Below are 144179 nucleotides of genomic sequence, written 5' to 3' on the forward strand. Positions count from 1 at the left end.
TATTAAATGCCACACAATCTAATTGATTTATATGCAAGTCGTATGAAAAAGGTCAACGAGCTATTATCCCATCAGGTCGTCGGTTTGAAACTTTTAAACCCCATCGCACTTTCAAGAAATTAATAGATGTATTGACTTTTCATTTCCGTATGCTTGTATGATTTAGTTCTTGTTAGGTAGACGAAACATTTCATCAGTTTCAATCTCGATACAATTCCGTATTTACTTACGATGAACAAGGTAATCGAGCTTTTGTTAAGTTCATAGTCAACTGCGGTTGTCACTTATTCATTGTTCCGTTACGATATGAGCTTGTTCCTCAACACATCATGCTTGTATGATTTAGTTCTTGTTAGGTAGGCGAAACAGCTTATCAGTTTCAATCTTGTTACGTACATAGTTTATATAAAAGGGATAAGAAGTAGACAAAAAGCAAAGCAACGGTTGTAAATATCATACGATATCGTGGAACCATTATTGGTGAACAAGGTAACTGAGCTTTTGATAAGTATATTGTAAACTGCGGTTGTCATTTATTTATTGATCCTCAACACATCATGGCTTTAATCTGTTATTTATAAAAACACACATTTATTCATATCATCTTTATTTGATTAATACATATTTATATTACCTAGACGAAGATGAATTAGAAGAATACGAGGACATGAGCGTGACCGATGACAGAGGCTTTTCAGCTGATGCTCTTGAAAGACTACCGATTAAACATGCCAGGTCCTCACTTGACAAGTGCATTGTCTGCTTTGAGAAATTCGCAGTAGGAGATCTGCAAAAAGTCTTGTCATGTAGTCACTCATTCCACTCAAGCTGCATTGACCAATGGCTTAAGGTAATAGTCAACACAGCTGTTTTAAAATTCTTGGGATGTATGCAAAAACTATCTTTAGTCATTTTCTTAACTTAAGTGAGTTATCATTAGTTTTCATAGTCAAATAAAAACAAAAGTATAAGTGTTTTAATTTATAAGTATTTATATTCAAGACCTGCAATTCGAATAAAGTGTTCTTAGGGTATTAGGCCATATGACAAGTGAGATTCATGGTTTGTCGTTTTGTTCGTGTTTTTGCTAGTAACAGTGATATAAAATAGTTGCATATTCACGTAATTATTATATTAAGATATTCTTCAGATAAATTAGAAAATTAAAAAAGAAGAAAAAAATCATTTTAAATACACGTTTCAGTGTCTTACCATGCAGCAATAATACGCACTAAAGAATTTCGCCGTCCATATATTGATTAAATGATTTTGTATTTGCAGGAAAATGCCACTTGTCCAGTATGCCGAACGCATGTTAATGTTTAAGACGACTACTCGGACTAGAATTCCTGTTATTAATAGTGTACCACTGTGTACTTACAATGGAAAAATAGACTTCATTCGGCCCAGAGCTCAAAACTTCGTTAAATGTAACATCGTCGAGTCACTTGTGTATTTTTAACTAAATCTGAGACTAATATTCCAGCTGTACTTCTCGTTTAAAAGTTAACGACAATGTATTTAACAAAGTTGTTGACTTAAATTTCTGATCTGTCGGCCCAATGCCTGCGTTTTGTTGTCAACACTACTAGGATACTTCGTTTAAACATATGTTATATCATGAACAGATTCAAAACAGCAACAATGTATTCCTCCCAAATAAGTAATACTTTGATAGGAAGCGAAACGCTTATAAAGCGTATATATTTTGTTTTACTTATCGCTTTCGAAATATGTGTGTGCTCAATATTACTTGGCATTCGGACAGCAGTTTTAAGCAGTCGAGCCATCCGATTTGAGCGAATTAGGGCCTATTGTGATGTCTTGGTCTGCGAATTATAAACAAATGTGTTCTTGTACTTAATGATACATATTATTAACAAATACTATTGGTCGTATACATTTTTTATGTTTCATACAGTCTTTAAGATTCACAAGTTATAAAGATTAGCAGATTTCAGATTGAGACAAACGTACTGAAACGGGTTCAGATCTAGAAGATTTTTTCAATAAAGTAACTGTATACCTCGCATGAATGTCCATTTATTTCCAAGATGCAATAACGTGCACTTACGAATAATATTTGGTATTTGTAATATCTTATAATAGAATAAAATAGAAGTTTTAACAGATCTTTAAAATACAAATATGAAATAAATTTATAAATGCTTTCATCAGACTTATTAAGTTTTTAAAGACCTCCCCCGATTAAATGTGTGTACAAATGGTACATATTAAGTACAAAGTGTCAACAAGAATACTACAAATACTCTACGATGACTTCTACAAACACATAATGCTAATAAATAAGTGACATTAAAGTGAAAATTGGGAGATTATGTTCGATTTGCATTTGTTCAGCCATTTCAACAAGTGTCATGATAGTTCATACTGCATTGGCATGTTCAGATGTTTATGTCTCGTAATGCCAGTCTCTCTATAAGTCCATCCGTTTATATCGTGTCGCAACTGTAACGTACGCAATTCAGTTTCACATTATTTCAGATCACAACAATGAAATTGTAACAGAGTTAAGTCTCAATTAAGACAGTTATTTGAGTTGGTTGAGTCAAGTTTCTATCCGTATTTCAGATTCATAATAAATCGTTGATGTTTAGTCGAACTTCCATCCGGTAATATGGCGGTTTGGTCAGACTTCTATCAAATTTACATTGATGAGGTTTAGTTAAGCTCCTATCACGAATTGTTGATAATTAGTCAATTATTTATCTGCCATTGTGGTGTTTCATCAAGATTTTAACCTCACATTGAGGAAGTTTAATCAAATATATATTTTTCATCGTGGCGATCTGGTTATACTTTATTCAAACAGTTAATTGGTTGAGTCCGGCATTTATCGAACATAAAAAAGGTTTTGTCAATCTTTCCAATAACATTGAGGAGGTTTTAAGTCAAGCTTCTATCTGATATAGTTTGAGGATGTATAGTAAAACTTCCGTCTTGAGTTATAGGGATGTATTCAGTCATATATCTAAGGTGAAGTCAGACGTCTATCTGATACTTAAGAGGACGACTCAGCCTTCTAACTGACATGATGAATAATTAGTCAAACGTCTATTCAGAATTAAGTAGGTTTATTCAATCAAATATCTGAAAATGACGAAATTGGGTCAATGCACTCTCTGACATTGGCGATGTTAAGTCAATAACCACTCAGCATTGAAGAGGTTAAATCAAGCATATTCTAGTGGTTGACATTGTGAAAATTCAGTCAATTATCTATCAGACATTGAGAAGGTTCAGTCAATCATCTGTCTGACATCGAGAAGGTTAAGTCGATTATCAATCTGACAATGAGTATGTTTAGTTTATCATCAAGCTGACATCGGGAAGGTTTAGGTAATCATAAATCTGACATTGAGGAGGTTGAGTAAATCAACAATATGGCATTGAGGACGTTTAGCCCATTATCTATCTGACATTAGCGATGTTGAGTCAATAACCTCTCGGCTTTGACGAGGTTAAATAAATCATATTCTATTGGTTGACATTGTTGATGTTGAGTCAATTATCTATCTGTCATTGAGGAGGTGTAGTCAATCATCTGTCTGACATAGAGAAGGTTAAGGTAATCATAAATCTGATATTGAAGAGGTTGAGTAAATCATATATCTGACATTGAGGGGTATAAGTCAATCAACAATCTGGCATTGAGGACGTTAAGCGAATTATCTTTCTGATATTAGCGATGTTGAGTCAATAACCTCTCGGCTTTGACGAGGTTAAATAAATCATATTCTATTGGTTGACATTGTTGATGTTGAGTCAATTATCAATCTGCCATTGAGGAGGTGTAGTCAATCATCTGTCTGACATAGAGAAGGTTAAGTCAATCATCTATCTGACATGGAGAAGGTTTAGTCAATCATCTATCTGACATTGAGAAGGTTTAGTCAATCGTCTGTCTGACATTGAGAAGGTTTAGTCAATATATATCTGACATTGAAAAGGTTTAGTCAATCCTCTATCTGACATTAAGAAGGTTTAGTCAAACATTTATCTGACATTAAGACTGTTTAGACAATCATCTATCTGATACTGTGGATGTTTAGTCAATCATCTATCTGACATTGAGACCGTTTAGTCAATCATCTATCTGACATGCAGTGAACAGGTTCAATCAATTTATCGTACATTGAGAAGGTTAAGTCAATCATCTGTCTGACATTGGCGATGTTGAGTCATTAACCACTCAGCATTGATAATGTTAAATCAATCAATATTTTAGTGGTTGACTTTGTGGATGTTTAGTCAATTATCCATCTGACATTGAGGAGGTTAAGTCAAGCATCCATATCTGACATTTAGGAAGTGTTGTAATCATCGTTTGTACTTTGAAGAGGTTTAGTCAATCATCTATCTGATATTGAGGAAGTTTAGTCAATCATCTTTCTGACATAGAGGATGTGTAGTCATCAATAATCTGACATTGAGAATGTTTAGTCAATCATTTATCTAAAATCGAGAAGGTTTAGTCAATCATCTAACTGACATTGAGAAGGTTTAGTTAATCATCTATCTGACATTGAGGAGATTTAGTCAATCATCTATCTGACATTGAGGAGGTTAAGTCAATCATCTAACTGACATTGATGAGGTTTATTTGATCATATATCTGACATTGAGACGGTTAAGTCAATCATACACTTGACTTTGAGAATGTTTAGTTAATCCCCTATCTGACATTGAGAAGGTTTAGTCAACTATCAACGGACATTGAGAAGGTTTAGTCAATCATCTATCTGACATTGAGGAGGTTAAGTCAATCATCTATCTGAAATCTAGAATGTTTAGTCAATCATCCAACTGACATCGAGGGGATTAGTCAATTATCTCACTGACATTGAGGAGGTAAAGTCAATCCTTTATCTGTCCTTGAGGAGGTTAAGTCAACCATCTATCTGACATTGAGAAGGTTCAGTCAATCATCTAACTGACATTGAGGAGGTTTAGTTGATCATATATCTGAAATTGAGACGGTTAAGTCAATCATCTACTTGACTTTGAGAATGTTTAGTTAATCCTCTATCTGACATTGAGAAGGTTTAGTCAACTATCATCGGATATTGAGAAGGTTGATTCAATCATATATATTTCATTGAGAAAGTTTAGTCAATCATCAATCTGACATTGTTGAGGCGTAGTTAATCACCAACTAACAATCAGGAAATTTATTAAATCACCTTTCTAAGATCGTTGAACCAGGCGACCCATTCAAACGACGATCCGTTGCTAACCAGGCAATTACTCGAAGCCATGACCACTTCGATATCAAGACGACCCATCAAATGAATACCTTGACCAATCGCTTTCAAGAAGACCCCTCGGGTACACAGCCTCTTGCTCTCCCAAAGACTTATTGAATGCATGGCCCCTCGCTCTCCAGGTGGACTCGTTAATAAAAGGTTTTATGTTTCGTTATAAATGACGGCACATCAAACGGTAACGGAAATCTTGTATATTTGTTAAAGAATTGTTACAGATAATTAGTTTTTCGAAACGGTAGCATAACATGAAAGTCAATGGTAGGACACTAGATGAGACATCTATTGCATGCCTAACAGAAATTATTCAAACGCTTTGTAACCTGATATATATATTGAACATACACGGAAGTTGAAGAAAACGATGCATATAATTTATAAAACTGCAGTCAGTCGTTCTCTTATTCAAGTGGCACTCGTATTTAAAATCAATGCATACACTTGTTAAACAAACATAAACTCTGAGTGGTACATCCTCAACTTCTTACTAACTAATGCATTTATGGAAACTGTTAATTACTTTTAACAATATTATAACCGTGTATTTATTAACTGAAACACACAAATATTAAATGATTGGTGAATGCTAAAAGATTTACTATAGTCTCATAAGGTAGCAATACCGTATTTTCTGCAAATTTCTTTTAGATTTGGTCATCCTTTTAGGTATATTAAAACAATTGTATTCAACATGTTAAATCTTATTTGGGAGTAATAGTGCATCTTTAAGAGCGAGTAAGTAAGTTTATAGTTTTTAAGATGTCGCCTGTGTATCTTTAAGATTGCTAGTATACCGTCGAAATATAATTTAAATCTGTTTGAAAGGGTTGCATTCAATGTGCCAAACATAACATGTTGATACTATCAGAGTTTATTAAAATGACTGCAAGAGTATGAATTTCAGTTGAATGGAGGCTGTTCAACACTTGTATAACCAAGAGAACCGAGGAGCGAGCTTAAACGCTCGTCCGATTGTGTTTTTAACTTTTATATAGCTTTTTGGCCAGAGTTCTGTTTTTTGCTTTATATGTGAGTACTGTCTAAGACAACATGAGTACCGAGTTTCATTTGGATGGTCAACTATATATCTGAAATTGAGAAGGTTGAGTCAAGTTTCTATCATGGAGTTCGTTTTAAACAGCTAGACAATATAGCCTTAACGATTTCATATTGCATAATGTCGCGCGTTCGAAGTCGAGCTGGAAAAGCTCTATTCATAAAACCGTGAAACAGACAGAACTTACTTTATGGCGCGAAAGACTTATTAGCGACAGGGATTTTTTACTATTCAAAAATCTCCATAAACAAATTGAGCCATGTGTTGTGTGGCAGTCCGCAAATAATCGCTCGGACTTAAAACTTGCGCATGTTATTGCTAACTTGTGGCTAAACAAGCCCTCTTACTGCACTCCGTCTGCTTAATTTGCAAACGCGTGTTCTTTAACAAAACCGAGCATATCGTGTTTGCTTGTCCGTGTACAGCAGCTGTACGCGAGAGTTTTTATTGTGATATAAACATGGTATTTGGTCAACATGTCGGATCCGACTTAGCTAAAAAAGATTCGACAATTTTCAGAGATTTTGTTTTAGGGAGCAAGTACATACAAAATGAAGACTATAATCAATTGCTGTTATGCAAGCTTAGTTTCCGTTATGTACAAGATGCGTTCAATGTATACAATACTTTCAATAGTGTTTAAATAATACTGAAACAGTGGCATTTGTGCATATATTGCGTAATATGATTATGTCTATATTGTATGATCATACAATTGCTGTTAGTTTGTCATAAATAATGTGTTTGACTTGAACCCATTGTATACATGTATGTATTACTCTCATGCTACTTCTTGCATGAATTAACTTTTTCTACTGACATATTTAAACATGCTTATATATATTACATTGTGTTCTAATCTCCCACGCGGAGGATATATTGAAATAAATGAATGAATGAATGAAATGAATGAGTCAAGTTTCAATATAGCACAAGAAAAAAGTTGATGCATAGCATCAAGTCGGCGCAATGAAATTAGAAGAAAAACGTGCATGCAGATAGCCAAAAATGGTTATTATTTCAATTACAATATTTTGTTTTATGTTGGGTGTACATTTGCTCGAAGGAAATTATGGTTAATAATATTGTTACAATAGTTTAAGCCCGGAATTAAAGATATTCTGTTTTTTCCCCAAGCTAATCCTCCGGTTAAAACTAAATTATAACAAAAATATTAGGGATGCAAACGAATATTCGAATATTCGATCGAACGTTTGGTATTCGAATGTCAAAATCAGTATTCGAATATTCGATTTTTAAATAAATAAAAAATAAACCTTTTTGCTACCACTGTCCTATGTTGTGTATAATTTTCGTTTCTCTTGTTTTCAACGAATGTTCCGTAGTGTCGGAGGCGTATTTTTAAGATATACATACGCTTCTTCGGATGAAATAGAGTTATTGTCTAATACATAGATTTCAATAGCATGAAATTCACCTTTTATTTGAACCGGCATGTTATGTTAATTCCTTGCTTTATATTTTGAAAAAGTTTTTGTAACACATTTCACTCATTATGAGTGTATAGAACGGGGATAAAAACACTATACATCAAAGGGGAATTATCTGGAGTTTATTCCTTCGAATTACATTTTCAAAACAAACAATTAAGCTCAAGATTAATTTTTCAAAACTCGGCATTTTTGCTGTCACCAAGGGAGATTACTGCGTAGGAGGTTTACAAACATAAAGGATATTTAAATAGTACCGTGTAACCTTCATCTATTTGATATCAATCGGAACACCCCGGCCTGTATCTTTCTCGGAGATTGCCAAGTTGTTATGATTGAGTTGGTATTTAAAATCAAAATTTTCAAAATGATAAGCGAGGCTGTTATAATTTAAGGTTTCATTATCAATTTAAGTGTTAAGTTTTATAAAACAAACTACACTTCATATTTTATCATGCAACGTGGAAACTATAGAAAGCATTGTTCTGCAATTTATGAACTAGTCCCTAAGTTGGAATATTTCTAAAGTAATATCAAATATAGTCGGCGCCCTTCTGGGCGCCGACTAATCAATTGTGGAAATGTGCTTAAACTTCTAGCTGGCGTTGTAAATATTAACTCATTCATGTATCTGTCATTGTGAAGGTTATGTCAAGACTTCTACCTGATATTGTGGAGGTTGAGTCAAGACTGCTACCTGATATTGTGGAGGTCAATTCAAGAAATCTACCTGATATTGTTGAGATTGAGTAAAGACTTCTACCTGATATTGTGGAGGTTGAGTCAAGACTTCTACCTGATATTGTGGAGGTTGAGTCGGGCTAATATCCAAAATGAGCAGAATATGAGGATGTTTAACTAATCAAATAACTGAAGAGGTTTTCGTCAATACTCTTTCTGCCATTGCGGAAGTTTAATAAACCATATTTCTGTCATTGCGGAAGTTAAGTCAACCAGCTCGCCTATTTCGTTTCTCGTTCTCATGCTTGCGTTGATCTCCGTACTTCGCATTGTCCAAGGTCTGAACTTTTATAATCATTCATTTATATTGTTAATCACAATAAGCATAAAAAATGCTTGGCGATTTGTTACAAATATACCCTTAATTATACTGTAAAAATAACAAGCTGTTCTCTATTTTATAATAAATGAAGCAAAGAACGTTTCATATTTCTTAATTTTATACTTAAAGAGTCAATGGCACAATCATAGTTGTATCTTTCATTAAAACAGGAGCTGGCACAGGCACTGTCATTTAACCCAAATAAGACATTGTCAGAGTGTTAACCATTTGTTTATAATGGCAATATGGCATGTGTAAATGCTTTTTTAGATATTAGCATCTATTCGTTTTCTATGTTTAAGTTTATATTAAATGACCATTAATTTATTTTTGCCTAAATAACATTTTGTGAATTACACCATAATGGCAATATTTAGTGCTTTTAAGATATTAACATCAAGATGTTTTTCATGTTTAATTTATATTGATTATCCATTTTTGAATAACACCATTATGACGCTTATACTATTATATGATATATTAAGGTGGTAATATGACACCACTATACCGTGTGTTTTTTTGCAGTTTGTATTGATTTGCTCTTAAAAGGGACTGTACTCCGAACTTGTTCTCGATATGTACAATGCATTGGAACTTACTAACTGAAGTACCACATAGTTTACAATTAATTCATTTAGTCAATGTTATCACGTGATATGACGATGTTGGGTTTATAGCTTAAAAATTCCAACTGTTTAGTGTAAGCCATAGTCGTAGCACAGTGGAAACAACACTGGAATGCAATTTTAGCGACACCGGTTCTTACATTTTGGTATGATTTTTTACAATTATGACATCAAAAGTAAAACATTTTATTGAAAAATTGTCCTGAGATTCGTTACAGAAATTGTGCCAATCTGGTGTATAGATCCTTTAAATATCCTAATGCCTATATAAAAAAGATCTAGGTGAAAACTTCAAGAACTTCAGCTTACCATTCATGTAAGTTTAAAATGAACCTGGAATGATTGCACACATTGAAATCATTTTCATGGTGTAAAACTATATGAATGCTACATTCCAAATATGTTAAATTTTTATTTTCTGTTTACTTCTTTACATGACTGCTCTTTCCAACAAGGATGTTCAGTTTATATTGCTGTATGTTAAAACATAATTTTACTTTGGTGTCATATTACTTTACATGATGCAATAATGACGATTTAAGTTAACCTAATTCTCGTACACTTGTTACATAGGTGATAAAAACTGAATAAATACAGAGTGTATTTCCTTTTAAAAATGGGTAAATGTTATTCAACACATGAACGGAAACAGCAACAATCAACTACAACAACCGATGAAGTAGTGAGTATTATTTAACGTACATTATGTTTATAATCTATAAATACTAATCAGTTTTTTAGTTTACTTAATACTCGTACATTTTTACATAACTAATAAATAATAATCATTATAGGTACCTAAATTAATGAATACTGTTGTTTTTTTCCTTTTATAAACGGGTACAAGTAGTTCAAAACATTAACGGAAACAAACACAATAAACTAGATCAACCGATAAAGTAGTGTGTATTGTTTAACGTGGATCGTGGTGTTTACTGAACGATTATGCAAAATATAGCACTCTCGTTTTAATGCCATACGTATAGTTTATTTGAATTTATGTATCTATACGTTATATATAAAACAACTCATTTATGTTTTTTTTACAGTTTATATATAACCCCTCTCGTCCTGAACCAATACGGGAACCGCCTATTGGACGTGTCAGTTCTGAGACAAACAGGTTGGAATTCAACAGTCAAGACACTGATTTATTACAGACATTAGTACCTAGTAATAATTCACGGCTAAATAAACGATATTTAATTGAGAATGTACCACTTGAATGGAAAAATGGAGATCGTGTAATGTTCAAGATGAACACATTGGAACACAACAGTCAACGTGCCATTTCCGAGATAAACACATTGAAATACAACCGTAAACGTACCATTTCCGAGAAAAACACATTGAAATACAAAGGTCAACGTGCCAGTTCCAAGATGAACACATTGAAATACAAACGTAAACGTACCATTCACGAAATGATCACATTGGAACACATAGGTCAACGTGACATTTCCAAGATGAACACATTGGAACACAAAGGTCAACGTGTTATTTCCGAGATGAACACATTGAAATACAAAGGTCAACGTGCCATTTCTGAGATGAACACATTGACATACAAAGGTCAACGTACCATTACCGAGAAAAACACATTGAAATACAAAGGTCAACGTACCATTACCGAGAAAAACACATTGAAATACAAAAGTCAATTTGCCAGTTCCGAGATGAACACATTGGAAAACAAAAGTCAACATGCGTTTTCCGAGATGATTACTTTGGAATACAAAAGTCAATTTGCTTGTTCCGAGATGATAACCTCGGAACACAAAAGTCAACTTGATTTTTCCGAGTTGAACGCATTAGAATACAACAGTCAAGACACTGACAGATTACAAGGATTAGTACTTAGTACAAATTCCAGGCTTAACCAACGGTACTTTATGGTGAATGTACCACTTGCATCGGGAAAAGGAGATAGTAAAAGGAATTTTCCTAACGACAACAACTATACACCAGAAGGGGGAGTATCAACTGATTCTTTTCCTTTACGCTACCACCGATGACTATTCCTAGAGATGATCCGTTGTATTTCCACCTCAGATGTATTGCCCCAGGTGATTCAAATGCATAAGACGAAATTGTTCATGATGAAACCGATGTCGTTCAGGATCACGGTCATTAATTTAATGTTCCTTACAATTTTCAATAATACACTGGAACGCATTATTTATTGTTGTAACAGACGTTTCTTTTGAGAATCTTTTATTTCTGGGATTGGTGCCACTGTTTCTGACTCAAGCCTGCATTTTGTCGGTTGTATCTAGGTTGAGTTTTCACCAAATGTTATAAAATGAAATTGGATGTTTTAGAGTATGGCGTTGTATTGTATGTAACCTTTCCACTTATTATATTGAAATATTCTTCAGATAAATACTTCAAAAACAAAAACAAATTCCATTTTAAATACACGTTCAATGTCTAAACATGCAGGTTAACTACGAACAAAAGCATTTTCCATCTATATTGACTACATGGTTTGGTTTAGCAGAGAAGTAACGCTTGTCCCGTATACCGAACACATGTTAGGGTTGAATACGACACAAAATGTCCACAATTTACCACTAGTTTACAACAAAGGAAGACTTGACTTTATGTTCTGTGTTTAGATCGACTATTAAACTAGGATACTTCGTTTTAACATATGTCATTTTGTCAGTACAAACAACAATGTCAAAAAGGTATTCTTCACAAACAAAGGTCAGGGGCCGTATTTGTAAAACATCTTAAGTCGCTTCCTATCTTAAGTCATTCTCCGAAGTTAAGTATCTATCTGATCATAAAATATAATATCAAAATAATATCTCATAAAATTCTTTATTTTCATTGATTTTATTTAACATTCATACTTTTTTTTAAAAAAACCTCCTATACGTTTGTATTAATTTTGACTATGACAATTTTAAGAAATCGACTTAACATAAGAAATTACTTAAATGTTTTATGTACCGTCCTAAAAGCTTAAAATTTATAAAGCAATAAACAGTTATGTAATTCACGATCAGTTTAGTTTAGTGCACTTTTATGCACGTATATCCAAATGCCCCTACGTTACTATCGTGTAGCAGCTGTAACGTATTTAATTAAGTTTGAATTTTCACTAAATGAACAACACCAAATGAAGGAATGTTGCGCACGATATTCGTCCTCTCTCTTCGAATGACAATATCACAATGTGACGCCACTTGGCTGCCTCTTTTGACAAGGCTAAATCGTTGTTTTCGCTCGTTGTTAGGATTCTGTTTAGTTAATGTGTTAATATTAGATATTAGTGGCTACAAAACTGCCTTAGCCATCCTCGTTATTTTACGGCATAGAATGATTTCTTTTAAATTTTCTATATGTTTCGTACTTATGTCTATGCATGACCCTCGAACCCTAGACACTAACTCTCCAGTGGACACTCGAATCAACGTCCACTTGCCGTGCAGGAGACCTCTGGAACCCAAGATCCCTCGCGCTCCAGGCAACGCCCCACACCAACGACCCCACGCTCTCCTCACCCTCTGAACCTATGGCCCCTCACTCTCCAAGCTGACATGAACCAACTACGCCTTGATCTCCAGGCGACCCCTCGAACCCACGACGTCTCGCTCTCCAGGCACAACCATTCGAACACTCCACCCCTAGCTCTCCAAACGACCCCTCGAACCCATGACCACTCCTTACCGAGGCTACCCTTCGAACACAAGACCACTAGCTCTCTAGCGATCATTGAATCCATGGATCCTGGTTTTCTAGAAACGACCCTTCGAATAAACAACACCTTACCTTCCAGACGATCCCTTTATCATAAGACTCTCGCTATCCAGGCTGACACTCGAACCATCTACCCCTCGATATCAATGCTACTTCTAGAACCCACGACCGCTAGCTCTCCAGACAATCCCTCTTACCCATGAATCTTGTTCTGAAGGCAAGCCCACGACTCATCCACTCCTAGGCGACTCCTCGAACCAACGTTCTTTGCATTTCAGGTGACATTTTGAACCCCAAAACCCTTGCTCTTCAGGCGCATTCTTGATCCCAAGACCCCTCGCTCACAAGCAACCCTCCAAACCCACGATCCTTCGCTCATCATGCGATACATTGAAGCCAGACGACCCAACGTACTCACAACCTTTCACTCCCTAGAAGACCCCTCGAATCCACAACCCTTCGCTCTCCCGGCGGATTCTTTAAGACGCTATATGTTGCGTTATCAATAACGTCAAAACTGTCTAACTCAACCATAATACAATGTGTATGAACCCTTGTGTAGGTGTTTTAGAATTCTTACAGAAGCTTAGTTTTTCGAAACGAAGTTTAAAGTATAAGATGTAGGTAAATGGTAAAACATCGGCAATAGCTGAAACTTATATCGAAATTATTCAACTGCTGTGTAACCTGATATTTTTTGAATATATAAAGACGTTAAAAAGAATTTATGAGGAAAACGATACCTAAAACCGCAGTCAGTTTTTCTGCTTTAAATGTAAAGCGAATACATGTATTTAAGTTTATACTTCTTAACCTGTCTTCTGTGTATCCATCAGATTGCTAGTACACAATTGATCCCTTGTCATCTAATTCAGACCTTATAGAAAGAGCCGCTACCAAACATAACCTACTGACACCTTATCAGATTGTTAAAGAAATGGTTGCATATGTTTTGGTTTAATTAATAATGTTCAACACGAATGTTAACAAGAGAATTGCGGAATGAACTCAAACGCGCGTCCGTTCGTGTTTTTTTTTCTGTCGAACAAGAGATACAACTTAATATTTTTAAGCCAGACTTGTGTGGTAATGCCATAGATGTGAGTATTGTTCAAGACAACATGAATACAAAGTTTTTTGTTTAGTCAACCACTTATCTGAAAGTGAGGCGGTTGAGTCAAGCGACTATCTTATATTGAGGAGTGTATTTTAAACATCAAGAACATTGATTCAAACATCTGACATTATAGAGATTAAGACAAATCTATCTGACATTTAGGAAGTTAAGTTAATACTCTATCTGACGTTGTAAAGGTTTAGTATATCATATATTTGACTTTTTGGAGGTTTGGTCGAAGAGTTTAAGTCAGGCTTCTTTATAAAAAATGATGATGTTAAGTCGAGCTTCTTTACGATTTTTAGGAGGTTTGGTCAAGTTTCTCTCTGGCATTGAGGGTTGATTCAGGTTTCAATCCGACCATGAGGAGTACAAGTCAAACTTCTTTCTGACTTTTTTTCAGTGTTTACCTTTATTATCCCCGTACATACGGTATGCGTGGTTCGGGGCACACCACAGGAACATACCTTACAAACAGTTTTATATGATATTATCTATTACTTCTATCTGACTTTAATGAGGCTGAGTGAATCATATATCTCACATTTATGTAGTTGAGACAAACTCTTATCTAACATAAAGAAGGCTCATCAAGCTTATAACTGTATACTATGATGAGGTTTGGGGATCAGATCAGGATTTTCTCCGACATTGAATATTATATCTGGACATTATTATGGTTAAGCTTTCATATGAATTAGGAGGTCCAGTCAACTATGTATCTTACACTGAATCGAGCTTTAATTGGACACTGAGGAGGTTTAGTCAAGCTTCAATCTGATATAAATAATGGAGGTATAGTCAAACTGCTAACTGACGTAATGGGATCTAATTTTTCAGTCAAATATATATATTACATTGTGGAGGTTAAGTCAATTTTTTATCTGACATTGAAGATGATGAATCAGGCTTCTATCAGAAATTAAGGAGAATAAGTCAAACTCTTATCTGGCATTGATGTTGTTTAGTCAATCAAATATCTTACATTGACGCGGTTGGGTGAATCACCTGTTTGAAGTTGACGAGGTTTAGTCAATCACCTACTAGTGTATGATATTGTGGAGGTTTATTCTATCACCTACAAATGTATGATATTGTGGATGTTTATTCCATCACCTACTAGTGTATGATATTGTGGAAGTTGGGTCAATGACCAAGAAGTGTATGATATTGTGGATGTTTAGTCAATCATCTACTAGTGTATGATATTGTGGAGGTCTAGTCAACCACCTACTGGTGTATGGTATTGTGGAGGTTGAGTCAATCATCTACTAGTGTATGCTATTGTGGAGGTTTAGTCAACCACCTACTAGTGTATGGTATTGTTGAGGTTGGGTCAATCACCTACTAGTGTATGATATTGTGGAGGTTTGGTCAATCGCCTACTAGTGTATTACATTTTGGAGGTTTAGTCAATCACCTACTAGTGTATTACATTTTGGAGGTTTAGTCAATCACCTACTAGTGTATAACATTGTGGAGGTTTAGTCGATCACCTACTAGTGTATGATATTGTGGAAATTAGGTCAATCACCTACTAGTGTATGATATTGTGGAGGTTTAGTCAATCATCTACTAGTGTATGATATTGTGGAGGTTTAGTCGATCACCTACTAGTGTATGATATTGTGGAGGTTTAATCAATCATCTACTAGTGTATGATATTGTGGAGGTTTAGTCAATCACCTACTAGTGTATGATATTGTGGAGGTTTAGTCGATCACCTACTAGTGTATGATATTGTGGAAGTAAGGTCAATCACCTACTAGTGTATGATATTGTGGAGGTTTAGTCAATCATCTACTAGTGTATGCTATTTTGGAGGTCTAGTCAACCACCTACTGGTGTATGGTATTGTGGAGGTTGGGCCAATCATTTACTAGTGTATGATATTGTGGAGGTTTAGTCAACCACCTACTGGTGTATGGTATTGTTGAGGTTTAGTCAATCACCTACAAATGTATGATATTGTGGAGGTTTAGTCAATCACCTACTAGTGTATGATATTGTGGAGGTATAGTCGATCACCTACTAGTGTATTACATTTTGGAGGTTTAGTTAATCACCTACTAGTGTATGACGTTGTGGAGGTTTAGTCAATCACCTCCATGTGTATGGTATTGTTGAGGATAAGTCAATCACCTACTTGTGTATGATATTGTTGAGGTATAGTCAATCACCTACTAGTGTATGATATTGTTGAGGTTGGGTCAATCACCTACTAGTGTATGATATTGTTGAGGTTGGGTCAATCACCTACTAGTGCATTACATTTTGGAGGTTTAGTCAATCACCTTCTAATGTATGATATTGTGAATGTTTAGCCAATCACCTACTAGTGTATTACATTTTGGAGGTTGGGTCAATCACCTACTAGTGCATTACATTTTGGAGGTTTAGTCAATCACCTTCTAATGTATGATATTGTTGAGGTTTAGCCAATCACCTCCATGTGTATGGTATTGTTGAGGTTGGGTCAATCACCTACTAGTGTATGATATTGTGGAGGTTTAGTCAATCACCTACTAGTTTATTACATTTTGGAGGTTTGGTCAATCACCTACTAGTGTATGATATAAAGGTGGTTTAGTCAATCACCTACTAGTGTATTACATTTTTCAGGTTTATTCAATCACCTACTAGTGTATGATATTGTAGAGGTATAGTCAATCACCTACTAGTTTATGATATTGTTGAGGTTGGGTCAATCACCTACTAGTGTATTACATTTTTGAGATTTAGTCAATCACCTTCTAATGTAAGATATTGTGGAGGTTGGGTCAATCACCTACTAGTGTATGATATTGTGGAGGTATAGTCAATCACTTACTAGTGTATTACATTTTGGAGGTATAGTCAATCACCTACTTGTGTATGACATTGTGGACATTGTCAATTGTAACCCCGCCATCCCCGCCCAAGGTCCGGGAGTATACCGTGGAAAGCCAGGGAAGGGTTTTTTTTCTTCCAGGTGACCCCGCAGTGCCGGGTGAATGTGGTGGGTTTGTCTTTGGGCCGAAAATAGCGGGGAATGTGCTTTACCTAGGGTTCTTTGGGTGCGAGGGGATTTTACCAGCAGTTCGATTTTACCCGGGCTTGACTACCTCCGGGTAGGCGTATCTTTATTGCAAAAAAGTGATATTATCTTACTAACCAGGTCAAAGCATACTCCGAAAACACAAACATACTTTAACAGACCGCCATTTTGTTCCGCATCTAACATTTTTCTCACTTAAGATTCCGCAAAAATAGATTACGTTTGACCAACTGATATCGTGCATTCGGTTTTTACATTGCTTGTTTATTGTCTATAAAATGTTGAGCTTTGCTTTACCAGTGTGTGAATACCACGTGCAAATTACGTCATAAATGCTACGTTGGACGGCACCATTTTGCTTCGAATTTACAAAGATATTTAAACATAGATAACATTTATTCACCATAACTAGACTTTGATTGGTTGATAAGTTTCATCAAACCCTTCGACAAACCTGTTTCAAAAATAATGTTTTGACAGTGCTCCGTCTGATGGTCGCAATACTCGCAACAAAAATCTAGAAAATGACCGAATTGTGAAGAAATAGTGAAGTTATCTTTGTATGAAGTCCTCATTTGAAGGGAAATGTAATCTACCGATGTAGCATTTATGACGTAATTTATCACGTCGTATACACAAACCGTATGTACGCTCGCAAGCATTTTTTAAAGACAGCGGTTACTCATGATCGCTCATGATAAAACATATATCTAACAACACAGCAGAATAAACATTAATAATTAAGAATTAAATGGCTGTTTTTAATTCATATTAATTAGCAGCAGTGAATGTAATGTATTTACAATTTTATCAACAACGGGATTTCAACACATGTACATGTTAGTGAATTGTCTGGCATAAAACTACAGGTCATTGTTATTACGTAATCATATCGGGTTAAAATAATATTGCACTTTTCCCTGGCCTATTTCTCCATGTCATTTATGTTTATTATATATACCTCATTTGCCATATATTATGGTATGAGAGAATAAACGTTGTTTGACTTGACTCGACTTGACTCCAACAAACAATCATAATTTGGTTTTGAATTGGTATGAGAATCAATAATTTAAAACAATTTCAAATCAACGCAAAATTGTAAATCTGTTCACAGGTGTAAACCAATCGCTCATGTTTTTTTAGAAATACATCTCGTCGCCTTCTCGACTTTTCAGTCAGACTAAAACGTGGCCTGGTCGTTCCATTTTAGATCATGACGTCACTGGAAGAAATGACATCACTGGGAGTTTACTGCTTTGTCACATTTCTAACATGCATTGACAGTTCAAGAAGCTTTCAGAAACTCAAATGGTGACCTAGACGACTTCGGTGTCGTCTACTTGTCGTCTGATTGCCGTTCTCCCCCGTCCAGGATTAAGACTTCACCTGGAAGCGACGTAGATCGACCGAGTGGTTCTCATGCAACATGGGTTTCTAGCTGATTGGATAACACAGATCATGAAATGATGGAAATAAAATGTATATACATTTAAAGTATGAGAGGCTTTGTGGAACTATATGTATATACACATCGAATTTAAACAAAAACGTCAGTGCCTCATACTCCAAAACAAAACAAAACTAATGCATACCAAGTTTATTTATGACTGTTGATTTTATAAAGAAATAAAATAGTATACTTATTGGCATATATACCTATTGTTCTACTTTTAATATATCCGTTTGCACCATGATGCTTTGTCTAAATAATATGAAAAGGCACTGCCTTAGACGGGCTTTATCAACTATAGAAACTGCTATTGCAGTACATTTTTTCTTAGGTAAACAAGTGTAAAAGGCAAAATTGTTTTTATATGCCATACTATGACTATGACTACGACCAATTAGATCATTTAGGTGCATCAAAAGTAAGGTTAAGACAATGCAAAGCAAATCTATTATTTTAATGTTTGAGAAAACTCATAATTTCAAACACAATAAATATTCTAATTTACCTAATACTGAATATCATACAAGCAGTTACAGTACAAAATTATGATTCCTGCTTTAAAGATAACAGGTAAACAAAACAGATTGAGTTAACTTAAAATTAATGATCACAGTTATCTGACAATCAACCTGCACTGAACTATTTTAATATGTAAAACAGCATTGTGTATATTTCAATTTTTAAAGGTTCTGCAAATAACCCAGCAAAAATGGTTTGACCCCCTTAGAAGTTTGAAATGAATATGAATTCCCTGTAGTTTACATTGTAAGCACTATTTCATCATTGAATATAACAATGTATGCAGAAAGTATGAACATATTTAATTATTTAAAGTACTTTAAACTGAATTATAAACATTCAACAACAATACATCTATTACATTGAAAACAACAACAAGCACAATGTGCACAATCTATTATAGATTATTCAATAAAACATTACTTATTGATATATATATATATATATATATATATATATATATATATATATATATATATATATATATATATATATATATATATATATATATATATATATATATATATAGTTTTAACAGATGAACGTATTGTCCGTGTTGAATAAAGCTTCCCTTTTAAACAACCCTTTTACTAAGTTCATACTGTCTCCTGAAGTTGTTTTGTTCTTCTATTTGCTTTGTCTGTATAACTGTACACAGCTTGGTTATTTTCTCATCCAGGAAAAACATTTGTTACATACCCAGACCAAAAAAACTATCTTTTTAAAGTTTTTATCAAACGAACTTTTCACAAAACTTTGGTGCCAAGCATTTGAAGAAAGGATTTCAGGAGTGTCGTTGAATTTATTTGGTGTCCAGTGTATTACATCGTTGTAAAACAACCTGAAATTCAATGAGCTTTGATGATTCATGTTCAAGAACTTAGGTTCGTGAGCTTTTTTTGATAGACTGCGTAAGACATTACTTAATGTGATTTGGTTCATGGATGTGTTTAACTATCAAGACATTACTTAATGACATTTGGTTCATTAAATAGTTTTAATGAATTGTTGATGGACATTTCATAATTCAAAGCACAAGTTAATACTCATAAACTTTTGATAAACTACTTTCTGAACATGTTTATGAACAGTGAATGACAGTTCAGAAACTATTCGTTAGCTCATAGACCGAATCTCGACAGATCGAGCATGCAGTTTAGGATTTACACTGGTAGCACATGTTATAAAAATATATATCTTTATAGTGAAAGGCTCTGTAATATGATTAAATTAATCTAAACATTATCGAAAATGCTGTTGCTTAATCGTTTTTAATTTAGTTGAACAAGTATTTATTTTAAATAATATTAAACATGAACATTGCATCAGATACATCACGAAACATTCTATAATTCAAATATGATAAACACTACTTTATAATAGTAATGAACATTCCACAAATTAATTGAAAATTGATCAAGAATTCTATTCTTAACAGTGAACTTTTTCTTTAATTTTCATATAAATAGATTGTTATTTCATTTACATAATCAATACTACGTGTCTGTCAAATACTTTAATATGATCACGAATCTCAACTCTTGAGGCCTGAGCATTCAAATTAAAGACCTGTACAAAATAATTAAATCTAAATTCTTGAACTTAAAATATTCAATTTACATAAGTGAAGACCATTTAGACAATTTCAATAATAAATTTAGTTTGTCTTTTCTTGAACATAGGTCGAGGATAACTCAACAACGTAGGTTCAGAAAAGTTAGATAGGTTTGCCAGTGGCCAATGAAATGACAAGTTTATTTGTACACATGGCACCTTTATGTAGGCCAATGACAACCGAAGATCTTTTTCATTTTTTCTGTTCAATGATTTAAGTTGATCGATTCTTACGAATGCACCAACATATAGTTCTATAGAATGCATTTCAGTCATTTTAGTTTCTACTAAGGCTTACTCGGACTCTATAACCATTTTCCAGTCCAAATGCGTTCATACCCAGATAAAGACATCAATAACGCAAGTCATTCCTTAAATAGGATAATATACTGCTGTATATCATATATTAACCAAACGGAATGAACAAATATTTCACTTTCAGGCGTTTTTTTCAGAACTAATTTATTGCTGAAAGGAACACATTTTGAGTACCCTTAACCAAATAAACTTAACAAGAGCTATCACTTTGGAGTATTATTAGGGTGTTATTCACATGTTTGGTTTTCACTGTGTCAAGGTCATTGATTGTTTACTGAAGTTTACAAGGACATACATGAAATATCTCAATGACAGATGAAAACCATTTTAAGAAAAATGATTCTTTTTAACTTTTGAATAACAAATGTATTGATTTGATTTTTGTTGACATTGAAGTTTTCAAAGACTCATTTGAAAAATGGCCATCAAAACACCGACCTCGTTCAACAATATCATAACTTTATATATAGAGTTCCTTCAAGAGATCACAATGTCTAAGTAAGGAAGATATAAAGACACATGATACCACTTAAATGGCCTTTTTGTAATACGCTAAACACTTTAAAAAGAACATTAAATTTTAATATTGTTTGATTAATGTCCCTTTAAGATAAGACCATCAGGAAGTGAAGTTGAAGACTACAATAAAAACCACATGTACAAGCCAAATAGGAAAAAAACATATAACTTATAATACGATATAAATCACAAGCCAGGGACATGACAAATAATACAACCATAGCTAATACTACAATATGAGCCACAAGCCAGGGACAAGACACATACTAAAGCCAAAGCTTTTATTTCAATATAAACCGCATGGGCAAGTGAAATAGTAAAAATACATTGCTAATAATACAATATAAACCACAAGCAAAATAGTAAAAAATAAAATACGTCCCAGTTTTGAGGACAATCTTTTGGCCTTACAACCAACACTGACTGACCACTCATGCATCAACACATATTTACAAACCAATTTTTGGTTATCGCAGAGACAAGCCAAATAGTAAAAACATGTCCCTTTTTAGAGGGCAAATCTAAGGCCTAACAACCCTGATCATCAAAACATATGTACTAACAAATGTTTGGGTAACGCAGTGACAGGCCAAATAGACAAATTTGTCCCTTTTCAGAAGACAATACTAAGGCCTAACATCCCTGACAATCAAAACATATGCATTAACAAATGTTTGGGAAACGCATTGGAACCGTCAGCAAGACAATCCAAATACTAAAAACATGTCCCTTTTTAGAGGGCGATACTAAGGCCTAACATCCCTGACAATCAACACATATGTATTAACGAATGTTTGGGTAACGCTTTGGAACCGTCAGCGAAATAGGAGTTAACTTGGGTGTATAACTATCACCAAATACTAGAAACATTCCTTTCGAATGTGCAACACTCGTTAAGCCCCTTCCATCAGCTTTTAAAATTGTAATTTAATTTAAAAAAATACGTAATACTTAATTATCCTAATTGAGCAGACGACAAATAGCCACACCATGGACGAAGTGTATAGAAACCATTAAATAATCAGATACCGGTTACATTCTGAGAAGATTTCGATACTGAATGCCATTTTCTTAATTGTTACATTGAGTTAGTGTACATTAAAGATTAAGAACATTTGGCTTTCAAGGTGACGGAACGAAAGGTCGACAGACAGACAGGGTGATTACTTCAGCACAACCGCAATCTTTGTGAGGATCAATTAAGTATCTACAGTTACCAATCTGCTCTCTCATGTTTTGTTTATAATGTTATTATTAACAGGAAGAAAAAACAAAACAAGTTCATTTCGTTAAACAAGAGCAATTAACCGAAATAGCCTTGCCTTAACCAATAAATAATGTGCTATAGCAGTTTTAAACACGTAGTACTTTATATCAAGATAAACAAGGAAGACATGTGTATTAACATAGCTTGTTTTACGACAGCTAAATGACCGTAAGCAGGAATATTAAGTACAAGCACCAACGTTATAAAGGTTATATCTGAACGGCTTTGATTAAATTAAAATGTTTTCTTTATAAAAAGTTACATACAGTAAAGAATTGATTATAACCTATGTTTATTGAAGGAAATATTTCGGAAATAAAACGTGCGATAATGAACTATTTTCAAGTCAATTTGATCAACTTTAGATAAACATGCATCCTGATCGTGATATATTGCAATTAAACGATTGCGATACTTAAGAATGTATTTAAGTGTTTATGTGTTGCTTTTGTAATTATCCACGTACTGATCCTGGAAATTCAGAACAATCCGGGTCATGCAAGATTCTTATGAATATTGTATTTATATCTTATTTAAAAAAGGATATTTCATAATTCGTTATCAAAGCAAAGACGTTGGCCTTAAGCTAAAGTCGGGCAAAAAAGTTTAATACAATAATAGTTCAGAAACGAGATATATAACATTCTTGCAACATTTAAGATAATTTTATGATCATGATACTTTCGCTTATCTATTCGAATGTTTTATCGTCGTAGATGATTATATTGTTTTATATTATATTTCTTTTTTAGATTTACATCGTGACCACAAACTCCATCGAGAGGGATAATAGATAAATGGATATTGACGAGAACAGTTTGTGTGTTAGAAACATATAAAAACATAAACTAAGGTTGATACTTCATTGCAGCCCGGATAGTACCCTTTTTCACGTTAAACGAATATCCTTTTCCTGTCAAAATGGATGGAATAGACAGCATCGCTTCAAACAACATCAGTAAACAAATCAAAGGTGGTGATGACGATTATTTTGGACGCCATGGGTTTATCACGACACAGCCTGCAGTGGCAATTCCGTGTATAATCATTATTTCTGTTGCTTCATTGCTCGGGACGTTTGGCAATCTGCTCATCCTCTACGTCATAGCAACAAAATCGAGTTTGCGTAACAAAATGGAGTCAACGTTCATTGTCAATTTGGCCATATCCGACCTGTACGTCACTCTGATCGCCGATCCAATGAGTATTATTGGTAAGGCTTTATACATGTTTATATTGGTAATATACTTGATAAGTTTTATTGTAAATGGTTGAGAACGAATAATACTGTGACGATTTTTTCGTTAATGTGCGTATCAAATATGTGATATCACCGTGTGGAAGCGCTTCACAAAAGACATGTGGTGTATACATGTTGAGCATTTTGTATTGCTCTTTCGCGTAGAAATAACATCAGTTTAAGTTATACATTCGTAAAATATAAAGACTAACCAGCCCCCGGTGATAACTACGATAACACAGACTTGATCCACTATGTAATGAATACAATAAGATAACAATCATCATCAGATGGCGCATACAATCATATAGCTATGATAATCCATGCTCGATACGGATGTGTATGGAAACCAGTTCAGCTTACGGGAATTTGCGTGATTGAGATATTAGCCTAAGCGGCAGATACGATTATTAATGAAATAAGTTTTGATCTTGGTAGTAGAGCAAATCATTGAAAGACATGAGAGTGTTTCCCAGCTCCCCTTGCATATAAAATGTTCCTGTAAAAGCCCATTTCGGAAATGGTCGGTAATTTTCAGAAGGAAAGTCACATGACGAGTAATCATGTAATTAAGCTAGCTTATGAAATTCTGGAGTATAACTTTGCAATGCCACGAGGAAGGAAGAAGTTATTAAAAAAGGTTATTCACGCAAATTCACGTGTAGTCTTTTAAACACCATTGACTTTAATTAACTTCTTTTAGCAAACATTTCTGAAACCTTTTTTTTACTTTAGAAAGCGCCTATTGTATACATAACATCAGCAACAATTCAATTAACGGCGTCATTATTAATATTTTCTTTAAAAATGACATAAGATGCTGCCAAAAAGCGTGTGTAACATTATTGAAAATTGAATGGATTCAGGCTAGGACTTACAAGTTTGTTCAAATGAGTATCAGTCAGTTGTTTATTTTTCCATGAAGAAAGTAGACCAACTGCAGTTGCGTATTGTGTAACAAAATTGTTGCTTGAAATATGTGAGTTAGCCCTTTTTGAACGCTTTGAATATCTTTTTACTTGCATTTAGCGAAGTTTGCAACATTTCACCGCCTGTTTTGTTCTTGCATATCCAATCCTACCCTCTTTTGAGACCCATACTAAAAAAAACCTTGAAAACCGAGTACTTCAAAGGGGGATTTCACCTAGTACCATCTTTAAACAAAATAAAGACGCAGAGAAATGAGACACAGTCGTAATCGATAATTCATGGGATGGAAACACTTAAAGTCAACTTCTTATCTGACATGTTAAATTTGCACTGGAAAATGAAACATACTTTAAAGTTCAAATCATTGTATACTATATATATATATAACAGTCTTATCTTATAATAAGCAAAAACAAAAGTAGTTATGTAATTTTGAGCGTGAATGTCTTCATGAAGCCCATACTTATTTGACTTATACGTATTTAGAACATTCTTTTAGCCGGACAATAGAGATTTGCTCTCATTTCTAAAGATGGTGAAGGATGACTGCGTGTATATTAGATGCACATCCTTACTTAACCATATATGCTATTCAAAGCGTGAAATTGTTACAAATAAGTTACTTATTTTGCTGGCTCCGCTTATTCGCTTGAGCTACCGAATAGTTCTTAATTATCTTTTGCGTATGCATACCTTATACTAATTCGGTCATTATGGGTTTGGTTTTGTAACACAGTTTTGGAAATAATGGTTAGTGAAAAGCTCTCATGTCCAGCTGAACAATGCTCGAAACATCCATTGTACATGTACCGAAATATCCATCAACATTCTCTTCAAATGTGCCGTAGTATCCATCAACATCCTGTTTACATATGCCGTAATATCACGTGTTATGAACACCGTGTTTTTAAAGTGTTGTGCGTAGTGTGTTCCCGTTTAAACAAATTTCAAACAATAATTTTAACATCACAAAAAATAAACTAGATATTATAAAGTATGGGGTTAGTAGGCGATCTGATATGGGATATACGTGGCAACGGAAACCGTAATGGATGAGAGCGAAGCTTATACCCGAATATGGTTCCCTCTTCCCTGAATATCTCATATCGGGTCACCTACTTGCCTCAGAACGTATTTATCACGTCGACAACCTGCTTACATTGATCCAGAAGCCAACACTGTATGAGACATGTTTCATTCATTAGTCGGAAAATAGACGCCATTTGGATATATGTACATGTATTAAAACTTGTGACCCGGTATAGCAAAATATGGGGTATTCCTGCATACATGGATCTCTTGCGTTGCGTTATTCATGTTGAAGGCGTGATATATGGTTATATGTTTTGATGTAGCTATCACGTTACACATACAGTTTACATATCATTTCCTTTTCCTGCAATTTCATAACTTTCATTTGTTGCTCAAAAAGTTCTTGTTCATGGCGTCTTTTCATTTTTAACGAGTCCATTTCATAAGCATGCTTTTCAAGTAGGAGTTTAACTTTGACATCATGTTCATGCTTCTCCAGGATACCTATTTCGGCACTTGGGTTGAATACATGGAAGGGTGTTTCTATAACCTTGGCAGGTTGAGATTTTACATGTAAATCACTGACAAAAGAATGGCCGGAAGAAGCAGAAGTTTGGCTCAAAAACTCAGATGGATGGTTAATGATTCCCAAGTTGCTTGAACCGATTGACGTTCCGACATGTCCGTTATCGCTGAATTCCTCATGTTTTGCTTCAGGAACTACCTAAAATAATATTGATAGCTTTACTTTGATAAACTCTTTCCAAAGTGTTATCTAATAAATTTGAATGACTTCGTTTCCTGCATGCCTTAAAACATTGTTATTTGCAAAGTAGACATGGCTTCATTTTCTGAAGAAACTGATATTTCAACTTGATGCTTAACTGATTTAAGAGTATGCGCCCTCTGTTGCATGTATTCAACACATATTTCAAATATACTCATAAATAAATTCGCATTTGACTTTAACGTATTGCTGTGCAATAACGCTAGAAAATGGTTTTCTGAACTAAAATCAGTTATCTGGGTCTAAAAACTGTTTTTCTTTGAGAAATGTGTTGTTTATCTTCTCCCTACCGTACCTAACTATTAAAACTTCTATTACTAATATTTACAGTACATGATTCTATTTTTCTAAAACAACGATCTTTTATTTCCGTCATCTTGCAGTTTTTTTTTTATAACAATTATCGTGCATTTTTAGTTTAAGAATATGAATTAAAAAAATGGTTGATAAAGGATGATATTAACATGTAATAGTCTATTTCATAGCTCACTTATTCGTGTAAGTACGTCTTAATTTGGACCTGTATGTGAAAATAATAAGTATAATACGTACTGTGTTATCCTGGTGAACATTGGTATCGTCGTTGTAGTCGTTTGAAAAGCTGCATGGCTCAGTCTTAACAATCGAACATACTTGTTCAGAGTAATATCCGATTTGGTTGACGTTATTTGCGTGCCTATCCGTCTCCGAGTGCTTTCCACGAATCGCCGCGACGTCGCTTTTTGCTCGCGTCTTTAAATTCTTCCAAAGTACTTTCAACTGTTGAGTGCTCCTTGGGTGGACTTCTTTCCTTAAAATCAGAAAAAAAACAAGTGTATAAATTCCGATTTTCTTTATTAAGCTGTATGTGTGGACTTCATTGAAATGAAATTTCACAAATAACTACTAATAATTTACATGTATTACAAACAATAAATTAATGAATTATAAAAATACATAGCACTCGTTAAACAATGATGAAAATACAGTACCTGCAATTGTACTCCGTCGTTAAATTTGTCCACACCTTTTCTTTTTCAAGTATTTCATTCGTGCTATTAGCCTTTCTGAATATAACCTTCTCATTCTTTTTAATTAATGCTAGGAAGAATTCTTTTTCAAACGCCGAGAACACAACTGTTCCTTTCAGACGTGGCATTGTGAGTAAACTATGTAGATATATATCACTCCAACTGAACCAACGACTATTGATTGAACGTTGAATGATGTATGCGAATATAATCCTAGCGAAAGGCTGGGAGATCCTTTTAAATCCGATCTCCAATAAACTGCTTATACGATAAGGCTCAACTCAACTCAAATATAATCGGCTTACTCACTGGCTGGCGTGATAGTTATTTGACCTCGCTTCGAGTGAATGGCCGTTTAATCGATAACAAGAGAAATAATAATTGTATTTCAAACGCTGGTAAATTGAAAGAGAACTCGATTTATGAATACTTCAATCATTTCAATCTTAATCCTGCATAACATTTAGCTTTGAACGAATTTGAGAGTCTACGAGATGCATGCAGTTTACTTCTAGGTTTCGCGTAACGCGTTCCACTGTCTTGCTTACCTAATACCAAATTTACTTAAAACCAAATTAAATATTGCATATCAAAAAGAAAGGTTTCGGCACAATTTTCTACACATGAGAACATCTTTAAAGATAGTTTATTTACCAACATACTTCGTAGTTGATATGGTTAACTTCGAATGCCATTGGTAAATGACCGCACACTTATTATTTTAGATATCAATACTGGTGTTATTAATGACGTCGTAGCACCTTGCGGTTCATGCAATATCGACGATAAGTTTACCCGATACAACATACTAGGAAATGTCATTTTTAGGCTTATGTCGCTTTTATAAAATTCATACGATTACGTTTGCCTATATCCGACCTCAATTGGCATATTGATTTTATATTTCAGCAAAAATTGAAGGAGAAGATTTCTTCAAAACGGTACCGGGACTATGTGAGACCGTTGCGAGCCTTTGCACGATATCATGCGTGGCATCGCTAATGACGATTGCTATGATGAGTATGAACAGGTATTTCTTCATCTGCGCAAACGACATATACAGGAAAATATTTACTAGGAAACGCTGTGTCGCCATATGCGTCTCCGTGTACTTTGTTGGTACTACTTTAGTCATTTTAAATACAGCAGGCGTCGGCGACCATGGCTTCGATAAAAAAAGTCTAGAGTGCATCTGGGACCGAATGGCAACGTACCCATTTACAGTCGTGTTTTCGATCGTTCTGGTATGGATTCCTTCGGTTATCATTGGAGCCTTTTACTTAAAAATATATCTGTTCGTGAGGACACATAGACTTAGGATAAAAGAGAATAGAAAACATTTTGGTGGAAATCAAACGCCGTTGAAAAGTTATCACCTTGCGAAGACATTGTTTGTCATCTACATTGTTTTTATCACATGTTGGGCGCCATATGCGCTGCTTATGGTGGCGGACTCCAAAGACACCTTTGCATACGAAGTGCATGTGTACATCACAATGTTTGCGCATCTGCATCCTTCTCTCAACTGGATGATTTACTACCTTACGAACAAACATTTTGCGAATGCATACAAAGAAGTATTTGCAAGTTGCTGTTTGAGTGAACGTCGCGCCTTGCCGGTGAGTGTCACTTCTGACGACTCAAATAAAACTGGAACAATGACGCTGTCAACTTTGAAAGCTACGAAAACAAAGCTGGAACATAGTCAGACATTCTCGAGTTCTTGTGATGAAGTAGAGATGACTTTGAGATAGGAATGGTATCAAGATGGATTTGAACTTAACAATTGATGAAAAAACAGTGTAGTTATTGTTTGAGTTGGGAAGTTTTGTCATAATAACACTTATTCAATTAGTTGTATGCCTTTTCCCTATTATCAGTTGTTTTTTATAATATCAAGAAGCAATGCTTTTCATTTCTTTTAATATAGTATGTTATATTTACTGCACCCCCTACACGATTTATTTAAATTATAGACCAGCACAAAGCGCGTATGGGTAAAGTCACTGTATCCTACAATGTTGTCAAGAAGTGTGTAAAATAACTAGCGTGCGTAAAAATCAACGACATTATAACCTATTTGTACCTTATAGATTACACGGTTAAGCTCTGTTCCGATACAGACTATTTCATGTACAAATAAAAGAAAGAGAGCACGTTTAAACGTAGTTTAATGTTTACTTAACTGTTTTGTATGATTATGCCAATCATAATTCAAATTATTGTGTTCGGAATAGTGTGATTCAAAGAAATGTCAGGTTAAGGTTGTGAAAATAATTATGCAATCAGCTTTTTCATGTTCCTGCTAACTGTCTGCTTTCAACCAGCACTGTGCTTTCAGGATGCTTGTCCATTTATAGTGTCGTTGAATTAAATGCTAAGTGTCCACTTTGCAATACCTTTAGCATACAAGATATGGACCAATATAGAAACTGTATAGATTAGCACTAGTGGATCCAGGGTGGAGGGTGCACACCTGGCTCACCCAACCCCTAAATTCATCAAGTTTACTTTTCAATATATGAGAAAAAAGTATTAAAATACACCACCATCGAACCATTTCCGACTAGCAATTGTAAAAATGTTCCTGGTGATTACCCCCACCCTCTCCAACACTTTAAACCAAATAGATTTCGGTTCTGAGGGAAGGGTGTAAGTCAAAAGCTAACGCTCCTTAGTTACGACCCCATAAACGGTATAACCTTGATTCGCCCCTGATTACAGTCAGGATTTGTTTTCTTTTGAGTATCCCTTCATATAAGTTGATTCATTGAAATCAAGGACGTTCAGTCTTCACAGTTTTTGTTTTTGTTACTTATCATTTTTCCTTATATTCAGGTTTGTAAATTCCCAACTCGTTATTAAAATCGAACAACATGTGGCGTTATCCTTCCAACTTTGATTACAGGAACATAAAACTGAACTAAAGTTGACAAGCTAGCGTTCAATAAGTAGCGTGCGAATGAATCACAGCAATATGGAAGATAAATGGGGTATCAATGTAATATAGTTATATATTGCATCGAGTCAGAAACCAACGGCTATATTTTTCCCTGGTGGGGGCACTTAAAGAAGACATAAACAATGCCTTTAAACGTCATTGTTAGCTTAATTAAGATCCGTATGAAAGAACAGAGATCAGTGGATTGCGATTTCAGTATCAGTAATAATAAAATAATCTTTAAGATAAGAACGTTAAGTAATTAAGGAAGTTGTTCAACACAATAAATAAGTCTCTTCAGAAAAAGCCCCGTACACACCTACCTTAAAATTGCAGTGAAACAATATATCATGAACATTATTATCATGATTCTGTCTTTGGGTTGTTGCTTCACTCATGGATATAACTAGCAGATGGAAATACTATAACTCTCTCGAAAGCGACATAAACTTGAAGAAAATAATGATTGACGAAAACAAACTTTTATACTTTAATAAACACAACGATTTTACCAACCAAACAGCAGACCAATATTTTAAATGCGTTTTAGACAAAGCTCATAAAAGGTTTGATTTAAACAAACATTACCCAACTATTCATGATACAAACATCTTTAAAGAGAATAAAAATGTGTAATAAAGAGTCACTTGTCGAGTGTTTTATTGATTAGCTCTTGAGTGAAACTAACCATTTTGTTGATTTCCCAAACTTGGTTCAACTCGCATAATCATTAACCAAAATTAATCGAAAGTATGGCACAAAGATCATTTCAATTATCAACGTATTTTCGTTAGTTGCTGCATATTTGCGTGAGTTACCATGACATTGGTGCTTAGTAAATATTGAATGATACATCCGAAACGTTTTAAATGTTTATCTCTGTTTCGGGCTACCTAGCGTTTAATGAAACCAAAACCATGTCTGTCAATCATTAAGATATCTCCTCAAGGCTCATGGATGGACGCTTTCTTTATTTATGCGTCTATAATTTTAGTTACCCATCAATATAGAACGCAAGAAATACTTAAGTTTGGCAGGGAAATTCGGCTTGGGTCTAAAAAAGCTATCATGGCCTGGGAAGGCTTCTCAAAAATCGATTATGAATAAGTCATCAGCAGATTTAGCGAGAACCATACCCTAGAAATGCAATAATTTTAATTTCAGACAGTGCACTTGATATCATTGCAACCACTTGCATAAGTGCTCTACTTATAACTCAGTTTAGCAGCTAGTGTCGAGTGACTCTTGTGCCGAGTGACTCTTGTGTAGACACACAAATGCTTGTGTAATATTAGTCAAGTATTAACACTCGTTAACACAAGAATTAAATATGAAATTAGATGATACGACGAAACCATATTACCATGCATAGTTATCTGCGTATTAAAGCATATAGTGTTAACTTGATGATAGTTTACTCGTATTTTACAAAAAAATAATAATGAAAAGTTACCTTATGATATATAGTCCAGTTTGTTATATACATCCATCATTTAGTGTTATCCAAGAAAGAGCTTATTCGCAATTAAGCACAAAACATTAAACTCTTCTTTGGTTAAGTAATAACATACCACACTGTAAATGATATTGTATATCTCGTATCATTCTCGTTGTAAATTATTATGTAATCAACCCCACACTGTATCACTATCAACTTACAATAGTTGATAATGATACAGTGTGGGGTTATATATATATACATTACAAATATAATGAGAAAATGTATCGGATGTAAAGCTTGACTAAATCGGAATGTGGATATCAATTCTAACTCCAGTTTAATACAGACATATATATATATATACTACAGATATTAAGGTGACCATATATATATTAATCTAGGCATTATGGGGACCGTTGGATTAAGGCGACAAAAATTGGTCTCCTTAATATTTTCAGTCCAGATTTGATGTATCGAATGTCAATAAAAATGTCCATTGACAGTAAGTTGATAAGCTTGAATGTTAATTTACGAGATCATTTCATTGTTTTAAATATTATTCTCTTTTAATATTAAAAAAATATTCTTAAACTTTTGTGTTAGTATATTTGTGTATCCATAAAAATAGCTATTAAGGCGACCAGGGAAAAAATCATAATTTTGGTCAAAAATAGCTATATACTAAGCGTTTTTTATTTGTTTTACTTTATTTAAAGCTTATTGTATATTATCCCGAAGTTTCATTCCATAAAAAACAGAAATGAGGAAATTCGATATTTCGTGTACCATCAGCATCCAAATTTTCAAGTATACAGAAATTTAACTTTCCGGAATATAACGGAAATTTTCGGGTATCTCCGTGGTACCATCTCCGTGCAATTATTCAGTATGGCGTTCATCTCTTACAGAAAGAGAATGGTAACTTGGTAAGTGTTTAAAATACATATTCAACGTTTTTTCGTTTATTTTTATGACTTTTGTACAGTTGTATAAATCGTCCACCCTTTGGATGAAAAGCAAATGATTTATCCGGATTTTGTTCATCCGAAACTAAATCACTAGTATCAACATCCGGTGTAATTTTTGCTTGTATTTTGGAGAAACTCGATTGATTTCTAGCAAACTTGGTTTACCACTACTGTACATCGTCGCTTATTATTATTTGGTATGTTCCAATCTAAAAAATGAATTGCTCCCATAACATCTCAGATTTTAATAAATAAGAGACGAAAGGATACAAATGCCTTACATTTTGTTTGTCAATGTCATGTCATTAGTCAGTCTCATCACCTTTGAATAGCAGAACAGAACGAACACTATCACCAATTCGTATTGTGGCTTTTTGCATGTGTCTTAAATTCTCATATTTGATAATAAATGCAACAATAAAATATTTCCCTTATTCTGCCACAGTTATGCACCAGTCAATTGTAACAATGGCGCCCAGGTCTTGTTTATACCGGGGATAGCAGGGGAAATGGGCCATGTTTTTACCTTCCAGGTGGACCGGCAGTGCTGAGTGAATGCGGTGTTATTGTTTTTGCGCTGATAACAGGGAATGGGCCTAACCTAGGATGTCCCCAGGGGCATTTGACGGGGATCTGGTCATTTCGTAACCTTACCATTTCGTAACTGCTGATCTTGGTTATTTCGTAACCATTCTGTTAGTCAATTCGTAACCGTCAAGTAATCAATTGACCTTTCGACAGCGGCTTCTAAGCCACGCCCCCTGATATCAAGGGAGCGAACTCTGTCTATGTCCGTCAAACAAACGAGGAAGTAATGGCGTCTCGCGTCGTTTCGCTTTCCGATATTCCTGACAAATTATCATAAATGTGACATTACAATGCGAAAAAAATAGAAGTCAAAGGAATTTGTAACTGGCTGCTACATCGGAAGGCTCGATATATCTTTAGAAAATGACGATATCTAACATTTACGGGGTGAAATCTATCCAAGTCAGAGGAAATCGGATAGCCGCCATGTTGTCAACATTGACATCGATACAAAGGAAAAGCGTGTGTGTGACGCATACTGTAAATGCAAACAAGGGTAAGTTTAACTTTTAATAACACCGGTCCTTCTTACAATACAGTATTGTTGAAACAAAGATTAAATCATCGCACAATATGAGTAAATCATAAATGGCCTGAATGGGGAACCCGGAAGTGACATTAAATAACAGTTACTTGCCAGCTATACAGTATAACCTTGTATTCTATAGTATGAGCAGAAATGGTTTATTGGGGTTATGCATAAAAAGTTTCAGTTCTAAGCGATTGAACACTCCCCCTTATGAATAATAATGTAATAGTTGACAATCGTGGGTGATACCAATCTGTAACTTTTGCATTGCTCAAACATTCACATGCTTTGATTTTTGTTCTTACAGAAATTGTGGAACATGTTCACACACTCTGGCTGTAAAAGTAGACCTGGGAGGAAAAGTGCCCCCGGTGTGGGGCTCGAACTCACAACCACCAGAACACTAGCCTGGCGCTCTAACCAACTAAGCTGACTGGGCAGCTGGTTCTAACCCACACACACTACCCTCCCCCCATTTACCGGTTAAGGCTGGTGGAGGGTCTCCTGCTATTTACCGTTGACACCATTAAAGTATTCTGATTGATGGAGATAAGGAAGTCCACTTATTATTGTCTTCAACAAGCCTACCGCCACAGGGGACCTAGCATAAGACCGGAAACCGCCCCCCCCCCCACCCACCCACCCACACACACACACACATGATATTTGCCAGTCCAGGCAATGTCAACCGCAAGAGAAAACCAGTGATGACAAGTTTTACAAATAAACGGTAGGACCTATTTTAAAGCTTTTTATAACATTTAGTTTTTACTTTGCTGTACAAAAGTAATGGACTATTTGTCCAGAGAAAAACAACAACCACAAAACATTAGCTAGTATCTTGTCAATATTTCATTATGATATACATGTAGAAAGCAAACATCAAAGGCAGTAGCATTTACAGCTAGTATTAAAATATTTAACAATACATGTAACTGATTTATTTTAATATTGGCATCTTTTATTTATTTCAGGAAAGTGTGGTCTTTTGAAGAGAGTTCTTGAAGTTGTTCAGCATGTTGTTTTGATGGATTCTTGGAAGGATGTACCTCTATGATGTTAGCTTCAGTTCTGGAGTATAACACCAGTTGTTGCATATTTAATATCAGATTTATTAAATACATTGTTGTTTTGCAAACATTACTTAAACTTTGATATTTCTTTGATGTTTTTGTATGATATTGTAGGTGAATATCTCTTTATTGCAATTCGCCTTATTCCAGAAGTCCATAATGCTTTGCGACAAAGGTGACTTCCGGTTTATTTCCGCATTCAATTTCCTAATTATCGATACGAGTGAAAGGAAGAGCATAATTGGCAAACTAGATCGATAGGTGAGTGAAACATGTTAGGAACATCAGGTTATACATTCTTCTATAAATATCTACCGTTTTTTGTAAATGTCAATGAAGTTTTCGACGTTTATACCCAACTTCAGTACACATTTAAGTGGGTGGGGTAAAATAACAAATATAATGGTAAAGACTTTCATAGTAGTTCTCAAAGACTTCAAATACATATTGGTTGTTATAAAGTATGCATTCAATTGTGGTTGGTTGAGTTGTTATTAAATTAAATGAATGATATGTTGCAATTAGTGTGAAATTGTTAAAATCTCCAACTTCAAAACAGTCGAGTAAATGAAGCTTAAATGTGATTAAGAAGGGCATTTAAATACTGACTGCTGTGCTGTATGTAAACAAATATGCAGGTCTTAAAATAACAGTTTATTAATATTGTACTAGTAAATTGTAACTATTTAAATATCTGACTGATATTAAAAGCTGCACTCTCACAGATTAAACATTTTGACAACTGTTGTTTTTTTTTGTCTTCGACTGCCAATTTATGCAAACGTGCAAGAAAACCAGTGATATAAGACTGCTGAAAAAACATTGGATCGCAGATTTTCATTTTTAAGTAAATAAAATAATTTTTAATGCATTTTTCTTAAACCGTTAGTAACGCTTTTAAAATTAGCCATAAAATAATAATTTTTAAATGGAGATATGAAAATCGGTGATCTGATTTTTTTTGTCAGCAGGCTTATATCACTGGTTTGCAGATATTTACGCAGAAATTGCCTCTTTCCAAGACAACAAATAAAAAAAGTTGTCAAAACGGTATATCTGTGAGAGTGCAGCTTTAACAGTTAAGAGTCTTTTATATTTTTATTTTTTCTGGCTAAGTTGGATGATGATAAAACTATTTATTTTATTTCAGAGATGTCCATTCTGGATGTTTGATTCCGCCAAGTTGATGCTCAACAGGAGTAGGCAGTTGATACCATTGATCTGATAGCACCTGCTATATCAGTGGTTTTACAAGATATTTTTGTGCAAAACACAAGAGACGGAATTGGTTCAAGAACAGAGATAAAATAAATGAAGTGTGTCAATATGAATGAAAACTTTCCTTGACTGCAAGGACTAAAGAAAATGCACACAAGTGACATCAATTTAAATGTTTGGTACAAAAAGTAGACATTTAGAACTTAAAATTATGACACAGGATGTGAAACAACACTTTATAGCTGATAACAGTCGAACAAGAGATTTTTCAAAAAGAAGCAAGATGTGTTTTTTTAACCCTTGGCAAATGAACCTTTAAAGGGATTATTGCATACCAAGGACAATTTATTGTTATTGAATTATATCATGTTTAATGTTATTATTAAATTGTAAAAAATACCGTTGTTATTAATATGATTGTCTATGATCTTTTTATTCCAATGACTGTGTAAACTCCCATGGTTAATATTAAAAAGACATAAAATCGAGTTAACGTTTGTGGGCAATAACTAGCCAGCCGGTTAACTTAATTTGTAGGAGCACCGTGCTTTTTCCGGCAGCCCTTGGTTCAAGCTTTTTCCTATCATGTTACTTTAGTATTGTTATAGTCAATAAGCCTAGGTGTCGTTAGCGCAATACTGTAGGCCGAATATTTTCTTGGCCCAAATTCAAACAGCCTTGAGATTTAAATGAAACTTGGTACATATGCAAATTTCCAGAAACAATAGGCTCATGTCCAGCAAGATCATACATAATATTTCAAGACTTGAATGATTCAATACATCTGCTCCTATGTATTTTAATTTTTATAACTAAAATTGTTCATCATTGTAAATACAGTGCTCAAGTTTAAAGCTGCATTCTCAGACTGACCATTTTGACAAAAAATGTCTGAAAACCAGTGATATAAGATTGCTGATGGAAGATCAGAAAACATTTTTACAGAATTATTTTGACCGTTTTGACAAAAAAATGTCGGAAAACCAGTGATAAAAGATTGCTGATAGAAGATCAGATAACATTTGTACGTATCTTTGTTTGAAAATGGATATATTTATGGTTAGAAAGCGTTTCTAACGCTTTAAGAAAATGGAGTCTTTTGACAGTGTTTCAAACAACTGAGATCTGTTATTTTGTGAATCATCTTATATGACTGACTGAATTGAAGGCAACGATATCAAAATCAGTTAATCTGTAAGATTGCAGTTTTAAAGGTGCATGTCCCTAAAGGTCAATTGGCAGGAGATCTCATCAAATTTAATGAAGAATCATACATTCAATGATGCAATTCAACTTATTCATTTTGATGAGAATCACCATTTAAAGAAGTTACCATGAGCTCTGATTTTTTGCTGTGCTTTTTTTATGACAAATTTATCATTTCTGTAAAAAATGTCTGACACTATCATACAAATTGTAGCAAAAGAAACAAAAATGGTTGTACAGAATTAATGTTTATTTAAATATCTATAAAAAGAGTTGTTCATATAATAAAACATTATGATGCACATTGTTAATGTAAAACATAACTAAAGTACAAGAACATAAAAAAATATTTAATTTTATATATTTATATGATTTTTGAATAATAATATTTCTTATGATAACAATAATAATAATAAGTGTTGAATACTAAGCACTTAACATATTATACATGTATGAATATCAATAATAACAGTCAAAAAACAACAGTTCAACCAACAAAAGAGATCCAACAAGTACTAGCAATGGGAATCAAACCAATATGACCCAACAGTGATTCAAATAACACTAGTTGTCTATCACACATTCTGTCCAACAAGCAGTCCAAACAACACTGGTTGTCCAACCAACACTTCCAGTCCAACCATTTATAATTGTTCAACCAACACGTATGGTCCATCCAATATAGCGGCCCAGTAAGCAATAAATGCCAAACCAACAATAGCATGTCAGGTACTAGCTGTCCATCACGTTGCTACCAATCTAGCAGCCCAACCAATTGTAGTGATGTTCTTCATTGAAAGTAATGATCTCAGAAGGTAACATCAGCATATTTGAATCATATCTGTAAAGAAAGGAATGGAACATAAAAAGCATATTTTTATAAAAAAAAGTAAGTTACTCTCAGACTTATTTATGAATGGGTTTTAAGACAATCTGGAACCCGATTTAATTCCAGGCCTGGGGGTATGCGACTAGTCCGATGGCCATCATAATATTTGAAAATCAACAAATCATTCAGAAGACTACACAGGTGACAGCATGACATAATTACTCTAAGTAAAATGTTTATTACATAGTAATAAAATACACACAGCAGTATAAATATCATAATTTTTATTGATGATGATTTATTTATGTTCATTCATAAGACTATTAGTTATACCTGGTAATGTACATACAGATTCCTCATTAGATTATGACTGTCAGATAGTAAAACAGACTAATGTATTATTTGTGTTAATTTTCAAAACAAATGTTTTAGAATAGATGAGAATTTGTTGTTTACAATACTCCAATAAGAATAGTAACTGCAGTCTTTTCTGAACCATCTACCCCACCCACCAGAACTAACTGTCAAAGTAAACAGTCAAGCGATTTATAGCTCATGACATTCAAATAATATCACAATAATGTAATATAAACTCATTAAAATGACAAATCTAATAAAAATAAATAAATTATAACAAACCTGGAATGATAATTTGTCCGTATTTATCGCTGTTATTGTACTTCGTCATAACCCGGAAATAAACCGGAAGTCACCATGCCGCAAAGGATTATGGTCTATTGGAAAGTCGAGAATGGCAAATATATTTTAAAATATATAGCATTAGCAGAAGTTATTTTTCACTGTTAAAGCTGCACTTTCACAGATTGATCACTTTGACAACTTACACAGGATTCGATTGCATTTATCATGTTTTGGCTCGGAGAAGTTTGCTTTGTGATTTATATATTAGGTCTTAATTTAAAGAATGCCAAAATAAGCCGATTCTGAGACAAAAAGTGTCAAACTAGAATTCTGTGAGAGTGCAACTTTAAGAATACTGTTAATCGAGTGTGCATGTGATCCGGACTCTGAACATTGGATGAACTATCATTAAATATTGTAGATTTACGTAAATGGCCCAAAATATAAGAATAACAATGAAAATACATGCATGTTTGACTTGTTCTTTATTCATAATAAGTCTAAGTCTTTACAGCACATGTTTGGCAGAATCAAGTTCTAATGAACATAATAATTGATTTAAATGTACAGTGAAATAAATTGTTTTATACAGAAAATAAAACCTTAACGATTCAGACCGATCTGTTCTCGTTTTGTTTTGGTGGCTCAAATATTTATCTGAGTTTTGGAGGAGGCCTAGCTGGTGTGAGCTGGTCAAATACAGTAGCTGCTTGAGGGTCAGTGTTTTCTTGATTGGATTTCCCGTCGACAAAGTGCTGATATGAAAATAAGAAATCTATGAAATGTGTCGGAATGACAGCTACAAAAGCCATTGTTTACATAGGAACCATAAGAGTATATGAGATTCGGAAGCATGCGATGGTTCGGACAAAAATCTAGTTGTACGATATTTCCTGATTTACTTTGAAAGCAAAGCAGTTTATAAAAACTACATAACGGTATCAACAAAAATACCTCTATCTTGAATGAAATCAATCGTGTCCATGTTGAACCTGATATTAAATGGCCATTAATGCCGATTTGACAACACAAGCCAAAGCATAAATGTACGATGTTTATAGTTTAAAAATAGTAACACTTATTTAGGTCATGCACGGACAATTTCAGTATTAAATAAATTTTGAGCGGATTGAAATAAGTAGTTTTGTTCAAAAAAATACTTTTGTACAGACGTATAGATGTTTCGCCTTTGAACGATCTTTCAAAATTTCCAAGTTCAGCTGTTGATGAGGTCTTCCACAGTCTGATACAGCACTTGCATTTTTCTAAATAACTCACTGGTTTCGAATACAGAACGAATTGTAAGCCATCTTTAGTCGGCCTGGCTACCTTGTATCCGAATTACAAGTGCCATGACAACACCTTTTTACCATAATACTTAAAAAGGCGAGGAATTGCCAGCGCATGTATATGACGGACTCTGGTCAGTTTGACGGACAAAATGGCGGATAGCAACACGGCTTATCAGCCCTACATTCTGATTGGCTGATAGGACCTGTCAATCAAATCCTGTTGTAAGGTCAATTGCTCATATAATAACCACCATTTAACAAGGTGATAAATAGTACACTTAGCACCTCGTTAAGTGTATTGTTCGAACCTGGATGTATATTGCACAGCAACCAAGACACCAATTGGGAGACATTACTCGAATTCTCACTAGTAACAAGCCAATAATTTATGTTACTCAATAGTTATTAGATATATATATATCATGCTAAAGTAGAAATGATTTGTTATACTACCAAAATATGTTAATTATTTTCTTACATTTTGCTTACTTATAAACAATAATTAAAGACTGATCGCGATGTATATTTGAGTAAAATTACGTTTACATAAATGATCATTCTTGACCTATTTCATTGACTATATTTGTTTGAATTGTTTAAAACGAACAAAATTTTGTTCTGTTTTTTTCTCACTTGATTCATATTCTGCATACTTTATATCCGAAACCGACAAAAAACAACCTTAAATTATTTGTTAGGCCAAATAAAAAATAGGTCTGTTTCAGGTTACCCGACCGACCCTATTTTTCCCGCCGACCCTAACCTATTTTTCCCTGAAAAAATGTGATTTGGGTACGAACAGCATTTGTTACGAAATGTATGTACGTAAAGTTGACAATATTAGAGTTGGATTTTTTTAATGTATTTACTGTACTTCACCTTAGAGTTCGGACACCTTAAAATAATTAATTTTTCGCTCTACGAATTCATAGAAAATAACCATTTTTACATTTTATTTACATGTATGGTAAACCTGCCTTTTTTCTTCATGTCTGCATTTTACCACTTATTAATTTATCCGTAGTTATCAATGGTTATTACGCCTATAAGTCACTGTAGCTCCTTCATCAAGATGGTTAAAATCCCATTCAACACCATTTTATACATGCATTGAAATGAATAAACACCTTTTATCGGCTTCAGATCAAACAGTCCCATTGTGTGACGTCACATAACTCAGTTATACCCACGAGGATCTCATGGAGAGCATGGATATTGTTATGCAGGATTAATGTGTCTGGTGTTTTTTTATTGTAACTTGAGTATTGCATTTATAACTTTAATTCATCACATTTAATAGTTACCTGTATCATTGAATGTGTTGACTTTATTGTTTTCATGCCAAGAAATCCTATCCAATTTTCAATTAAGAAGGAAACCCCTGTATGCCAGCATATACCTGGATTTTAGCAGCATATGCATTATGTTCCATTCAGTGGTTTTGTGCTAAGGGTTAAAGGACTGACTTGGTTCTCCATGAAATTTTTATCAGTTATCTGCTGTTACAGCTAATTCATTTCATTTAATGGCCATTACGACCAGCATGAAATTCAGGGGAGCAATAATTTTGGTCATTTTTCGGAAAAATCTTTCTATAGTGCATGGTTCTTAGATTTAACGCTTCATCTCATTTTGTTGATTACGACACTTGTCAAAAATAAAAATAAAAATTCAATAATAGTTTATTATTAAGTATTGGCATGATTTTCTTAACTATAAAAAGTATAATTATTAATTAACTAAGCTAAGCATTACATCTTTGATATTGTTTATGAACAATCTCCTTGATAACAATATTTAACTATCTAAACCACACTCTTGTTATTATGTTTAATTATGTTTAAAGATTGAAAACATCAAGTACAAATGTACTAACTATATTTCTTAGTTCCCGACAGCTAAATATTTTCCTCACGCCGGCCAAATCCTAATAGCCTCTTATAGAACAATACCGTAATCAAGTCGTTTAATTTAACAACTTGAGTACGGTTTTGTTCTATAAGAGGCTCTTAGGATTTGGCCGGCGTGAGGAAGTTTTTTGAAACAAATAGAATCACAAACCCCAGTCAAACTTATCAACTTCCGGCTCAAAATGTTATGACTCATGTATATTTAATAAAATGATACCGGGGAGTTGTTTATCTGTGGATGTCGAAAATCTGCTTAAAGGGGCTATACTCCGATGATAAAATAGCGGAAAAAAAGAGAAAATTTTCGAAAACTGACATAAACTTGGCATCGATGTGTACACTGCATTGAAACTTACTAACTGAAGAACCCGGTCTCCGACACAGTTTTTTTTTACATTTTGGTACTTTTTTTTTTACAATTATGATAAAGCGTAACACAGTCAATTAGATAATTGTCCTGAGATTCGTTACAGAAGAAAACTTTTTTGGTGCGAATCTGGTGTACAGTCCCTTTAAGGGTTCATTGTACTTTGCGCTCATTATAAATAGATAAATGAAGGGTCTTCGCATTGATACAAAAAGCTTAGTTCCTTCATTCACAGCAACATATAATTGATTAACGCAAGATTAGCAGCATCAGTAGAAGTTATATGATAGTTAGTAGAAGGAATAGTAGTAGCTGTTGTTGTAGAAGTGGCAACAACAACAACAACAATTCAGCAGGAGCGGCAGTAGTTTAGGGGTATCATCATCATCATTATCATCATCATTATCATCATCATCATCATCGGTGGTGGTGGTGGTGGTGGTGGTGGTGGTTGTGGTGGTGCTGACGGTGGTGTTGACATTGGCAATAGCAGAAGCAGTAGTGGCAGTATCAACAACAATAGCTGCAGCATTACCACCTGTATTACTAAGACTTAAGAGCACACATATTAAATGACCAACATAGTCGGTTCTGTTCGTTGGGGTTAAATACCTATTTACAGTAACGTTCTGAGTCATGTTATTATTTGGGGTTGTGGTGGGTCAATATTTTACAGAAAAGGAGTCACTCAAGGACAGCGATCATTGTTGTGAGTTTATGTCGGTCAAAACATGTTCTTTCACAGGTCACGGTATGAGGACAATGCCAGATGAACACAAAACTAAGCAATTTTTTAGATTGAAACATTGCAAAAACAAATCCCAATCAGTTATACGAAAATGCATTTTAACCGCCTCATGTATTCATGATAATATGAACAAAATTGAAGTAAATTTAACATTCCGAGATTCAGTTTTGCCAATGTGATATATTTTTTCAAGTTTCGTTTGTATTTCCCATTTTCCATGGTGTATACGTATACTTACGAACTCAATATTTTTTACAGTGAAATAAAAACAACAAAGCTTTAAAAATGAACAATAAGAGTGTGTGTTTTTGTTAAAAAATGTGAACCCAATAAATCTGACATTTTAAAATCAATATCCATACGCTTAGTAAAGCATACCCTTAAATATAATTCGACCTACGAGACGGCCAGATTCATATATAATGTAATATAGGTTACATTTTCATTCCAAATAAAACGGTTGGTTAAGCATACCATTTTCATTAACATCTGTCATACACATGTATGTCTAAAACGATAATGTTACTCATTAAAAACATCGTATTTTTGTTTAAGAATAAGTAAATAATAAGTTTTACTAAATTAAGTACTCTGTAATTTTAATTAATTGTAGTTAACACTTGATACTTCTTCACGTCTTTCTGGGCAAAATTAAATAGATTCTTCCAAATCTTGACCCAAACTACAGCAACTCCCTAGATATGAAAACATGATTAAACACATGGTCAGATTCTCGGTCAATTAGGGGTTAATGTGTAGCTGAAATTGGCTCTTGTGTAGAAATGAAAAGTGGAAAAATTGGCTGGTATTTCTTGGCATGATTGATGTTTCAATGAGTATTACTGTACGATTATTGCTTCATAAAGTCTATATTAAAAGTGTGATACAAGTTTCAAAGTTAATTGGCGGATCGTTTTACAAACATGTCATGTCTGTGTTTTAATCTCTGCATTGCCCTTGTTGTTTCTTTAATCCTCCATTGAATATATCACACATCCTTTTCACCAGGCAATAAATCGTTTAGGATGGGTAGTAACCAACTAACTTATCACAGTGATATATACGGTTAGGTAATCTAGCCAGGCATTGTAACGATAAAGATCAATAATTTTTGTCTGTGAGACTTAGTAACTGTAAAAGTTCAGTCGATGTCCTTTGGGTGTCCGAAAATTAGGTACCTAAAATAAATTATTTTTGAAAATAATAATGGATGTCGGAATTTATAGAATGTCCGAACTCTTAAGGTGAATTACGTTTGTGCTTGTGTGGCAGGTATGTTTCAATTCTTGAACTATATTTTCTTGTCAGATACAAATGTGTCAGATGCTGACTTTCGGATTGATATGTCAGACTTAAGTGTACAATTTTGGCAATAAAACCTGCATGTTACTTGTTCTTCAAACCTGAACCCCCAGGTCCTCTTGACAGCATTGAGGTTTCCTTGGCTAATGGCTTATATGGTAAATTTGCTGTCCCACTCTTCATGTAATTATGTTTCAGGGAGGTTAGTATTCTACAGAGGGTGATTGAAAGCAAACGGGTGCATAAAGAAAAGTAAAACCGTTCCTGGAAAGTCTCAAATAATAGCAGAGTGGTGTACCATAACTTAGTTGAAATCCAACCACCATTGTCAAAAGTATTTAACCAGACAAATAAAGAATGTTTCCTTTGAAGCATGTAACATGTTTAAAAACTACTGATAAACCTGAAAATTGATGACTTTTATTTTTGTTACTTTCTGAGTCAACAGTTACTGAAATCAATATATCAAAAAAAAAATAAAAAAATATTCCGACCTACCTACCCTATTTTTTTAGCAGTGTTACCTGAAACACACCTATTTTTTATTTGGCCTTATGGTATTAATTTCCAATAACAAGATACAAAATTAAACATATCGGCACATTTTTAATACAATAAGCATATAAAAAGCGCATAATCTCATTCGGCAAACTCACTACATTTTACAATACTTCTATGCAATTTAATAAAAAAGAAATTCTAAAGTAATATGGTCTATATATTTAAAAAATATTGGCTTAAGGTCACAATTCCTCTCAATGGTAGAACATCTATGAATTAAAAAAATATTACATTTAATATTCAGCCTGCTTATAATATTTCCTTCGCAACATAAAAAAATAGCTAGTGTGAATGTTTCTATTTGTCATAGTTTCAGAGTTTATTGGCAAATCGCACTACACTATTAGGAATAAAGAAGGAATACAACTACTAGATTTAACTTTGTTTATGTTGTTATTTTTATGTTTTATACTTACAGTAAACTTATTTTGTAAATTCAAATGGTATTAAATAACAATGAGCGGTTACGAAATGATCATAATTCATTTGACAGGGCTTTTACCAGCTGTTTGTCTGTGCAGAGCGGGAATTTTACCTGGGATTGGCTGGACCGAAAGTCAAAGTCCCCGCTATTAGCAGGACCTTGGGGGCCCATGCTGCAATTGACTGTTGCATTATTTGGATTTTTTCTTAACTTTACGACACGCCCCCCTACAGTATTTTATAGTCAAGTTTAGTAATATTTTTTTACAGAAATTGGATAACTTAACAAGTAAAGTAAACTGTACTGAGCTTTTAAACAAACCTACATACTTATAAATCAAAATTGATATTTTAGGGTCTACACTGAATAAACCCAAAATGTTAGTTTTGATTTGCTAAATTCGAACAGTATTTAGTCAATCAACACAAAATTTACAGGATCATCAGATAACAAATTTTCTAAAAATTCTCTGTTTGCCAAATAGGGAAGACAGGTTTAAGTGGGATTAAAAGGTTGCTATCTGTGACCAAAAAAAATACTGTTCAAAATTGTGAGTATTCATTTATCTTTTGTTCAGTAAAGAGCATGCAATGGCATAGTGGTTGGATTAGATAATCTGACAGCGGTGCTGGACGTCAGGAGTTCAAATATTGTTGTGAGTTCAATGTACCAAAAGAATACCTTTGGAATACACTACCGGGTATTATCTATAAAAATGGCAGAGCAAATTGCCCATATTGTAGTAATGTCTTAGATCCAGCTTGGATAACTTGGACACAGTAAGCGGTTCACACCCAGGGAAATTCTCAGATAAAACAGCGCCTATAAACTTGAACATTACATTTTTCATTGAGACAATTAAAGAAAAAACATTATTGCTGATCTTCTGAAAACAAATCCTCTAACATTCAAATATTTAATTTGTTGGATGAACTAAGGTTTATATTGATAAGAGATTGCTTCAGTTGGATTTAAACTAATCACCAACAAAAATATATGCATTTAAATCACACAATGTAAACAACTGCGCCACATATCTTATCTGTATGTTTTGGGTTTTTAAAATTTAGCAGTTAAATATAGATTAGCATACTGGTAGGTCTGGTTGGTCTGTTGCTTTAGTTGCTAAGTAAACATAATGTCAGTGATTTCATCACTATTTCTATTAAAATATCAGTTTTCTTCTTCAGGGCTTCTCACATTTGCACCATTTTTTTACCATTTGAATCATAAAAAGATAACTAACACAAGAACTTAACACTTTGTGAATATTTAAGGAATGTAAGGGGTCAGGTTTCAGATTGCTCATTATTGCTGGAACACTAAATACTTTATTTGATTGTGTACACTGCACTTTCTTGTTAAGCATTCATCCAAATCATTTGGGTAAATTTTGGCAGAAAAACTGCTTTTGGATTTATACTGGTCATCAAAACCGGCACTGACAAAACATAAGACGTGTTTAATTAATGTGCGGGAAAGAGGTTTAAAGGTGTCGACCCACAACGAAAGGCTTGCGGGTTGCAGTACCCCTTTAAGTAGTTCTTGAAAAAAATGATTCTCTGAGGTAGCATTTGATTATGTGTACATTGTATTCTTGTATGTATTTTCAAGTTAACACATGATTTATATAAGGTTTGTATAATTTTAGTTTTATTTAAGTTTTAAAATTTTGATTTTTTTTTAAGATTTGCCTGCCCCTGTCTGAACACTTAAATTCTTGGTCTTTGGACTATTGTCTGCAACTTCAAAACACACTTTTTGGAACAGGACACATTTTCCTGATATTTTATCCAGTTTGACTGCAATATAAGTTGTATTTATCAATAATTTAAGTTAAAAATGACATTTATATTTCCATAATTACCTGGTAGTTATTTGTTAATTTGTATTAATTCATGGATAGGTTTATTGCGAGTGTCATGGAAAGCTGGAACTTTTCAGTACACAACATGCAAACTGAGAATGAACTGTGTGTGCCGGCTTTGTGAACAAAAACGCACGGCGGCTACTGAATTTATTGTGTTAAATCTGACTTGGGAGTAAGAGTGCATCTTTAACAATTAAAGAAATGTTGTAAAGAAATATTCCGTTTATGATTATGTCATCACATATTGAATATAAATGAATTTGCATTAGCATCAAATACTACAACTACAAACTTTTAGAGAAAATGTCATTTTTGTACTATGACCTTTAAATGTCATTGACTTGACCTTGAGGTATAGGAATGCGACATATTCAGAAACATTAAAACACATGAGCAATTTACATTGCGGCCATTTCCAATAATTTTTAGCATTATGACCCGACTATATATGATATACTTAGATTAATATGAATTCATTGTACAACGATTGTGAAGAAATTAATTTACATTATTATGCCTGTTACTTTCGAATTCGTCTAGATATTTTCAACAATATATAATGTTATTCATGCAAGAACTAGTTGAACAAGATATTATTTAGATTTTAAGGTCAAATGGTTATATTTGCCAGAAAAAGTCGGGCAACCTACATGATAACAAAACATTATTTACATTTGTAAAGGTTTCGTACCATTTTATTCGACAAAAGAGTTCAATAGCATGCCCTTACTTTTAAAATGTTGATGTAGCGGTACTGTGACGGTGTTCGAAAAATAAACCCACCGTACTCGTGCTAGGGAGAAGGGATTTTTTTCAATGGACTACACGTTAAATTATTTGGCCAGTAATATCATTCAGTTCGACAAAGAATAATAATGAATATTGGATTGAAAATGGTCCAATGTTGAAAACACTTGTGTTGTACAAGTGTATTGTTTCTTGAAATTAATTATACGACTTTAGCTAGAACATTGAGGAACACTACACAATTTCCGATATTCGTGAAAAAACACTACAAGTGCGAAGTGGTCGCATGTGTTGTGAAGTACTAATCTAAAGTGTTCTAATTCATACATGATAGAAACATATTCACATCTCATATTTTATAAATATACTATCTAATCAATCATAAAACAATATTCAAGATATCCTTGGGACCCCCCCCCCCCCCCCTGAACACGCAATACAATTCGTGTTTCGCTGATCTGTTGGCTGGGATCAGATCATCCATTTAGAGATTTAGATATGTTACCCCAGCCACCAGGCTGAATGTTTAACCGTCACCAGACACTCTGCCATGAATGTGAGAGAGTTTAAAGCTATTTGTTATTTTCCTGTGTAACTATATTGATGTTTGATTAAATTTACGCCGTCGTGTTACTGAGTAACAATTTGAAATTGGGCCAAAATCATCAAGCTAGAGCTTTGCATAATCTTTTTCAAACTTCTGGGAGATTTCTGCCCTTGAAAGTATTTGCTCGCAGCCCGCCTCAAAGTTACACTTCGTTCAGTATTTAAAGCTTTCGGATACACTTTTTTGTTAATTTGAGATCTTAATGACGCTACATTGTACTTCTAAGTAAATAGATGCTCAAAGTAACTAGATGCTCTGGGTGTTCACTGGGTGACAAAGGCTACCCAGTATTGGTTGTTTCTTTTTTCTGAAAAGATGTTTCTAGTGAATTGCCAAGTTGCAGTGGTTTTGACGCCACAGAACCAGCACAGCTCCATGACAGATATATATGTTTTCGTCATTGATGTCAGTACTGCTGTATTGGTGGCCTCACAATTTCTGTGTGGAAATGTCATCTGATACACTCATAACGGCGTATTTCTAGCATAGCTTTCATAAGTGCATGGCCATTCTCTGTCATTTTCAGATACACTGTGTTGTGTGTGGATAAGAAATGCAGAGTGGTACCACCAATCACCTAAGCCACCATTCCCCTAACAGACAAAAGGCTCATGGGGACAGTTCCTGCAAATTGTAGCCCTACAAACTTCAGGTAAGTGATAAATCTGGGCTTCAAGATATCTCTGTACTCACTTTAAGTTTATACTTCATTTGAACAAAACTTACAATTTCAGCATCAAAATCCAGGTTTAGATCCCAGACCGAACCTTGTCTCCTTTATTAAACTTCATTTCAGATAATCTATAAGCCACATACATGTTCACTACTTATGGCGGATAAGAACTTTCGCAAATTGATTATAAATGCGTTTTCCCAGATATACACCCTCCTCTTGCAGATACTGCCAAGCTTGGGTGCACTGGGCCGGTTATCCAGCCGTGTGGAATCAACATCTCCAGCTGAACTTGGGCCGGGAATTATATAAGAATCCTTAGCAGCATGGTGAGCTTTTGTGTATTTATTTCCAGGCTCGTATACCCGTCCAGACTTCTGCGTTTAAGCTTTCCTTTCGTCATTTTTTGAAATAAGGTATCTCAAGTCTTTCAATGAAATCACAACTTTGGAGGCTAGATTTAAATTAAGGAACCATTATGTGTAGAAAGCCTTTTGGGTGATTTAAAATCAAATTAGTAAACAGGATTCTCATGGTTCATGGTTTATAATTGGCCTTGTGGACCTTTCATTCTTTACTTTGGTAAGAGCCGCTTAGGTATGTAAGAAGGGGGGAGGGGGGGGGGGGTACAGATGTGATAGTAAACAGTGTTTAATAAGGTATATTTGTTTTTATTAGCTCCACTGGCCGAAGGCCATGGAGCTTATGTCGTCACAGATTGTCCGTCGTGAGTGCGTGCGTGCGTGCGTAAACTTTTACTTTAAACGACATCTCCTCTGAAACTGATAAGCGGATTTTGACAGAACTTCACAGGAATGTTCCTTTGGTGGTCCTTTACCAAAATTGCTCAAATGGTTCCGGTCCATTGCACAATATGGCCGCCAGAGCTAAAAATAGCAAAATCTTTAAACGACATCTCCTCTGAAACGGTTCGGCAGATTTTGATGAAACTTGACAGTAATGTTCCTTGGGTGGTCCTTTATTAAAATTGCTCAAATGGTTCTGGTCCATTGCACAATATGGCCGCCACAGCTAAAAATAGCAAAATCTTTAAACGACATCTCCTCTGAAACGGATAGGCAGATTTTGATGAAACTTAACAGAAATGTTCCTTGGATGGTCCTTTATCAAATTTGCTTCAATGGTTTCGGTCCACTGCACAAGATGGCCCCCAGAGGTAAAAATAGAAAAACCTTTAAACGACTTCTCCTCAGAAACCGATGATCATATTGCAATGAAACTTGACAGAAATGGTACTTGGGTAGTCCTTAACCAAAATAGCCCAAACAGTTCTGGTCTGCTGCACAACATGGGCACCAGAGCTAAGAATAGAAAAAAACGTTAAACTACATCTTCTCAGAAACCGATTATCAGATTTTGATGAAACTTTACATAAATGTTCATCGGGATGCCCTTTAACCAAAATTGCCCAAATGGTCCCGGTCCGCTGCACAACATGGCTGCGAGAGTTAAAAATAGAAAAAACCTTTAGGGACTTCTCGTCCGCAGTCTTCACGAAAAACATTTTAACCTACTAGCCAGTTGGACTAGCATAATGGCATATTTTACTAGTCCGAATGACAATCTAGTAGTCCGACTATTTTGCCACATTAAAAAACTGTATGCTTGAGGTAAATACCTATTTCAATTGAACAGCTTGCAGTTTGAGTAAACATTTCTTTATTATGATGCTCATGCAGTGATAGGGAGTGACATCCTTCTGTTGGGAATAGTGCTCCTTGTTTTTCAGAACCTATGGGTACTATGTAAAAACAAAAGGCATCTTGCTTGAATAGACTGTAATAATATCAACATGGTTAGAAAAGAAATGCCATGCTTTAATAGCTTTGATTACATTTTACTACTGAATTACCTCCCTTTAATAGAAAAAAAATGATGATCAGATTTTGATGAAACTTGACAGAAATGTTCCTTGGGTGGTCATTAACCAAAATTTGTTAAATGGTTCCAGTCCACTGCACACCATGGCTGCCAGAGCTAAAAAATAAAAAAAACTTTATACGACTTGTCGTCGAAACCGATGACCTTTTTTCGATAAAACTTGACAGAAATGTTTGTTTGGTGCTCCTTTACTCAAATTGCCCAAATCATTTCGGTCCACTGCACAACATGGCAGCCAGAGCTATTAAAGTAAAAAAAAAATTAAATAACTTCTCCTCAAAAATTGATGATTGTATTTCTATGAAACTTGACGAAAATGTTCGTTAGGTGGTCTTTGCTTGAACCTTTTGGCCAGTGGAGCACAGGCACTGATGTGCCTCTTGTTTTATCACCATTTTGAAGGTAATGATTGTGTTATCAGGGATAAGTAACAAGTTTAACATAAACACTGTAACATGTTCTTTATTTCAAATAAAGCTATAAATGATCTCTGGAGAATTTAGTCTGATCTCCATTGCTCAGAAAATGTAGCTGTCTAAGTGCCTATTCCATCAATGAGTATCACTGTCTTTAAATTGCTGTTGTGGTACAGTTTAAATGGCAAAAGTTTTATGGCCCTGCTTGTTTGCAACTCCTCATTCATTTTTGTACAGCGAGAAAAGTAAGGGAATTCTAGAGATTTACTAGAATTATGGATTGGTTTTACTAGAATTATGAATTGTTTTTCTTGAGTTACACAGTACATAAGGAGGAATTAGTGTGTACACAACTCCTCATTTTATTCCTGTTTATTATTTATATATGTAACATAGATGTGTACAAGACCTACGGTACTGTAGAAACATGACATAAAAGAGCTCACTTTGATTAATTTCCTCAAAAAAAGATATCTTTACTGTTAAAGTAAGAACTTTTACTGCATAGTAAGTAATGTCTTCTGCTCATCTTTATGACATTACATGGAATGATGTCAACTTCCCAAGACACATTTCCACATGGCGCAGCTCATTTATATATATTGCTGATGGATTGTTTAGAATGGGACAGTTTTAATTGGACATAATGTTTTAATCGCCATTTTACAGAGTGCCAGCCAGTCATTGCTGTTCTTTGCATTGCTGAGGAGGACAGTCCTGCCAACATAATAGTTTGTTCAATAACAGGTAAAAAACTGGTCTCACTTTACATTTTCAACCACTGTTCGATCGTAACAATTATCAAAGAACCGGCTAGTCTCAATCATGAAGCCGCTCTAATTAGAGTCAATGAACGATATAGATCTGGATACAAGCGTCTAGATGATCGAGACTAAATTGGCAACATGAGAACATTTATTTCCTTTCCTGATTCTTGAAAATTACATGAACAAATGACAATTCTACTACCATTTAAAGCTTGATTAATTTTCGGACAAATGTGTTTGTTTTAATTTGCCTTCCGCTTAAAGTGAACGTATATATACTGGGCAAGAAGTGCTGAATTTCATCGTGAATCACAGTGATTATCCAAAGTTTGAATTTGGTTCGGACATGTTTGACGGGAATTCAAAGACATTTTTTGTCAGCCGTCTTATATCACAGGTTTCCATGCATTTTGCATACATTGGTTCATTCCAAGATAAAAATTATAACCTTTTTCAAAACGTTCAATCTGTGAGAGTGCAGCTTTAATAGACCTGTAAAGACTTGTCGATGTGAAACTTAACTCTCAATCAAACTATGGTAAAAGATCAAATGCGGGGCTCCGTGTGCGGCATAGACTGCTAATTTTTATTTAATATGATGAAGAGCTAGTTAAGTTATCTTTTTTAAAAGTCTTCATTTGAAGAAAAAAAATGTTTCAATACCCTGTATGAATTTTCTTCACCGGATATTGATTCATAAAAATCATTGCTCCAGGGTGCGGAGCTACTTTTTGTTATATGTCTATATGGAAAAATCTTCTCCTCAGAAGTCAACTTTGTTCCCCAATGTGCAAGGCACAATCGGTGAAAATAATTTCAGTAAAAGTCACTGATTATTATTATTGTGATTATTATTAATAAACTTTTACTATTTCAGGAGACAAACAGAAACACAGAGGTGCTATACATTCCGATGGAAAATACAACAAAAGAAGAATTTTAAGAAAGGTAATAACTGAGCAACTAAGAACATGCATGTTGCACTGGTCAGAGTGTAAGACCCATCTCGCTTCATAAGAATTGATAATCATCAATGTATTAAATCAAGAAATTGAAACGTAAGTGTCTTGTCTTTTGCAGTGTTTTTGAAATAGAATATAATTTTAAAAAAAAACTAAATTATTTTTTAATATGATTGTGAATGTGTGATGTTTTCTTCCGATCATTCTCTCTCAAAAACCAGATACAAAAAACATATTTGTAGATTTTTATACGCCCGAAGGGTCGTATTATGTTATGGCCTCCATCGTCTGTCCGTCTGTCTGTCTGTCCGTCCGTCTGTCCGTCCGTTAGCAATTCCGTGTCCGGGCCATAACTTGGTAACTAATAAAGCAATTTTCAAATAACTTTATACAAATCATCACTACATTAAAAGGGTGTGTCGCTCGCAATTTCCAGGTCCATACCTCAAAGACTAGAATCACCATGGGGGGGCGTTAGCAATTATGTGTCCGGGCCACATCTTTGTTACTCGTCCGTTAGCAATTCCGTGTCCGGGCCATAACTTGGTAACTAATAAAGCGATTTTCAAATAACTTTATACAAAACATCACTACATTAAAAGGACCTCGAGCCGAATCTTCTTCGGGCGTATAATGCTCCGTTTCGCGGTGCTCTTGTTTTGTTTTACTTGTAAATATAGTTTTAAGTTTGTATTTTAGGCAAAGCCTTTTATTCTGCTCAATACAAACTTAAATATTGTAAGAGTTATGGCCCTTTGTAATTTTTAAACAAATACATTTTATTTCATGTTTTTGTAAGCCCATTATTTAGGGACTTTTAATATTTTCACCAGCAGCATTATAAAGTCAGACCAAAAGTGTCCAGTTAGTGTCCAAACAATAACTAAGTTAGAATCCTTTCTCAAATCAGGTGAGCGATATAGGGCCATCTCTGTGTTTGTCTGACAAAAAAACAATAATCAATCTTTGAGTTAAATTGACAAAATATTGATGTAGAATGTTTTGTGAAGACATACTATTGGATTACTTTTGTGTCAATAGGATTAAGGTTTCTGCACATAAAAATTATTTAGAATAGCATTTGGGTCAGTCGGTTCACGTTCAATATTACTGATAGTATAAGTGGAAGCAGTGACTTAAAATTAATTACCAAACAGTTTCTGCTCAATTGCTTTGAGTTAACATACGAGTTATGAAACTTGGAATACTAGTTCTTGGTGGCATAAATGAAAGACCTTGTTTTGTCACATTGACTTGTAATCAAGCACTAACTTCCTCTAAAAAAAATTCAGGTGATGGTTGGGCACACACAAGAAGACATAGATCACATGTGTCCAGGCATATGAGTAGACAGGAGTTTCACACTCTGCCAAACTTACTTCATCAGAGGAGCAGAAAGCTTCTCAAGATCCCGCACTGCACACTTAGATATAGTCTTTGACTACAACAAGGGGATGAAAGTACAGAGAGGTCCAATTGAAATCAATTCTGTGCTGCGTCATTTCTTCATTCTGGAAGTCGATGGACATGATTTATCATGGCATCAGGTGTGCAGTTTGTCGACTATCAGCAGTCTTGTTCACCAGTTGTGCAACTTGAGCTGGTAGCTTTATTGCTTGAAGCCACAGCATAAGAGGGGGAAGGTGCAGGCTCATCAAAAAGTCTCAAAAGTTGAAACTAGGAAAAGAAGTTTGTCAAGAGTGTGAATATTTGCTTTGAAAACCATCGTTACGATGATTTGGTTTCCTTTGAAACTTGATACATACTATGTGTATGTTGAATGAATTGAGATGCTTAAATAAAGAATCGCTATTCAAATATCAGGAAACTGCATTTTTCATACTAAAGGGTAAATGATGTCGCCATTTCCTGTATGTATTTAAATGAGATATGTTTCCACAATTAATATTTTTAGGGAATTTTTCTCATCCTAATGAATGAGATTAAATTGTACAGCGTTATATGAGCTTAATATGTGTTTTCTGTTTCTTTAAAATTGGTGAAAAATTGTCAGAAGATAATTAGACCAGTATCCATTACTACAATCAAATATACAGGGACAAACCCACTGGGCATATAATATAATTAAACCCTGTTTAGGGGCACGAGGCAAACAGAGTTACTTTCAAACGTTAAAGCTGCACTCTCACATTTTGGACGTTTTGACAACTTTTCTCATTTTATGTCTTGGATTGGAACCATCCAATTTTTGCGAAAAATTAAATGGCAGATTTTTCTATTTAAGTTAAAACATTGATGTTTTATGCACTTTTCTTAAACCGTTAGTAACATTAATTTTTGAACGGAAATATGAAATCTGTGATCTGATCTTTTGTCAGCAATCTTTTATCATTGGTTTGCAGATAATTACGCAAAAAATTGCTCATTCAAAAACAAAAATAGTTGTGAAAACGGTATATCTGTGGGAGTGCAGCTCTAAATGTTGAATTTCTTGATTTTACTACTGTATTAGAAATTACAGGGGTTGGGGCATTTTTTTAGTGTTTTTATTGCTTTTTATTTTCATACAGTCATACTTTATTCCTCAGGGCATAACTTACAAATAGACAAAACTGGAAAATGGTCGTTTCAAAAGGCCAAAGATAATGCAAGTTGAACAATCATATTGTTCATGGCTTGTATTTTTGGTGTATTTTGTTGCATATGCTATAGAAAAGTTGAAAGTTAAAAATAAATTCATAGTTGAAATGATGGCTTTGAATGGTATTGTCAGATGAGAAACGGCACTTTTAAGAAATAGGTATAATGGTACTTTATTTATTTTGATCAATTTTAGATATTGTATGAAAACCTACGGTACTGTAGAAACATGACATAAAAGAGCTCACTTTGATTAATTTCCTCAAAAAAAGATATCTTTACTGTTAAAGTAAGAACTTTTACTGCATAGTAAGTAATGTCTTCTGCTCATCTTTATGACATTACATGGAATGATGTCAACTTCCCAAGACACATTTCCACATGGCGCAGCTCATTTATATATATTGCTGATGGATTGTTTAGAATGGGACAGTTTTAATTGGACATAATGTTTTAATCGCCATTTTACAGAGTGCCAGCCAGTCATTGCTGTTCTTTGCATTGCTGAGGAGGACAGTCCTGCCAACATAATAGTTTGTTCAATAACAGGTAAAAAACTGGTCTCACTTTACATTTTCAACCACTGTTCGATCGTAACAATTATCAAAGAACCGGCTAGTCTCAATCATGAAGCCGCTCTAATTAGAGTCAATGAACGATATAGATCTGGATACAAGCGTCTAGATGATCGAGACTAAATTGGCAACATGAGAACATTTATTTCCTTTCCTGATTCTTGAAAATTACATGAACAAATGACAATTCTACTACCATTTAAAACTTGATTAATTTTCGGACAAATGTGTTTGTTTTAATTTGCCTTCCGCTTAAAGTGAACGTATATATACTGGGCAAGAAGTGCTGAATTTCATCGTGAATCACAGTGATTATCCAAAGTTTGAATTTGGTTCGGACATGTTTGACGGGAATTCAAAGACATTTTTTGTCAGCCGTCTTATATCACAGGTTTCCATGCATTTTGCATACATTGGTTCATTCCAAGATAAAAATTATAACCTTTTTCAAAACGTTCAATCTGTGAGAGTGCAGCTTTAATAGACCTGTAAAGACTTGTCGATGTGAAACTTAACTCTCAATCAAACTATGGTAAAAGATCAAATGCGGGGCTCCGTGTGCGGCATAGACTGCTAATTTTTATTTAATATGATGAAGAGCTAGTTAAGTTATCTTTTTTAAAAGTCTTCATTTGAAGAAAAAAAATGTTTCAATACCCTGTATGAATTTTCTTCACCGGATATTGATTCATAAAAATCATTGCTCCAGGGTGCGGAGCTACTTTTTGTTATATTTCTATATGGAAAAATCTTCTCCTCAGAAGTCAACTTTGTTCCCCAATGTGCAAGGCACAATCGGTGAAAATAATTTCAGTAAAAGTCACTGATTATTATTATTGTGATTATTATTAATAAACTTTTACTATTTCAGGAGACAAACAGAAACACAGAGGTGCTATACATTCCGATGGAAAATACAACAAAAGAAGAATTTTAAGAAAGGTAATAACTGAGCAACTAAGAACATGCATGTTGCACTGGTCAGAGTGTAAGACCCATCTCGCTTCATAAGAATTGATAATCATCAATGTATTAAATCAAGAAATTGAAACGTAAGTGTCTTGTCTTTTGCAGTGTTTTTGAAATAGAATATAATTTAAAAAAAAAACTAAATTATTTTTTAATATGATTGTGAATGTGTGATGTTTTCTTCCGATCATTCTCTCTCAAAAACCAGATACAAAAAACATATTTGTAGATTTTTATACGCCCGAAGGGTCGTATTATGTTATGGCCTCCATCGTCTGTCCGTCTGTCTGTCTGTCCGTCCGTCTGTCCGTCCGTTAGCAATTCCGTGTCCGGGCCATAACTTGGTAACTAATAAAGCAATTTTCAAATAACTTTATACAAATCATCACTACATTAAAAGGGTGTGTCGCTCGCAATTTCCAGGTCCATACCTCAAAGACTAGAATCACCATGGGGGGGCGTTAGCAATTATGTGTCCGGGCCACATCTTTGTTACTCGTCCGTTAGCAATTCCGTGTCCGGGCCATAACTTGGTAACTAATAAAGCGATTTTCAAATAACTTTATACAAAACATCACTACATTAAAAGGACCTCGAGCCGAATCTTCTTCGGGCGTATAATGCTCCGTTTCGCGGTGCTCTTGTTTTGTTTTACTTGTAAATATAGTTTTAAGTTTGTATTTTAGGCAAAGCCTTTTATTCTGCTCAATACAAACTTAAATATTGTAAGAGTTATGGCCCTTTGTAATTTTTAAACACATACATTTTATTTCATGTTTTTGTAAGCCCATTATTTAGGGACTTTTAATATTTTCACCAGCAGCATTATAAAGTCAGACCAAAAGTGTCCAGTTAGTGTCCAAACAATAACTAAGTTAGAATCCTTTCTCAAATCAGGAGAGCGATATAGGGCCATCTCTGTGTTTGTCTGACAAAAAAACAATAATCAATCTTTGAGTTAAATTGACAAAATATTGATGTAGAATGTTTTGTGAAGACATACTATTGGATTACTTTTGTGTCAATAGGATTAAGGTTTCTGCACATAAAAATTATTTAGAATAGCATTTGGGTCAGTCGGTTCACGTTCAATATTACTGATAGTATAAGTGGAAGCAGTGACTTAAAATTAATTACCAAACAGTTTCTGCTCAATTGCTTTGAGTTAACATACGAGTTATGAAACTTGGAATACTAGTTCTTGGTGGCATAAATGAAAGACCTTGTTTTGTCACATTGACTTGTAATCAAGCACTAACTTCCTCTAAAAAAAAATCAGGTGATGGTTGGGCACACACAAGAAGACATAGATCACATGTGTCCAGGCATATGAGTAGACAGGAGTTTCATACTCTGCCAAACTTACTTCATCAGAGGAGCAGAAAGCTTCTCAAGATCCCGCACTGCACACTTAGATATAGTCTTTGACTACAACAAGGGGATGAAAGTACAGAGAGGTCCAATTGAAATCAATTCTGTGCTGCGTCATTTCTTCATTCTGGAAGTCGATGGACATGATTTATCATGGCATCAGGTGTGCAGTTTGTCGACTATCAGCAGTCTTGTTCACCAGTTGTGCAACTTGAGCTGGTAGCTTTATTGCTTGAAGCCACAGCATAAGAGGGGGAAGGTGCAGGCTCATCAAAAAGTCTCAAAAGTTGAAACTAGGAAAAGAAGTTTGTCAAGAGTGTGAATATTTGCTTTGAAAACCATCGTTACGATGATTTGGTTTCCTTTGAAACTTGATACATACTATGTGTATGTTGAATGAATTGAGATGCTTAAATAAAGAATCGCTATTCAAATATCAGGAAACTGCATTTTTCATACTAAAGGGTAAATGATGTCGCCATTTCCTGTATGTATTTAAATGAGATATGTTTCCACAATTAATATTTTTAGGGAATTTTTCTCATCCTAATGAATGAGATTAAATTGTACAGCGTTATATGAGCTTAATATGTGTTTTCTGTTTCTTTAAAATTGGTGAAAAATTGTCAGAAGATAATTAGACCAGTATCCATTACTACAATCAAATATACAGGGACAAACCCACTGGGCATATAATATAATTAAACCCTGTTTAGGGGCACGAGGCAAACAGAGTTACTTTCAAACGTTAAAGCTGCACTCTCACATTTTGGACGTTTTGACAACTTTTCTCATTTTATGTCTTGGATTGGAACCATCCAATTTTTGCGAAAAATTAAATGGCAGATTTTTCTATTTAAGTTAAAACATTGATGTTTTATGCACTTTTCTTAAACCGTTAGTAACATTAATTTTTGAACGGAAATATGAAATCTGTGATCTGATCTTTTGTCAGCAATCTTTTATCATTGGTTTGCAGATAATTACGCAAAAAATTGCTCATTCAAAAACAAAAATAGTTGTGAAAACGGTATATCTGTGGGAGTGCAGCTCTAAATGTTGAATTTCTTGATTTTACTACTGTATTAGAAATTACAGGGGTTGGGGCATTTTTTTAGTGTTTTTATTGCTTTTTATTTTCATACAGTCATACTTTATTCCTCAGGGCATAACTTACAAATAGACAAAACTGGAAAATGGTCGTTTCAAAAGGCCAAAGATAATGCAAGTTGAACAATCATATTGTTCATGGCTTGTATTTTTGGTGTATTTTGTTGCATATGCTATAGAAAAGTTGAAAGTTAAAAATAAATTCATAGTTGAAATGATGGCTTTGAATGGTATTGTCAGATGAGAAACGGCACTTTTAAGAAATAGGTATAATGGTACTTTATTTATTTTGATCAATTTTAGATATTGTATGAAAATTATTATCTTATTTAGTACATGAGACCTTTTAAACAGTTATTGACAATATAACAATGTGTATATGAAGCTTTAGATCAACACTTCAAGCTGCACTCTTACAGATTGTCAGTAAAGACACAAAATTGTCTCAAAATCTGCTGATTTGGTTATCATTCCTTTAATTCAGTCATATTAGATAATTCACAATAGAACCCATCAGAAATGTAAAAGTGCTGAAAATTTCATTTACATTAAATTGTTCGTAATGCTTTTAGCCATAAAACATCATTTTTTTAACATAAATATGATAAACTGCTATCTGATCTTTTTTCAGCAGTCTTATATCACTTAAAATTGGGTCTAGACATTTATGCAAAAAAATTGTCCATTTATAGACAAACAATAAAAGAGTACCGGTAGTCAAAACGATCAATCGGTGAGATTGCAGCTTTAAATACACCTTTTAAGACCGCTGTAAAATTCCAATGGTTTGCCTAAATCTTTAAAGCTTGCATACTGTTTAATTAACAACCATACTTATTGTTTAAAAGTGTCATGATATCTTTGTACAATGTTTTTATATAATTCATTAAAGAAGTCAAAACAAATTTGTTTATCTTGTAAATTGTTTTCTATTATTTAAATGACCCAGACAAACATGGGAACGTCAGTGCTAGTTCTTTTACTATTAACATCTCATGAAGTTTCTATTGGTGTAGCAGCAAGGAGGTGTTATATTAAGGATGCATCATTTACACCAAATTATACATTTGGCACCGTGCACCCCAGTTAAGTCGTGCAGCGTCGGGAACGGGCCAGTATATACACTCCGGTATAGTAGGGGTGGTCACCGAGCCCGAGCCACACTGTCTAAGGGGCACGTGCAATTGGCCATTAATTTGGGGAATTAGCTGGCACAACTGCGAGTTACCGTTTAAGTTCAGATCACGTTTAATGGTTCACTTTGATTAACAACTCAAGTCCAATTAAGATGTTTAAAAGTTGGTTCTTTATTAATTCCACATTTGAGTTGAATAGTTAACAAAGATAAATCCAAAGACTTATTTAACAAGAAACATTCAATAGTCCATGTGATATATTAAGTTATGAAAGTAAGTGAATTAATTATATAGTCACAAAAAAAAGTAGTTCAAAGATATTTCCTTAGTAAAAGAAGAAGTACAAAGTTCCTAGTCTATATGTATATCTATAATAATAATAATAATAATAATAATAATAATAATAATAATAATAATAATAATAATAATAATAACTTTATTTAAAGAAGGTAACACATTAAGACATAGGCATCATATTATAAACAAACATAACACACGACTTATTTACAATGTGGCCTTCTGAAAGAACATACACACGCACACACACATAAATGCTTAGAATGAAAACGTAAGCATAAATTTATGTTATTTCAAAAGGGTACGTATTAAAATGTTATACGAAAACATAAAGAAACATGAATATAATACATTAATTATAAGATCAATGCCGAACAATACATCAATTTGTACCTAAAGGTTAACAAATCGTATCATTAAAATTTATTAACTGAGTAAGTAGGACAGTCACACATGTATTTAACACCTTAATCGAGATATATATAATGTAAAAAACAATAGTCATGGAATTATGAGTACAATTCTTACAACGGTTTTTGCAATTGATGATGTAAAAAGAACTTCTTGCAGCAGGCTTTAAATGTATTTTCCGTGTTCGATTTACGTATTCGTTCTGGTAAAGAGTTCCAAACTGTCCCGCTGTAGCATGCAAACGAGTGTTTCTTGTATTGAGTTTTATGTCGAATGTGGGCAATGTCTTGTCGCGTAGAAGATCGTAATCCATATCTTGTATTGTTTGATAACTTTATAATGTCTCTTATATAACTCGGTGTAAGATTGTTAATAGATTTATATACCATAACAGCCGTTTGATATTTGCAACGGTATTCAAATTGAAGCCATTCTAATTGTTTAAATAATTCATGCGATGGCGTTCTAATAGGCTTAAAGAGAATAATTTTAGCAGCTCTTTTTTGAAGCATGGTTATTCGTTTCGTATGCGTTTGCTTGCTTTTCCCCCAAACACTACAACAATAGTCAAACATAGGAAGTATATACGATTTATAAAACAAATGTCTCATTTGATCCGTTAAAAAGTATATAATATCTAATATCTAAATATAATATCAATAATAATATAAATATCTAATGTATATATTTCTCCTTCTCCTTAAATGAAAAATGTACATACTTATATACTAACTTAAAGAGTAGAAGTTACCAATCAGAATTAAGTGATAAAAAGATAATGATCGAAGATTTTAGAAAGTGTCACTCAAAAATAATTATTGTCAAAAATAAAATTTACAATTATATTAAGTCTGAGCTAATTGAGAAGTGTCAAAGTCTCAAAGAGTAAAGTTTGTGATTATGATCTGAGATAATTAACTGATAATAATTAAGAAGAGGAAGCAGGAAAATCTTATCAGAAATGTCAAAACACTCAATTGCAATTAGAATGACTGACAAAAGTCTCTTTAGGAAATTATGAAAGTAAATATCATAGAAAAATAATATGTAACCAAAAAAAAGAACAATAATTTTTTTAACAGAATTTGAAAGAGAAAGTCACATGGTGACACATTCATATGCACAACATACAGGCGTGTAGCCGCCTATACGTGAATACGCGGCTGAATCCACATGATTCTGACAAAAAAATCAACCAAAGTTGCAGTATGCGAACTTGACTACATGAATCTAAAACTGGTTATTTTCCAGTACTAAATAATGCATATCGGAACGCCCAGAATGCACTAGATTGCACCATGGTTTTCAAAATTTTCAAGTTTGCCCCGAACCCCCAGCACATTTATGAATCCTCATGAATAGAGGGGTAGCTACGCCCCTGACATAATTGAAACCACAGTGTGGCTAAACAACACTTGTATGTTTATCCTACGCAGTGATCTCCCATGGAAATGCAATCGTCAAAGAATCTGAAGGGGATGTTTATACGGACTACATTTGAAATGCACCAAGTGTTTAAAAAAGTTGATTTCAGTCACGAAGAGAATCAACCATACCACACACTTGTTGGAGTAAGATGAAATGTCCACTTTCCGCGAGAAAGAAAGTACATTGAAAATGTTCATTTGATTCAAGTGACTATTTTTTATAAATATGTTACAATACATAAAATACGTTATTTTTTTATAATTGTTTACCCATGTTGAATTTTATTTGGCAAATTTATAAGAGATTTATATACAAGGGCATAGCCAGAAGTTCGTGGAAAAGCTTGATAAAATGAAAACAATATGCAGCATATCTTTTAAACTTTCATACAATAATAATCAGGTAATTTGAAATTAAGAATGCGAGATTCATCGTAAAGCATGTTATAACGACAACGTAGTGATCACTATGGAAACAGGTGGTCGCGCATCCCTCCGCAGTTGCTAAAATAACCCATGACAATATCTTGTTTTGTTGACCACTCACATTGAAACCAATAAAACGGCGCGAAGGTTTGCACATTTGACGTGACGTGAAAAACATCGTTGACGCTGATCGTCGAGTCACTCTTTATGAAATATGCAAGATGTTGGACATGAGTTATGGGTCGGTACGGAGGATAATGAAAGACAGTTTGAAAATGAGTCGAGTGAGTGCGCGTTGGGTTCCACGGCTGCTGACAGAAGATGAGATGAGCAAAAGAGTACGGGAATCACGCCGATCCTTAGCTCGGTACTAAAAGGAAGGAAACCGTTTTCTTGAGAAAATAGTCACTTGCGATGAAACCTGACTGTTTTATTTCGACCCTGAGACAAAACAGCAAAGCAGTCAATGGAAGACTACCAGTTCCCCGCCTCCGAAGAAGGCACGACCATCCTGCTCGATAGGAAAGTATATGTTCATTTTCTTCTTTGATGTGCACGGTGTTATCCTACTCCGTGCAGTTCCGCAGAGCCAATCTGTGACGGGTGCTTCCTACTAAAAGGTAAAGTGATATATAACAAAATTCATTTTTATCAATATTTAGGACTTGATAAAATCTGCATAAAACAATGTTTTAAAAAGTTTATGATTAAAAATATGGGATTGAATAAGTGTTAGTTTTAATTATATTTGATGAAGTACGCAAAACGCGACAAATGTTATAAGCCTCAGTTATGTTCTCCATTTAAGGTTTTGAGGCGTGACTTGTAGAGGGCGATGGCATTTAAGAGACCACTGGCGTTGCATGATGGGTGGATTCTTCACCAGGAAAATGCATCAGCGCATAGATCGGAGGAGGCACCGACTACCGCGACAATCCAGCTTGAAGCGGAGATCCTTCCCCACCCCCCCACCCCCCCCCCCCCCCCACCCCCTTTTTTGCCAGACCTACCACCATGCGATTTTGCCCTATTTCCGAAACTTAAATGTGAACTAAAGGTAAACGCTTCAATGACTTTCAGGCACTACAGAGTGAAGCTCAGACACGCCTGTATTTTTACAAGTCAGAGTGGTTCAGTGACATTTAGCGGCAGTGGGTAGAGAGACTTCGACGTTGTATTGCGGCGAACGGCTCTTACTTTGATAAGTTATGACGTTGACGTCAGATTCTGACGTTCGAACTGCGCGGGCTATACTGATCTCATGTTAATGAAAAAGCTGTAGTTTCCTTTATATTTTATGTATCAGTTTGAAGTTTTCTATGTCATTTACAGCTGAAATAGATTTTATAGCGAACTGATGTTCGTTGAAAAATATTAAAATGTGTTGATTGTATTAAGGAATTCCACGAACTTCTGGCTATACCCTCGTATTAAGAAACTCGGAAAGTATGTGAATGGTTTGGACCGGCTTCCTCAGCCGCTAAAGAGGATATGATTATGACATACTTTTTTTAATCTTTCGAACATGAGTTTTTGAGTGAATATAAGCGAAGCGTTAAGGGTTTTAAAAATGCATCTTTTACTTGGATTTTATAGATTGTTATTACGAAATAAAGTATGGCGTATCAAACGAAGTGTTAAAGCTAAGCTATTGATGGCTGAAACCCTTCAATAAATGTTGATATGTGCTAACATATAGTCTTTGAAGTCCAATATTTGGAAATGCGTTACTAACCCGATTCAACAAAAGGCTGTTGCACAATCAGTTGATTGACATAATCACGTGATAAACCAATAACTTCCATTAAGGTTAAAATATTCAACACCTTAGTATGAGTCCCTGTGGGCGAGTGGATAAGAGATCCGTTTTTTATTCTATGTGTTATCTGCACCCCTATGTGCTTGCTCCCAACTTGAACAAGATTAATTTTTAATACTTCAATCGTTTTTTAAAAATGCAATTGAAGTAAGAAAATCAACCTGGTTACTATTATTTCTGCAATTTCAGTACCAAGGAGTAAAATAAATATACATGTAAGTGTTTTCAGATGCATTACGAGAAAAAATATGTTTGGTGCCAAAACATGAGAGAGTCTCTTTAACGGAAAAGTTTTGGCAGTTACTCAGTCAGTCAGATGGTGATAAATATAATGCATAGCATCATCGCTCTGGAGTACGAGAACGTTGTATACAGAGCATTTTTTACTGAACATGCGTCTGTTTATGTTGATGACATAAAAGGTTTAAACTGTTTAAAGGAACAATAACATTATGAAACAACAAATCTGATTACAGATATCAGTGGCAGATCCTGGAATTGACTTAAGAAGGGGTACGTGAAACTCATGGGCTTAATCTTTCCACATCCGTCCCTCCCTCAGAACAGAAATTGAATGGCTTAAAATGTTGGACCGGGGTGGGGGTTAGACTCCCCCAATTTATAGTCCGAAATAGTGCATTTTTATCTTAATATTGTATTTTTCCCGATATTGACTGAGAACATATTATAAACGGACGATTCAAAGGGGTGGGGGACGGCGCGCGCGCTGGGACCGATTCCCCCCACCCCAACCCGCCCCCTGAATCTGCAATTGAGTACATGCATTAAAACCGTCTCCGTAGCCTATTGGTTAAGGCGTTCTATACCCTTCATTAAATTGACTTAATACTTCACACAATTGTTCAGGACCATAAGCCAATGAGGTTACATAACTCCATATCCTTAATACAAGTTATGGCCCCTGATTGACTTAGGTTAAACTTTTAGGCAAGTAAAATTTAAGGGGAAGTTGGAATTTAATAAAAAAAACTTCCATGGGTCACAATGAACCCAATGAACAATGTTCTTTAATCATGAGCTATATAACTGTTCAAGCGTTAACAGACACATTCGTGTGCAGACGAAACTTTTATTGTTTTTATAAGCACAGAACTTGTATTTAGCATTTACAGTTTCTATATAATTCAACTGAAAGTTCTATTTAACCATAATATATCAAATATTAAGTCACCATTCACTAGCGGATTGAAAAGGGGTGCAGTTGGCGTGCGCTCCCTCTAAAATCGTCCAAGTTTACTTTTTGTGTCAATATATGAGAAGAAAATAATAAAATATACACATATAAATACATCATTTCCGACTACAAATTGTTAAAAATTACTTGACTGAGTAACCCTCAATCCTCCTGCAAACGCCCCTAAGTAACGCCCCCTTCTAACGAGAATTCCTGGATCCGCCCCTGGTCATTATATATTTTGTTTATCAAACGGTACAGAGACCAAGTGACTGAATCTGACTTCCATTTAATGAATGAGATGGTCTGTAAAAGATTTCCGATGAATATCCTATGAAATTTGCAGTCCTCCCGTTTCGACTGGTCATTGTTTGTGGATTTATTATAGTACACAATTATAAAAAATACTATTACCAAGTTGTCTCTTAAGGTTACGGGAGCCTATACTGTCAAAAGTTAAATATATATAATTTGTCCCCCTAATGCCATAAAATATGGATGGTCCCCTTAATGCCTCAAAAATAGTATTATATATACACTGGTCTCCATAAACCCTTCTACATATATACCTGTCCCCTTAAAACCTGCAACATACTTACAAATTATTAAGGAGACCCCAAATTACGTATATTTTTTGTTAATTAATTTAAGAAGCCTGAATTTTGTACTCATAATAAATGATCATTTCAATACTAAATTATCAACAAAAAAGCAAAATAAAGTATAAAACAAAAAATATACAAATTGTCTCCTTAATGCCGTAAAAAATATACGGTCACCTTAATGCCCTAAGTAGATATATATATATATATATATATTATATTTGTTTAAACACAAACTACCTAACAAAACTTGTAAAAAGCGATTTGCCAATAATGGTTCTTCAATTTAAAAATCAGACCAGTTGGGGTTAATCGAGAATGTAAACCGATGATTTGTTTAATATATAAATATGGAATTTTTCAAACGTCTAGACAAACCCACACATGCCAATGCTCTTAGAACATTTAAAGTTGGCATTGACATGATTTGTCTTTGTCTAGAAAATAGCATTTGCTATATTATTCATATTGATCACATATGAAAGCTATTTGGAAATTGTCATTATGCTAAATGTTCTGTTCCAAAATTACTTTTCATGGTATTCTAAATCATTATTTAGATGAACCAATTATGTTTTCATCAAATTACCGGTGTTTTAAATCATTATTCATCTATGATAATGCAACACTACGTCTCTTATATTCAGTATATTTATGACAATGACTAGTCTTCTACCTATTCATTCCTTTATTGATTTATCTTAACTTTTTCTTACACATCTAATTATTCTAAATAATACCATGTAAAACATGTATATTGAACAAGACCAATGGCGAGCATCCATTGGATTATACTACGCTAAAATAAATGGGTTAACAAGGCAATGACGTACATTTAGTCACCAATTACTATTTTCTAAGAATTTATCCTCAATTTAAGCGGAAAATTGTGCGTATTGTTGACCAACTTGTCTTGTTTCAACAGCTTTTTCTAAACATTTGTTTTATACAAATGTCAGGTGACTTCAAAGAAACAAATTTTAGTATGATATCTTATTGGGTAGACAGTACTTTGTCAATATTAGGTATACATAAGTATATGTACATTACTATATTATTAATCGTTCTAACGAGTTGTACAGGATCCTGGGCCGATTACTAAAGTAGGGAGTGATTCCAAATATTCGCAGTATAAGAAATAAATTATAACTACATAAATGAACAAATACCAGATTGATATACATGTATTATGTTTTACTGAAACATACCTTTCAAATGAAGTTTCAGACTCAAAAGTAAAACTTGATAACTTCAACACTGTCGAAAATATGCAATAATTTCTCCTGTGTGATTAAATTTCGGGACAGATTTGAAACTAGCCTAGAAAGAGCCTTTGAAATTTCCTCACGATCAGTAATAGTCGGTACTTTGAATGAAAAATTATAGAAATAATAAACTCACTCTGACAATTATGACAATATATCTCAAACAAATTATTTAGTGATAAAGATAAACCCTTAATGAATATTTGGCATATATTTTCACAATAGACAATATTAATTCAATGGAGTTACCTCTGTTCTAATCATGGTCTGCCGAAACTGTTAGCAAGTTTAAAATAACAGACCCAGATATTACTGATATACTCAGTAATTTGGATGTAAAAAAGCCACTGAACTAGATTGAAATAAGCCACTTCCTACTAAGAAATACTCCGAATTCAATTTGCGAGCCATTATGTCAACTTTTTAATAAATCACTGTCAAAAAGTCAGTTCCCAAACAATTGGAAACTAGCAAATATTCTCCCACTGTATAAAAAGGAGACAAATCAACGGCATCTAACTACAGACTGTGACGCCAGCTTCATATATTTAAACTATAACCATGATTGAACTATTTTACTTTAAAGTGCCTTGTATTGAAACACTTTTGCGCAAGAAACAAACACCATAACAAGTATGAAAAAAAAACAGATTGGATAATCCCTAAAATACTAGTTATCTTAACTACATATATACAGTGATGATCTTACACAACTGTTACCATATACATGGCATTCGTAATTATTAAGGTCAAAATGCTTCAAGACTTTGTATTGTCATTATAAACGCTATGGTATGTTTGTTGAGCTATGCTATGCACAACAACCAATGTACGCTATATTTGTATATGTAATCATATTGCTGCAAATCTATCGCGTCGCCATGAAAACGCCAACCAAATTATTGGCCCGGCCTTAGCTCTTTGCGATGTATGATGAAGATGGGTATAAAACATAAATGCAAAATTCAGTACGCTATGCTATGTTTGCGATGCCAGAACGCTTCAAGACTGTTTTGTCATCATATACGATATGCAAGGTTTGTCATGCTATGCTATGCAACAACAACCCGTGTACGCTATATTTGTATATGTTATAAATCATATTGCTGCAAATCTATCGCGCCGCCAAGAAAACGCCAACCAAATTATTGGCAGGTGACACATTTTGTAAAACTTCTCTTAGGCTACTTTGGCCCGGCCTTAGCTCTTTGCAATATATGATGAAGATGGGTATAAAACAGAGATGAGAAATCCAGTACGCTATACTATGTTTGTCATGCTATGTTTGCCATGCTATGTTATGCAACAACACCCATTGTACGCTAAATTTGTATATGTAGTAAATCATATTTCTGCGTATATATCGCTTCGCCATGAAAACGCCAACCGAATTATTGGCAGGTGACCCATTTAGTAAACCTTTCCTGAGGCTTTGCTCACGAGTTGCAATATATGACAAAGGATGGTACAAAACAGAAATGCGAAATTCAGTTTTTAAATCTTGCCAAATGCTTCAATACTCTGCTCTTTATAACGCAATTTAGTTATACATACATATGTGCAATGTTTGCTACGCTCGCTATGCTATGTCTTGTTAAAACCGTTATTAAGTCGTTTTTCTAACACATTGATTTGTGCATTCGAGAACTGCACGTTCTCTTTTTTTTTTTTTGGGGGGGGGGGGGGTATATTTCGTGTTGCCAAGCCAAAAAACTGGTTTAATATTTGGTGCTTGTTTTTTGGACGGATCGGCTTCCACTACCTCAGCCTCTCATTGGCGATTGGCAACTCTCAAATATCAGTTTATGGACAATTTGTGGTATTTAAATAGATTGGTCGAATCAGATCATAGATATACCGTGACAGAACCGTTGATATTTTACCGACATTTCGTCCGAGCCTTGCCCATTGTTTTCCAAACATAAGATAAAGACAATGAAAATGAAATAAATATTGAAAAGGCTTTGTGTTTCTTGAATGTTATGATGGGTGATAGAATATCAACTTCGGGCTTGCCCTTGATGCTGCTCTGCTTCTGATCTTAAGTATACCAATAATGCAAAACACTTTCTTCAAAGATGAAATTGTATTGTTGTTTTATCGACTATGAGAAGGGTTTTGATAAAATTACATGATCTCATTTAATTTATAGAATTCCAGTTCAAGATTGATGACTTTATTCTTGGTTGACGATATATTGTCAAATAATAATATAGAAGGATTTACTCCATAAACGATGTAAAGTCATATCTGATTTTCTTTGCAAGTGACGCTGATATTTTGCTCATACTCATTAGGCCTTTCAATGCTCGATGATTTACAAGTCCTCTGTGTGTTATGGGATCTCAAAGTTAATACATCAAAAACTAAAATAATGATATACGAAAGAGGCAGAAAATCTAACTTTACATTTAACATGAATAATACAGATATAGAAATACTTTAATCATTAATTTTTTTTGGTATAACCTTGTTCAAGAATGGAAACTAGAAATAAAACCCATTGCACAACTTCCCCTTTATGCCTTACACAATTTGTTTATCTTTAGTTATAATCAACTTAAGCTTAATATCAAGGAAAAATCTTTTTGACAGTCTCATTGGATCAATTCTTAATAATGGTTTAGAAATCATTGGATACCATCCAGCAAAAGACATTGTACTAATTCATAGTAACTTTATTTTAACTTAAATTAAGAGTGCTTAAGTATTGGATAAGATTATCAAAATCCTATCATCATACTTAATCAAAAATACATATGAAATGTCAAAAAGTGACGTTGACAACAATAATGCATACAATGACATGAATTGGGCATATCAAACAAAAGAAATATTAGATGAAAGTGGAATGTTTCTGTTATGTCAAAAATATTATAATTTACGAAAACAATTCTTTAAATCATATTATTGCCATTGACCAATACAACAAAATAGAATAACCCTTTGTCCTCAGACAGCGGAAAAACTATGCACAATGCTAGTGAACATTTAAAGCATGCATCTTTGCTACGATTGAGAACATTATTATGTTAAAAATTTAATAATATGATATATAGCATACTTCTTTATTGACAGAACAGAACAGAACATAACAGAAAATTTATTTTTGACTTAAGCATTAACTGCTCATCGTCACATTATAAAAATATAAAACAGAAATATAAAATACACAAAGATAAACAATTAAAATATATATATAGTTTCATGTATAACACGTTTCAATGATTTTTGTATCATTGACATTGAGAAATTACTCAAAATGGAAAGAATAAAAGAATAAAAGGAAATCATCAACCAAGTTACACACAATTCAGCGTGCATGATGATTGATATGAAATTGACTGTGTCGTTGCTCTTCACGATGATTTGTTTCATATGTTTTGCATTTTGTCTTTGAATATTATATCATTTAATGCTGAATTAATTTATGTTAAAATAAGAAACACAAGACATTTAAAATAAAGATCAATACAGTAAAAAAATACAAAATTGTTTAGAAATATGCAATAAACGGTTTGCATATTATTCATTGTTTAATTATCTGGATCATTCATACAAAGGACAAGAAATACTTATGATGATGATAATGAAATACTTATGTATATTAAGTCTTCCGTTCGCCATTTTACTCTGTCTCAGGTGTATAAAGGTTGTAAATGTGAGAGGGGAGATAACATTTTCTTTTCGTTATCAATATGATAAGGTCTAGTCTTCTATATTCCTCATTGTGATTTATGGGTAAAATTATTAACCTTTAAAATAAGTCCCAATTCTTGTCTTATTTATTCCAATCCTAAACGTGTTTCGTTTAAAATGGTGAAGAAATAGTGAAGTCATCTTTGTTTAAAGTCCTTATTTGAAGGAAAATGTTACCTTCCAACGTAGCATTTATGACGTAATTTATCACGTGGTATTAACACACTGTATACGCTCGCAAGCAATTTGTAAAGACAACGGCTACTTATGATCGCTCATGATACAGCATACATCCTATAACACAGCAGAATATTAGAATGTTCATTAATGACGTGTTTAAAATCATGAATAAATGAAAAAATAAATGGTAGTTTCATGATTCATATTAATTTGAAACATTTACTATTACTACTACTACTACTACTACTACTACTACTACTCATCTTTATTTCCACCATTAGCGGTGATATTCATGTTATGTACAAATAGTTACTATGAAGGCATGATATCTATATACATGATATATGTACATACACAATAATTAGCATATTATATCAACATGCATATTGAGATTGTGTTTGTATCCTTTGCATCAAACTTTAAGGTATAAGTCTTGTATCGAACACAATTATGCACTATTCACGAGACGAATACAAACGATCGTCTCAAGAATTGATTTCGCACTGCTTGGTAATTCTGTACAATTAGTTCTGCCCCAAGAAGTGCTAAGAAAAACATATCGCTATCCATTGACAACAGTTCTTGCGCAAGGCCCATGTCCATTTCCATGACGTCAGTGATTAGACGCCACCTTTCACGCTCATGTTTGGTACACCCGTGAATGATGTGTATATCCAAATTGTCTGACATCCATGACATCGTTGTGGCAATTGTGGTGGCCTTTTGCACCACAGTTTTGCAATAAACATTCGAATATGTTTATAACAGTTTAAGTCAAATATATCATACACTGTTGCTCTACTTACACGCGGTTGCAAAATTCTAAAAAGACTAAAATCCTCGTCTGACAAAGTTCGTGCTGACCATAATGAGGTATCTTTCAATGAAACAATAGTTTTAACTGTATGTTTCCATTGACGTCTAGAGGGAATTCGTTCTGGATTAACTAAAGCATTGTTGATAAAGCTTTGAAGTCCATATGTACATAGGATTTTACATATATCAGGAATAAAACCAAAAGAAACATTTCTATCTGTTACAAACTGAAAGTATCGTCGTAGAAAAATATTCTTAGTGGTGCATTTAGAGTCTAGACAAAGTATCAAATGTAAGAATAGCAATTTCTTAATGATCACCGATGAATACAATTTATGAAGCCCAAGCATTGATTCACACATATCAGATCTCGTGCGAAATTGAAATCCCTGAATTTTCTTAACCATAAAATGCTGTTTTATCGCTTTGTGTAATATTATTCCATAATTCACTACAAAAGAGAACAATTGGAATTATGATTTTAACATAGAGATTTACCGAAACTAATGGATTAAGACCATGTGGATGTACACCTTGAGCAGTCATTGCAAAAAAATGCATTTTTAGCTTTTTGGCATCTCTCTTCAATTTGTGCTTTGCACTTCATGGTAGAAACTTGTTTCACACCCAGGTGGTTTGCACTATTAATTTGAGGGAGTATCTGGTCACCATACATTATTGCAACTTCGGGTGGATCACGTTTTCTTGTAAATACGATTATTTCTGACTTGTTTACATTCATGTCTATTCGCCATGACTTACAGTAGCGATATACAATGTCCATCAATTTCTGAAGATTCAAGGGAGATGTAGATAAAACGCCTCCTTGGCGAACTGATTTTTGTATGTTGATGCTATCTGATGTATCGCCATTAAGCTTAACAACGCATTTAAGATTGCTATAAGATGATTTAAGTGTACGGAGGGCTTTTCCGACAATTCCAAACTGGCCAAGCTTTAAGAATAGTCCATCATACCACACAGTATCAAACGCAGCCTTCTGATCAAGCATGCCTACGTACACGTTCCTGTTTCGTTCTATTTGTTGATAAATAGTCTCTTGTAGATTAAACTCGGTGATAACACAGCTGAGGCCTTTACGGAAACCTTGTTCTTGTTCATTGGGAAAGTTTATGTGCTGCGATTTTATAACGTCTGGCATAAAACTAAAGGTCATTGTAATTACGTTATATTCTCAAATTATAATAATATTGCATTTTCCCCTGGCCTATTTCTCCAACAAACGATCACAACTTCGTTTTGAATTGTTATAAGAATCCACCATTTAAAACAATTTTAAAGGAACACAAAATTGAAAATATGTTCACAGGTGTAAAACAATCGCTCATGTATTTCTAGAAATACATCTCGTCGCCTTTTTTACTTTTCTCCGCAGTCAGTCTAAAACGTGCTCCGATCGTTCCATTTTAGATCATGACGTCACTGGGAGAAATGACATCACTTGGAGTTGACCGCTTTGTCACATTTCTAAAATGCCTTGACTTAAGGTTCAAGAAGCGTTCAGAAACTAAGATGGCGACCTTGACGACTGCGGTGTCGTCTGCTTGTCGTCTGATTGCAGTCCTCCCCCGTCCAGGATTTAGACTTCACCCGGAAGTGACAAAGGTCGGCCGAGTGGTTCTTATGCAACATGGGTTTGTAGCTGATTGGATCACACAAGTCCTGGAATTGATGGAAATAAAATTTATATACAATTTATGTATGAGTGACTTTGTGGAACTATATGTATATACACGACAAATTTAAACAAAAAAAATGAGTGTCACATACTTAAAATCATCAGAACCGGGCTTATATATGACTGTTGATTTAAGTATGGAGAACTAACATATTATACACATTGGCATATATATCTTTTGATTTTATTTTTATATATCCGTAGTCACCATGAGATTTTGTCTAAATATAGATAGAGACATAGTCATATTCTTTATAAAAATATCAACGCTAACAGCCCAATGTTCCCAAGAAGTATTATAAACGTTGTTGTTGTTTTTTAAACATACTTGATACTTGTTGAAGAATGCTTTGTATCCGCCATGGAGTAGGTACACTTCCGGAAAGTTCAGGCGCGGGTACCTCTCACTGTTCAACATTCGGTCTTGCGCGCGCAGGAACCGGAACCTGTCGAAGTACAAATAATTATACAAAATCCATAACGAATTTATTTATAGATTAATCGTCAAAATAACATTTATTTATCATAAATATTGGGACGTTTTCAATTTATAAATTGAATTGTTTACAACCAGCAATATTGGGCGTAAATCGAACAGTATTTACAGTGAAGATTACCCTACATAGAGATCATATCTTATCAAAATATACAATGCCCTTCAACGATATCCCATATATGTGGTGAGTGCATTTTCGCTGTATAAATTTAGCTTGCGCGACGTCTAGAGCGACAACTTACATTTTAGGCCCTCTTTCTGATGAGAATTCACAGTGGAATATCAGCACGTGACGCTTGTCGTTAGATAGCGGTGTCTGAAGCAAGCTGTTGACCTCATCTTTCGTGTACAAGTTTACAGCCCCTCTGATGTGCCCACCCTCGAACTCGTACGGATACCGGCAATCGACAATGGTGACGTCACCTATAATGTCATTGAAGCATCCACGAATGACGTCAGCCATCACTTCCGGGGAGATGGCCGTCAGGTCGTGGTGCTTTCCGGGAATGGTCGGAAGAGAGTATTTACTTGATCCGTCAGCGATCATGTCATTTCCGGTTTCAAGCGTTTCGACCGCGCTGATGATCCCGTTTGTTAAACGTTCGATGGATTTTGAAGTTATGGACGAAACGTCTTTGGCCTTTTTGACTGCCTGTATTGTTGATACTGTAAGATCTACATCAGCAAGGCGCTTTCCGAAGAAGAGACCGCGTCTGACGTCAAAGGCAGTACGATGTCGCATCATCGGTTTTGCAGGAATTTCAATCTGAAAATAAAAATTGGCGTCTGTTTCGTGAAAATGACTTAAATAGCATGTTATGCATGTATTTTAAGAATAATTTATTTTGAAAATGCGGTTGCCTTGTTTGTTTGACACCAAGAGCAATATAAATATACTAATTCGTGATATTCGTTTAGACACACCTGCGTCTCTCGACAAACTAAATTTCACAAAAAGAAAAAGGAGAATCTGCCGGTTTTAAATGGTAAAGTTGCGTGTTCATGTACCGTAAATGGCGAGTCTTGTCCATGGCCGTCTTCTCTGCAAAACTGGTTCCCTTCTCCTTTAGGCTTCAAAACAGCGTCGAGTTTAACAAGTGAACCATCGAAGTTGTCACCGAATCTGCAAATGACGTCATTGAACAAGCGCATTCAGAAATAATAGAACATTGAAAATTGATTATGGGAACATTGTTATAAACATAACTGACTGAATCGATTTTTAAAGATTTACTCTTACTCCTAAATAAGATTTACCACTATAAATACAAATGTTTAAATATACCAAAAAGGATTAATAAATATAAAAAAACAATTGTTCTTATGAAGGATTCCGAGTTCAATTTGAAAAAAGAGGTGCAGAAAACACGGTATTTCTACCTTACGAGACGATAGTAGATCACAGAAAATCTAATTGCACTCACCAATCATTTAATATTTTTGCGTTTTCAGCAAATAAATACACGGTTATTATCTTGTTATCAGTTATTACTGATTTCCATAAATGCATTATTTCGTAAAGGTTAATCACTCAAAATTTATGGGTTTTTTTATACATGTGTGTGAAATGATTATGAATATGGTGTTACTTTAAATAAAATTTTGCTGATGTATTTTGATCATTTTAAATTTGAGAAAAAGAAATTCAATGCCTCACAGGTTTAATTGTCTATGCTTCTTAATATTTTGATTTGATTTTTATATGTTTCATTAGACACCCTTATATTTCTAATAGTGTTCATATATCTTAACACCTTTACTATTATATAATACTGTCTTCAATTAATAACAACAATAACAACATCATCAACAACAAAGAATCAAATCTAAATCAAAACTTGAAACATTGCGACTATCACTATCCAGTATTCTTTTTTTACCCTTTTCCTGGTTATGGGTTTAGACGATTCACGATGTATTAGTCTTAAAGATACACTCTTACTCCCAAATAAGATTAACCACAATTAATTCTTTTGTTTAATATTCCAAAAAAAGATGAAAAATGTCGAAAACAATAGTTCTTATGAAGGATACCGAGTTGAATTTTGATAGAAATACGCATAAAATACTGTATTTCTTTTCTTATAAGACTATAATAGACCAGAGTAAATATTTTAGCATTCACCAATCATTTAATATTTTTGCGCTTTCTGCTTTTAAATATACACCGTTACAATATTGTTATCAGTAATTAACATTTTCCATATAGTGCATTATTAAGTAAATTATTAAAGGTTTATCAGCCAAAACTGATGTTATTGATTTTGATTAAGAGTGTCACTTTAATAAAATGTCTGTCAGTCTTTTTTTTCTATCTGTAAAAGAACAACACCGAACGTTAAGTCAGTTTTATAAACATTACTAATAAAAAATATCTAAACTATTTGATAAAATCCTACCTGAGTGGCATATTGATACGTGATATTCTGTACAGAAGTTGCAGTAGGAAACGTTTGATGGTGAAGATTTCACAAAATATGATTTTCAATATTTCAGAAAACAATTTATATACCATATACACCCTGAAGAATAATTGTAACTAATTTCGCGTTTCTTAATTATCGAGTAGAAAATTATCCCTCTATTGTAATTATTTTCTCACGGAACTTACTGCTTAAGAAAGGAGCAATCAACAGTCAACGTTTGGTGTGCTCAATATGTTTTATAGTCATGGTGATAATGATATTCGAATATCGGAAGTGTTTGAGTCGTTTAATTGGCCAATCGTCTCTCAAAGTACAGTCCTTGTCCCGTCTCTAATAAATTTTAGGCTTTGTAATCATGACGGTAAAGTTGGAAGGTAGTTGGTAGTTGGTAGTTGGGGATTCAAATAATCAACTACTTCACTAATTTTCCCATATGTGATCTTTAAAAGCATACATATAGACATCATCTGAATCCCCAACTACTGACTGGTTTGCAGTTGAACATTCGCGAATAATGGACTGGAAATGGTCGAATATCCGACTGGCGAATATACGAATAAAAGTGAATAAAACAGTGTTTGTCGAATCCCCAACTGGCAACTAGCAGGTAGTTGAATATTCGAATCCCCAACTGGCAACTGGTAAGTAGTTGAATATTCGAATCCCCAACTACCAACTGCCAACTATCTTCCAACTTTACCGTCATTTTGTAATCATCATTTACCAATTGAAAAAGGAAGAGGCTCGGTATAGACAGAAACGATAGAAAATGTCAATTATGTACTCTAAATGAAATTGGTGATGAATTCCACTATCTTACTGTGCTAATATTTTACTAATGATAGGAAAAGATACCTACCTTATGTAAACACGAATAATACTAATATATTTACTTTCAAAACTGTTATGTGTGAAAATGATCCTTTGAAGCTGAATAGCCGGAACAAATTTGTCACAATAATATGTCAAGCTTTAAAAAACCCATCTGGCAACCCTTAACTATAATTACTTTATTTTCACTAATTATACCATCCACTGTCCTTATAAATAGTTTTATCTGTTTACTAATTATACCATCCACTGTCCTTATAAATAGTTCTATCTGTTTACTAATTATACCATCCACTGTCCTTATAAATAATTCTATCTGTTTACTAATTATACCATCCACTGTCCTTATAAATAGTTCTATCTGTTTACTAATTATACCATCCACTGTCCTTATAAATAGTTCTATCTGTTTACTAATTATACCATCCACTGTCCTTATAAATAGTTCTATCTGTTTACTAATTATACCATCAACTGTCCTTATAAATAGTTCTATCTGTTTACTAATTATACCATCCACTGTCCTTCTAAATAATTATATCTGTTTACTAATTATACCATCCACTGTCCTTATAAATAATTCTATCTGTTTACTAATTATACCATCCACTGTCCTTATAAATAGTTCGATCTGTTTACTAATTATACCATCCACTGTCCTTCTAAATAGTTCTATCTGTTTACTAATTATACCATCCACTGTCCTTCTAAATAGTTCTATCTGTTTACTTATTATACCATCCACTGTCCTTATAAATAGTTCTATCTGTTTACTAATTATACCATCAACTGTCCTTATAAATAGTTCTATCTGTTTACTAATTATACCATCAACTGTCCTTATAAATAGTTCTATCTGTTTACTAATTATACCATCAACTGTCCTTATAAATAGTTCTATCTGTTTACTAATTATACCATCAACTGTCCTTATAAATAGTTCTATCTGTTTACTAATTATACCATCAACTGTCCTTATAAATAGTTCTATCTGTTTACTAATTATACCATCAACTGTCCTTATAAATAGTTCTATCTGTTTACTAATTATACCATCCACTGTCCTTATAAATAGTTCTATCTGTTTACTAATTATACCATCAACTGTCCTTATAAATAGTTCTATCTGTTTACTAATTATACCATCCACTGTCCTTATAAATAGTTCTATCTGTTTACTAATTATACCATCCACTGTCCTTCTAAATAGTTCTATCTGTTTACTAATTATACCATCCACTGTCCTTCTAAATAGTTCTATCTGTTTACTAATTATACCATCAACTGTCCTTCTAAATAGTTCTATCTGTTTACTAATTATACCATCCACTGTCCTTCTAAATAGTTCTATCTGTTTACTAATTATACCATCCACTGTCCTTATAAATAGTTCTATCTGTTTACTTATTATACCATCCACTGTCCTTATAAATAGTTCTATCTGTTTACTAATTATACCATCCACTGTCCTTATAAATAGTTCTATCTGTTTACTAATTATACCATCCACTGTCCTTATAAATAGTTCTATCTGTTTACTAATTATACCATCCACTGTCCTTATAAATAGTTCTATCTGTTTACTAATTATACCATCCACTGTCCTTATAAATAGTTCTATCTGTTTACTAATTATACCATCCACTGTCCTTATAAATAGTTCTATCTGTTTACTAATTATACCATCCACTGTCCTTATAAATAGTTCTATCTGTTTACTAATTATACCATCCACTGTCCTTATAAATAGTTCTATCTGTTTACTAATTATACCATCCACTGTCCTTATAAATAGTTCTATCTGTTTACTAATTATACCATCCACTGTCCTTATAAATAGTTCTATCTGTTTACTAATTATACCATCCACTGTCCTTATAAATAGTTCTATCTGTTTACTAATTATACCATCAACCGTCCTTATAAATAGTTCTATCTGTTTACTAATTATACCATCAACCGTCCTTATAAATAGTTCTATCTGTTTACTAATTATACCATCAACTGTCCTTATAAATGATTCTATCTGTTTACTAATTATACCATCAACTGTCCTTCTAAATAGTTCTATCTGTTTACTAATTATACCATCCACTGTCCTTATAAATAGTTCTATCTGTTTATGTACTCAAACTAATTATATATTTTTACCTACTTAGTACTACATTACTAACCCATACAGCCTGGTTAATATATATATATATTAACTTGTAATATATATACAAGTATATATATATATATATATATACAAGTATATATACAATATACAATACAATATATATATATATATATATATATATATATATATATATATATATATATATATATATATATATATATATATATATATATATATATATATATATATATATATATATATATATATAGTATATATACAAGTATATATATATATATATTACAAGTTAATATACAACATTCTGTATTATGCATGTTGATGACGTCAAAACACGTCTTTGTATTATGTGTTGAAGGTAAAATAAAACTGTGAAACTGTACATGTCGTAGTTCATGTAAGCTTTTGTTGTAGTTCATCCGAGCGGGCTACTTTTTGAATAGATTTCATCTGTTCGTAATTGAATTTTATCAGAAATTATTCCGACAAAACTAACCAAGTTTGATTACAATCTGACAAAGTTATAAAATTTGCATTTTCTTTTATATGATCTTATCTTGTAGCTTTTGAGATGTAAAGAACTTATCGATTTTTAACGAACAATATTGACACTTGTAGATATTTAAGATGTCACGTTACATTGAATACTTTGTAACAAACACTCGTATTGTCTTGCTATAATTCTGAAATGATGCACGCAAACAAAACCCGACTTTTATTACTAAGAATATCTATATGTAAAAATACAGAAACAAGCTCAGTAGCCAAAACTTTAAACATAAACGTCAAATATACGCGTATTAGTAAAAAACGGTCATGCCTTTGTGATTTTATAGTTTGTTCACTTGCTGTCGTTGCCAGTGACTTGATTATTGTGACTGCTGCTGTTGGCGAGGATTTATGTTGACATTATTACGATTAAAAATTCAGATCAAATACCGTATAAGAACTCATACCATGCATTATACATGGCAAATGAGGATAAATAAACAATACATATATTACATGGCTCTGAAATAATAAAATGTTTTCAATTTTACAAAGTGATTCGCAGTTGAGAACAGTAGGGGGGAGGGGGCGTCCAAATTATTATTAAATAAATTTATACTACTAAAAATTAACAATTTTTCTTTGTTTGTAATACAAAAAAAATCGTAATCGTATCCACGCACGCCCGCCCGTACCCACCAACCTACACATACACACAAACTCACACGCACGTATGCATACACGCACGCCGGCACGCAATCATCCACACATACACCAACACGCACGCATGAACAAACACACATACACACGCCCAAGCGCGCACGCACACACACACATACGTAATCACGCATACAAGCACAATCTCACACACAGTTATAAATAATCATATTTTTCAAGATGATGAATCCATTCATTTGCCTCATTAGATTGATTGTGTTTAGGTCATTATACTTCAATCTCATTTTTCATAAATAATTTATATCATTTCATCTTGAGTGATGAATCTATAATGGCTTTTCAATAAGATGAAAATACGAAATTATGAATAGCATTAACAATGGATCGCATAATATCAAATATAAAGTGTTTTCACTTCAGGCTAAAAAAAATGAATACAAAAGATTGGCAAAACCGATAAGTTAGTTCTAATCAATCATCAGATAATTTCAATAAGGATTAAAATGTTTTAATAACTGTTTTATCGGTTCCACAGAAATCAATTTAAAAGTGTTTGGAGAGATAAAACAATATAATAAAAGGATTTAAAGTACTTTCATAAAAGAGTAACGATCTAAGTGTAAAGTAGATGTAAGGCATAAAAAAGTTAAACCATTATCATTTATTGTTATGGTCTGCTGGTCCCTCTACAGACGCAGTATCCACTGCTATGTATTTGGTCTAGCACGTAAACTAGACAGCAATCCATTGCACTGAGATCAGAGGCAGCCCTTCATTCCTCATCGACGGGAGAGGAAAAGAAAGTAACCTTAATAGAGCTACGATGGTCTATTAACGTCGGTCAGTGTAAAGCATATCACACGGAATCCTTGTTTAAAGTCCCTCCGTAAAGACGATTCGTACTTTATTGATGAGGCGAATGACTGAACCTCCGATGCCTGGGTTGACTACCCAGTGTATTGCCAATAATGCAGGCGCGTAGCTGCCTTTACGCGAGTTCGCGGCTTAATCCACATAATTCTGACACAAAAATATCAGCCAATGTTGCAGTATGCTTACTTGAGTACATTATCCTAAAACTGTCCATTTTCCAGTAATAAATTAAGCACCTCAGAACGCCCAGAATGCACCAGATTGCACCATGGTTTTCAACAAATTTCGAAGTATCATGCCCCCGGACCCCTAGCACAATTACGAAACAACATGCAAAGAGGGCTAGCTACGCCCCTGACTAGGCACTAGATTCGGCACAACTTTTAAAATTTGAACGAATATGAAAAACTTTACCTTTCATCGGAGGCCGTTAAGCCACACCTTCTATGTAAAATCAAAACATAGCCATTGGATGATCTTTTTATGGATGTGTTATTGACAAACGAAAGTCAGACCGCATCTGATGCTACTTACGTCATGGATTTATAATTGGTTATCTGCAGTGCTTTATAAACTGGATGTTCTATAACAACGCCGCAGTAACGGAAAAGACAAGAATAATAAAGGACGGATATATATATAACGAAATAGTACAGGTATTGTTAAAACTATTGCAATTTTAGTTCATCTTTTATTACTACCTCACATTTTTTTGTTATCATCATCATTATGTTCATCATGATAAGCATTAGATAGCATGTAATTGTTAATATTAGCACAGTTATTAACATTTCTCATATTTTTAGTTTATTGCCAAGTAAAAGATGTAAAACCATTACTTACATAAATAGCCATTTGTTTTCCGTTTTAGGGAGAAAAAAATGATTGACTCCCACAAGGAGATGTTGAATGCATACAATCAGAGGAAATTGGAAGAATTAATTCCAGAAGTCATATTTATTGCCGCTGTCTGTTTTCTGGGCATTGTTGGAAATTTTCTAGTTCTAACATTTTATTTGAAACAAGGAAAACAATCTGTTTCGAATATCTGCTTGATTGCCCTTCTTTTTAATGACCTACTGGCTTCAACCTTCCTTGCAACGGGAACAATTTACGATGTGGCAAATACCTATACATACCATAACAATATTCTGTGCAAATTCCAGCTATTGTTCACCCATGTGTTTCCTTCAAACTCTCTGTTTTTGTTGATACCAATTGCTATTGATAGATTCTTTTGCATTGTAATGGCACTGTCCTCGAAACGATTTTCTATGAAAGCAGCGAAAATGGCAATCATAGGAACAGTTATCTTTTCGTTTGTCTTGGCTATTCGAGAATTTGCCATCGGCGGAGCAGTCCCGATTCCAATATCAATGCCAAACAATGTCACTATAACAGGTTATAGTTGTTTCTACTTTGAAGAAGAAGTGATGCAACTTATTCAAATAGTTTTCATTTCGTTCAGTTTTTTTCTAGTTATTTTGACTATTATTATATTGGGCGTTTTATACGGTGCCATTGCCTATAAGCTGATCATGAAGAGAAAACCTGACCAGACGAAACAAATTGAAAGATACAAAATAGAAAAAGAAAACCGAAATGGCGGGATACCCCTTTCAGCTCCTCTCCGTCATCATACAGATATAAAAAGCAACGAACCTACCAACTTACAGGACCGCAAGACTTCAGAAACGATTTCAGATGGGAAAATGAACATACAAGACCATGCCCAACCATCCACTTTATCGTCAGACAAGATCAAAGCAAGAAGAGCAATTCAAAGGAAAATCACGCTGATGATTTTCGTTATAACTGCGGCTTCTGTGATCAGCTTGGTGCCTGTGTTGACCATACGATTACTCACAGAAGAAAGTGAGTCCGAGATGCCGTTATGGATGCGAATGATTATAAGGACGTACATGCTCAACAGCACTATTAATCCTTACATTATTGGCTTATTCAACTCGGAATTTAGACGATTTCTCAAAGAAAAACTATTTTGTCGTTGGAAAATGTAATATTGCACTGACATTACACCCTTGTAAACATTAAAACATATCAATGTAGCTTTTGAGGGAGGGGCACATGTCATAATGCGCCCTAAAGTTACGCCCCCTCTAACGTCAATACCTTGAACCGCCCCTGGAAATGACAATATGTTAAACATTTAGGTCTTATATCCTTCGCTGGAAATCAGAACCGCGACAAGCAAGCTGTAATAGGTACATGTGACACAAGAGGGTAATATGGCGTTATCAGTTTCTGTGACCGAATCTAAACGCGGGCGAGCATGGTTAGACATTTTCTGAAGACCATGGATACTTAGTATAAAATTATCATTTCTTTGTATGAAATCACATTGCCTATGGTGCAAACAGTGAACTTTGTAACATGTTTAACTATAAAACCTTGTTCTGCTTGTTGACTGGTTCAATATGGCTGGGTTTTATTGTTGTGTATTTTTATTGTTTCTTGGAAAAATGTACATAACTGTTACATTGACATGTATTGAACAAAATAAAACTGGTATTTAGCAATGACTAGGACAAGAACAAATAAAACGCGTGATACATGTAGTGTTGGAATCGGGATAATATGTTGCGTTTTTAATTATCGTGTTATGATATAGAATATTGTGCCGATTGTTCAGAACTTTGTTAAAGTTAACAACGTGATTAACGACATCGTTGTTAACATTTAGACGTGAAATATTTGATGATGTGCTCAGATAATTTAATTTAAACAAAAACAGCTGAAATAGTTGCCTCAATTCGTTTAATAAATGGTAAATTACCAGTGTATCCAAGAGCAGTAATGGTTTGAAATATAACAAAGACTACGTTAACAATGTTGTTAACTTTAACAAAGTATTTGATGAATAACATTCTTGAAAATGCATGTAGATTTTTATGATTATTTCATTCATTTCCTTTCAACATGTGTTGTATCGTTTTGTGATAAAGCGTGTTTTGATGCAAAAATACTGTCTCTTGCTTGTGAACTTGCGATTATGAGATATATATGGTAATCTGTTCCTCAACATTGATGTTGCAGATTATGTCGAAAACTATATTTTCCTCTGGTATTTGTTACGTTGTCATGAGCTTTTTGTTCATTTTTGTTTTTAAATTTGCCACACATTTATTTTTGTTATTCTTCAGTCAGGCAGTTGCTATAGACTTTTAAAGGGACTGTACACCAGATTGGCACAATAAAAAGTTTTTTTTCTTTCACGAATCTCAGGACAATTATTTAATAAAATGTTTTACTCTTTGATAACATAATTGTAAAAAAATACCAAAATGTAAAAACAAAGATCGAGTCGGAGGCCAGGTTCGAACCGGTGTCGCCTAAATTGCAGTTAAGTGCAGTATCCACTGTACTACGAATGCTTACTATATGGATGGAATATTTAAGCTATATACCTAACTTTGGTAATATCACGTGATAACATCGACTAGCCAATCACGCATAAGGAATGAATTCTACTAGGTAGACATACCTAGTAATCTTTTTAATGAAAAAAATACGAAAAACCTGCGAAAAATAAATTAATTGTCAACTATGTGGTACTTCAGTCAATGCATTGTACACATTGATACCAAGTTTATGTCAGTTTTCGACAATTTTCAATTTTTTCGCTATTTCATCATACCGAGTAAAGCCCCTTTAACGGGCAATCACGGAACGTTTAAAACAGATGCAAAAAATCAAAACCTAAGTCGATTAATGTTCGTTAATATGCATTTATTAATTTAAAGTTTATCAATGGCTGCACATTGTCTTTTAAAATGGTTATATTGATAAATCCATATTAACAAGCACTAATCTATTTTAAGACCAAGTCTACCAAGACAACATAAATGCATCATTGTAATGGGCTATCGACTTTTTCTGAATATTATTTAAAACGGTCATGAACCGTGGCCCTTTACTATTTGAAATAATTTTGTTTTCGTTTTTTATACTTTTAATAATTCCATACGTGATTATTTTTGAAAGGGGAGAGGGGGACTAACTCAGTTCGGGTCTACCCTGAAACTATCAACATAAACATTTAATGCCTGAATGGTCGAAAACAATATATTTTGTTAAACTACATATAATGTTCTTTTGAGAGCACCACGACCCCAACATTCCACGTTAAGAACCGATATATTTTGGTTCCGGGTGAATGGGCGCACATCCCATGTTGCTCCTCTATGATGCTGCATTTCCTGGATGCGGCCTTGAAACTGGTATAACCCAAATGTGTGTTCATAAAATTTAACCTGGGCGTCTCAAGGCAGTGAAAAATATAGGGATATATAAATTAATACTGCAAAACCCCCACAAAAAGCATTATCAACATAATTATAATGTGTTTGTCTTTGCCTTTTAGATCTTTTGCAATTAAACAAGCTCCCTGTAGTTTTCACTGCATTAGGAATTTCTCTACACTAACCAGAAGAATGGATACAGCCGGAGCAATGCTCAAATATTGACTCCTCCTTGTCATAATGCAACATTCACAGACATCATTCATTAGCACAGCTTTCCTTCAATTATCCACTCAACTTAGTTTCAAAATGATTTTTTGTAATGCAAACTATATTTCAACATATATATGTTGTGTATATTTTCATCAGTCATTTGAATATTAAATGACATATTCAGCTCAAACCCTTGCTCTGTTTTTATTTTGTTTACCTTTAAAACCTAATGAACTTTAATTCTACGAAGTGGATGCACAAAAATGAATTATTCCGTCATTAATATAAACGAAACTAGAGCCATACATTCACTGTGAATATATTTAAATAAAATGAATGCAAAACTACACTGAAAGCTACAGGGACAAGCCCTGTAGTCAACCATTTAAATATAAACCCTGTTTAAAGCCACATGGTAAGGGCCTATATGCCACTTAAGGGGATACACAATCGTACAAACACCACAAACAGATCACATACGCATTAAAATAGATCGATATAAATATTAGACAATAGTACTACCGCCTCGGAATGGTCAGTTAAACACGAATTTACTCACAAACCTATATACAATCTACGAAAGACTCACAGCAAAACATTTTACACAAAATTTCACACACAAAAAAATATTATGTTTTTCACTTTTATCATTTTTCAATGGGAAGGGGAGGGTACAAACACGATGAAAGCACAAATTCAATTCAAATATTATGTGTTTCTGCATTTTGGGTTCCAGTATTAATATTAGTTTACTTTGGCGCCACATTATTCATTATAGCAATCTAAAATTTAAAACATAATCCCTTAAAAGCAGTTGATTTTATTTTATTAAATAAATGTTATAGCCGAAGTAGGATATATTTGTTTATACTTGTATCGTTATCCTTACTAATCCTTCATTCAAAGGGCTTTGCATTTCATTTGTGAATATAATTGATATAATTGATGAATGATTTCCAGAAAAAGAGACTTTAAGCCCTAAAGTGTGTTTAGCTCAAAAAAGAATGAAGATAAATGGAACAAGATGAAATCAAATACCATTATTTGCAAATCATATTCGCGTTTCAAGGCTTTGTACGCTCGGGTATATATGTCATAGATACGTCCACGAGGTGTCTATCCGACTTAGACCACGTAAACTAAAGCGAGGAGGTTTGGTTCTTGTGTTCTTTAATCGAAAGACTCATACAATCCAAATACCATTTAACTTTGCATACCTCAGACAATGCGTGTTTTGGTTTGGCTCAATCACGAATTAATGTTTACCGTACACATTGCAAGGAATTGCCATATCGGAATTTCCGTTAAGAGTCCAAGGACGGATGTTTTTTAAACGGGTCGTCGAAAAACTAAATTGAATATTATTTTGTGCATTAATGTAATTGATATAGAGATAGACATGAACAGTATCTGTAATTTTTCTTTAACATCAAAAGGGTTCATGTTTTGAAGTTATTATCCCAATAACGCTTTCAAAGATTTTCAGATGATTGAATAAAGCAAACCAACAAAAGTGATTTGGTATGGCTATACAAAAATAGCACTTAAAGTTTGAATTGTAACTTGTGGGAAAAGATGTAATGTTTTTAAGTATTATTAACTGTTGTTTGATGTTTAATTATCGCCATTGAACTACTTACTAACGCTACTGTCTGCTAATAGAAATAAGAAAAAACAATCTAAAATGAGAACAGCAGCATGCACAAGTCACTGTTTTTCGTAAATATGGCACAGTGGTTGGCATAGTGGGAGGGGGGTCTTTGGGGGGATAAAGTTTACTTAGTATTTATACATTATAAGATACACCGCAATACACAAACACCAATGCCCCGACCCTTACCAGGTGGGGGTTAAAGTTTTGTCGTAAACGACTTGAGTAAAGGTTTAGAAAACTATACTTTCGTCATTATACTTCTCATATTACACTTTTAGACGGAATTCACCACGATCAATATAAACAACTAGCAACTGGCCCTGGATCGTTTTTTCATTGTTCTTTATCTTATATGCCCGCTGTTTACGGTGTTAAGGTTTCATTGAGACGAATTAGACACCTACAACCAAAACTTGCTTTTAAAGTATATTTATTATAAAACCATGAAAGACGTTTTAAAAATAGGTGCCTGATAAATTACATATTATTTTTCATGTCCTATCAATACAGTTTCATGCTTAACTGTTCATCAAATGTGATCCATTTTGCCTCGAAGAATCGTGTGTTTTAGGAGTTGTATATATTTCTGATTTTAAAACGTGTATATGAGAAATGGAGCAATGAAATAGCGAATGCCGATTGGTTGGATTAGAGTGAGTGTGGTCTAAAAGCTGTTTGTGTGGTGAATAATTGTTAAAAAATGATAGTCATTTGTCGCTATTTAAAGTTACATGAGAAATTCAAATGTCAAAAAGTTGAAATAACCCCCAAACGAGACGATGCGAATTTTGATGCAGACATCATCAAAGCTGCTGAATGAGTTTAGGTGTGAATATACATGTTTTTATCATTATTCCAATAAGAGTAAACATAAGTTAAAACATTCTAATAAGTGACAGAAATATGCAGGGATGGCATGAATTTGTATGCAACATATTACAACAAGAGAGGGCCATGCTGTCAGAAAAACTTTCAAGATTAAAGGAAACATGTATCCTCCACCACCAGGATGGCGACCAATTAGTCATTTCACTGTTAATGTCTGCGGTACAATTTTAGGAGATGTACGGAAAATAGTCCATACGCGTAAAGAATGTCTTCCGTCGCCATATAAATCACAGACTTGTAGCCTGTGTTTATTATAGTTACAATTTCCGACAGGTTAGCGCGTGGATATGTACCGATTTTTCAAGGGCAATACTTTCCATTGACAAAGGGAAATAACCACTGCGTCTGACCAGCGAACAGTCTAAATAAAAAGGCAGCGTTTGAGTTTGTCAGCTATTGTTATAGCCGGCAAGTTAACATTTTTTACAACAACATGTTATATCGATTGTTTAACTATTAACGGACATAAAAAGGGTTCCTTTACAACACAGATTAAGACAAGTTGAAAGAAATGTCAGGGGCGTAGCCAGGCTTAAATGAATGTTACGCACGAAAGGGGAGGGTGTGGTAAGGGAATATCTCTGTAGCCATGGGGGGATTCAGGGGGTGGGGGACACCCCAGGGAAATAGAGGAAAATGGAACTAACAATTTGAGCACTGATGTGTATTTGGAGGGATTTATAGGTTCGAGGCCGTCGTCTTTGTAGTTACGATGTAATTAATTTAGGCTCAATAAGCCGTATCTATCACAGAGAAACAATGCTTACTATAGCTGATCTTCCGTTTATTCTGATATCAATAGCTAGCTTAGCCATCGACTTTGATAACATTTTTGGCCATATATTTTTTTTCATTTTTCAAGTTGATGTTACGCACATGCGTATGTGCGTAACGCTGGCTAAGCCCCTGAATGTGTTATTGATAAGTATTCGCTTTTCTTAAAAAAAATCTAAAAGAAAAATCCTTAAGCCTTGTCTATATATATACACGCGGACATCGGGTCGCGTCAAATAAAGTGTTTTAAAATTGTCTTGTACTTATTTTTACAGGTTTCATTTTAAAACGCGTTTTGCACGCTTTAATAACACTACGCTTGGTTCTAAACTTTTTAGCGTGGTCAGAACTCGGTCATGAATGTGTTGAGTTTCCAATGAATTGTCAGCTCGGTGGTCAATAAGAACATGTTGTAGATTACGATGGGTAAACACTTGGTGCCCAAATTGACCTTACTCTTCATTTACAGTTCAGGAAACGTATTGAAGCCGACGAAATCATTATTCATTAATATCTGAGGCATAACTTGGGAGATTTTTGCTTTTGACTGTCCACCATTCGCAGACCACAGATATGCTTATTTCGATCTGATTCAACTGCCATGAAGATAATATCGGTATTATCTTAATAATGAAGACGGCGTCTTAACTGTGAAGGTATGTAATTGTCTTTGTTTGAGTTTACGACTAAAATGAAAATTAAATTCTTTGGTTAAAAGTATCGACCGCTAGTTGGCGATATTAAAGTTTGCACTAGGAAATCGTGTTTTGGTCAAACTGATCATTCCGCTCAAGACAGAATAGCTAATTTACACACGTTTGATGGACACTATGTTTGTGCGTTATGCTTGCAAGAAAGTTTTCTTTATATTTAAATACAATTTGACAATTTGATTTTAGACGATTGTCTAATATGACTATAATTTGTGAGTGAACTTGATCATATTTATTAGAATATATGTCATGCTATAGAATACTTTTGTTATATCAATTATACATTGCGAATTAAATGAAATTAATCTCTTGTATGTGTAAAAAGGTGTATTATTAATTGTATTCAGTTGACTGTCCAGACGCTTTATCAACTACAGAATATGAATTTTCAAAGTGTCTTTATTTCATTTATGAAACTTAAAGTGACACTCTTATTCAAATCAATACATACAAATGTATAACAAATATAAATTTTGACTGATACACCTTTCACTACTTACTGAATAATGCATTTATGGAAAATATTAGTTACTGATAACAAGATTGTATTTAACAGCAGAACACGCAGACATATTAAATGATTGGTGAATTCTAAAAGATTCACTGTGGTCTACTATAGTTTCATATGGTAAAATACCGTCTTTTATGCTCATTTCTTTCAAATTCAACTCGGTATCTTTCATAATTACCATTGTTTTCGACATTTATTCATCCTTTTTGGATTATTGAAACAATACTATTAATTGTGGAAAATCTTATTTGGGAGTAAAAGTGCAACTTTAAAGATGCACGATGTAGGATAATGCTAAAAAGGATAAATAAATGTCGAAAACAATGGTTCTTATGAAGAATGTCGAGTTAAATTTGAAAGAAATGAGCATAAATCACGGTATTTCTACCTCATGAGACGAAAGTAGACCACAGTAAATCTTTAAGCACTCACCAATCATTTAATATTTTTGCAGTTTCTGCTATTAAATACACGGTTATAACCTTGTTATCAGTAATTAATATGTTCCAAAAATGCATTATTTAGTAAGTTGTTCAAGGTTTATCAGTCAAAATTGATGTTTGTTATACATGTGTATATATTGATTTTGAATAAGAGTGTAACTTGAACAATATCTTTTTGTTCGATCAGTTTTTCAAATAGTTATTTTCTTTTGTTATTTTTATACTTAATATTTGTTAGGAGAATAACAGTAGTTGAGGTTTGAACTTCAAACCTCATACTTAAGGAATATAACACACCACTGAGGGTCATATGACATTATAAGGACCGGCCAGTCAGCCACCAAAAGTGTATAACGCCTCGGTCCATTCACCTTCGGGGGCTGACTGACCGGTCCTTATAATGCCATATGGCCCGAAGTGGTGTGTTATATTTCTTATATTATACCGAACATTTTTCATTACCATTCAATATTTTTAAAGCGATTTAAATGTGTGTTATTGAACAAAGCTAATAATGTTTACTTGCGACAAGTTTTCGCCGTTGTGAAAATAGCAAGCCGCACTTACCAATTGTATGACGTCAGCGGTGCATATTACATTTTTGGCGAGGTCCGGACCGGCCAAAATATAATATGGACCGCTGACGTCATTAAATTGGATTTTCCTCGAAATACAGTGATATACGGACCGATCAAGTTTATATATACAAAGGAGGGACACATTTATGTGAGGTATAAATACAGATATATATTATTGGTCCGGAGCATAACAGCAGTAGTTGAGGTTTGGACTTCAAACCTCATACACAGATATATAGTACGTTATGGTCCGGAGCATAACAGCAGTAGTTGAGGTTTGAACTTCAAACCTCATACACAGATATATATTATTGGCCCGCAGCATAGTTAACTGCTGAGAAGGAGTGCAGTGCGAAATGACAATAACTCTGATTTTATTATTATAACAATAATAGCCCTTATTTTTTTTATTTTTTTTTTATTTTTTATCTGGACTTCAACATCGTTTTACAGAAGAGAGGCGCACCCCCTGGTGTTATACCACATTCAACTGGCTTTTCACCGTATAGAAATTGAAGCCGAAGGAGTTAAGTATCTGTGGAAAAATAGCACTGTCTCACAGGATATGTATTTTGGAATAAACTATAATTATCTTTGAATAAACTATTATTATTATTCTTACCATTTTCCCAACTCAAGCTCCACCCCTGCTGTCCTGTGATCTTTTCAATAATATCAATCCATGACTTTAAAACAAACCTTTCACGCAAGACTGGTCTCCGTGTATTCGTTGCCATTTAGTCCTGCTTATAGCCACTAATAATACTAAGAGCTACTATAAACTTTTAACAACTACTAAGAGATTCTTAAAGCTGCACTCTCACAGATATACCATTTTTACCACTTTTTTGTCTTGGAAAAGACAATTTTTTGCGTAAATATCTGCAAACCAATGATAAAATTGCTGACAAAAAAATCAGATCGTAGAATTTAATATTTCCGTTCGAAAATTAATGTTTTATGGCTTAAACCTACGGTTTAAGAAAAATGCATAAAACATCAATTTTTGAACTGCAATATAAAAATCTGCGATCTTATTTTTTTTGTCTTATATAACTGGTTTCCATGCTTTTTCGCAAAAGTTATGTCGTTCAATTTGTGAGAGTGCAGCTTTAAATAATCACTATGAAATGTGGTAATGTAATTCAGACAAGACGTTTATTTTAAAATTAGACTAGATGTCTTTGCGTATATTCTGACAAACTATAACTGTGCATGATATTTTTTGATGACAGGTTGGATGTTCGTAGAAAAGGGGTCTCGATAAAGGACTAATGGATCTGGTATGACGATTCGTCGAAAATTGCTCGCAACATTTTGAAATATTTTATTTTATTGCTAAGACTTCTTGTTAATATGTACTTTTGATTGAAACGTCGAACAGCTCAATTTCAAAAAATCGTGAACCCCAAAAGTGAATATTTTGCTCGTAGCTACGCCGTTCGTGAAATACAATTTTTGGTGCTCACTCGGTGAAATATATTACGATCTTACACTGAAACAACCAATTATCATGTTATCAGACATTTATACATTTCCCCCAAAATAATAAGTCTGGACCAGTATTTTTTAACTTATTTGAGGAGGGTTTTTTTCAGTATGGAAAGTAAAATAAAATAATAATAGGATCAACACGTGAGCCTAATTGTGCAATTCCAGACAAAAAAGCGAGAGGTTAAAAGCCGAGTACGAGAAGTGAGCAGGATTTAAATGTTAAATGTTATTTGTTCGCATTGAAAATTCTATGAATATATTCAGGATTTTGTCCGTTGAATGCATTTTATTTTCATATGCTTTTTTCATAGTTCACGTATTGTATGGGCAGCTTTCCACGAAGTTATCTGTATGGGCAGCTTTCACAAAGTCATCTGTATGGGTACCTTTCACGAAGTCATCTGTATTGGCAGCTTTCACGAAGGCATCTGTATGAGCAACTTTCACGAAGTCATCTGTATGGGCAGCTTTCACTGAGTCATCTGTATGGGCAGCTTTCCACGAAGTTATCTGTATGGGTAACATTCACGAAGTCATCTGTATGGGCAGCTTTCACGAAGTAATGTGTATTGACAACTTCCACGAAATCATCTGTATGGGCAACTTTCACGAAGTCATCTGTATGGGCAACTTTCACGAAGTCATCTGTATGGACAGCTTTTACGAAGTCATCTGTATGGGCAACTTTTACGAAGTTATCTGTATGGGCAACTTTCACGAAGTCATCTGTATGGACATCTTTCACGAAGTTATCTGTATGGGCAACTTTCACGAGGTCATCGGTATGGGCAAACACAGGCTTCCAGAGTTACTACTACCCACTAATATAAAAGTAACTGGCCTAGATCAACATATTGAATAGATCCTAAAATACCTGTTATAAAAATTTATACATGTTATCATTTAGCTATTTCACAGAAAGATTCGAAAGGGCTGGTAAGACTGCAACAATATTGATAACTGTATTGTTCTGTTCTGATAACATCTTGATGACCCTCTTATACGGTCACCGCCTGTTCAAACTTGGGTTACATGACCGTAGCTCCTGCTCTATGAAGTACATGCTCCCTAATATATTGTTCACCATGAGGCAGTAGGCAATGCGCATGTCCAACAAGTCCCCTTGTGTGGAATCCGAACCTATTGCAACCGTCGCGACATCGGCCAGGTCCCGATCGGCTTGTCAGCAGCGCCACGGCGTCTTAACCCCGCCCGGCCCCCGATTACTTTAGCAATGAGACAAATCTACCATGCGATTCAAGGCAATTCTCGCGTTTTACCTATTTTCCAATGGCAATGCATGTGTTAAATTATGATTTTTTTTTAATTCTGCGTCCTATAATTTATTATGTTTACCTTAAGGCTCACTATCAATGGAAGCGAAGCGAACTAAACAATGTCACACGCACACGCACACGCACGCACACACACATTCAATTTTTATTTTGTCATGGTAACATATCGTTACAACAGACATGTAATAATATCATTTGTCAATGTTTAGTTTCAATGTTGAACATTTGTTCGTCCCAAATAGACAATTATTAATTATTGTACAAACACATAACAACCGCACAATCATGTCGTCGGTTCAATACATATTTTGTGACGTTGTAGTACAAAAGCCAGCATTCTTGCTATACTTAATTTACATCAGTTTTACATGTACTGTACCAATATATGAAACTTCAGTTTCAACGCTATTTTCATTCATGGCCATTTTTCACACCTTTTATTGTTACGGCCAAACGCGCTACAGTTCAGCATTGTTATGATAAATAATACATTTATATTTAGAATTATATTAATAATATAAATAGACTAAAGAATAAACCGGAAGGCATACAAATATTACAAAATCTCTAAAATAGGACAAACCCCTCAATTTTGAAGAATTATCGCTCCAGAATAAAGCTCTAGAAATATGATTTTATAACGTGTAGGTTTTCTGTGAACCACTGTGAACATTTCTAAAAAACCTATTGTCACGGAAATGGATAAAGAAATCTACCATTTAAACGTCCAAATTTTGTTACAGAACAAAATCTCCCGAGATTTCAAATCTTGGATGAATTTGTACGGGAACTAGCGGTGCTGGTTTTCGAGCCTGGCTCTCGGAGTGAGAGCCACCACTCGTACGTGTGGACGTGCATGGTACGAGATCTGTCTTCTCTTCTCTCTTTCCATTGACTCTCAGAGTCACCATCGTACATGTGTATGTGGTCGCGCATGTTACGAGAACTACCCAATCGTCTTTCTTTATTACTACCTGTACTAGCAATAATGGTGTTTAATTCCATGTCCTCTTCTCCTTACCTATTCTACACCCTTTTCATTCTTTTCTCCACTCCTCTTAATTGTCTCTTTTCCTCCTCACCCTACCTCTTAACTCTTCTTTTCTTTAACTCCCTTCTCCTGTTTGCCTCTTTCTATCACCCCTTCTTCCCTGTTCTAACATATTTTCCTCCAACCTATGTCTTTCCTTCTTCTATACTTCTACCCCCATTTCTCCTCTCCTATCCCCCTCTTCTCCACTTCTACCCCTTCTTCTCCCCCTCTTTTACCCCCCCTCTTCTCCTTTTCTACCACCCCCTTCTTCTACCACCTCTTCTCCACCTCTACCCCTCTCTTCTATCCCATTATTCCTCTCCCTTCTCCTCTTCTACCCTCCCTCTTCTACCCCCCCCCCCCCTCTTCTACCCCTTCTCCTCTTCTATCCTTCCCTTAGAACTTCCCCTTCTTACTCCATTTTAAAGAGGAAAAGATCGCATAAGAAAATGATATAGAAATTATCCGAGCTGAAAAAACCTATCATTCTGGATTTGTCCGATATATTTTGCCGATCGGGAAACGTCGACAACTATTTGATTTAAAAACAATCCATATCGCTCTGATCCAGTTGCGTGATTAGCATATAAATTATTAGTGTATTGTAACCTCACCTATAGCGATGAAATAAAGTGGTCGTCATTAACCCATAAAACTCCCGCCATATTTCCTAACGTGTTTTGATCATTTTTCCAACTTCAAGCAAGTATGCCTAGCATAGAAGACTGGATAAACAACCCATTAGGAGCCATTCAAAATATATTTGGTATCTATTAGCTTGATTTTTTATTGAAACGAGTGTATGCTACGGTTTCGATGTATTTGTCATACAAATTCGCGATATGTCTTGAAGAATGAAACTTTCAGTTGCATGTTATGTCTTAACCATATTATCTAGTTTTACTTTACAAAAATTTAGGACAGGCTCAATTCTTATATCAAAGTCAGCTTTTTCTAAGGAAAGGCATTTCCTTAAATCTCGGGTACTGTACTTCCTGGGGGCGTCCGGAACTCAGGGCCCCTTGACCCCTACTGGCCCTAGCTTTGCCCTGGACCTACCGGCTACAGCCCCTTGCATTTTTTTTCAGGTTTTTCCAATTTTTCAACTTTCCCTGCCCCGCAAGGTCCAGGGAATAGCAGGGAATTTGACTTGCGGTCAAGCCTGCCAAATCCCCCTGCACCCTGGGGACATCCTGGGTTATGACTATTTTAATTTGCATATTTAAAACATATGATTTGATCTCAAAGTCCAGAAAAAGCTTGGCTAAAACACAGAAATAAAACCTAAATCTCGTAAAAAAATCAGATATTTCCCGGACCAAAGCCACGGCCCATTCCCCGCTATTTTCGTTGCGAAAAAAAAGGACCGCATTTACTCTGCACTGCAGGGCCAAGTGGAAAATTAAAAAAATGGCCCATTTCCCTAGCTATCCCCTGTATACCCCTAGACCAATTGACTGGTGCATTACATTTAAAAGGTTCAATTAAATCATAGAAATTGGCGATTAACAGAATGCATAAGAAAAGGAAGAAAACCTAAATTCTTACAATTTGATTTTTTATATTTTTTCTTTGTTGAGTTAAAATAAAAATTGTTCTGTTCTGTTTTTGCTTTGTTAAAAAATAGATTGCTTTTTATTAGGGATTTGCCCTAGTCCATCCAAATGGCCGTCAACGTGTCTTTTGACGATTTTTTACTATGGCAGACTCGTTACAGGGATACACATGAAATGTCAAAATAATAAAAAAAAGTATCCCTAATCGCTCATTATTGTCATCATGTGGAAGTGCCCGGGCAACAGCAAAGAAGGGTAAAAAGGCCCATTTATATATATAAATATAACAGAATAAATTTGCTATTGTATATAAGTCATTTTTGATTTTTATCCAGACAAACAGAAGTCTTTGGACAGCTCTGGAGTACGTGACTACTTTGCTGAGAAGCTTAAAACCAAAAACTCTATAACATGGGTAAGAAATGTTCAATATATTCACTTGTTAGTGTAATATTTACTTAAAATTTGGAAATCTCTGATTTCATAGTCTGGAAACAATTGCAAACAATCAACTGGAACTTTGATATAGAGGTTAATATGTGAGTTGGTGGTTGTTCACTTGATGTTTTGGTGTTTCTTGCGTTTGGAATTGTTCAATGTGATTGAATGAACTTGGAAGATGAGAAATCAACAAGACTCAGCTTACATGTACCTAAATCTACCAGTAAATCCAAGATATTATAAGTATTACTATTACATCATAATCTCCAATGCATGAATGTACTATTGTCAAAATATATGTTTTCTTAAAGATTCCCAGCTTGAACGATACCAGTCTGCATTCCCTAAAGGCAAACTCGCTTGTACGGTTTCGATGCATGGTTCAAGATATGTTCGACCCAGAGTTTTACCTGGGCTCTTATGAAGTTTGTGATGGAGCATCAGGGAATACATCCATGCGTTCGGGCAAATACAAGGATATAGCTGAGTGCGGGGTAAATCTGAATGATGGTCTCTTATATAGATTCAGCCCCAACACCCGTCACCGCCAACTTTAACTCGTCTGTTTCCATCTGCATCTAAGTGCAAAAATATGAATTATTTCCAACTTAAGTAAACATTAAGTAGCAGTGTATAATTTTGATACATGTTTGCGGGTTAATATTGCATTTGTTTGTGAATGCAGTCATCGAAATTAGACTTTTGGATGAACAAGCCCAAATTCTTTTAACAAGACCATCTATATAAAATTCAGAATTTGGGCAAGTCTGGAAGAAATTTTCGCAGTGCAGGGCTTGCGAGATTGTGCTAATTTCAACCACTGTAAATGGGTTGATTGTTCAGATATTTGTTAAATTAAAGTTTACATTTACAAAGTTCTAGAATGAAAAGAAAGATATCCTGAAGCTTGTATCTGCTTTTTGGCAAATAACAAAAATAATACTGAAATTAATGTTCTTTATGTGACATTTTCTTCTGTTTTCCATTCACAGGCTAACCAAACCATCAATGTAGATTCAGAAAACAACGTAACAATGGACCGTATGACGCTTTACTGTGTTCCTGTACCTGGAGAGGTGGAATGGGTCAAGAAAATATCCTTTCAATATTATTACAAATTAGTTATAGGTTTAAAATACAGTTTGTTTATTAAGCCATTGGTAAAAATGTTAAATTCATTGAGCCATTGGTAAAAAAGTCAAAATCATTGAGCCATTGGTAAAATGTTACATTCATTGAATGGTTGGTTAAAATGTTAAATTTATTGAGCCATTGGTAAAATGTTACATTCATTGAATGGTTGGTTAAAATGTTAAATTTATTGAGCCATTGGATAAAATGTTCAATTCATTTAGCCGTTGGTAAAAATGTTATATTCATTGAGCCATTGGTAAAAATGTTCAATTTATTAAGCCATTAGTTAAAGTGCTCTATTTATTGAACCTTGGTAAAATGTTTTGTTTATTGAACCATTTGTAAAAATGTTAAATTTATTGAGCCATAGGTAAAAATGATAAATTTGGATGCCAGGTAATGTTGGTATTATTTGAAAAGGTATGACTTACTGATTACTAATATATGTAAACAAAATGTCTGAATATCATTGACCCTGTTGTGAAAAAAATCATGTATATATATAAGACCTTTTCTTAATTTTTGATAAAATTTCAGAATACTTTTTTTGGTAAAAAAAGTATTGATAAAGGAGTAAATATGTCACTCAGAAACATTATTTTATGAATGTTGAGATTCTCATTATATAATTTTTTAAATATTTTACGGGTAATTTCGGAGGCGTTTTTTTTGGGAAAAAACAGGGTCTGACCCTTGGGGAAGGAGCTGAGTATCCGCTATGGCAAAGAATGGTATAAAGGCCTACTGAATGTTTGCCTTAACAGAAAATAAGTAAACTCAGACATGAGCAAAGTGAAAACAAAATGTTATCCTTCCACATCAAAGACACCAACTCGCACCAAACGTAACCTTGACGACGACCCAATGGAGGTGACCCCTGATCCTAGTAGTGCCCCTGTAGGTCAATGTCAGGGTTCAGCTACAGGGAGTGGGGACAGTGTTGGGATGGAAACAGACGGAGGGGAGGCTAAAAGACAGCAGACAAGCGCTACCAGACCAGGCAAGTGGTATTTGGGTATTTTAAACAGTAAATAAGGGAAAGAGAGCTAATCAGAGTAAAAATTTAAAGAAATGCTTTTATTCAAAATGATAAATCCCATAATTATAGCATATTCATGTCATAAATGTTTGAAAATGAAGATGAAGATAACACTAAACAGTTATACAATCGGTTTAATTTAACATACGTGTACCTGTTTTTTTGTTCTGGATAAATATTACACTTTGACGAGATAATATATATTTCCAAAATATGGTATGAATTACTTGGCAATTCAATTCTCCACTGCTATCCAACTTACCAAAAACTTACTTTTCAGATGTGGGTTTATTCCAGGTACCAGACCTAAGGCCATGCCGTATTGATAAGTTAGCCCCTATATATTGATGAATTTAACTTCGGCATAAATGTGGGGGTGGTGATATTAATGCTGTTGAATTTTCTGTTACCAGATGCAGGTTCCTCACAGGTACCTGACCTAAATTTCCCACTGCCAGATGAGAAAGGGCCCGCCTGTCTTGTGAAGGTTTATGATGAGATCGATGCGTTCAAGGTCAACGATGTTGTTGAGTTTGTTGGTGTACTCTCCGTGGATCCAGCCTTAGCTCGATTTGATAATGACAGGTTGGTAGTAAATTAAGGAAAACTAAATTAACTATGTAGTAATCTGACATTCAACCGGGTTAATGAAGTATAAACTGTTCAGGATTAAGTCTGAAAATCAGGATTGAGGGCATTTCAGTACTTAAAAGTTACGTCATTAATATCGTTTTTGGCTCGGATCAAAAACAGTATGAAGTACCTTGAAATTAATATAAATGACTTTGGAAACAATTTCAAAAGGAGTCAAAGCCCCATTTCCCCTTCTTTAAGCATGAATCCCTACACTAAAACAGATCCATGGCTATTTTTCAGAATTGACCATTATCAGCTGTTAGAACCCAATATTCTTAAGTTTGAAATGGCAGTGATTGAAATAAGCAATGATTTTATAGTTTATCAAACATATTGTATTTGAGCTGGTTCAAGGAAATTATGATGACTGAAAACCGAAAAGTAATGAAATGACTACTATGTATACAGGGCTTTTTCTGTCCGTTTTGGGAAAAAGACCCTAGACATTTTGGGAAATTTTGCGTCATGAAAATGCCAAAATTGGGAAATTGTATAGTTAAAAGAAAAAGCTGTCTAGTCTCTTGCGAATTAGGAAATGATTTAATATTAGTTTATTTTCCTAGTCCCTAGCAACGTTATCAAGCTAGGGACTTACAATAATTTTGAATTTACTGTGCATCACTGGGATCCCAAAATTAAACTGTCAATAAGCATAACAGAGCTCCATGTAAGTTTTTGGGTCAAAGATATTTTACCCCCAGATTTTTTTCAAAATGATATGTTATGCCCTGAAAAGAAATCAGAGCATAGATTTAAATGAACCAGTAGTGTCAGTTAATAAATTTTAACAGTGAGTATAATATAAAAAATGAGGTCTTGTTTGGTTATATATAAATAATTTGTAAGGAAGGTGCTAAACAGCTGCTAAAATATGACAAATACCTAAAGCAGTGACCTCCCCTTAAAATTGCATAGATTTTAAGGGAAGTAATCCAAGCCTTTAATTGGCTATATTCCACTCTTATAAATTTTTTGAGTAATTCATGTACCGTACTGGCCAATATGCCAAGGCCTAAAAAAAAAATACATTTGGTTCGGGTATCCCGACCCTACTTACGAAATAGGCGCCGACCCTAACGTTTTTATAGTCAGTTTGAAAAAAAAAATGAAAAACTAAAAAAAAAAAAAAAAAAAAAAATCTTTTTCTTTTTACTTTTCAATATGTAGTTTAAAACCTTAATTGCTTATATAGAAGATTATTTTAACACCATTCTCCAATGATGAAAATGACATTCTTATATAAAGCCTAATAAAATAAAAAAAAGAAGCCTACCTACCCTACCTATTTTTGAAAAGGAAGTAACCCTAGCCAAACAATTTTTTTTTTATGCCCAATTAATTACAAGGATGTATTGACTAAATCCAACACAATTCACACTCCTGCTGAACCATATTGTCTGGTGCCACCCATTGTATGTTTCCTTATTTTCCAGTGAGGAGTCCAGCCTGCTTGGGGGTGTTGAGGAGAATCCAGAGGAGGTATATGCCCATGCCCCACCCCCTTCCCTGGTGCCACGCCTCCATGCTGTGCTTTGTAACCGCCTATCTCATGTGAACCCTCTTGTGCCAAAAACAAAGTCTGAGGATTACATAACTGGTATGACTCCATAAGTAGTGACTCATGATCGTCTTAGCTGATGTCGTAAAAATAACTGACTGCCACATGTGCACTGCCCTTCTTCATTTCATTTAGGCTTTAACATGAACAGATCATGTATATCCTGTACACCCTCAGTTATTAACAGTGTAATCCTAATTTCTTACCTTCAGAAGTTCTACCTCTTTTATTTCCAAGACAATTGTGCACTTACTATAATAAAATTGTTTTACAAGAGCATGTTTACATTGATAGATATTCAGAAATATTCAATTTTGTTGCTTCGGACATTGTAGTCTTTGTTAAAGTTAAGTAAATCCGGAAGGGTGTGACAAAGTTCATGCTGTCTTATTTATGAATGTTTTTCACTGCTATTACACATGTTGGAGTTGTACAGACATAATTATCTAATATCTAATTTCTAAAAAATTTCAAATGTCATCCATTTTCGGCATATTGAAATTTATTTGGGGAAGTTAAAATTAACCGTCACTGTAAAAGGATATCTGCAAGAAGATTTCTATTTACAATGCATTAAATGTGTTAAAGTCATAAGCTAAAGACAAGACAGCCTTAATCCCTGCCTGACCTTGAGCCCTTGAAACGAGTTTTAGCAACTGCCTTTGATGTTTTCTGTGTGTTTACAAAGTTAATAATTGCATCATAAATGTTTCGTGGGAAGGCAATATTTTGCTTGGAATGAAGACTTTAAACAAAGATAACATAACTAGTACTTCACTATATTAAATGAAACCTAGCGCAGTCTATGCCGCTGACAGAGCCCCGCCTTTGGTCTTTCACCAGAGTTTGATTGAGAGTTTAGTTTCTTAAAACACTTTCACAAACCTTTTCACAAAACTGCCGCCTAATGGAGCACTGCCAAAGCTTTGTTTTGGAAACAGGTTTGTCGAAGTGTTCAAGAAAACTAATCGCCTTATCAAACTCCGGTAATAAAACGAATACAGGGCTCTTTTAGTGGCATAGCCTACTCTTTGTTTCATTTAAAATGTTGAAGAAAAATAAAAGTAATCTTTGTATTAAGTCTTAATTTGAAGCAAAATAATGCTTGCCAGTGTAGCATTTATGAAGTAATTTATCACATGGTATACACACACTGGTTTTGGTTGTGATATCCTTCCTTACGATGCCATTGCCATTTATATTTCAGTACTTGAGACAAGTCAAGGGGAAATAACTGCTTTGAGGGAAGAGTTACTGTCCATATTGGAACATTGTTTGCTTGGGGACAGGCTGGCTGCTGAATACATACTGTGTTACCTTGTAGCCACTGTGTAAGTACTTGGTTAGATGGAGGTTATTGTTTGTACTCTTTTAGAGGGAGGTAACTGTAAGTACTTTGTTAGAGGGAGGTAACTGGTAACTGTAAGACGTTTGTTAGAGGAAGGTATTACTGTACGTATTTTGATAGGAGGTAACTGCAATGATATTAAAACACTGTTTGCCTGGAGACTGACCAGCTGTTGATTAGTTAGCTGTGTTATTTTGAAGACAATGTTATAGTACTTTCTTGGATAAAAATATTTGAAATGAATTTATCCTATGTAGAATTAATATATTATGAATAAAGTTTCTTTGATTTTGATTTAAGCTTATAACAGTAACATAAATAACATCGTGGCTTAATATCGCTTTGATAATGATACAAAAATCAAATCAGATTTTCTTTGGCGTTCACTCTTCAGTGCTATCTTTGTGTGTTAAATCGGTATGTCAGGGGTTACAGTTATTTTTAGAGTGTATATATGTACTATATGTACAACTTATGTTTAAAACATCTACTGGCCTATTTGATCGACTTGTATTTATAGAGGCTGATGTTAAACTGATAATTGCAGGTATGGCCGTTCAGATGCTATCCCTCTGGGCAAGTTCAGTCTAAATCTGAGCAACACACCGAGGTCAACCTCTTATGCTGGGCTGCTGCATTTCCTCATATCCAACCTTGTTACTCAAGTAAGTATAACTCTCTTTTCAAAAGATTGATATACATTTATCTAAGGTCAATCATTCTGTTTGATAGCTATATATGATGTGCCCCGTCTACTTGGTATTCTGTGCATGCTCACCACTGGCGTTTGAAAGTGAGTAGTTTTGCATTGAACTTACCACTGGTAGAAAGAATCACTTCTGTATGTTGCTCGAAGCATAAAAACCTAAGTTTATTTAAATAATGTCTAAGCCCAGATTTCGCAATATTTTGTTGTAACATAATGAGCTTAAGTTTCTTATTTCATGCCGAAAAATGCTCAACTTATTTTGCAAATTAAAAAGTAATTTATCATGAGTTTCATAAAATATTTTGAAACAAGTGTTAAACCTCTTCAAAATAAGAATATCACAGGAATCATACCAAAGGAAATATAGTGAGCTTGACTTAATCCTTTTATACCTACAAGGGACTTAATCTTGCTCAAGCCCTTGGGACTTGGGTGTTATGGTGAAGATTAAACACATGTATGATATTAGGATGAATTAACAGCCCATTTCCCGAGCAGAAACCAGTTAATGTAACTTTGCGTTGATAGGTACATGTATGTGGAGTGGGGCAGCTTGGCCTTACAACCTCTTGCGTAAGAAACAGGCACTCGACCAGCTTATTCTCTTGCAGTATAGTGATATAGAACTGATTGATTAATTGTGGCCAAAGATAGAATCATACCTTACCAGCAGTCTGTTTCATATGTATCTAGGAGAGGGATTTACCCAGTCCTCTAAGCAATTACTGCAACTTGTCGAGATCATTCAGCACTGTAATCCTTGTGGTTTTTATTTACTGATAAAATATAATATTTTTATGGTCTACTTATTGTTTCATTGGCAATTAGCAACTGGTCAACTTAACAGTACTGCACTGCTAAGTTGTGTTGGGAATGGGTTCCAGTTTGACTATCGATAATCAGCTTCTTTCAAGTTACAGATATCTATAGTACAATTTTTGACAATACCTTAATTCAAGTTAATTGTAGTTTAATTCTAGTACAATAACTCCTAAACCTTAATTAGTGTTGTTGTTGGTTTTGGCCATATTATTAAGGATAACAACTAAACACTTCCGAATGTATATGTATATGAACTCAGAGGAGAAAATTGGATAGGATTATTGATGAAACAGCCCCCTGATTGACACTATGTTTTCAGACCTACCTCCTACCTATGTCACTGGACAATATGAACAAACTGGCATTCTCCCCTAAAAAGGACTACACAGCAAACAGGCTTAAATCTGGACTCCTTCAACTGGCCGAGCATACTAATCTCGTGGTTGATGAGACAGCCCTAGAGCCTGGGCAACTGGATGTTAATGGTAGGCTGGTCTAGTTACAGTCATGTAGTTCTGAGTTGGAATAAAGCAAGCAGTTAGGGCTATTTCAACTGACAAAGCATACAAATCTGGTGTTTGAGAGTTAGGTAGTTTTACATAGATAAGAAAAGACAACTAGTTAAAACCAGGAATTTCAGGAGGGCACTAGATAATTATGCTGTGATATAAAGAACTTGTGTTTGTTCAGTGTGCAGGGCCTTTTTACTAGTTATGGGGAAGACTTCCTAGCCCTTTTTGTTTGGAAAAAACATGGTTTTTGGGGGTTTTGAGGAAAAATTCTCAGTATTGTATTTTTTTCAAACATTATGGGAACAAATGGAGTAAAACATCAATAAAGCTGTAAATATATCGCTCAGAAGCATCATTTAATGAATCATGAGATTCGCATTATATGAAAAAAACACAAATGAAAATGGGGCTTTTTTGGGGATATCTGCTTTAGCAAAGAAGGGTAAGAAGGCCCTGGTGTGTAATTAAAGGGGCTGTCTCACGTATGATAAAATGGCGGAAAAAAAAAGAAAATTGTCGAAAACTGACATAAACTTGGCATCGATGTGTACAATGCATTGAAACTTACTAACTGAAGTACCATATAGTTTACAATTTATTTAAGTTTAGCAGTTCTTTCGTCTTTTTCCATTAAAAAAGATTACTGGGTATGTCTACCAGGTAGAATTCATTCCTTATGCGTGATTGGCTGGTGTTATCATGTGAAATAACTGAGGTAGGTGTATAGCTTAATTATGTCACCTGATTTGAATAAGCCGTTATAGCTCAGTGAGTAAGACGATTGATTGCAATTTTGGCGAAGCGGGTTCGGACACAATTTCTTTTTTACATTTTGGTACTTTTTTTTACAATTATGATATCAAAGCGTAACACATTCTATTAGATAATTGTACTGAGATTCGTTACAGAAAAAAACTTTTTTTGGTGTCAATCTGTGACACAGTCCCTTTAAAAAACAACATAGATATGGAAGCAGAGTAACAAATTAGGAATACAGAAAAATTCTTCGCAATTCTACAGTTTTGAAATGATCTTAACATTTTATTAACATTTTGATTAGCCAGAGTCATATGTTTCTTTCAACAAACATTTACAGGTGTTCGGAATCTGTCTGCCCTTGGCAATATGATCAACTGGCAGAAGGTTGAGTATGATTTCAACTTCCACAAGCAAGATTTTCATTCCAATGTGCAAGCCCTGGTCCTCTCTGAAGGAAAATCTTTACTTACGGTAAATTTGATTCTACAATAAAAGTAAAGCCCAATTTGAATGTTTGAAACTTTAATTTTATGCAATTTTTGAACTTTATAAACAAAAAATACTTATGTGCTCATTAAATTTTTTCCCTGGATTTACCTTGATGCTGAAAAGAAGAAGCATCCTTGATAGCAGGATAGAGCACTTTGCTTTGCTTGACCCTAAATAAACTGCAGGCTTTTAAATTCAAACATGCATCCCATCCCTACACACAAATACATAACATAACTCCATATTAAAAAAATCTATCACTGTTTAAACCTGATATCAAACATTCTGATCTGCATTCACAGCAGAGTGATACGCTGCTGCTTCATGCATATTGAATATAATGCGGGGACCATTTTACCTTGTGTCAAGATTGACTGATGATTTCCTATCAGATTCATTGACTGACGTGTTTTCTCTGTTTAAGATGATCATCTGTATTTATTTTCTCAGACTGATTGCCTGCTACCCCTGAAGCATGGCAACATTCCTGAAAGCCTGAGGGACCACTTTGCCTTGCTTGACCCACGGCTGACTGAGGACTTTCTTGCTAGGTGTCGGACATACCTTGGACTGGCAAAACATATGGAGTATTCGCTACCAGATGAAATACAGAAGGTGTGAAATTTGATAAAAATTTAAATAAGGCTCCCATGTTTACACGTGTAAATGGCGTCGTGGCGTTATTCGGCCATAAATGTTTACAAAATCACCATTAAACATGTCCCGTGTACACATTTACAAAAATCTGTAAAGATGGGAGCCTTAAGTTTAGGAAATATAGATATCTTGTATCTAAGCAGCTGTCTGTAAAGAGAAATTGTGACCAGCATAAATCTTATCATATGTTCGACAATTTTTCAAAGTCCATTTTCAAAAGATTTTGAAATTCATATTTTGTAAATGAAACTAGATTTCACCCGATCTTTCTAACCATTTTTCCTGAATATTATCAATCCTACTAAGTGTATTATCAGTTGTTCAATTTAGTAAAGGATGCCACATCTAGAGTAAATCAAACATGACTCTCTGTATTTTCATCCCTTGGGATCAAACACTAATATTTTTTTATCGTTAAACATATATCTTTTTATCCCCCGCTTATGAAATAGGGAGGGGGATATTGAAATGGCGTATGAACCACTATACTGGAATGATGCCCATCCAAAAAAAAATTGATTAGTCAATTCGACTCAATTGTCCTTGGAGTTATTGCCCTTGATTTTTTGAAAAATGCACATTCACAGCCATTTCTCAGTCACTAGCTGGCAGAATTTCATGAAACTTAAAATAAATATGAATTACTATACTGGGATGATGCCTGTTCATTTTTTTTTTGGATTGGTCAATTGTACTTGGAGTTATTGCCCTTGATTTTTTGAAAAACTCATTTACAGCCATTTCCCAGTAACTAGTTGGTAGAAATTCTTGAAACTTGAAATAAATATGAACCAACATACTGCGATGATGCCTGTTTATTTATATTTTGGATTGTTTAATTTCTATATGAGTTATTTGCCCTTGATTTATTAAAAGATCCATGTTTGCAGCCTTTTCTATGCAACTAGCTGGTAGAATTTCATGACACTTGGAATAAATAAGAACCAACATACTGTGATGATGCCTGTCTATTTTTCTTTTGGATTGGTCAATTTTCCTTAGAGTTATTGCCCTTGATTTATTAAAAAATCATTGTTTGCAGCCGTTTCTCAGTAAAACCAATGTGCTTATCTTATTCTTTCTGAGATTTTTTTTAACCTTCAAGCACAAACAAGCCATCAAGCACAAACAAGCCATCGTTGGCGGTGGATATCTTTTCACTGAAAATGCTTGGGTTTTTTTGGTTTTGACCATCAAGGGCTAATGAGTTAAACATGATCATGCAGAAATAAAATTGCATCAATCTATATTGTGTGCCTTTAAACATTTTCAGAAAATTCAGGAAGACTTTGTTAACTTGAGGAAAGAAGACGCAAAGAGCATGACCGTTGATGATTTCCACTCCTTGCTGTGTCTGACAAGGTAATGACACATGTATTCAGGAATGACAAAGAAGAGGGTCCCAATTTAATAAAGATGGAAAGGTTTAAGACCATAAATTTCCCAGCAGATGTTACCTGGTTTTTGGCATAAAGTGTGTTTCGATAAAAACAATTGTAAGGACATTTATGGCATGGATTCTTCCTATAGCTTGACCGGTGTACCTAAGCACTCTTAAGCGGCATTAATTTTTCGACTTAGATATCTCATTGAAATGCGGCCCAGGACTTATCCTGAAATTAGGATTGAGGGCTTTCATTTATAAGTTGATGTTTGCATTAGAAATAGCAAGAAGTGCCTTGAAATGGATTAAAATGGCATGAAAAACATCAACAGGGGTCTTAACACCCATTAAATAAACCCTGCTTTGGGATCTGAATCACTCCTATTCCAATACATATTTCAGAATTGGGACTTTGGTCTGTTATCCTTTGTGTATTGTCCTTTGAAGATTTCATTTAACTTATACCCTTTAAAAATAAATTTTTTATGTAAATGTTATTGACGACAAAAGTTTGTGGTTATGATTTTGCCAGTCAGTATCCAATGATACATAATAAATCCCAGAGCATAATCAAGTATCAATGGTATCTGATAAAGTTTTATATTATTTCTAAAACAAGTTACATCTATTACAGATTGCTTTCCCTATCTGAGTTGAAAGCAAGTCCTACTGGAGAGATTTGGAGCCGGGCCAAGACCATGGAACAACAGAGAAAGCAGAGAGTGACGGGGATGCCTTCTAGGGAGCAGGCAGTTTGAGGGTGTGTGTTGGAACCAAGTGGTTGACTGAATATAAGACTCTTGAAGCTGTGAACTGTCAACAATGTTTGATATAAACATGATGCAAAGTGGCCTTGTTTTGAATACTGTTCTCTGAATGAAATACATAATTGAGAAATTGTTAAAACGTTTGGCAAACAAATGTATGTTTACTTGTGTTTCAATATTATGTTTGGTTTTACAAACTTGATAAAATGGAGGACAGTGAAACATAAAATATTATGATCATGGAGAGATAAACCATTTATAGTTTATATGTCTTTACAAAATGATAATTTGAGACAGATAATGATAATTTGAGACTGATGAAAGTCTCTTGTCAGTTGTCGAAAAACTGCAATGATCACAAAGTACTTCAGAAATAGAATGTATTTGTGTTAGAAGAATATGGTAAAAGGTTAATTTACCAACAGTCAAAGAGTGGACATCTTTAATCTTATATGGACTCTCTCACATTTTATAGGTTCAGATTTTGAAATATGAAAGTGCTATGTGAGAAAATACTTTATCAGTGATTCAAAAATGGAGTATAATTGTTTGTTTCAGTGTGTGATCGTAATTTATTTCAGGGAGTGAGCACCAAAAGATATTCATATTATTATATGCCAAAATTGAAGTTAAAAGTAATTTATTTTCACCTTTTTAGGAAAAAAAAACACCAATTTGAATGCGCACCAATTTACATGTGCACGTAACGTAATGTCATTTCAGAAAATTCGTAGAAATTGTGTCCCCACCCTGTGTGGACAATTGTTTTCAAACTGGGGGCTGGCTAAAATTCAAAAGAGTAAAAATATGAATATGATATTTCCACTGTTTCAAACAGTGAACTATCAATTTTATTTCATTGATAAATCCTATAGACCACCAGAAAACATATGATTATAGGTAATATTATATTAGTTGACTGATATGTTGGGTTGCATCACTCGCCGGCATAAAGTTCACGAGAAAAAGTCAAGTGGGATGTTTCTTTAGGCAATCTGATAGATCAACCGACGAACATAGTATTTCGTTTATTTCATACCTTAAAAGTTTTTTTGAAAAATAAATGATAAAAGTTTTCTTTTGAAAAGCATTTAATTTTGAGAAACATGGCCTATTTCTGTTACATAGTATTACAGGGGTAGATGTGTGCATGCGCGCAAGGCTACTGTGAGATACGGAATCGAAAATCTGTGTAAAACAAATATATTTTCCACTTTCCATATTTAAAGTCTTCCAATAATTTAGACAGAAATTTAACACCTGTATGAAATTAATTGTTATATGATATTGAATTAAGACATTTTGACGGATACATTCATTGTATTGGAAAGAGATGCTAAAATACATCAGAATTTTGTGCACGTTACCTTGATAATGAAGATTGAAAAGTACATGTACATGTTTATGACAATAATTTTTGTGTTTATACATGTTAATGTGTATGTTAGTGTACGGATTATGTGCCTTATGTGTAAATTTGTCTTCCACTTTATAGTGTTAAAAAAATGATATTATGTAAAGAGTGTTAACTAAGTACTGCAAGTATTATACTTCGTAAAAAAGTTCAATGATGTCATCAGTGGCTGTGTTCATAAAGCTTCTTAATAGTAAAACTGCTCTAATTTAAACAAAGAAAATTTCAAATATTGCTCATCAAATTTATTCTCATTCCCATTTATTATTTTGACCTTTTTCTTGCATTCTTTCATATTTTTGTTGCAAAAACATAGTTTATTTTCTTTAAATTCAACTGACAAAAAAGCCATTTTTTCACTACCGGGTAAGTTGATTTTTATGCCCCCAAAGGTGGGCATATTAAAATCGCACCGTCCGTCCGTCCGTCCGTCCGGCTCTGTAACTTTCCCTTGTATGAACTGATTTTAAAATAACTTGCCACCTGTGTTCTACATACCAAGACGACGTGTGGCGTGCAAGACTCGTGTCCCTACCTCAAAGGTCAAGGTCACACTTAGTGTTTATTCACAATGGAGTGCTGCATATAAGGACATAGAGTATAGGTTGTCGTGTCCGGGCTGTAACTTTCTTTTGTATGGACAGATTTTAAAATAACTTGCCACATGTGTTCCACATACCAAGACGACATGTCGCCTGCAAGACCCGTGTCCCTACCTCTAAAGTCAAGGTCACACTTAGTGTTTATTCACAATGGAGTGCTGCATATAAGGACATAGAGTATAGGTTGTCGTGTCCGGGCTGTAACTTTCCCTTGTATGGACAGATTTTAAAATAACTTGCCAAATGTGTTCCACATACCAAGACGACATGTCGCCTGCAAAACCCGTGTCCCTACCTCAAAGGTCAAGGTCACACTTAGTGTTTATTCACAATGGAGTGCTGCATATAAGGACATAGAGTATAGGTTGTCGTGTCCGGGCTGTTACTTTCCCTTGTATGGACATATTTTAAAATAACTTGCCACATGTGTTCCACATACCAAGACGACGTGTCGCGTGCAAGACCCGTGTCCCTACCTCAAAGGTCAAGGTCACACTTAGTGTTTATTCACAATGGAGTGCTGCATATAAGGACATAGAGTATAGGTTGTCGTGTCCGGGCTGTTACTTTCCCTTGTATGGACAGATTTTAAAATAACTTGCCACATGTGTTCCACATACCAAGACGACGGGTCGCGTGCAAGACCGGTGTCCCTGCCTCAAAGGTCAAGGTCACACTTAGTGTTTATTCACAATGGAGTGCTGCATATAAGGACATAGAGTATAGGTTGTCATGTCCGGGCTGTAACTTTCTCTTGTATGGACAGATTTTAAAATAACTTGCCACATGTGTTCCACATACCAAGACGACGTGTAGCGTGCAAGACCCGTGTCCCTGCCTCAAAGGTCAAGGTCACACATAGTGTTTATTCACAATGGAGTGCTGCATATAAGGACATAGGCTGTAACTTTCCCTTGTATGGACAGATTTTAAAATAACTTGTCACATGTGTTCCACATACCAAGACGACGTGTCGCCTGCAAGACCCGTTTCCCTTCCTCAAAGGTCAAGGTCACACTTAGTGTTTATTCACAATGGAGTGCTGCATATAAGGACATAGAGTATAGGTTGTCGTGTCCGGGCTGTAACTTTCCCTTGTATGGACAGATTTTAAAATCACTTGCTACATGTGTTCCACATACGAAGACGACGTGTCGTGTGCAAGACCCATGTCCCTACCTCTAAGGTGAAAGATACACTAAGTGTTTATTCACAAGGGAATTCTGAATATAAGGACATAACAGTGTAGGTTGTCAAGTATGGGTGGTATTTTTTTATGTTCAGAGGCAATTTAAAATAACTTGCCATATATGTATTTGACACGTAAAGGCAAGATCAACTTTTCATGTACTGACCTTGTTCGTAGGTCAATGTCACATTCGGGGGCATTCGTCACATACTGTGACAGTTCTTGTTTTCATTAAGATGCTTTTTGAATACGGCCCAGGTGTCGTCAATTCAATTAATGTGCAATGTGCATTGCATACTGGACTTACAGAATCTGCATAGTGTAGTAGATGTTATTCAATGATGTGTTCTATGGATGGTTTGTGTTCATACTGTAATACAGTGTTTATTGGTGTTATAGATGTCCATTGATTTAATGCATGAATGAATACAATACGGAAATTCTACGATACTGCAAGTTGTTATTTTCAGCTACTTGAATCACTTGCACTCAGAAAGACTTGTCAGTAGGATGAAGATCACAACAGATCCTGGCTTACTTTTAAATAGTTGCCTGTGGCCACAGTTGGGTAAAATCAGTCTTGACCTGAAAATTAAAAAAAAAAATAACTAAAAACATTTTATGGGCTGCTTATCACGTCATGAGACACAATACAACTATTAATCATGATTTGTCGACGATATTTCAACATATGAATCTGATGAAAGCTTAAAATCCACTAGGGTTATATAATTGACATTATATATGAAGTAAGCCAGGGGCAGCTGTTGGGATCTGCTTCATACTTTCAAGTCTCTGTGCTTGCACTGATCTCTTAAGTCTTGTTCAATGTTTCTAGTTCATTAAAAACATGGTCTCCAGAATAATAAACATTTTTGTCAAGCCCTCTTGTGCTGAGCTAGACACATTCCTCACAAATTCATTCGTCGGGGCATTAGCATTACTTAGCACAAATGTCGCCATGAGATGTTGAGGTGTTGTGTGCAAGACCAATGTCAGTACACCAATTGAAGGACCATTGGTCAAAATTAATTGCGTTTTGGCTTGTCCGGGCTCTGACATGGCCATGCATTAGGGTATTTAAAAAAATGACACGTGTTCACCATATGCAAACGTCGTTTCACGTGCACGACACATGTATGTAGCTACCATGAAAGCTGGTATAACCCCGAAGGTGGGTATGTTAAACTCGCACTATCCGTGCCTCGAGCTCAATTTCGTCCGGACTGTAATCTCTTGTATGAACAGATTTTAAAATAACTTGGCAGATGTGTTTGACAAAATAAGACGATGTGTCGCGTGCAAGACCTGTGTTCCTTCTTTTAAGGTCAAGGCCACACTTACTTTCTGTTTACTATGGAATGCTGCATACAAGGACATAGCGTATAGGTAGTCGTGTCCGGGCTGTAACTTTCTCTGGTATGGTCGAAATTAATTATTTACTATACATGTTGTTCATTTTAAATGTCCATGTATGTGCATTCCCTCCTGAAATAAATCTATCTATAGTAGGACTCGTGAGCCGGTGAACTCGTATTTCACTGACCGTTCCAAGGCGGTGATTCCATCATTTATCGTTATACGACTAATCTAACTTGATCTTCAGTTGCATTATAATACTTATTCAACCTCGTGGAAAGAATGGCAAGTGAACTTTATCGGTTGAGGCAAGTATAAGGCTTTAATTTGCTGCTTTAACATAAATTCACTAATTCTACATGACTATTCTCCATTAGACGCGGCCTGACCGCGTCTATAGGGATACATGTTTGCAATTGTCAATGGGGAAGTGTGTACGGATAAATTTTAGTTATGAAAAAGAAGAAGATTTGTTAATGATATTAACTCTTATTCAACTTTACTTAAAATTTGTCTTTCAATAACCGTTTTGATGCGTGTAAAACTTCCAAAACGTCATATAAAACGAATAAGCCTAATGTTTAAAACAGGAAATTAAAATAAGTTATTCTCTGCGTTTTTTGTATTGACTGGTCGCCGGTCATACGAGTTCGTTATTTTAGAAATTTTCTTTCTGTGAAAACGATTAATATACACGCTGTGGTAGTAAATAAGCATGTGAAAATGTACGGGCATATTGTGAACAAAAGTTTAAATTATGCATTTGATAACAAATATAAGTGCCTTAACACGACATTAATTGACTATTTTAAATTTAAGTGATATAAAATGGAAGTACAAAGCTTAATTCACACGATGTTACTAACAAATATAAGTCGCAATAACGAAATTAACACAACTTAAATTTAACTGATATAAAATGAAAGTTCAAAGCGTAATTCACACGATTTAAAACAAACGTTAATGAATAAAAGTAGACCGAAAAGGATCAGGCCGAAATGATATCTCGGCCGAATCGACCAGACACCAATAATTTTATCGGTGATAATGCAAGGTACCAGTCTAAATAATTTACGCATGCCGGAGACGACCGAGTAAATACGATCTAGAAAGTTTATTAAACAGTCATAGTTCGGCTTTGTCCGTGTTTATTCGGAATGTTAACAATTGTATATATTGTCACAGAACTTTATTGAGCCAATTGGGTATCGATATTTTTCACGTTTCACGATTCAGCATCCTCCTCCATCTTTTTGCGAGGAAAAAAGAGGTGTTTTAGGACATTTTCACCAAGGGCAAACTTTGTCTTCTCCATACAATGGCATGCAATGTACCGCTATGGCTCTGGTTGCATTATTGACTTTTTTAGACTATCTGCGCATGCGCGCAAGTAGTCTTAAGACCGCAAAATCCAAAGAACTTCTTCTTTTCATGTCGTTTAAACCCATTTTTTGTCCTAATGCGCTCTATGTTTAGCAGAATGACGACGAAATCATGAAAATAGATTAGTTGTATTGCGGTCCGAGTATGAGTTCTTGCTTGTTCGGCTTTTTCCGCGCTGTATTTCTGTATCCCGGCGTTTTATTTTTGGCAGAATATAACTATTTTTAGACCGTTATATTTATCAGATTAATGGGGGTCAAAATAATGGAGGCTCTGGTAAGAAGGTAACATACTGATATTCACTCTGAGTTTAGCCCAAGATGTTCTAGAAATTATTACCGACCGCAAGTGTCCCATCGCCTGCAGGGTTTGTTATTATAACCTGGTGAGACCCTGAAGCACGCTTATTTGTAATTGTGTATTTTTGATATTACTTTTATGAGATAAGAAACAAAAATGATTGGCTGAAAGTCAAAATAGTTGTATCTCAGGTTTCGCGTTGCTAATGCTTCAAATACTATAATTTGCCTGCTATACAATAACAAAATACTATTCATTCTATGATTTTAGGCGTATACTTTTCTAATAAGATGTTTTTATTTTTTTGCGTAAAAACTTCGTTCCGGTGTATTCTTGGCATAGTTTTGGACATTAAGCTTTCAATTTATACTAACACACATGCCCTGATACGACAGTGAGTTAAGCATACGTTTGATGAAGCAAAGTAGTTCGGATTTAACCTGTAAAACATCCAAAGAGTGCGAAGCATTCATAACAGTACTAGTACTATTTCTACACAGATACTTACATAAAACATAAATAACATTTATTTATCAATAAAACTTGAAAAAGCACAATCATATTTCCATTCATAGAACAGACAATTTCCGATAATCTAAAAAACTACATTAACTGACCGATTTTCTAAAAATAGTTTCTACATACATTAACTGACCACATGTTTGTCCTCACCGCGGGAAAACGACCATCTGATAAGCTCTGCATTTTGATAAGAATTATTGCTAAAGTTGCTCGTAAAAATAAAATCATTTTCCTTAAACAATTAAAAGGTTTATGTTCATAAAACTAGCCTAACGTATGATAGCTAATCAAAGCACCGAAAAACCTTTAGAAGCGATTGAAAGGGGCATGCATTGTAACTTTAAATACATGGGGATACGTCGACTGAAGTGATCGATAAGCTGTGCATTTTGAAAGGAATTATTGCTGAAGTTGTTTGTAAAAAAATGATTTTCCTTAAACAAAACGTGTATGTTCATAAAAGGAAATGATATATATATATATATATATATATATATATATATATATATATATATATATATATATATATATATATATATATATATATATATATATATATATATATGATGTTTGTATTTTCCTACCGTATGATATCTAATCAAAGCAACGAAAAACCTTTAGAAACAATTGAAAGGGGAATGCATTGTAACATTAAATACATGGGGATGGGGGATTACGACGATTGAATTGACATTTTATTACATGAACAAAATGACACAAGACGCCATAAAATAGATATAGATATGTTTGTTTCCTCGCCCAGTGTGGGCACAAGCGCTCTTGGCCCTCGGCACATTTTTCACTTTTATCTATGTGCCCTTCACCCATTCCCATAGTTCAAATAAAATTTGCAACTCTCACATATTTGCCCGCAGATAGTCTTTCAGCGCCTCGTGCTTTGATTTAATTACGAACACAACCACATGTCCTCATTAACGGCTGTCGATGAAGACTGTATACTGAATGAGGGAAATGCTTTGTATTCTACATGAGGTCAAAAACTAGGTGACTAGGTCCAACCTGGAACACACTAGAGGCATTATGTTTGGTCTAATATTCATGAAACTTAATCAGAATGTTTCATGAACATCAATAGATATTTATAAATATTCAATAAAACCCATTCAGCCGCGTCTTTGATGCCTAACATCAACATTCGTCTTGTTAAAATCTAAAACATTGACATACATGGATGTATACACTGCTTGTTTATCAAGAATACATTAAAGTAGATTGGAACTTCAAGGTAAACATCAACAGGATTATATTGCTTTGAATTGACCTCGTCCAGTTCAAACGACTGACTGTAATAAGCTGCTGATGATGGTCCTCGCAATGATATTGGTCAACATGAAGGAGGACGGAAATACAAGAGGAGGCGGTCTTTTGTGATGATGATGATGATGATGATGATGATGATGAAGATGATAATGATGATGATCTCGATGAGGATGATGATGATGAGGAGGAGGAGGGGGAGGAAGAAGAAGAAGAAGTAGATGATGATGATGATGATGATGATGATGATGATGATGATGATGATGATGAGGAGGAGGAGGAGGAGGAGGAGGAGGAGGAGGGGGAGGAAGAAGAAGAAGAAGTAGATGATGATGACGATGATGATGATGATGAGGAGGAGGAGGAGGAGGAGGAGGAGGAGGTTTAGGAGGTGGAGGAGGATGTTTAGGAGGAGAAGGCAGAGGAGAAGGCAGAGGAGGAGAAGGCAGAGGAGGAGGAAAATTATACAAATATTCATGATTTCCTGGATATTAGAATGAAGGATAAGTTAACGTTTTGTAACAGAAATCGTCATGTAAATATTGTGTTACTCCAGATATTTAACCAGATTTAACATTATTCAATAAATCTTTAGTAAGTCAGTGACTTCCTTATCATTTATTAACAGGGCGGCCTACGTAGCCAACATTTGCGTTAAGTGTTTAACGCCCCTCGTATAATCCTCCAAGTGTAATTCATTGACATGTTATTTTAAACAAGACACAAAGATACTTCTTCATAACATACCACCGTTGTTGAGAATAACATTACTTATGTTTACGGAATAATATTAGTGTTGAATTTTTATCGACAAAAATGTGATTTAGTATTCGTGAGTTTTTCCTTGCCAAATCATGCTGCATTCGAAGGGAGTTTGTGTGATTGGGGCCGGACCCTCCGGTATGTCGACACTTTACCACTTTGCAAAACTTCCAGAAATGCCAGATGTCGTCTGTTACGAGAAACAGGACACATGGGGAGGGCTTTGGAATTTCACGTGGAGAACAGGTTTGAACTTTTGGGAAAATATATAACTTATTTTAGAGATGAAAGGTCACGCACATATTAACTATCACATTGAGACTATTATTAAAATTCGATACTGGAAAAAAACTGAAACGAATGACTGAAATTGGGTCAATTGGTACAATTTCTTCTAATTCATTGACATCGTTTGTTACCCTTCTTTTTATTTAAAACTAAATCAAAACGCAAATATGTTAAGTTAAACATGTTGCATTATCTCGCATGTAAGTCGCGATAAAGAGCTGCGTTAACGTCGCAAAAGAACACGAGTTCCAATGTTTCCGACACATCTGAAAAACTAAAATTAATTTCGGAATAACCTGTCAAAGTTAATCTACTATGCAAACAACTAAGTTATTTTTCCTTTATCCATAATATCGTCTGTAAAATTTGTTTGAAAATGCTTTAATTTAATTAAATGCATTTGCATAAGTTGAATTTGCTATAAGCATGTTTATGCATCCAACCTATTTTGTAGGTATAAAGCTTTTTAGTTTTAAAAGGTAAAATAACAACCAAAGCTAGTGTTTGAACAGAATATGTCATTAAATGAACAAATTACTGAACAAACTATATATAACTACATACAACGGATATGAGTTCAAAATATTGCAATACAAACCCAAGTCTATGAACTAATATGGGTATAAAAAGCGTAAAAGTATATGTAACAACTCCCTTTGCATAACAAGTAATAGCAAAATTGTTGATATGTTTTATGCAATAATCTGATTTGAGTTTATGAACCCTGACTCTCCTCTATATGTTAAGCAAGTGTAAATAGTTTTAACTCCGCTTGTCCTTGAAAACATATTTGATCATTAGAGGACTAATTGTATTGCAAGGGAAGTAACACGATATTCATTTATCGTTTAGAGACAGTGTATTTAACTTTGATGAGTTTGTCATTTACCTTCGTTTCACATTTTCACAACAGTTTTGCTCCTTTCAGAATACACTGTATAAAGTCAAATGCGCTATGCCAAAAGTTATTAATACCTTTTAATGAAGGCCCAATTTAATGGACATTCTTACATTTATACTAATTGAACGGTGACTTGTATTTTAATCGCGCTGCCTTCCTGGTTTAGAAAATGTCCAATACAACAAAAAAGAGTAAAATTAAGTTTATGGACATAATTTATAGGTATTTTAAACCATGCACTCCATAACTTGTACTGACGAGATCAAAGTCTGGTTTCACAAATTACCTCAGAATTTCAATGGAAATAGTTTTAAGTGAATACAAGAATATTTCACTTTTCATGCGTAAACCTTTCTTGGTGTCTGATTAACGAGACTTACCTTAGGAGGCCTTTATATTCTTTCAAGATCCACATACTTTCCTTAAAATCTTTGACTTTATGTTGCCAAATATATGGTTCAAGTGTATGAAATAATTTAATACAGCTCATATTTACATCACAAATGCCTAAATGCCTAAAACCTGATTATCAAATGCACCCCAAACGAGAGTTTAATATTGTTACCTGACCTGCCTACCGAAAAATCATGACAAAATGTAGCCTTTACGATGTTTGTTTCCAATAGTTTCAAAATATCTACAGAAATACAACAATAGTAGATCTATTCCTTTCACTAACTTGAGAAACTTCAGCCGCTATGTAGCCATATTTCATAATTTAAAGTCGTTTTTGGCCCCCTGTCACTTGTATTCTGAACATACCAATTTTACAACATTTAAGGTTTAAAAATCAAAAGAAAATAGATGTTGGCCTACTTCAGGCATACAGATATGAAATAAACGTTTTCAAGCATAGTGAACGCCAACATTTAGTAAAATAACAATTACAGTTTTTTTCCAATAAGCAGGGCTGAATTGCTCAGATATACACCCGTGAGCCTTCAACTTTTATCCCTGATTTTGAGATTGTAGTACATTCCAGTTTGGGTTAACTAAAATTGAATTGTCCGCCCGGGCGTACTGACGTACACCTAGTTAATCCCCTGCAGGAACATGACAAAAGCGAAACTTTACGCAATTTTCTTTTTTCTACGTAGAATTTATGTGTGTATAATTTAAATATGTAAATATTATACTAACGCGATATCAAATCAAAGTTTTTAAGACTGCAAAAATGGCCGTTTCATGCCCACTTTTAGTTGAAATATAGAACACGAATATCAGTAGACAATTCCTACTCAAATGAACCAAAATTATATGGGACCAGCAGACATCCAAATTTGGTATTATCGCCAATGTATCGATGAAATGGCATGCTTATTTGTACTTATGAACACCTTAGCAAAATTATGACGTTAAAATCTGGCGTTACCGACACCAATAATAATACATTGTAACAACAGCATCATTTGAACGTCGTTGATGCTAGCCTTTGCTCTATAAGTTATGCATTTTGCAATTATGACAAAGTATCAAAGTATTGCAAAAGCACACCTCCAATTTCATGTAAACGATTCCTTGACCTGCTGCAGCCAATTGTATAAAACGATAAGATGTTCAAAGGTTTTCTTTAGAATTGTTTTCACATTTAAATGATTTGATTTGGAAATATTTAATTTTGAATAAATTCTGACCAGTCAACAGACATTTTTGCTAAATTAACCACACCCAAGTAACCACTTTTACATAATTGTAGCTTTAGTCAATTGCTTAATAATTCCAAATTTATTTGTTGGCAAAGTTTGTCAATTTTTCTGAAGATTAATTTCATCGTCTGCGCATGCATTTGATACCATTAAAAGACAGCTAAGGGTGACGTCAATGCACCTAAACTTAAAATAGATGTGTAAAGCAACCGAAATAAGTCTTGTGTATTCAATTCAACACATTCGCATTGTCAAATATCGCTCAAAAGCTTTACACGCTCATGTGACAAATGCAATACTACCGAATACTTTTAGATCTCAAGTATACTATGATAAACCAGTAACTGATTTATACTAAGATTAATGGTTTTCATAATATGAAGAGCGCAAATAATATAAATATTAATAATAATAACAATAATAATAATTATGCATACTTCGTCAGGGTTGTATGTATTATATAAACGCAATCTATATTTGTGGCAGAAGTTGTCAAAATTGCAGCGAAAACTGTTAATGTATTACTTGTTTCTTATTACATTTTTTTCTTTGGTGTCAATTCTTATCGGTATCAGGCAGAAAACCATAACGAAGCGTTAGTTATGTTATTTTTCGTAAACTTAAACAAATACACTTGCTAAAGCAGAAAGCTGGGCTTGGAGGAATGGCTTTCTCGCATGATTATCCAAATTCAACCGCTACTGGTGACATCCTTGGTAAATATGGTTTTACTTACAGGTGTTGACCAATACGGAGAGCTGTGCCACAGTGGAATGTACAAGCGTTTACTGCCAAACAGCCCGAAAGAATGTTGCGAATATGTTGACTACACATTCCAGAAACATTTTGGAGAAGACATTGGAACTTCCTTTCCATCAAGGGAGATAATGTTTGTCTATTTGAAAGGTAACTTAAAACTGTCAAACAACCAGCGAAATAATGATCTTGTTAATTTTATATGTTGTCGTAATGATTGATGCAAATTGATTTATCAATATAGTTTAAATATTATATCTTATTTTGTATAATCTTGCAAATGTGCAGTTAATCCTCTCTGAAATTGAACATTTGAGGGCGATGGACAAACAATGCTGGTCGCGATCTTGAACAGTATATCACATATAGCACAGTTGTTAGAAGCGTCATCTATACTGAGAATACGGAAATGTTCACGGTCACTGTCAGCGATTTAAAGACTGGAGCCATTAGGACGGAGCAGTTTACCCATGTCGTGATAGCGTGTGGCATATTTAACTAGCCAAATGCTCCTGAACTTCAGGGCATAGAAGCCTTCGACGGTCGGGTAGTGCATTCCCATGACATTAAAGATGGAGTTGAATTAAAAAATCAAAATGTTTTGATTGTTGGAAGCAGTCATTCGCCGGTGGATATTGCACTCCATATAATGACATATGGAGGGAAAAGCGTTATTGTATCTTGGCGAACAAAAGCTCCAAATCATATCTGGCCAAAAGGGATAACAGAGAAATGCGAAGTGGAATCCATCCAAGGGCAAATTGTTACGTTTAAGGATGGTTCGTCTGCTGTTGTTGACTCCATTTTTCTTTGCACGGGCTACAAAACTCTCTTTCCTTTTTTAGAGAATCGTTTACGTATTGCAGAGGAAACGTCTTTCTATCAGAGCGAGCTGTACAAAGGAAGCCTTTTTCTACCAGTTGCCCAAAGCAAATTGTTTTTTGTTGGTGCACAAGACCAGCTGTACACCCTTACGTTGATGATAACATAGCAGCTTGGACAACACGGTACTCTATATAGTTTAGGTTATATGAGGGTCGTCATTGAATAATTAAAGAAATATTTTCTAATGAGGCAAAAATGAACACATTTTTCAACAAATTTGAAACTTCAGGAAACAGAAATGCACAACATTAAAATAAATACATATTTGACAATATTATAATCAATGGGTTGAATTAGTTGAACATAGTTGTAAACATATGCATAGGGAGTTTTTTTATTCTTATTAAAGCTAAATTAAGATTATGAATCATCTTTGATACTTCAATATATGATATAAACAGACAAATGTAGTTGGAAGAAACAATATGTGTAGGCATGTACTTTTGTTGCTGCATTGTAACCAATAGTTTAATTTTATTACAGGTTTATCATGGTTTTTTTTGCCTAATGAACCGAAGTCGACAGAAGAAATGCAGAAGTACGCTGACGATTGGCATGGCAGAGTCAAACATTTGAAATGTTTGCCAGACTTTATTGACATCATCAAATGAAGCTGCTCGGTATCCTTTGTGTAGTTTCTACAGCTTGGACCTTACGGCGTTCTTATTGACTTTTAACGTTGATTTAAGTCTTGTTCGATCGAAGGGTCTTTTTGCCTCGTCTCGTCTTTTACGATCATATTCAGCGTTGGGTTTTGCTTTGAGGCTTCATTAACGCCGCGATGGCACCATTTAAAAAAGCCGAACCTACATTGTTACATCTGCACACTCACAGATTGAACGTTTTGTCAACTTTTTTTATTTTTTGTCTTGGAACGAACCAATTTTTGCGAAAATCCATGGAAACTAATGATATAAGACTGATGACAAAAAATTAGATAGCAGAATTTCATATTTAAGTTCAAAAATTATTTTATGCATTTTTCTTAAACCGTTACTAACGGTTTAAGCCATAAAACATTAATTTTCGAATGGAAATATGCAAATCTGCGCTCTGATCTTTTGTCAGCAATTTGTTATCATTGGTTTGCAGATATTTACGCAAAAGTTTTCCAAGACAAAAGATAAAAGTTGTAAAAACGGCAAATCTGTGAGAGTGCAGCTTTAAGGAATATCTTTAAATATAATATTTTTAAAACCACTGTACTTGGAATGGTGCGTATCTTTTTAAGCAAACTAACGCCAGTATATAACAATTACTGAACGAAAGGTCTAATCTATTTATGGACAAAACTCTACTTTCTATAAATTATATTTCAATTTAAAGAAATGGTATTTATAAACTGTGTACACACACATTAAGAGTATATCTTTTGTATCCACATAGACTTAATAATCTTGAATAATAGTTGTGTGCTTCGTATGTTCCTAAATATACACCTTTTGAACATCGTGCCTACATATCGCTAAAATCATATAAACTACCCTAGGGTCGACATATGGGAGGAACACGCATCGATTTGCCAATTTCACCATAAAAATCATATCTCGATAAAACAGGAAAACTTACTAGCAATTGTTGATTTTGCTGATATTTTGCTGTTCTACGTTATTTAAACAACAATCACGCAATCGGCAGTGTTTAATTGTTACGTTTAATCAACATGTGAAGAAAAAGATGCGTCTACCGCCAACGGTGTTACCAGCGGCTGCATGTACCGTCTACGGTGTTCACAGTGCGGCTGCGTCTACCGCCTACGTTGTTCCAAGTGCGGCTGCATGTACCGCCAACGGTGTTCCCAGTGCGGCTGCGTCTACCGCCTACTGTGTTCCAAGTGCGGCTGCCTCTACCGCCTACGTATTCCAAGTGTGGCTGCATGTACCGCCAACGGTGTTCCCAGTGCGGCTGCGTCTACCTCCAACGGTGTTCACAGTACAGCTGCGTCTACCGCCAACGGTGTTCCCAGTGCGGCTGCGTCTACCGCCATCGGCGCTCCCAATTAGGATAGTACTGCAGGATAGTATTTTGTTTGTCTGATTGCAAAAATACTTGAATATTTTAGAGATGAATATATTCTCTGTTTGGTAAATGCAAAATAATTGCTTGAGAATTAACGTTGCTTAACTTATAGTGAGGGAATTTAGTTAGTTGAAACACGACATATCTTTATTATCGCTTAAATCAATTGATGCAGTATTTGAATTGAATTTTACGGAGTTGTATGGTTGACATATACTTGAAACACAAGAATGTGCATTTTTTATTGCACTCAGCATTTAGGAATAGCATTCTTAAAAGTAGTGATACAGTGGACGTTTTCTATGTTTTAAAATGTTAGATACGCGTTCAATTCTCCTAGATGTGCATTGCCCTTTATACCTTTGAACCTCTAGGATAAATGGAAAGGAAATAACTTTTTTTGAAATATTGAAGTTAACAAAATACACAACATTAAACAATCATGTATGTGCCTCAGACGAAAATAATATTTACACTGCTGATGCTATTGATAAAGTTGTTTAAAGCGTTTGCGATGTTTATCGTACGAGTGCAAGACATGAAACGTTAAGAAACCTTGAAATGTAGAAAGCCAAGCTAATAAAAATAAACCAAAACTGGTTTTATCTATAATCCCGCAAAATCGAACGGACACTGCCATTCTATCTATATTAGCCGATGAGCTAAAAATGCGCTATTAAAATTTATAAACAGTAGTGTGACCAATTCGAACTCACTGTCAGATTTTTAAACAAAAGTTATTCAGACATGCAATATACGAAAAAACTTTTTATAAAATAACCAATAAGGTATATATGACAGTTTTAAATATCAAGGACTAGAATTTAGTAAAAGTCAAAGCTATGAACTCCCTTTCGTGCAAATATAAGCATTTATATCTGACGATTGATATGAAATAGATTTATTCAACAAAATTATTAAAGCTATATTTTATGTGGTTGTGAGTTTTTTGGATACGGAAATAATGAAATTCTGGAAAGGGAACAACTGATTTTTTTTTAAAACATACACGTGTTAAATCAATCACAGCTTGTTTTCTGTAAGGTGAAACAGGCGTTTAACCGTTATCTTTCGATATTGTTACTCAAACTATTTACTTCAATATAACTTCATTTGATTAGATGTAAATAAAAGTAGAAATACTTTTTTTTGTTTTCTTTTTTCATAAATATTCGTATAAAATGTGGTCTCAATACTTAATGGTATTTTCATATGCTTCCGTGTCATAAATGGTTGATGTGAAGTGTAAAACAGAAACATACGAAGTTTTTAATGAACGATGCAACATAAATAAAATTGTTTTATAGTGTTTAAGGGTGTTTAAGCAGAGAGGTTTGATGTACTTCCTAATGACCCTTCTTATATATGATATAGTACACATACATGGATCAGGAAAACAAGCGACGCATTTTAATCGTTATTTTGGTGTGTCAATGCCTTACCAGTAGTGATGTTCCGATGATCGATTATAATCGAAAATCGATTGGTTGGGCCTGAAATCGGCGACAATCGATAGTATTTATTTATAATCGATTATCGAAAAAAAAAAAATTAAAAAAATTAGTAAGTGTTCAGATGTTATCTTTAACAAAATGGCTGATGAAAGCCACAATGAGCAAGAAAATGAACTATTTTTTATACAACAACACTTAATAACTTCAATCATAGACATAAGGTATATGCATATAATGATTAAGAGTTTAATACTGTACATGAATAAAACTACAACTCAGGTACTATCTAGTATTTTAAAAACCGATTGTACTATCGATAATCGGTAACTTGAGTGGAACCGATCATCAAAAGTAAAATTGCAACCGATTCCCAACACTACTTACCAGTACTGAGATGAATCTGGGCTCTAAAAATGTACAGAATGGACAATTAAGCATATTCTTAAATGTGCAGATTTATCTAAACTACTGGCGATCTGCACTCGGAAAAAAATAACGATACCATTTTATTGACCAATTCAAGGTAGCGGATGATATTTGCACAAAAGAGAACGGTATTAAATCCTAGTTTTGAAGGATAAAGTGCATTGAGTGAGTCAGTAAACATAGTAAGAACGTGCATAGTTTTACGAGCTATTTGAATACAGACTTGATTTTCATCTAAAACAAGCGTCATCGTAAACAAGCAATTGCTATTCATTCGGTTCACATATTCGTTTAAATATATCGTTGAAACACATAGAAAACAATATTTATACTCATCGAATCAAGGAAGTTTTTCACCCCAAACAATAAGCCAGGAAACCTGAGCGCACCTGGCATGACCGCCCTTGAAGATGTTGTAAGTGATTTTTTTAAATTCATACAAACGTTCCTCGAGAAAAGGATTTCTGTTGCCATAGCAACTATGATTTTCTTCAAAATGATTAATTTAACCATTTTAAAGTCGGGGTTTTCAATGTTTTGTTAGTATTAAGATAAAAATGTCATTGCTATTATACAGAATTCAATATAAATACAGAATACAATATAGATGACGGTGACCAAGTCATGTATATACAAACACAAATGTAACTATTAATAACGAAAAAAGAATGTTGTAAAATATTTACAAAATGAACTAGATCAATTTAAGTTACTCCTAACTTCCCCATGTACACAATAATAATTTTAGTTTGTAAATAACATGCATGATGGAAATATTTGATTTGAATATTGTTATATATAAGAACAGATTTAACTAATGGAACAGCATTGATAAGGACGCGCACGAGGAATTCGTGTGATAAATCGCCCACTGTGTTAGTTTAATAGTATGAAAGCTTTTAGTGTCTATACAAAACCTTAAAAGGTGGTAGAAAATCCAGGAAAACAGAAAAAATGGGAATAAAGTAAAAAAAAATCGTATGACCGGCGAATTTCTTCGCGGGTTAAGGTTGAGTATTTTGAAGATGGATATCATGTCCTTAGATTGCGATGACTGTCAATCTGCAGATGTTCTTTTGAACTGAGTAATAAGATGATTACGTGACCCGGGTAGAGAAACGTTCAATACCATGTTAGTATAATATACAGTACAAAGTGCATATTTAAAAAAAATCTATATTTTTTCACATATTCGGTATTATTATTTTTAGTGAGGAATTATAAGATTTTTTTTTGATTTAAAAAAAAATGTTTTGAGTTTGAAAATCCGGTGCCAGTGGTTTGCTGTTTCCACGACCGTAACAAGACCGTTAAGTTGCAGAAGTCGGATGTCGGATATATATCAAACGCATATGTGTTGGTATTGGTGATACTTTTTTGTAATTCGAATGTGTCGAATGTTCGTTATCTCGACTTTTTTCCCTGGGTCCCGACACAGTCGACATAACGAGTTTCGACTGTATTGTCACAAAGTATGAGAAAATTATTAAGAATTGTATATATTCTAGCGTAGTCACAAAACACATATAAACATTTTACATTTTAAACTAACTTGACAGAAAGTTTAAGGTGAAAAAGTCTCAGTTATACTAAATCTGAATCTATGGTGACGTTTCCGAAATTCAATCTACATTTTTTTTATATTGGCAGCTTTTATTGAATAAGCTTCTAAAAAGTTCATGATTAGGAAGAGATGGTGCGTGTCAGTAAACGAAACAAACAAATGTTAACATCATATGCAAATAAATATTCACACTTTTTTTAAGCGGGTTAAAGGGTTATCAGTATGTATCAGAAGAATAAATGGTTAAATGCCACCTATTTTATTTTGGTAAATGCTAACTAAACACCTTTTAGTCATCTGAATGGTCGAGATTAACATTATTTTACTTTTTGATTTGTATCCCGTAATTGCAGGAAACAAACCCTCTTACTGTTTAAACAAGAAAACTAACATCAAAACATCAACTCCACTTGGACTCATTCACAAACAGAAGGATGAACCGACCTTCATTTATTTTGTTGTATCGCTCTTTTAACGCTTTTCAAAATTGTGGACTTCAAACACAATATTTGAGCATGTATCAATTTTTGTTGACAGTTTTCAGCAGTCAGTAATTTAGTTGGAAACACTCCTTATGATTCGCCATACTTTATTTCGTCATAAAAAGTGCATTACAAAAATATGAGTGAGTCCCTTCAACATGGGGGTCGGGTAAGGCCCAATGAAGTATTTTTAATTTATTGATGATTCGTATCCATGACAAACGTTTCGCTTAATCAGTATTTTCTAACATGGTAGATGTTTTCTTGCTTTTGTACATAGCCTACGTAGCCCATGAATTCAAAAATATGAATGACTACACTTTGATGCAATGGAATGAAGGGCCAGTGAAAAAGAGGAATATCGAGAAAAGAAAAAAGGAAAATACTTTTTTAAAAACAAATGTTATGTTTTTGGGTTCACATTATTAATAAGATGAATAGTCAGTCATAAGGAATATCATGGATATTGAAACAACTACACCAAATACACAAAGTTTATTACAGAACATTCTTGTTTAAATAGTAAAAATATAACAATGCAACGCAAATGAAGATACTATGCTGTACATATAATGTTTTTTTTTCTTTTAAAATGTGAACAAATTGCTTGTGACAGTGATAAAACACAATCAATAGTTCATTTAACAGCTGTATTGTTAATTAAAAAGGTGACAGGAAATGATGACTTATTTGTAAGTAGACTTACTAAATGCTTGCTTTAACTTTTTTCTGTTCAAATGAGAATCTGCCGATTGCTGTTGTTGTTGTTGTTGTTTTTTGTTTATTAAAGTAAGCAGAATAATTCAACTCAACAACGAGCGAACGAACCAATGAAATAAGTGAAAAATACAATCCAAATACATAGAAATAGTTAAATATATTTATATATAATTTAATTCATTCATTTTTAATCACATTGATTTATTTACTTAATTGACTAATTAATGAAATTGATTATAAAATACATGATGAAATACATTCATAAGTTAATCTGTGAACTCTAGAATAGCATAGAAATTGGAGAATGTACATGATTGTATAAAACAAATATTTTCACATAAAACAACTGTAATATAAACAACCAACTAAACAAACAAACAGCAAACATGTAATTAAATATTAACGTAACATATGTTAAGATGATGAAAAAATATAAATCAACCTAAAACAATATTGTTACCAATCATTAGTGATAAAATTAGCATACATAAAAATTAACATATTTTATAGACTAAATATTTATCTTAAAAGCATCCAGAAGGCTATGACTATTATAAAATATACTTAGAGCTGTTTAGACTAGCATGAAGTTATAATATTAACAAATTGGTTGCGAGCATTTGCAATAACGGCAATTACATTCTAAAAAAATTATTCCATTTTCTTTAATCATTACTCCCAACACCCTTCAGAGCATACTAAGACATGTAAATCAACAACACGCTCAATACACCGCATATCTTATATTGTATCTTTTTTATACTTATTATCGCAATACATATCAGTTTATGATCTGTTTCGATTGAAGGGGGTTAGAAATTTACACAGGGCGTTACAGGTAGAAAAACGTGTATGAGGTCAATCACGTGCAGTCATTGTTTCGACCAGTCTGTCCAAGATGGGAATTATCCATTACAAAAAAAGCACTTTCAATTCAATATTTCCTTTGTGCCGAACAAGCACGTTGAAGTCTTCCAAGGTTAAGAAAGATTATTATTATTATTATTATTATTATTATTATTATTATTATTATTATTTAAATTAAAGACAACGAAATGTTAAAACTTGACCAAACACATACCAAAATTAAATTATTGTGATAATAAAAATAACCTATTAAGTTTAAATCCAGGCCAACTAAAAGTATTTCTGGCAATTACTCGAAGTTACAGTTTAAACACTTAGCCCCAATTTCTCAAAACTTTTTAAGTCCCTTATAACAGAATTTAAGCTTAGCTGGCCATTTTTATTTTTCTATAATTCTCAAAATATTTTCTTCTCGAAGAGTTTGTAAACTTTAAATAGGAATTATCTTTGTGATTAAAGTTCTAAATCTTTTTGCATTTATCAAAATAAGATTGAAGTATGTAGTTTGACTTAGTGAAATGAGTGACATACTACATAAGCCTAGAAGGCTTAAGACGTTTCGACAAATTGGAGACAGATACAATTACATTATTATTGTTATGATATGTTTTGACTTCGTTTTTTTTTCCTTTCTACCAGGTTAACTGTTTTTCTTGATTTTTATTTTTCCTTTCGGTTCGCACAAAGCAGGGGCATTGTATATAACATGCGATTCGTTATTAACATACTCTTTTTGGCTGTTACCATCTGCATACGCCCTAGAATGCGACGCATTCTAACTGGAAACTACTTGGCGGGCTTCTGTGGGTAAAATCGATCCGAAAGCGGTATATTGACTCCTTAATAAAATTGTTATGTGCACCTTTTTGTTCAATAAGAAGTGCAGTAGTAAGTATTGAATAAAAAAAAATCTAATTAGGTTTGATTGTTCCTGTTTAAAATAGTCTTGTTTTGCAGTTGTGTTGTTAATAATATGTTAATGTATGATGCGTCGCCTTGTCGTTTGTAAGAATCTGTGATCTACCACTGTTCCGTTTGATACTGATGGTATCCACTAATGGATTCTTCAATCTCGACTCTTGGTGACACCTTATTTGAGGACTTGCCAAGATCAAAGCGATCCCGAGAACAATTGTTTTGATCCATTGACTGATCTGATTTTTGGCTGAGTCCATGTGTGAAAGGTTTGATGCGATCAAGTTGCTGTTCCTGTGCCTTTTGGACGAGGATGTTGTCATTTCGAAAGCCTTTGATAGATTGTGGGTTGACGGCACTGCTGCCTGTTGGTTCAACGGAAGCTCTTTGTTTTAGACAAACAACGAGGAAGATCAGCATGAAGATAATCAGCAGTAGCAGAGAGAGGACAATTAAAATAACTGTGATGCAGGCATTGGCTGGAAGGTAAAACAGAACATTTCGCGATAAATACCAGGTGTTTATAATTCGGAAGAAAAACATGCAAAAAAGTATGAATATAATCTAGTTTCAAATGAGCCTGTTTGGCAACGCCTATAGTACAGACAGAAGCGGTATTCCGTTATTTGTTTCCAAAAATTATCAAGACATATATTCAAACTAATAAATGGTACTGTATCAAACATTTTAATCCTTTTTTAATTTCGTAAAAACTATTTGGGTTACTTTGGCCTTATCTACACCCTTTTTCACACGATACACTTGCTAAATTCAAGAACGTTTATTAACGAATATGTGATTTTTATTGTTATTTTATTACATTTTTATAATACATTTAAACGACAACTTCACGTAACATCTTCACATGCTGTCAAGAAAGAAAGTAACGGCGTACATTTGAATCAAACCGATATTTATGGAATTTATGGAATACGATCTTTGTGTGAGTGGTAGGGATAACAGTCAAGAAATTCTCTTCCATGAATTCAGAAATTGTATATGTCTTTGGAAATTCGTTTCATTTTTTGAACAGAAATTATTTGTTTAATACAAAACTTAAATATGTCCATAAGAGGATTCTTTTTCAAATTGTTACTTTCAAATGCACATTTTCAACTACTACTCCAACAATCCTTTTAAAACAATGCTTTATGTTTAGTGTTTATTCAAGTGTTTCGGTGTCCATAGGAAAAGCGGTTTTAGCAATAAAAAAAACAATATCAAAGAAATTAAATATGTGCGGATGAATAAAACTGAGTCAAAATTTGCGTACATACACCCAACGCATATGCGATGGTATGTGCATTGTTTCTATCGATGTAAATTTGTTTATTTGGCGTCAGCCAGTCGGATTGGAGGAAACTCAGCACGTGCGTTCGAATGTGTAATAAACTGTAGTTTCATTTTTAAATATCTCATTCTAAATAATGTTAAAATTAAATGTCATTTAATGTTCTGGAATTGATTTTTTTATATTAATTGTGTAACCTAGATGAATACAATATTGTACTTTTTCACATTTAACATTAGTGTTATATGATGAATTAATTATCTCTCTCTTTTAAATCTCACTGTTTTTTGAGAATGGTAAAGTGATCATCTCTCATCCAACAGGTCTTGGGTTTGAACCCCATCAAGGATTCATTCAACATGCTTACAGTAATGTCCATAATCGAGTTTTTATAAAGTAAAATATAAACTACAGTAAAAAGAACATGGATATTACTATGAATGAGTAAAAAGTCTTACATAATGTATCTGGATCTCCTCGTAACTTCCAAAAGCCAACATGGCACCACTGGGTTCCGTTATGGTCACTGGTGTCTTGAATGGTCAGGTTAGTACCAACTCTATGGGTTTCATTTCGAACTGAATTCATGTCAAATCCATGACCACTGAATAAAGATGTCATTTTGCTTGAATTATACATAAAAGGTATTTTACTAACAGGCTTGGTATGATAACTATGCACCGTAAAAGGTGCATTATTTGTTGACCGACCAGTACCATCAGGTACGGGTATAAACGCGTCAGAAGTTCCAACTGGAGCATGTTTGTCGGAAACAGAAGACCTGTTGGGTGTTGGCGAGAACGACGATGTGGAACCTGACATTGTTGAAATAATCGGTGAACTTGGTTTCGAACTTCCAATTTGAGAGAATATTTGCATCTTTGTTGACGGTTTGATCGATTGGAAATGACTAATTGCATGTGTTGTTGATTCTGATGTGGTAGAGAGTGTTTTCCTTGTCGGCGGCGTCGTTGTTAATGCGATTTCTTTTGTTGGTGAGGATTTTGTTGAGCGTGGTCGCGTTGTCGGTAACTTACTTTTTACCTTCGTTGTTGTTAAAGTTGTTGAAGCTGTTGGATCAAGATTGGAACACACGAGACCACAGTCTATATCCTCTTGGACACTGCCTGTTTGTATGTTACATCTTTGCAAACACGGAGCCTGAAGCTCGTTTTTGTCGCAGCACACCCCCCTATATCGCGTTATTTTTGCATAATAATTATTTCCACACTCCGAGCAGTTCCACGGAATCCAACTGCTATAGTGGCATTCTTGCACGGTTTCTTGAACTTGCGGAACATAACAAGGTTTTACTGCTAGAGCTGTTATATTAGTTAGAATAACTAGAAGCGCAAGTTGTGTCGTGCCCATTATGAAAATATGCAAAGTAATAAATGTATTTGCAACCTGGGAAAGGTTTTATGATGTTTTGCTATCAGAAGGCTCACTGATGAATTAGGAGTCTAAATTTTATCATTAACTAGTATCACTTCTATAAAAGATTGTTAAATCATAGCTTTATCTCTGCTGCGATTATTAAATATTGTATCCAATAAACAAAATCCTCAACGTAAGTGCACAGCAAGTGTTTCTTTTTCAATACGGTGCATGGTAGGTTCTGCAATGTATCTAAAACTATCCAAGAGTAATTCTCCTTAAAGCATTGCTTCTTTGCATATTCAGGCTATTCATTATTCTTATGAAATAAATTTTAAAAAAATCGGAGTTGACAGGTTTATCTTGTCAAACAATATTTGATATCAAAATCGTTTTATGCCGCGCTGTTATAACCATTGAATGGAAATCACACGGCAAAAAGATCCGTAGCAATCCTGGAGCGATATCTGAAGGATTTTACTTTTTATCTCCGTATTGTGATATATTTTAAGTAATCTCATTTCAATATATTGTAGATCTCATTGTAAAAGAAGGACGTACATGTCTTATCTAAGTTCAGTGTTATTAAGTTGCATTGTATTTACTAGCTTTGCCAATGACAAAACACTATCAAGTATAATGTATTTAATGAGGTATGGGATAATTTGGAAGGTTTGACGAGTTTAGTATTTTGCTTGACTCAATCATGACCAGATATGTAAATATTAAATATTAAGATGCATACAATCACGAAATCCGTCTCATAAATATTTCAAACGTTTTTAAAACTCTTTATTTGTTTATTTGCAACATTCTTTTTTTACAACTCGGACAGCATAGCACTACCTACATTACAGAAAATACCTTCTGGCTTTTGGACTTTAGTTCTCGACGCTCAGTTGTTCACCGATATATGTTATAATATATATATATATATATATATATATATATATATATATATATATATATATATATATATATATACGCCCCTATGTGCCTATATCTTTGTGAAGTTACGAAAATGCGTCGTATGCCGTTATTATTAGATAACTGACAAAAACTATGTTTGTATTTGTTTTTTCTTGGATTTGATTTAATCTTTAGTGTTTTAAAATGGAATGTTGATATCGTTTTTTCAGGTGCATTAGTGGAAAATAGTGTGTTTTTCAGGCTATATTCTCTTGTTGCGTTTGTTTTCTTCCTTACCCCCGTAAACTACATGCAATTGGTGTCCGTGGAACTATGCGTCCATTGCTTAGTTGCTTCACGTCCCTTTGTAGTATTCAAGAAGGTTTAGCCCTCGGCTTAATATTACTTATAGTATTCTTTCTCGTGCATACTAACGACATAACGTCAACCAACCTTAAAACTGATGACACCAGCTTTTGCATGGTATTAGATATCTCTGATTATACTGTTTTGTTATACATTCTGAATTCCCAAAGTTTAAGGGTTTAATCTTCTGTTACATTCTACAAATATAGTAATTGATAGTCATGTTCTACTTTCAATTTTTGATACTATAATCCATATTTTTATGTAGAAAAAGAAGGAAGTAAAGAGAAAGAGGCTGGTATGGATACAGAATGATAAACATAAAGTATAAAAGTATATAAGTATATAAAGTATTGACGCAAACTTGTTTTGAATATAACTTAGTACATATGTCGCATAATGAATGCTGAAATTTAATGTTTTGCAGACTTACTTAAATAGAAAAATCTTAAGAGTTTAAAAGAAAATATTTTATCACTAAGCAGAAGTGTGATACCGTTGGTACGACATGAGCTTACACGTGTTGTACTCTCTTCCAAATAACATAATATTCAATTTACAGAGAAAAATTAAGCAGCAATTAGAAAATACAAACAGCTTTAATTGTTATTTTAAATATACAGGTGGTAATTCAATAATAAAGATCTTTGTCGATTAAATCGTACATTGCAAATATCTCAGTGTCATAATTTCATTATACTACATCTTAAAGGGGATTGAACTTGAGCGAGACTGAATATCAAAAATGAACTCAAAGTCAAGGAAATAAAAATGTCAATGTGTTGACGTCTATTACGTTTATACAGATTTAAAATTATCAAAGTTTCCTCCCAGATCCTTAACAGGAACAAGTCTGAGCTAAAGATCCTCAATTACAGATAAGTATATATCAAACTTATTTAGTTGCTACAATACTTTTGAACAAAACATCAGAACTGAAATTTAGGGATACATACTTGAATTATAAATACAACGGAAAGACAGGGAGAAGCCCAATAGTCGAACATTCAAAAATAATGTTTAGGGGCTTAAGGCAAGGGCCACAAGAACAATGAACTATAGACACAAACATATTAACAGCACACACACAAATATCAACACCAGAAACAAACCATACCCCAATAATATGTGCTTTACCGTTAAATAATGCGATTACATGCTTTTACTATTATTGACAATAATTTGACAAACTTAGATTCAACCATTTTACAGTCGAACCCCGTTTGCTCGAATTATACAGGGACCGAATAAGTTATCCGAAGTTCAAATAAGCATCTGAAATGTCATTCGAGTAACATAAAGGAACTACAGTAACTAAATAAATAATATAATTACTATTACTTACATTATATTTAACAAAATAATAAAAACAAGAAAGTGTGTTGGTTTTTTAAGATATCATTAATACCATAATGAGGAGCGGGGAAAAGTAAATCATGTGTTGTAGAAGTACAATAGAGTGAGTGCAGAATGTACATTGGTATGTTATTGGAGGTCGTTGGGTTGATCTTATAGCTTGTTATAGAACAAAGTGGATGTCTTGTGTAACATGCCATTTCGGTGACAAAAATGTTTTGGGCATCAATTAATATTTTATAAAATCAGGTTGTGATATGTGTTGAGATATTTCATGGTCGTGTCCGGAAGTGTTTATTTCTTCGTTGCACATGTCAATATTGTTTGTCTATTCAAAGCCAATTACTTGTTATTAGATCGCTTGCATAAACATTAGAATGAAAAGTAATATTTTAATTCAGATATTTAGGTTTACTATGTAAACTTTAATTATCTCTTTCCACCCTGGAAAATGGCAAAGTATAAACACATGAATGCTTTCTTAAAGGCCTAGTTTAAGCCTTCTATAAGTGACCCCCCTCTCTCCGAACCGTGTATTTGTTCACAACCTCTGTTAATTGATCCTAATCTTATTGCCTAATTGGCTTATCAGATGTCAAATTTGAGTATCCTGCTGTGCAGTTTTTATGTTTTAATATACAAATGGACCCTAAATGGCCCTGAGCCAATAAACGAATTCACGGGAAATTGGCCCCTACTGTGACACCAGTGCAATTATAAGGAGATGCACAGCAGGGGATTATCATGCCAAACATTTTTTAAACTAGGCCTTTAATCCAGCAATATATCAAAGAAAAAAACCCAGTAAATATAAATACAATATATTCGGCATAACCACTACAAGGCAAATGATTGGAGAGTAATATCAGAAGGCTCTTTTATGATTAATTGTTCCGTATAGGGTGTTGCAATTTAAATATGATTTATATATATAATTATTTAGGTCGCCGTACGCTGTACTCAGGAATAATGTATAGAAAAATAGTTTTGATACTTGTTATCTTTAAAACCCTTGTTTTTAAATACTTTTTTATTATTCAATATTGACAAATATTATACAACACAACACGCTGCAAACATATATATATATATATATATATATATATATATATATATATATATATATATATATATATATATATATACATATCAATGAGACATTTATATAGCGTACTTGTTATTTGTATTACATAATATTTGTTTTTAAGTATTGGTGTATGAGTGATATCACATGCAAAAAAATATTACAAAAAAATAAAATAAAATTAAATAATAATAATAAATTATTCGCTGTAACTATGAAGAGCACGGAAAATGTTGCAAGGCTAGAGATACGTTGTATTGGTAGGAACATGTTTTAGGACATAAACAAAGGCAATATACAAATTGATATTGAAAGAATGATAACTTGTCTACGCATGCACTGTCGTTACTTCGATGTATTCGACTCAAGGCACCATTGTCATTGGTTTTAGGCGATTGATATCGGCATAAGAAATGACAAAAAATGTCGATAACCGATTATTATGGTAATTTGTTCACTTTGATTTTTTTTTAACATTTTTAAATGAATGTTTAAATATTTTTTTGTACTTGCTTATATAATTAATGTAGAAAATTTCGTTGAATTTAAACATAAAATATGAAAACTCAGTGGACTTCATTAGCCCAATGCCACAGGCCCTGTACTGGTTAAAGTACGCCTACCAGCTTGCTCAAATTCAAAATTTAATATAGCAGAGCAGGATAACAATGGTGATACCAAGAAGTAGATTGTTCATCCGATACACAAATTTTGATGATTGAACACTATGAAAGTGCTCTGGTCTCTCTTATCCATTCACATTATTCACGTACCCTCGGGTCAGATTTCCACATCCGCACAGGGAACACATGAAATACACTGATAACCGTACGTCCACTTTCCCCAGGAACTCAAAACAATAGTCTAAATATGGAACGGGTAAACTCTTGTTCATTCTTCACGATGATTTGTCTACGTTCGGTTATGATTATGTGGATAATATATGTGATTTTGCAATACAACTATGTTTAGTTCTTTAGAAAAATTATTTTGTCATTATGTTTTTGCTAAATTATTTAAGACATATATGTATATTCCTTTTGATAAAGATTTTCAGTCAGGGTTGGTGTATGTGAATACATTTTTTTTGTGAATGTTTTGATTTAATATGTATTTTTTAATATATAATATTATTTACTTTTTTTGGTTTTAGAAGTTTATTTAAATTGGTTCAGAGTTACTGTTGATTGGTCACAGGTTTAATTTTCAACGGACAGAGGTGTGAGTTTCTATGTTATGTTACCTAGACGCTGACTTTTTCTGTACGTACACTGTGCATGGAACCAAGTTATGCATGTTGAACTGTTTTAGAAGATCTACCATAACAGTTTTGACTCATTTGAAATACAAAAGAGTGTAGTTAAAATGCAACATATTTCGGTATTCAGAGCTTATCTGCTTGATCACCTGCGCGTGCACGTAGTTCAGTAATCATCAAACATCAGCATCGCAATTTAAAAATGCAATCTTAAAGTGACGTCAATATTTGGCACCAAATAATCGCCCAAATACCTATTCGTTATCGAAAACAACAGCATATGTTTAATTCACAACCGGTCTGAAAAGTTGGTTGTAGACCAAGCTTCTTAGCTATCCTAATCAGCAGGCAAAGTTTGGAAACGTAACACAACGGAACCAACGGAAAGTTTATTACACTGCGTTGTGTAAAATAGCGGGTTTGTACGCAATGCATGTAGGGCAAAACGCGTATCATATTGAATCTTGAACAGACGTTTTCGAAACGCTTTATCTCATTTTGTAAGCGTTTTAAACTTCTTAGCATTTGGCATTAGACTTTTTCTTGACTTTAAAAAATGACCAATACCCATTTATTTTACGGTAATTTACCACACAAATGTTTGACGGCAAAGCACATTGTGCGACTTACGGAATAAATGTTCAAGAGTGTATGATGTATATGTATATGACATTACTTAAAATGTAATAACATTATTTTGTTTCAAAGTCCATTGGACACTTTAAATTGTTTCCATGGTCACCATGCCGCTCTTGCAAACATAACGTTAGGCAGGCGTAAGATTTACCGCAGCAAACATTAGATATAAAGCCGCCTCTTACATGCAGTATTCAGTTCCACGTGTTACATAAATGTAAACAACATATCGCGAGTCTCGTCTGCTTTGATGTGATGTCGTTCGACAGGCTATAGAAGGCCTCGGCCCACAACGGGTCTTTGTATCTCTTCAAGGGTCTTGAAAACAATGTTTCCCAACACTTGGGTAGCATTACCCAATTTTGTTAACACATACCCGACTTTAAATACAGATCCTTGTATCTTGTATTTGGTGATGTGTACATTGCATTATTGTATGTATTTTCAATTTTACACATGATATATATTATTTAAAGACATTAATGTGGTTTTGAATGCTATTTTGCAGGACCCAATTTTTAAGTTGATAGATTTAGAGATGACCCAAGAGATGACGTTGTAGATATATGTAGTGTTCGTTATTTGTGGGAAAATAGTGTAAAAGCTGAAATATATTCATAATAAAGTGATGAGCTGGAGTAATTTTACATATAACAGAGAAAAAAAATTGGATTTAGACCTGAAATTGCAATTCATTTGAAATTCTCTTGATGGCTTAGAACGGAGATGTGGCCACGATCATGCAATGCTTCGAAAACTTTAAACGCTAAGTTCTTTGCAACTTGTGGTATTTGATTTTCATAATGTTCCATTTATCTTCATAAGTATTTGATCTCAATACACTTAAGTGCTTTAGTATCTTCTCTGGAAATCAGGAATTATATTCAATTTATTAAAACACGAAATCAAAGCCCTTTGAAAAGAGAATTAGTATTGATAATGATAGAAGTATAATCAAGTATATCATACTTCGGGCTATAAACATTATTAAAATGGAATATAATCAAAAGAGGTCTGTTTTAAGAGATTTAGCTTGAATGAGTAATGTGATGCCAGCACTGAACAAAAAGAAAAGAATGCAAAACGCAAAATTTATATTTCATATTTAAGTGAATTACAATATGTTTATCTTACATTTTGTATCCCCTCGCGTTGAAATATTATCAAACACCATACTTGTGTGTCTTTTGTGGATTGTATAATAGACTTTTGAGTGAATTGGTTTTTCACTGACCGATTCAAGGCGGTAATCGCATATATAGCTTGTTTGATACATGCGCGGTTTGTTTGTGGTGTTTGTATGTTTGTATCTCCCGTCCAGCGTCATAAAATCCTTAACCTTATGCCTCTAAACATGGTCTATAATTGACTTGCTTTGACACATGAGAACATTTTGACAAATAAGAACCTATTGTTTAACATTGATTCAACTCACAAGTGTTGATACATTCATAACGCAATGAAAGCCCCAAAAAATGTTTCAGTGACCTTGTTTAATTGTGTAAGACAAACGCAAACTCCACATATTATTAAGAAGCATATTAACGCACATAAGTGGTCAATATTTTCCTTTGTCTAATGGGACAGCAGTATTTCTCAAGTTTTCCATTAAATTTATTTCATTAAATTAGCAGTCAACCTTTCTTGACTTAAATCAGGTAAAGCGATAGATGTAAACAGTTGTTGGCACGTTTAGTGGGTAGTTTACATAATAAATAGTAGACAACAAACCAAGTAAAATGTTGTTAGTTTATACTAACATAAAGTAAAGGGTTATGCGATTGCGTCGAATTAAGCATTTATTTTTGTAAGTAGATGATAAACAACAATATATATAAAGCATTACTTAGTCGTCTTAGTGTTCACAATTTAGTGTTTTGCCTCTGTTTAATTCCTTTTGAAAATAAATAAAGATTAGAGGACTGCTAATTAACCAAAATCAATGTACTACAAATTTTAAATCTGATATCGTATTCCATTTTGGTAGTTTTATCACAAATTCGCAACGCAGAGAAAGAAAGTATTTTCGATGGAAAACACTCTGATATTATTTTTTTTTACAAAGATACATCATTTGTTGAAAGGAAAAAGTACAACAACCAATGAACAAAACAACCTACAAGCATGCTGAAAAATGGTTAATTATCAAATGAATGCTTTCGTAAAACAGTTATAAATTATTTCCATTATATATATTTTTAAGAAAACAATATACAATATCATTACACAATCATTAAGGGAGACAAATTACTTTGCGATTCCACACTACATTTATCACTTTTTCTAGAGCGTTCTATTTTCAGACACAGAAATTGATGACAGCATATTTCGTTTGAGTTTGCTAGTCGCGCTCTGTATTCAAGTATCACTTTTAACATACAAATGTAGCATATTATCATTTAAGGTCTAGACTTGCTTTTCTTTGCGTGTTAAGTCAGTGCATTATTACGTTTTCCAACGACAACTTATTTTTTTTTTGAGAAATCGCCTGAATTCTGTGTTGAATAAGCCAATGATATAAGGATTAATAGTGCTGTTCAGCATGTACGTCCTTATAATCATTCGCATCCATAACGGCATCTCTGGATCCCTTTCCCCTGTGATTAATCGAATGGTCAACACAGGCACCGAGCTGATTACAGAAGCCGCAGTTATTACAAAAATCATTAGCGTGATTTTCCTTTGAATTGCTTTTCTCGACTTGATTTTGTCTGAAGATAAGGTGGATGGTTGGGCCTGGTCGTGTGTATTCATTTTCCAATCTGATATCGTTGCGGGAGTTTTGCAGTCTTGTTGGTCAATAGGTTCGTTGCCTTTTGTGAAGGTATTATGACGGGCAGGAATTTCAATTGCTTTCCTGTCATTTATATCGCTTTGATTCTCTCCTTCTAATTTACCTTCAATTGGTTTCATCTTGTCAGCTGTTCTCTTCATGACAAGCTTATAGGCAATGGCACCGT

The 144179-nt window shown here is 34.1% G+C and overlaps 5 protein-coding genes and 3 long non-coding RNA genes across 12 annotated transcripts; 6 read left to right on the plus strand and 2 right to left on the minus strand.

The window, feature by feature from the left end:
• The first annotated feature begins 10023 nt into the window (after nucleotides 1–10023).
• Nucleotides 10024–11879, plus strand: LOC128212467 (uncharacterized). Its single transcript, XM_052917943.1, has 2 exons — nucleotides 10024–10164; nucleotides 10532–11879. The coding sequence occupies exons 1-2, from the start codon at nucleotides 10099–10101 to the stop codon at nucleotides 11495–11497; spliced, it is 1032 nt and encodes a 343-aa protein (XP_052773903.1). The 5' UTR covers nucleotides 10024–10098; the 3' UTR covers nucleotides 11498–11879.
• Nucleotides 11880–23154: 11275 nt separating this feature from the next.
• LOC128210983 (melatonin receptor type 1B-B-like) lies at nucleotides 23155–29977 on the plus strand. Of its 5 annotated transcripts, none has more exons than XM_052915348.1 (3): nucleotides 23155–23202; nucleotides 23787–24247; nucleotides 28943–29977. In XM_052915348.1, the coding sequence occupies exons 2-3, from the start codon at nucleotides 23956–23958 to the stop codon at nucleotides 29785–29787; spliced, it is 1137 nt and encodes a 378-aa protein (XP_052771308.1). In that variant the 5' UTR covers nucleotides 23155–23202; nucleotides 23787–23955; the 3' UTR covers nucleotides 29788–29977. The 5 variants fall into 5 exon arrangements, with proteins under 5 accessions (XP_052771308.1, XP_052771304.1, XP_052771307.1 ...); XM_052915344.1 differs by having other exon boundaries at nucleotides 23169–23242; XM_052915347.1 differs by lacking the exon at nucleotides 23155–23202 and adding an exon at nucleotides 23480–23527.
• LOC128210984 (uncharacterized) lies at nucleotides 24964–28165 on the minus strand. The gene is made up of 3 exons (XM_052915349.1): nucleotides 27995–28165; nucleotides 27576–27813; nucleotides 24964–26960 (listed from the first exon to the last, which is right to left on the minus strand). Exons 1-3 carry the CDS (start codon nucleotides 28159–28161, stop codon nucleotides 26568–26570), a joined length of 798 nt encoding a protein of 265 aa, XP_052771309.1. The 5' UTR covers nucleotides 28162–28165; the 3' UTR covers nucleotides 24964–26567.
• Nucleotides 29978–35856: 5879 nt separating the features above from the next.
• LOC128212154 (uncharacterized) lies at nucleotides 35857–37205 on the plus strand. Its single transcript, XR_008257397.1, has 2 exons — nucleotides 35857–36034; nucleotides 36724–37205. It is a non-coding gene; the product is annotated as an uncharacterized LOC128212154 (long non-coding RNA).
• Nucleotides 37206–49928: 12723 nt separating this feature from the next.
• On the plus strand, nucleotides 49929–56821 carry LOC128212155 (uncharacterized). The gene is made up of 5 exons (XR_008257398.1): nucleotides 49929–49948; nucleotides 50195–50298; nucleotides 52957–53034; nucleotides 53932–54002; nucleotides 55309–56821. It is a non-coding gene; the product is annotated as an uncharacterized LOC128212155 (long non-coding RNA).
• A 194-nt stretch (nucleotides 56822–57015) lies between these two features.
• On the plus strand, nucleotides 57016–61538 carry LOC128212003 (uncharacterized). The gene is made up of 3 exons (XR_008257367.1): nucleotides 57016–57166; nucleotides 58064–58134; nucleotides 59441–61538. It is a non-coding gene; the product is annotated as an uncharacterized LOC128212003 (long non-coding RNA).
• A 13898-nt stretch (nucleotides 61539–75436) lies between these two features.
• Nucleotides 75437–97371, minus strand: LOC128210647 (uncharacterized). Its single transcript, XM_052915001.1, has 7 exons — nucleotides 97152–97371; nucleotides 95682–95824; nucleotides 95388–95581; nucleotides 77119–77233; nucleotides 76353–76876; nucleotides 75943–76060; nucleotides 75437–75598 (listed from the first exon to the last, which is right to left on the minus strand). Exons 1-7 carry the CDS (start codon nucleotides 97369–97371, stop codon nucleotides 75437–75439), a joined length of 1476 nt encoding a protein of 491 aa, XP_052770961.1.
• A 663-nt stretch (nucleotides 97372–98034) lies between these two features.
• LOC128212548 (mini-chromosome maintenance complex-binding protein-like) lies at nucleotides 98035–113384 on the plus strand. The gene is made up of 14 exons (XM_052918041.1): nucleotides 98035–98165; nucleotides 99291–99370; nucleotides 99708–99890; nucleotides 100389–100488; nucleotides 101300–101530; nucleotides 101983–102154; nucleotides 103639–103802; nucleotides 104971–105094; nucleotides 105659–105776; nucleotides 106962–107127; nucleotides 108251–108384; nucleotides 108853–109017; nucleotides 110333–110421; nucleotides 111078–113384. The coding sequence occupies exons 1-14, from the start codon at nucleotides 98108–98110 to the stop codon at nucleotides 111199–111201; spliced, it is 1908 nt and encodes a 635-aa protein (XP_052774001.1). The 5' UTR covers nucleotides 98035–98107; the 3' UTR covers nucleotides 111202–113384.
• The last annotated feature ends 30795 nt before the right edge of the window (nucleotides 113385–144179 follow it).

This window comes from Mya arenaria, chromosome 12 (genome assembly GCF_026914265.1).
Source record: "Mya arenaria isolate MELC-2E11 chromosome 12, ASM2691426v1".
In the NCBI taxonomy this organism is placed as follows: domain Eukaryota; kingdom Metazoa; phylum Mollusca; class Bivalvia; order Myida; family Myidae; genus Mya; species Mya arenaria.

Coding starts and splice junctions, on each gene's coding strand:
- LOC128212467 (XM_052917943.1), top strand. CDS start 10,099: ATGGGTAAATGTTATTCAACACATGAACGGAAACAGCAACAATCAACT. Junction 10,165..10,531: donor CTACAACAACCGATGAAGTA/GTGAGTATTATT, acceptor TTTTTTTTACAG/TTTATATATAACCCCTCTCG.
- LOC128210983 (XM_052915348.1), top strand. CDS start 23,956: ATGGATGGAATAGACAGCATCGCTTCAAACAACATCAGTAAACAAATC. Junction 24,248..28,942: donor CGATCCAATGAGTATTATTG/GTAAGGCTTTAT, acceptor TTTATATTTCAG/CAAAAATTGAAGGAGAAGAT.
- LOC128210984 (XM_052915349.1), bottom strand. CDS start 28,161: ATGCCACGTCTGAAAGGAACAGTTGTGTTCTCGGCGTTTGAAAAAGAA. Junction 27,814..27,994: donor ACGACGGAGTACAATTGCAG/GTACTGTATTTT, acceptor TCTGATTTTAAG/GAAAGAAGTCCACCCAAGGA. Junction 26,961..27,575: donor ATGTTCACCAGGATAACACA/GTACGTATTATA, acceptor ATATTATTTTAG/GTAGTTCCTGAAGCAAAACA.
- LOC128210647 (XM_052915001.1), bottom strand. CDS start 97,371: ATGGAATTAAACACCATTATTGCTAGTACAGGTAGTAATAAAGAAAGA. Junction 95,825..97,151: donor AACCAGCACCGCTAGTTCCC/GTACAAATTCAT, acceptor TTGCCCATACAG/ATAACTTCGTGAAAGATGTC. Junction 95,582..95,681: donor TTGCCCATACAGATGACTTC/GTGAAAGTTGCC, acceptor TTACCCATACAG/ATAACTTCGTGGAAAGCTGC.
- LOC128212548 (XM_052918041.1), top strand. CDS start 98,108: ATGCCTAGCATAGAAGACTGGATAAACAACCCATTAGGAGCCATTCAA. Junction 99,891..100,388: donor AGGATATAGCTGAGTGCGGG/GTAAATCTGAAT, acceptor TTCCATTCACAG/GCTAACCAAACCATCAATGT. Junction 107,128..108,250: donor TGGGCAACTGGATGTTAATG/GTAGGCTGGTCT, acceptor AAACATTTACAG/GTGTTCGGAATCTGTCTGCC.